This window comes from Ovis canadensis, chromosome 22 (assembly GCF_042477335.2).
Source record: "Ovis canadensis isolate MfBH-ARS-UI-01 breed Bighorn chromosome 22, ARS-UI_OviCan_v2, whole genome shotgun sequence".
Lineage (NCBI taxonomy): Eukaryota > Metazoa > Chordata > Mammalia > Artiodactyla > Bovidae > Ovis > Ovis canadensis.
Genome location: NC_091266.1, coordinates 52,281,728 through 52,423,645, shown reverse-complemented (window position 1 = coordinate 52,423,645; position 141,918 = coordinate 52,281,728). Strand labels below are relative to the sequence as shown.

General features: G+C 48.2%; 2 protein-coding genes across 8 annotated transcripts; both read left to right on the top strand.

Moving 5' to 3' along the window:
- The first annotated feature begins 27,602 nt into the window (after positions 1-27,602).
- On the top strand, positions 27,603-105,467 carry HSPA12A (heat shock protein family A (Hsp70) member 12A). 4 transcript variants are annotated; one of them, XM_069567567.1, is made up of 12 exons: positions 27,603-27,821; positions 72,165-72,250; positions 73,701-73,828; positions 76,782-76,968; positions 79,077-79,181; positions 86,585-86,701; positions 94,558-94,729; positions 98,283-98,369; positions 98,948-99,052; positions 99,748-100,006; positions 100,688-100,791; positions 101,935-105,467. In XM_069567567.1, exons 1-12 carry the CDS (start codon positions 27,779-27,781, stop codon positions 102,570-102,572), a joined length of 2,031 nt encoding a protein of 676 aa, XP_069423668.1. In that variant the 5' UTR covers positions 27,603-27,778; the 3' UTR covers positions 102,573-105,467. The 4 variants fall into 4 exon arrangements, with proteins under 4 accessions (XP_069423668.1, XP_069423671.1, XP_069423669.1 ...); XM_069567570.1 differs by lacking the exon at positions 27,603-27,821 and adding an exon at positions 53,634-53,696; XM_069567568.1 differs by lacking the exon at positions 27,603-27,821 and adding an exon at positions 53,692-53,730.
- Positions 105,468-108,377: 2,910 nt separating this feature from the next.
- On the top strand, positions 108,378-136,682 carry SPMIP5 (sperm microtubule inner protein 5). 4 transcript variants are annotated; one of them, XR_011252146.1, is made up of 10 exons: positions 108,378-110,236; positions 110,336-110,401; positions 114,159-114,377; positions 116,025-116,211; positions 116,724-116,824; positions 116,944-117,274; positions 133,550-133,725; positions 134,954-135,009; positions 135,142-135,253; positions 135,667-136,682. XR_011252146.1 is itself a non-coding variant. In XM_069567566.1 (6 exons), exons 2-6 carry the CDS (start codon positions 110,347-110,349, stop codon positions 117,087-117,089), a joined length of 708 nt encoding a protein of 235 aa, XP_069423667.1. In that variant the 5' UTR covers positions 108,378-110,236; positions 110,336-110,346; the 3' UTR covers positions 117,090-117,307. The 4 variants fall into 4 exon arrangements, 2 of the variants coding, with proteins under 2 accessions (XP_069423667.1, XP_069423666.1); XR_011252147.1 differs by lacking the exons at positions 116,944-117,274; positions 133,550-133,725; positions 134,954-135,009; positions 135,142-135,253; positions 135,667-136,682 and adding exons at positions 117,333-117,378; positions 117,874-118,178; positions 118,291-118,723 and having other exon boundaries at positions 108,380-109,943; XM_069567566.1 differs by lacking the exons at positions 133,550-133,725; positions 134,954-135,009; positions 135,142-135,253; positions 135,667-136,682 and having other exon boundaries at positions 116,944-117,307.
- The last annotated feature ends 5,236 nt before the right edge of the window (positions 136,683-141,918 follow it).

Sequence of the window (141,918 nt, the reverse complement as noted above, 5' to 3'; positions counted from 1 at the left end):
GGGAGTGAAGGCGAGGTTTAAAGGTGACAGAGAGAGGTGTCCCAGCTCCCTTCCTAGGAACCCACTGGGAGCAGAGAAAGCAATTCTCACTCACCAGGCTGGCTCTGAGGGGCTTCAGTGGTAAAGAATCTGACTGCCAGCGCAGGAGATGCAGGTTCTATCCCTGGGTCAGAAGATCCGCTGGAGGACAACTTGACAACCCACTCCAGTATTCTTGCCTGGGAAATCCCATGGACAGAGGAGCCTGGTGAGCTCTGAGGGTCCATGGGGTTGCAATGAGTCCATGGGCTCACAAAGAATCAGACACGACTGAGCTCAGAATGCAGGCATGCAGGCTGACTCTGAACAAGGCTCAGTGTCCAGGCCTCCTACCCTTCACAGGCCTGCTGGGCTAATTTTGCCTGGGGTGGGCGGGGAGTGTCTTGGCCAGAGCTGAGGGTTTGAGAAATAACACGCTGTTTGTGTGTGAGGCCTTCTTCCGTACCACTGCAGCTGCTCAGCTAAACGAACCTCCGTGCCTCAGCAGGGCCTCACATAGAGCCCAGGAGTCTGTCCTGGCCTTGAGGGGAGGTGGGGCAAATATCCTGGGCCTGGGTGGGTCTGCTGTTGGCTTGCTGAAAGTTGGCTCTGCAGAGGAATAGGAGAGAAGGACGGAGGGCCCACGGGGGCGGGTTCACAGCTCACGGAGTCAGCAGAAGCAGCTGGAGCTGCAGGACACACATGGCCGGGGGTGGGGCTGCAGCCTCTGGAACAGCCGCCTGGACTAGTGCTGCCATCAGTGTGGACGTGAAGGGACCACCCCGCTCCCACAGGCCTCTCAGCTGTTTCTGGCCCCCAGGCTCCTGGGGACAGTCTCCCTTCACTCTCATCACCCTCCAACCTGGGGGCCCAGACCCTGTGACAAGCTCCCTTGACTGGGAGGGGCCCACCGTCCACTGCAGGGGAACACTGCCTGTCTCCTCTCCTCCCTTCCCCAGAGGCCCCGTCGAACACACTGGGCGGGCTGGGATTCCCCGTGATTGGATTCCTCCCCCAGAACCCCCATCAAACACGCTGGGTGGGCTGGGATTCCCCGTGCCCGGATTTCAAAACTGCAGCCCCACCTCTGTGGATTCCCTCCTTCTGGAAATACCCTTGGTGGCCCCTCTGTCCAGGCCCTGGAAATGATTCAGACTACACTTTATGCCAGGTACCCATGCAGCTTAAAATCCTTTTTCTTCCATCAGTTCCCATTTCAGCTTCTAGAAGATGCTGGCCCCGCCAGGCCTGACACTGACCTCATGGCAGGGCTCATCCCTAGCTTTCCGGTCTGGGCCTCTGTCCCAAATGGCCATCAGGGCTTCCATCCACCCTGCCCTCCTGCTTGGATGAGCAGGCCTTCCGAGTGAGCGTCTAGTTTTATTTTCTCTGTGAATGTGCCTCGGCTGAGACTACGTCAGTGGGGCAGCCCAGCCAGGTCCCCTGGGCGGGGACAAATATCAGTGGCCTTTGACCTGTAGGAAAGGGGTTGTCCCGAGCCTGTACCACCTCTCTGCGTCCACCCACCACTCTCCCTTGCACCCCCCGCTCTCCAGGAGCCCTGGATTGCTTTACAAGCCCCTTGACCACACTTGAGAAGGCCCCAGTCTGCTCTCAGCTGCCCCCTCTCCCAGTATACACAGAGCCCATGCAGAGAGGGAGAGTTCTTCCCTTTAAAAATGCAAATCTCACCCAGAGAGATTCCTGAGTGTCCTTAGAAAAGGCTTTCAGGCTGCTGGGGTGTTTATGTTTGAAGAAGATTCAGAGAAGCGCTCCTTGTTCTGAAAAACAGGGCTGGTGGGGATTGGGCACACAGAGGGATGGGGAGGGGGAGAAACCTGGCGACACCCAGGCTGGCCAGGTGGGCCTTTAGGAAAATGGGACCCTCCAACATGCCAGCTGTGGCTCTGAGTCGGCCCCATGGGGTCTCAACCTCTCTCTCCGCCACCTGCTCCTCCCACCTGGCCCCAGTCACCTGTTCCACCCTCCCCCTTGCCTGGTGCTGCCCCACCCCACCCCCAGCCACAGGCCTCGTGGCTTTGAGCTGTTCTGCCTCCTTCATGAATTCACAAACCCAAAGAGGACCTGTGACTGGTCCAGCCAGGGCTGTCCATAGGGAGCTGGCTCTCATGGGCGCGCAGGGTGGTCTCTACGGGACTTAACGCCCCCACTCCAGCCCTGTCTGTTCCTGCCGCCTGTGTTGACAGCGCAGGCAGCTTTTCATCCTAGGATGTACTTTGAGCTTCCCCAGGAGGGCTCGCTAGGGCCCATGTAAGCCAAACTCTTAATAAGCACATGAGAGCCGGGGGTCCTTGCTCAGTTTTTGGCAGCTGTGTGACCGTGGACTAGTCACTGACCTCTCTGAGCCTCCGTTTTCTCCTTCCCAAAGGGGATAACCGCACACCTTGCTCACCAGCCTCTTCTGAGGACTGACGGGGACACAGCATGTTGAGCACCTGCACGAGACCACACAATAAAAGCCGCGGCGCCTCCCTGCTTGTTCTCCTCTTTCTGAATGAGGTGGGGTAGAGGTCTGAGTTCAGCATCTCTCTGAGGCAGGGAAATGGCTTGAATGACCTCAGGACTCTGCGGCCACTGTCTCCCTGAGCTTTCTCCCAGCGAGCTGGCACTGTCAGGACTGTACTTGAGATGGAAGGAGTTTTAAATCAAGGAGCTGAGGCCTGCGTTTGTTGTCTTCCCCTAGAGGGCGTTTTCTTTAAACAGTTTGCTATGAAACCAAGCCTTTGCGGAGTCAATGGGCTTCTTGGGTGATTTCTTTGTTTCTCCTCCTGTTGTCTTTGGAGCCCTGCTTTGTGCATCTCTGGCAGAGCTGATAACTGTTGATAAATCAATAGCTGTTTTACTCTAATTTATCGAGCTCTATTGCCTAAACCTAATTAGCATGTTTCAGCGCCACGAATTGCTTCCGAGTCCTGGGCTTAGATGGGAGGATTGATTGCGAAGCTGGCCCGAGCCAGGCAAATCAGGGAAGAAGGGAGGAAGGTGGACAGATCTTACCCAGAGAATCATTCCAAGTATAAGTAACAGCCAGACTGGAGACATGGCTCCTGAGGGCAAATTCCTGGTGCTTTTGGCCCCCTTAAGCCCCAGCCCCCGCCATGGCAGGCCCCAAGTATCTATGTTGGAGACTCACACCCACTCTTGGTAGCTGGGTGACTTGACTTTCTCAAAGTCTCCGTTTCCTGGGCTGGAGCAAAGGACCGATGACGATGTCATAGCAGGGAAGGAAGAAAAGATATTTTAAAAGAAGTGAGGCTGAAGTAAGTCAGAAAGGAAAACACCAATACAGTGTATTAACACATACACATGGAATTTAGAAAGATGGAAACAATGACCCTATACGCGAGACAGCAAAAGAGACACAGATGTAAAGAACAGACTTTTGGACTCTGTGGGAGAAGGTGAGGGTGGGATGATTTGAGAGAATAGCATTGAAGCATGTATATTACCATATGTGAAATGTATCGCCAGTCTAGGTTCGATGCATGAGACAGGGTGCTCAGGGCTGGTGCACTGGGATGACCCAGAGGGATGGGATGGGGAGGGAGGTGGGAGTGGAGATCAGGATGGGGAACACATGTACACCCATGGCTGATTCACGTGAATGTATGGCAAAACGACTACAATATTGTAAAGTAATTAGCCTCCAATTAAAATAAATTAATTAATTAAAAAAAGAAGAAGTGAGGCCATACCTTGGACCTCACAGTCCCGCATGGAGGGCCTGCCCTTCAGGAAGGTTGGTGGCTGGAGAAAGGGGGGTGCTGGAGTGATGGCTAGTGAGAGGGGAGACCCTGCTGGAGGCTGGGCCAGGAGACTTCCAGGGATAGAGACGTGGTGTGGCCTGATTTGTCTCAGTACACTCTCTCAGTCTCTCCAAATCTGTCTGCTCCCCAGCAGCAGGGGTGTTTGGGGCAGGGAAGAACTAGGCAGCATCTGCAGGTTGGGCCAGTGCAGAGGAGAGCCTGAGCGTGGGAAGCAGAGGGAAGGGCAGGGACTTTCAAGACCATTTAGAGGAACAGGCTTGCCAAGAATATGGAGCAGTGCAGGGGTCAAAGTCAGGGTGACCCCACAGCACTGCTTTCTTTAAAAAAAAAATGAGGACTTCTGATGGTCCAGTGGTTCAGAATCTGCCTTGCCATGCAGGGGACTCCAGGTCAACCCCCTGGTCCAGGAAGATCCCTCGTGCCTGGGAGCAACTAAACTCATATGCCACAACTACTGAGCCTGTGCTCCAGAGCCTGTGATCCAACCCAAGAGAAGGCACCACGGTGAGAAGCCCATGTACTGTGCCTAGAGAGTAGCCCCCGCTTGTCACAACTAGAGAAAGGCCATGTGCAGCAGCAAAGACCTGCCACAGCCAAAAAAAAGAGAAAAGAAATACCAAATCTTAAAAAAAAATCAGGCATAATTCACAAAACATCAAGTTCATCAGTTTAAATTGATACAGTTCAGTGGGATTTCAGAATTTTCTGTGTGGTGCAGTTATCACCACTGTCTAATTCCAGAACATTTCTTTCCATCATCCCAAAGCGAAACCCCATATCTATTAGCAGCCATTCCTATGCCCCTCCCCCAGCTCCGGGCAGCCATTAATCTGCTTTCGCCCCTAAGGATTTGCCTACTCTGGGCATTTCACGTAAATGGAATCATGCAATATTTATCCTTTGGTGTCTGGCTTCTTTCACTTAGCATATATTTTCAAGCTACACGCTATAGCTCATGTCAGGCTTCATTCCTTTTTATTCCTGAATAACATTCCTCTGTACAGATAAACTACATCTTATTTATCCATTCATCAACTGATGGAATTTGGGTTGTTTCCACCTCTTGACTATTGTGAGTAGGGCTGGTATGAACATTCCTGTGCTACTCATTGTGTGAAAATGGGTTTTCAGTGTATATCTAGAAGCAGGCCTGCTGGGTCACTTGATAATTCTCGGCTTCACTTTTTAAGGAACTGCCAAACTGTCCAAGGACCGCTTTTGTAGCCCTACATGTCAGATACTGGGCTTACGAGAGTTTAGAAGAGGTAGTCACCCCCTACTGAAAGGGGGTAATTAAGGAAAATTTCAGATTGTGATGCTGGAGAAAACTCTTGAGAGCCCCTGGGATAGCAAAGAAATCAAACCAGTCAATCCTAAAGGAAATCAACCCTGAATATTCATTGGAAGGACTGATGCTGAAACTCCAACACTCTGGCCACCTGATGCGAAGAGCCAGCTCATTGGAAGAGACCCAGATGCTGGGAAACATTGAGGGCAAGAGGAGAAGAGGGCAGCAGAAGATGAGATGGTTGGATCATATCACTGACTCAATGGACATGAGTTTGAGCAAACCCTGGGAGATGGAGAAAGACAGGGAAGCCTGGCATGCTGCAGTTCTTGGGGTTGAAAAGAGTTGGACATGACTTAGTGACTGATGAACAACAAGTAAAACAGCCAAGAGAAGCTGTCTCAGGACAGGGGAGAAGGAGAAGGGAATAACCTTCAGCTGGCTGAGCACAACTTCCTTAACAGACTTGAGCCCAGACTGGCACAGAGCCCTAGGGGGTAAAGGTGACAGGAAGAGCAGTGCCCGTTGGGCCTCCCCCGTGGGCAGATTTCTGCCATCGCTGGTGGGGAAAGCATGCTGACACAGGACCTGGACCATGGGTGAGGGAGGAGTCAGAGCATCAGCCTCCTCCCCTGCAGCCCTCCAGCCCCTTCCAGCCTGTGAGGTCCACCTGGTCCCAGGCCCCTGTCCTCTGCTTGTCTCTGCAGCCTCCTTCCAAGGACCTGTGTCTCCTGGGCCAGTTTTCCCTCCAGGTCAATCAGGAGATAAGGAGATGCTCTGGAGCAGACACATTGGGACCTACTAGAACCAGGCAGGGCACCACCCCCAGCCCCAGAGGCTGGCAGCCCCCTGCTCCCCACTCTAGCCCATCTCAGGGTCACAGGTCTGGAGCAGATCTTGGCAGGTGTCCCCGGGGCCCCTGCTGCTCTTCACTCCCCGCCCAGGACGCTGTTGGCTGTCAGCCTGATGGATCTTTCTGGGGATGACTGATGGAGGCAAACCTAGCATTTCCGTGGGGACTCACATTTGCCAACATTCCCTTTTCCCTTTGAAGTCTCTGGCATATTATTTAAAGCGAGTCACACAATAAAATTACTAGCTTATTAAATTACGAGGAAAGACAAGGTGAGAGATGATTTGAACCAAAGATACGTGAATGGCGTCCCTTGCTCGTAGCAAGAATGATTTTGAAGAGAAACATGATTAAAACAAGGGGATTCCCCTGAGCCAGGCCAAGCTGATTGAATCTCGGGGAGGAAACGACAATCTGGGTTACTTTGTTATGCCGTTTCCAGGCATTCAAACCACTGGGGGAGCTTTGGACTTTTATGTGAACGCCTCTGAGAGGGGGTCGAGCAGTCGTGGTGAGGGGCTCAGGGATCGTACATTGGCAGACAGTGTTCCTTTCTGACGAACAGGTCTTTAGATGCTGAGGCCTCGACAGAGGTGTCTGGGGGAGCTTTATGGAGTGGGGTGAATTCTACCCGGGAGAACGGTTTGTCTTCTCCTGAGGCCAGCAGCCATTTTGCTCCCAGGTAGAGTGAACAAACCAGCTTGGTTTACCCAGGACAGGGGGAGTTCCTGGGATGCAAGATTTTGTTTTCAAACCAGGACAGTCCCAGGCAAACCAGGACAGGTTGGTCACCTTACACGTTCAGAGCGGACATTAGTGATCAAGCCCAACTTTGGGTGTGGCAAGGAGGTAAAGAGGTGAAGGATGGGAAAAGGAGAGAGATGGGCACAGCCAAAGCATGAGAGAGAGTGTGTGCCCTTCATACAGGACCTGGTTGCGTGAACTATGGTCTGTTCATGCAATGGAATGGCAAGCAGCTGCCGAAAGGAACACAGCAGTTCCACAGGCCATGGAACAACGTCCAAGTTCTGTGTTTCAGGAAGAAAAAAAACAAAGGTGCATAACAGAGTATAGTGTATTCCCACTGGGTAAGAAAATGGAGAAAATACATATGTATGTGCTTATCTGTCTGTCTCTGTAACAACCGTTAACACTGGAGAACACGAAGACTTTACATTGTAAGGCCCTCCTCTAGGGGGCGCTATCACCTTTTTGGGAACAACTGGCTACTGGGGATCTCCTGACCCATTTGCTAACATCTGGCTGACATGTCCTTCCCTTCACTCATGTTAATTTTCCCCTTTCAACTTTTATAAAATTTGAATATCCTTTCCCCCCCGCCCCAGTTTTATTGAGGTGTTTCCTGATCTGAGTCACGGCAGGAGCCGTACTGCTCATAAGCACCTCACTGTCTGGGGGTTTCCCTGGTAGTTCAGATGGTAAAAATTCTGCCTGCCGTGAAGAAGACCGAGATTTGATCCGTGGATCGGGAAGATCCTCTGGAGGAGGGCATGGCAACCCACTCCAGTATTCTTGCCTGGAGAATCCCATGGACAGAGGAGCCTGGCAGGCTACAATCTATGGGGTCGCATAGAGTCAGACACGACTGAGTGACTAACATACAGCTTTATTGAGGTATAATCAGCATATAACATTGTGTATGTGTAAGGTGTTCAACATAATTTAATGCTTTTACGTGAAGTAATTACTCTAATAAGCTTAGTTGGCACACCCCTTTTGCTTGTTTTACTTAATGCTACGTATGCTGGAAATTGTTCCATGTCAATTCAAAGGTATTTTCTTCATTCATTTTTATGGCTGCATAGGATTTCTTTCAATGGATTACCATAGTTTCTATTCAACTAATCTAGGAAGGTCATTTGTGTTGTTTCTAGTATTTTGCAATTGCAAATAATACCAATTGCAAATTTTATATCGTTGTTTCGTCTATGTAGGTAGATGTGCGATTACTGGATCAAGTTATAAATCCATATGTAGTTATGGCTTCCATAGGGTGGTGCCAACTGATGGATTTTCCCCAAAGTAGGTTATAAAGGAATTCATCATTTCGTTGACAGCCATAACCGAGGACCTCCAGCCATGGCATTGAGCAAATCCTAGCATTAACTCACACATATCCTCCAGTCGTGGATTTCCTTATATGAACACCCCACTGGAGGACACCAGGAAGTGAGAGGGACTCATTGCTGAGTCTCTCCCATAACTCAATGGTCCTTTCAGAGTCATTTCCATGGTCCCATCAGTGGGTAGATCTTATCCATACTCTTTTTTTTTTCTTCCACAAAAGCCAGCTGTTCCCCCAGCTTTCATAATTCATGATTATTTTGGACAAAAATAAAACTTCGGTCTGTGCGGTCTTTACATCTGACTTTCTTGGGAGACCTCAAATGATCTTTTCTAATTGAGTGAATCTCATAACCCAGAAAAGCTCTCAGTCTGGAGCACACTCTGTACACGAGGGAAAGAAAAATGCCCCCTTTGTGCTGGCCTGGAGGTGGCCCCAAGTTGGGACTGGGGCCAGCTATGCCTTTGCCCAGGGCCAAAGCCCCAGATGGAAGGTCTCTTGGCCCCACCCAACTGGAGGAAGTTCCACCGAGGTTCTGGGAAGCTGGGGTGCTTTGGGCAGGGAAAGACTGGATCATAAAACACTACACGGACATATATAACACACACATGGAAAGAGTTCTGAAGAGCCCATTGGAGGAATGTCAGTAGTGGCTACTTCTAGGTGGGGTGTTCCAGGAGATTTTTATTTTCTTCTTTATGGTGATTTTGTTTGAAAATGTTTCGTTGTGTCATTTGAGGACATTTCATTAGCTGAAAGTCATTGACTTTTCTTGGTCCACATATGCCATGAGATAGAAAGAAATATATCCATTCAAAACAGCAAGTTTCCACCATGCATAACTTCAAGTGGAATTACTAAGTTGGCAGTGCCAACCCCTCCTAACAGCAGGATGTGTCTTTCTGTCCCCTGTCATCTCTGTCACCATCAGCAACAAAGCTTCTTTATGCATCTGCCCCATGTCTAGAGCTATGCTAAAGGTGACCATGATACATTATTGTCCCCAAGTTGGTGGCAGTTGAGTATGAGGCGCAGATGTACACAAATCACTGAGTGTAAAGAGAGAAATGCCCTAGAAGGGGAAGGCTTCACTTTGTCTGAGGTGGGGGCAAGGTGAGCAATACCCAGGGAAGAGGGGTGAAGGCCAGCTGAGTTTAAAAGAGGACTCTGGTGGGTCTTTCAGACAGTGTGAACATTTGAGAATATGAGATGCAGAGGGTGTAGGGGAAGAGGGGCCAGATCCCGAGGGCCTTATGACTTCTGCTGGTAAGGGGTAAAGAGGAAGTCAAGATTGAAAGATTTAAAATAGAGGCAAGTCATGATCAGATTTGCATTTTGGCAGCAGCATAGAAAATAGATTTCGAGGGAGGGGTTGGGACCAGAGTCAGGAAGCCCATTGACAGAGTTTAATCCCTAGAGAGATGGCAAGGGCCTGACCTGAGGAGGTGCTGAAGGGGCAGAAGAGGAGTGAATGTGGGTGTCTGTGGGGGTCTGGTGACCCCAGCATGGAAAAGTGGGGTGCAGGAAGGGCCAGTTGCTTATACTGCATCACAAACTCGGAGAAGAACTGAGCTTGTGTGTTCAGAGCCCAGCGGCAGTGCCTGGCGTGTAGAGAAGCTCAGTTATATTTGCCTGCCTCTCCCCACTCTTATTTTCTCATATCCGTAGCAGTCACCTCCAACATCTCTCCTCCCTTTCCAGATCTGCAAACTTCCTTCTTAGTGTCCATTCTTTTTCTTTTTCCACCTTCACCTTTTAGATTATGGCTGTTTTTCTTCCTTTCCTTCTCTTAAAAAAATAATTCATTTATTCATTATTTGTTTAGTTTTGGCTGCGCTGGGTCTCCGCTACTGAGTGCAGGCTTTCTCTAGCTGCAGTGACCAGGGGCTACTGTGTGGGCTTCTCATTGCAGTGTCTTCTCCTGTTTCGGAGTATGGGCTCTAGAGTGTGGGCTCAGGAGTTGTGGTGCAGGCTTAGTTGCCCTGCGGCACGTGGGATCTTAGTCCCTGGACCAGGGATCGAACCTGTGTCCCCTGCATTGGCAGGTGGATTCTTAACCACAAGATCACCAGGGAAGTCCCTTCTTTTCCTTTTTAACTCCAGTGAGGTTTATAGTTTTCTTTCCCACGTGCATCAGCTTGTCTCTAGCTTCTCAAGTTTTCTTTGTATGTGTGTGTGTGTGTGTGATTTAGCCTTCATCCCATTAATATCGTAGAAAGTCAACACCAAGTACATACACAGAAGCATCCTTTTAGAAGCAAGGAGAGGGGAAGGCTATGCACACTTACAGTTTAATATCATTTTTCTAGTCATTTTGAGCCATGTTGAGCCATGTCAGGTACCCAGCATGAGCCATGCTTTTCCACCCATCCTGTCTCTTAGCCACCTATCCCACATCTACTGATTCAGTTTTAAAGAGTCATCAATTGATTTAATTCTGACTCTAAAAGAAAAAGATACTATCTGCTGAAAATGTGGGAGATGTATATGGAAAAAAAATCACTCATATCAGCGTGTAGAGATCACCACTAGTAATGTGTCTTTTCTTCCAGTGATTTCAATGCACATGTAGTTATTGTAGAGAGAGAAGTAAACCTATATTATTTATATTTATCTGGATATGTGGATATGCCAGATGATCCTTCAATCTGTAATCATTCAACTGAATAGATCATTCAATCTATTAATCGTTCAATAGAATCTGACATTTTTTGGTACTTACTGCATGCCAGTCACCTGTTCTATGCACGTATATTAACTCATTCAATCTTCATACCATTCCTATAAAGCAGATTACTCTCCCTGTTTTAGAGATGTAGAATCTGAGATGTCAAGAAATGCCAAAATCACACTGTAAGATATCCAACCCAGGCCTCTTTTTAAAAAAATTTCTGTTTCTTCTAAGTTTTTTCTTTGATGTGGAACATTTGTAAAGTCTCTGTTGAATTTGTTACAATACTGTTTTTGTTTTATATTTTGTTTTTTTGGCCAAGAGGTATGTGGGAATTTAGCTCCCTGACCAGAGGTTGAACCTGCATCCCCTGCACTAGAAGGCAAAGTCTTAATCACTGGATCACTAGGGAGGTCCCCAGGCCTCTGTTTTAACCTGTGACCTCCATTAGCTGCTATTCTTTCTTCCTAGTTTCAGCCTAAAAAACATTCTGTCTCTCAACGTGACTGTATTTGTACAGCTTCATCCAGCATGTGTGGACTTGCTGAGTCTCATTCTGGAGTCACCCTGTGCTGTGGAAGAGAAGGGGTGTTTGGAGGGAGGTCAAGTGACCCCAGGGAGAGGAGCCTGGCTGTCCATACACGTGCGCTTAGCATGGACCTAAGTGAGCAGTTTCCTGTCTGGGGCCTGGTCCTCTCCCCATTGCTCAGAACGCAGAAGGGTCAGCCCTCCTCCCGGGGGACTTCTTCTCCCAGGGAGGCTCCAGCTATTGATCCAGCTTAGGAACGAGGCGTAATCCAGGACACCAAGGCATCTGTTCACAGGGGGAGCCCAAGGAGTCCTGCGGACCTCCTTCCATTGGCTGATCAGCCCCTTCTGTGCCTGAGTGAATCAGAGAGTGACAGGGACTGCTTGGTTATCAGCCAGAGCACTGTTGAGGTCCCACGTCTTAAACTTAGCCTAGAACAAGTTATTGCATTTTTCTTGTGCCTCAGTGAACTCATTCGTAATAAGATAATATTGGTATCTTCCTCTGGGGTTGCTGGGAGAGTAAGTGAATTAAACATAACTCACAATAACCCGCATAATCCATATAGCCCACATATAATCCATATAATCCACATAACCCCCGATAATAATAATAATAATATAGAGAGTCTAGAACCAAGCCTGGAAGCTCATTCATAAGCACTCAGTAAATATTAGCTTTTGATATTAGCATAACTTTATACGCAGAATATCCCAACCTATGTTCATCGGAAATTGCATTTTCTTGTCTCTCTACTTGTAGACCCTGTGATTCCTCCAGGGCAGGGACCAGATTTTCCCACTGTTGTATGGATCCTCAAGGCCTGGGTACATACTAGGCCTTCAATATATGCTTGTTTTAGTGCACAAATGGGTGAATAAATGAGTGAATGAACTCCCAACAAATAAATCGATGAACATTTAAAAATGATTAGCAAAGTCTGAGCATTTAGCAGATTCTCAATGGGGCATGTGACTCAGAATGGGCTGAGAGGTGGCCACAAGCTTGGGCCGGGGAGAGTAACCCCCACCCTGCACGGCCCTTTCTTGGGGCCTCCAGCACCAAGGCCAGCGAGCTCGGGGAAGGGCAGCATTCTGAGCTCACTCCTGGGGCCTCAGAGGGCCTTTTGTGCGGACTGACATTTCGTGTCCAGATGTGAAATTCCTTGGCCCCAGCACAAGGTTGAATGTGTTGGCTCTAATGAAGTATTTGCTGGAGCTCTTTTGCTGTCTGAACTCACACACTCTCCGATCAGCTTGTTTTGAGAACTGCAGTTTCAAGAAACAGCAACACTATTTAGGAACCAAATCAAATGGGGAGGGTTGGAGCAGTGATGGAGGCAGGGTGTGGTTCCTCACCCCTTCCGGGAAGGAAGGGCTGTCTCAGGGCAGAATTTAGAGAAAAAGGGAGATAGAAAAGAAGGATAAAGCCATAAAGGAAATCTGAAAAGGACCAATGCCTCCCTCACTACCCATTCACGGAATACAATATTTGACTTTTCTGCATGCCAGGATCTGTCTGTTTTCAGGCATCATTTTAGTGGTTATGATCATTATGTATATATGCTTCTTCTGCTCTTTTTCACTTCATATTATATTGTGACATTGTCCCACATTGCTACACCTTAATATTTATATTTGTAATCTTATTCAATTGTATTCCTTGCATGAAAAATACATTCAATTGTACTCCTTTAATTTAAAAATACACAGATAAATATATGGGTTTTCCAGGTGGTTCAGTGATTAAGAATCCACCTGCCAATGCAGGAGCCACAGGAGATGCAGATTGGATCCCTAGGTTGGGAGGATCCCATGGAGGAGGAAATGGCAACCTGCTCCAGTATTCTTGCCTGGAAAATCCCACGAAACAGAGGAGCCTGGCAGGCTACAGTCCAAAGGGTTTCAAAGAGTCGGACATGACTGAGTGACTGAGCATGGATAAATGTAGTTATTTTCTTTTGATGTAGAATACATTTCCATGAATTTTAATTGATTGAAGTGTTTTTAAGGTAACCATAATAATTTTCTAAATTGTGAACCTACTAGGTGTATGATGGCACTATGTATGTATGTTTGTATGAAAGTATAGATTTTAACATAATCTCATAATTATCAGATATATATATTATTGATTCACAGTTTTATAATTTACACCATGTTTATTAAGTGTTTAATCACATACATGCATGCATGCTAAGTCGTCCAGTTGTGTCTGATTCTTTGTGACCCCTTGGACTGCAGCCTGCGAGGCTCTCTGTCCATGGGAGTTTCCAGGCAAGAATACTGGACTGGGTTGCCATGCCCTCCTGCAGGGGATCTTTCCTACCCAGGGATTGAACCGGCGTCTCTTATGTCTCCTACACTAGCCGTAGCGTTCTTTACCACTAGCACCACTTGGGAAGCCCTTAACCATATACATACATGTATAAATTACTGATGAGATTGATAACTTTTCATGTGTTTAGCTGTTTGCTTTCTCCTTGGGGATATTTCTTGGTGATCTTTGCATATTTAGTTCTCATACTTTAATAATCATACGCACTGACTCTCCTATTAGATCACATGTGATGCCAACTATTTCCTCATCTTTTTTCCTTCTAACCTCACTTTGTTTTGTTTCTGAAAAGCAGAAACAATTTTTGGGGTTCAATATTTTGTTGTTGTTGTTTTTTTTCTTTTTCTTTAACTTCTCTTGCTCTGAACATAGAAGCTTATCAGGACACAAGACAAAATGGAAAATGAAGAAAATGACAGACTTTTTAGAAGGTAAAATAGATAATGCCTTCTTACTTTTACTCAGACCTTAGCACTTTACATCCTCAGGGAGAGTTAGGGATTCAAGACAGTACATTTTCTCCTCACTTTATGGGTGAAGACTGTCCAGGGGCAGACTTGTTATGGGAGGACCCTACTTCCTTCTCTGCCTTCTACCTCCTGCCAGCTTGGGAGGGCCTTCGGTGGGATGGTTTTAAGCCCTGGCTCTGTAGCCAGTGGGGACTGAACGGCATGTAGCTGACCCATGTAGGGGTGTGGCAGGAAGAGGCTGACCTGTGGACTCACCATGTTGCCCAGGAAGGCTGTTCCAGTCCTGTGTATGAGGCCAGCTGTCTTGTGAAGGTGAAATGAAATACCGTAAGTCAAATGGTTGGCTTGGTGCCCAGCATAAAATAAGCAAACACAAAAAGGAACTGATGATGAAACTCAGTGTCACAGTCACTCTTTACCATGGAACATCCATTCTCCATCACTGAACATTTACTATGTGGCAGCCCCTGCAGGTGACACAGTGCTAAAGAATTCGCCTGCTGATGCAGGAGATACAGGAGTCCCAGGTTCGATCCCTGGGTCGGGAAGATCCCCTGGAGGAGGAAATGGCAATCCACTCCAGTACTCCTGCCTGGAAGATTCCATGGACATGGACATACCTTCTGCCATGGTAGGTGGGCTACAGTCCATGGGGTTGCAAAGAGTCAGACATGACTGAGCACACACACGCACACACAAACATACAGCCCCTGGGCCAAGCATTCTATACACATTGCCTCATTTAATCTCAGCAGCACTAGGCGCTGGATGCAGTCATTATTCCCATTTCACAGATGATGAAAGTAAGGCTTCAAAGCAACTGAGGTCACGAAAGTGGCAAAACTGGGATTCCACTCCAGGTCTGTGGCAGGCAGGATGAGATAGCAGTGATGATTTTTATGTGCTGCACAAATGGGGAGACTGGATACCAGAGAGCTTGGTGACCTGCCCGAAGCTGCACAGGAAATATGTGCAGCCCCTGGTTCTTGGAGCTGGGGGTCTGGAGACCAGGTCTGGTGCTGTCTCACTGCTAAAACTGTGATGACCTCTGCTGGCAAAGTGCATACAGTGTGTCTGGTGCTCTGGAGTCTTCTTGGTCCTTATCATCCTAGGAGGAGATCCTGGAGAGAAGCTGGATGGGACCCAGGATGGCCTGAGTCTGAGGTTTTGGCTCTGGACACTCAGGCCTGCTGGTCATAGGTTTGCTTCTGGATTCACAGACGTGGGCCAGCGCTGGGCTGGGAAACATCACGGCCTCCTTGTCCTGGCTCCACTGACCACCAGATTGTTCTTTTCACAAGTGGTTGACATCCTTGGCCAGCTGAGTAGGGAAGGCTGAGACTTCTTTTTTTTTTTTTTTTTAATTTTCCAAATCTGCAGACTTTCTGAGGAGAGGCTGATTTTAAAAAAATCCTACTGGGAACTGTGTATACTCTTTTAGAAAGATGCCTCATTCAGGCAAGGTGGGACTCATGACTGGGAACTGGTTGCAAGTAAAAGCCAATTGTAATGGCCAGCATTGATGGAAAGCTTCCTTTGTTGAAGGAACTGGGTTCAGTATTTTCAGTATTATCTAATGTATGCTCCAGTGCCTCAAAAGTATGTGGTTTTGTCAACGCTCCTTTACAAGTTGCTTAGAGAGGATAGGTGACTTACCCAAGGCCACACAGCTAGGAAAGGATGGAGCAGAATTAAACCAGTGCATGTGGGCGTGCTCAGTCATGTCTGACTCTTTGTGACCCTTTGGACTGTAGCCTGCCAGACTCCTCTGTCCAAGGAATTACTCCAGCTCCCAAATCCACACCCCTTAACCACTCTGCTCTCTGCCCACTGCCTTCCAGAGCCTTGCTCCCTGGTGGGAGAGGCAGAGGGTAGGTGAGGCCCAGAGCATATCCCTGATAAATTTTGCATGCTTGCATACCAGTCAAGGGCTGCTTAAATTTTGACTGTGTTTCTGTTTCTATCCTTTCCACTGATACTAGGAGCTCCTAGAGGGCTGAGTCCATGTCTGGCTGGACTTCGTGTCCTAGCACATGAGGGGTCTGCACGTGTCTGATGGAACTAGAGAAAGGATGGGAAAGAAGGCAGGAAAAGATAAATGGATAGCCAGGTGTCTTTGCTGATTGGCAGTGGATGTTTTCGGAAATGGTGAGATTTTAATGCAAACTTTAATAGAAAGAGGGGATGGACCCATTTCCTTGACTTGTTTTAGAGCATATACTTTACTGCCAAGCACTGCTAGTCAGTTCTGGGTGACTCCTGGCTCTGCCCCTTATAGCTCCAAGACTTTCGGCACGTGACTTGACTTTCCTCAATGTCCCCATCTGTAAATGGAGGCTGATATTAATTTATACTTCTTAGCGGGAGGGCTGAGAACATTAAATGAGCATGTTTATATAAAACTGTAAATGACAGCTACTGTGATTTCTTCCTAGGAGAGTCAATTTCACTCAAAGAGTTCGTTTTAGTAATTTGGGTGATAGGTACTTGGGGGTTCATTATAACAGTCTCTCTACTTGTGTTGATGCTTGAAATAAGACATTTTAAAAACAAGTAATAGAAATTTGAGATTTTGGTTTTGTTTAGAAAACAAACGCAGATGTATCATTGAATAGAATGCAAAGTATACATGCAGTTTTAAAGTAAAACACAAAAATAAAGGAATGGCTTAAAGCAGCCCCTTAGAATTACGATCTCAGTGAAGGCTACTCCTGATCTCACCAGGCCATCAATTTTTTCATCTTAAAAATGTTGAGACTAGTGATGCCTCCTTCCGAGTGCTTTATGATTCAAGCAAGATGTGAGTATGCTTTGTAAACTATAATTCTGCCTTCCACATTCGACAGTTTGTTCATTCATTCAGCATGGTTCTTGAGGCTCTGCTAGGTGCCAGGTGCCAGACAAGGTGTGGGAACACAGCTCTGCTCAACTTTCCTTGGGATTCAGGATAGACCCTGGCATTCTACTGAGCTCAGCCTGTTCAGGTACAAATTCTGACTGCTACTTATCCCTGGGTAACAGGGTGGGCTTCAGTTTCCTTGTCTATAAAATGGGGACAATCATAATACAGTTCCTTCTTCTGCATTACGGTGAAGTTTGAATGGGGCTATAGAAGTGCCTAGCAGGGTCTAGCACAGAGCAAGTGCTTAATAAAAATTTATTATTACTACAGCCCACAGTGAGATTATAGCCTAGTGGAGCAGGCTCATAATAAACAAATATAAATGGCTTTAAAGTATACATGTGCTGGGGAAAAATGGTGTGGAGTGATAAGACATGGAGCAACAGGTGAGGCCAGGGAGGGCCTCTCTAAGGAGCTGACCTTTAAGGCAAGTCATCGGATGATGTAAAACAGGGCAGAGAAGGGGGCAGAGGTGGGCAGAGAGGGGGGCAGAGGTAAGCAGAGGGTGAAGCAGGAAGATGGGTTTGCTGTAGGGTCACAGAAAGCTGGGCAGGTTGTGACCTGATCAAAAATCCCATGGACATCCTAGACGTTGTGGGTCTGCATTTTTTTTCCCCTCCATTTTTCAGCACCTGAAACGAGTGTGTTATTTTAACTAAGTCAGGACATTATACCGGTTTTCCAGCAGTTGGAAGTCAAGCGTCTTGAGAAAGAGGCTTCTAGTTCTAATTGTCACAAATGTGTCATCTGGGTTTAGAGGCTCAGGAACAGGAGAATGGGACCTGGGCTGTGACTAGGATGAGGCAGGCAGCGTAAGTGAGGCCATATAGACCTGGGAAACAGGTTTGGGTTTGACCCTAATTCCAATGGGAAGTCTTTTGATGGGGGGATATGGCCAGATGAGAAGTGGATCTCTACAAACTTCCCAGCCATCTGTCAGACGGCTTCAGGAAGGTGAACTGAAGGGAGCACATGAGTAGCGCTGGAGGGCTGGGGGACCAAAGCTGATGAGAGAGGAGAGGGGTGGTCTGTGCCAGTGTGCGGATGCTGGCCGTGCAGAGAAGTGACGCTCATCATTTACTTGTTAACCAGGAAAATGGCCAAGGGAAAGTAAAAACCAAAGGGAGATGTGGAGAAGAAGGCGGAGATTAGGACAGTTGATAGCCACAGGCTATTTCTTTGCGAGCCCCCAAAGTCCTCAAGTGGAGAAGGCAATGGCAACCCACTCCAGTACTCTTGCCTGGAAAATCCGATGGATGGAGGAGCCTGGTAGGCTGGAGTTCATGGGGTCACTGGGAGTCAGACACGACTGAGCGACTTCACTTTCACTTTTCATTTTCATGCGTTGGAGAAGGAAATGGCAACCCACTCCAGTGTTTTTGCCTGGAGAATCCCAGGGATGGGGGAGCCTGGTGGGCTGCCGTCTCTGGGGTTGCACAGAATCGGACACGACTGAAGCGACTTAGCAGCAGCAGCAGCAGCAGCAGCAGCAGCAGCAGCAGCAGCAGCAGCAGCGAAGTCCTCAAGCACCCCCAGTTCCCCATCTCCTCACTCAAAGTGCCTGTGCTTAGCTCCCACTTGGCCTGGAGCTTTGTCCAGACTGAAATTCCATCTGAAGCATATGCATCTGGAATTCTCCAATGAAAGGAGTGGGGATGAACAAATCTCAGAGGCTGGGACTAGAGGGAGGTGCAGGTGGAAGGGCCAGCGTTGGAGCAATGGCTTCACTTGGGTCGGCCCCAGCTGTTGCCTGGAGATGGTGGTGGTTGGGGGTGGCATGTTGGCTCTGAGCCAGGCACTGTTTGAGTCCCCAACAGCACTGTCTCCAACAATCTTCCTGCCATGTGAAGTGCCATCACTGTCTACATTTTACGGGAAGAGGTGGAGGCTTTGAGAAGGTCTGTAACTTTCCCAGGGTCACCCATGCTTGTCTGATGCCAGAGCCTCACCAGCCAGTGACATCACAAGCTGCTTCCTGGACAAGGCAGCCTCCTCCACACAGCCCACTTGTAGAAGAGCTGCCGTTTTGTTCCGTTGCTAAGCAGCAGAGGCTTTGGAGTTTGGCTATTACCCTGACATCTAAGGGACCTTGGCTGAGCTTCAAGGTGTTGAGACCCTGGAGCTGTATGAGGGTAGGGGTATGGGTGAATATTTGGGCATGGTTCTGGGGAGAAGAGCCACAACTCTCAGTTTCCCAAAAGGGTTTTGTGGCACCCTTTCATCCAAATAAAGATAAGAGACTTACTGGCCAAAAGTATACATTTTGGCTGTTGTGTTTCTTCCAGGCTTAGAACAGTGCCTGGTACATAGTAAAATCTCAGTCAATATCTATGAAACGAGTAACTGAAGGCCTATGGCTTTCAGAGGGCCTCCCTGGTGGCTTAAATGGTAAAGAATCCACCTGCAATGCAGGAGACCCCAGTTCGATCCCTGGGTTGGGAAGATCCCCTGGAGAAGGGGATGGCTACCCACTCCAGTATTCTTGCTTGGAGAATTCCATGGAGAGAGAAGGTTGGTGGGCTGCAGTCCATGGGGTCTCAAAGAGTTGGACGTGACTGAGTGACTTAACACTTTCACAGCTTTGAGAACTGAAGGATATCTTTTCATGGGTTATTGGGAAAGACTTAAAAGCCCCCTAATGTAACCTCCCTGCTTTACTAGTGAGAAGATCGAGGCTCAGAAATAAGATCCCACCAGGCCAAGCTCAGGGACTTGGTGACCCAAAGATGAATCTCCTTTCTTCTCAGCCCAGTGCTCCTTACGTCTCTTTTCCAGGCAAATACTGTGATGACAAGTCTGCCACCAGGAAGAAAATGCATGATTGTGCAGACCCAGAGGGCACACCAGCCTGCCTCTATCTAGTGCAAATGCTCCTGGGATGGAGTTGAACCATCTGGCTAGGCGGCTGCTGAATCATGGGTGACCAGGCAGCACCATGATTGGGGAGACTTGGTTATTCAAGGGCTCTTCCTGGCATTTGAGGCTGTAGGTGGCTGGATCTGCTCAGATTTATCTTTGCACTGTACGGAATGCTCTTCGCCCGTTACAGGATTCTAGAAAGTTAGAGAGGCAGGATCCTTGGGGTCAAGATGCCAAAGCATGGATATCATCATCTACACTGACAGACACTGTTAATCATTACTGAACTCCTTTGCACAGAGCTAGAAAGGGCCTCAGTTCCTGTACCACAGCTCCAGTCAGTCATGACCAATCAATCACAGAGGGAGCCGTCTCCTGCTGGGCCTTTATTTATTTATTTGGATGCACCGAGTCTTAGTTGGGGCATGCAGGATCTTTTATTTGCAGCATATAAATTCTTATTTGTGGCATGTGGGATCTAGTTCCCTTACCAGGGATCGAACCCAGGCCCCCTGCATTGGAAGTGCAGTGATTAGCCACTGGACTAACAGGGAAGTCCCTGGGCCCTTTGTAGAGCGGAACCTGGGGTGGGGTGGTGGGGTTGGGGGGCAACTGAGCTGAGCTTGGAGGCAGGGGGCTGGAGTCTGGCCCCAGATCTGTCTCTAATTGTGTGACTTTGAACCAGAGATTTAGTGTCTCAGAGCCCCAGTTTCCACTCCATTGTTGATTCATTTGACCATTTATTTATTTCTTCAACAAATATTTATTGTACACCTACTGTGAGCCAGAGAAGATGAAAGAAGTAGTTTTTCTCTGTAACAGGAAACCTTCTGGCCCTAATAGTCTATATTTCCTTGCAGCTCTCGCGAAAGCTCTCCTGGCCATGCCATCATTTCAGTTTTCCTTCCCTGAGCCTTGTTTCACTGTGCATTGTCCCCCTTGGGATGTGTTTTCCTGAATGCTCTATTTTATCATGAACCAGGAGCTTGCAGAACCAGGGTTTGAGCAGTTCTGAGAATGTTGCTGAGAGAGTAACCACAGACGTTCATTCTCCTGTTTAAAATACTTACCCAAAATATTTGGATAACCCTTCATTACCTAAGCTGGCATTTCTAAAGTTTACATTGCAGATTTGAGTGACTGTAATATCTTGAGAGATCATTTCCTCTAGCCCTTGAATTTCTTTCCTGCAAGAGTCATGCAGCAGTCCACGCTGTATACGTGAAGTGTGTTTTGGAATGTTAATGGAGGTACTGATTCACACCAGATGGGTTGGAAATCCAAGGGAAAAGGATGTATAAACGGTACATGGTGATTCGGCTATGAGGCTGGATTTTTAAAATGTACTAAAGGTCAGAGGTCAAGAACCTGACACATGTCCAGGCTTTCCCCATGGGTTTCTATGTTGCCTTAGCTCATCTGACTCTTGCTCTTGTTATAAAGAGTCATTTTTAGGATATTTAGCTTATAGACAAAATTCTGGTGGCATATCATAAAATCCAGAGCAGCTGTTTACTGGAAACTTCCCACATAAAAGCTCAGATTTGGATGAGTGTCAGTGTTTCTCAAACTTAAAAAAATTTTTTTTCGGATAAACATTAAAAAAAAAAAAAGCCGCTCACCCCCGAATCTTCTGTGTGTCTTTGCCAGCCAAGAAAAGTTTGCTTAGATCCATCCTATAATTTATGATACACAAAGAAGAGGCATTTTTGTGGTTCAGATTTGCAGGTTAAATAATAAGAATTCCTATTTACTGCAACAGATGTAGCCCAGCCCTATGCTGAGAGTTTTACATACATTATCTCCCATAATTATCCTACCGATGATTCTCAGCATTTTTACAGATGAAGAAACAGACTTAGGGAGGTGTGTCCCCAGGTCACCTGAAGTGGGCCGGGAGAGGCTCAGCCCAGATTTGGACCCTGGTCTGGCTGACGCCCATGAACCATGCTCTTCTCCACTCTGCTTCCTCCAGTTGTACGTCCTCTGTCCTGGGTCCCCATGAGCCCACAGGACCAGCACCCTCCGTGGTAGGGTCCATCAGCAAATGTTTTGCAGTCTTGTCTCAGTGGGTGGGCCCAGAGGACTCAGCCACCACCCTTTACCACCCACAGCACACCTGTCCACGTGTCAAGCCCTTTCACAGTGGGCCGTGGCTGCAGGAGACAGGCAGTGTATGCTGACTGCCCGGTGGAGTGGTTAGCTAGCTGGGCCACTGGGCTCCGGCTTCTACTTGCATGAATTAATATTAAAGGAGGGAGGGTATGTCTTTGTTTGGGTCAAAGAACAAAGAAGGAGGCTATGGGTGGGAGATGTCTGTGGGTTGGTGAGTGAAAAGGATCTTGGAGAGGATGAGAAAGGTGAGGGCCTGAAGTTGAGGAGGCTGTTTTTCTTCAAGATTCAACTGTCTTGAAGTGTCTGTTCCAGGCACTATGCCAGCATCTGGGGGATACAAAGCCTATCCCCAATGGTAGGCATGACCCACCTACCCTTGGGTTGCTCCAGCTGGAGGTGGAAATGGGCAGCCTGAAGTTGAAAAAACCTGAATTCTCCTCTCAGAGTTATAGTCTCAGCTCACGAACTTCTTGAGGTGGCCTTTCTGGGCCTCGGTTTTGTCATCTATACAATGGGTTAATAATACTGAACCCTGAGTTGTGTTAAGTGCTAGGATAGGAAGGCTTGGGGATTCAGGTGCAGAGTACAGGGGAGGGCCTTATGCTGTCTTGGAGGGCTTTTTGGAAGAAGTGATATCTAAGCTGAGACCTGGAGGAGAAGAGGGGCTTACTTAGCAAAATGAGTGGAGAATGCACTCCCAGTGGAGACATTGGCCTTTTGGAAACCTGAGGACAGATCCGTGTGGCTGGAGTGACCAGCATGAGGGTGCTGGAAGGCGGTGACTTAGCTCTGGCCAGGGTCTCTTTTTGGGACCTGAAATTGATATTGGTAGAAGGGGGGCATCATCACTGCCCCAGTGGCCCAGAGGGTATAGAATAAATCATATGGAGGCTGCTGTGGGAGGGGAGCTGGATGGGACTTGCTGCCAAGTTGTTGTTACTGTGTAGTCACTAAGTTGTGTCCGACTCATTGCAACCCCAAGAACTGCAGCACACCAGGCTTCCCTGCCCTTCACTGTCTCCCGGAATTTGCTCAAACTCATGTTCACTGAGTCACTGATGCCATCCTACCATCTCATCCTCTGTCCCCTCTTATCCTCCTGCCCTCAGTCTTTCCCAGCATCAGGGTCTTTTCCAATGAGTCAGCTCTTGGCATCAGGTGACCAGAGTATTGGAGCGTCAGCTTCAGCATCAGTTCTTCCTTTGAACATTCAGGGTTGATTTCCTTTAGGATGGACTGGTTTGATCTCCTTGCAGTCCAAGGAACTCCATGCAGCCAAGCAACCTCTCATAAATCTGACATTTTCTGAAATGTCTGGGAAAGCCCCCGGGAGTCAGTGTAACATCCCGAAGGTGGGCTTGGTCCTTCCAGCCAGGCAAAGCCTGGTGTGTTCTGATCTCACTGTGTCAGTTCATCTACCACCGAGCATTTGTTGAGTGCTCGCCGGGGTGTGTATTTTGGTTTGAAGGAGGGGAGAGCTGAAGGAGAGTCAAGAGGTGTTGGGAGGGCAGTTCCTGTTGGCTCTAGTGGCAACAGAAGGGCAATAGCTCTCGTTCTGGCAGCTGTTGGGGAAGAGACCATGGGCATCAAGGGAGGGCAGAGGAGACCTTCCTGATGTCCAGTGGCAAGAGATGGACCTGGTGGTCCAGTGGTTAAGACTTCACCTTCCAGTGCAGGGGGTGTGGGTTCCATCCCTGGCTGGGGAGAGAAGAGCCCACGTGCCTCACGGCCAAAGCAACCAAAACATAAGGCAGAAGCAGTGTTGTAACAAGTTCAATAAAGACTTTTAAAATGACTCACATAAAAAAAGAGAGAGAGAGCCGGACTTGGCCTTGAATACAGCTCTTCTGCTCACGGCCAGAGGAAGCCAAGCAGGTGCTTCAGCCTTTGTATGCTTCCATGTCCTGGAAAACGGCGAGGGCCACCTCCACGATTAGGTGAGACCAAGCCCAGCACCTGGCTTGCTTAGCGTGCTCACCAGGGCAATTCCTAATTACCGTGATGATTATTAAAGCCACGAGAGGGCAAGCCCAAGGCAGCGTGTGCCTTGCCTTTCACGCTCCCTGAAAATCAAAACAGTCCGCTCTCTGCCCACAGAGCGGGCCTGCATGTCATCGGCCATCTTCCTCACTCTCTCTGCTGTCACTGCAACTGGGAGTCAGCAGAGAGGGCAGATGATGCCCAAGGCCTTTCCACAGCAGGTGACAGGAGGCTCGGGGCTGGGGGCTGCCTGCTGCTTCTGACAGCTCGTTGTCTCAGCAAGCAAGCTGCTTTGATAAGGAGAGGGTGCTCTCTGGATTCAGACAGGCTGCTCATTGGGAAAGACCCTGATGCTGGGAAAGATTGAAGGCAGGAGGAGAAGGAGGATGAAGGAGGATTGAAGACAGAGGATGAGATGGTTGGATGGTATCACCGACTCAAAGGGCATGGGTTTGAGCAAACTCTAGGAGATAGTGAAGGACAGGGAAGCCTGGTGTGCTGCAGTTCCTGGGGTCACAAAGAGTCAGACATGACTTAGTGACTGAAAAACAACAAAATCCCAGCATAAGAGAGGCAGAGGTGAGTGGGAGAGATTGAAAGAGGTCACAGGAGAAAAATGGACCTGGAGAGGTGAGCAGGGCAAACCGGATTCCTAAAGAACGGACTGAGGGGGCAGGACAGGACCTAGGGGTCCGACCGGTGAGGGGGCCCTGCAGGCCCATAGACTGAGAAATGATGGGTCCTGGACTAGGAGGCAGCCTTGAGGACAAAAAGGAGATTTCCAAGGTCAACTAGGCAACACTTGACTTGGAGACTGAACAAACTTGGATGGATGCAGAGGGACCCATGAAAACTGATGCCCAGGTGTGTGGCTTGGCAACTGGTAGGTGGTGCTGCCTTTACTGAGCCCCAGCACCTGGGAGGGAGGGCAGCAGAGGATGAGTTGGGTTTTGGTTGAGTGGGAAGGGCCTGAAGGCACCCTGGGGAGACTCTCAAGAGGTCTGGAACCCTGGAGGAAGGTGCAGCCCTGGGTGTGAAGGTGAGAGTCTGGAGATAAACGGAGGAGCATCCTGAGTGCTGAACTGCGTGGGCAGCACAGTGTCGGACTCTTTGCAACCCCATGGACTGTAGCCTGCCAGGTTCCTCTGTCCGTGGGATTTCCCAGGCAAGAATACTGGAGTGGGTTGCCATTTCCTTCTCCAGGGGATCTTCTTGACTGAAGGATCAAATCCGAGTCTCCTGCATTGTAGGCGGAGCGACTGAGGAAGCCCAGCAGACAGTGTAGAGAGAGGAGAAAAAAGAGAGGTGTGTGTATGAAGAATACCATGGGAGCCTGGGGATGGGGGCAGTGTCCTAGCTTTCCTTGGACTGATGGCTTTGGACTGGGACCTTGAAGTATGTCTGGATATGTGCAGGTGGAGGAGGGAAGTGAATGGGGTGCCAGAGATGGCTATGGCCGAGGAAGGCTGGTGGAGGAGTCTTTTGGGAGAGATTACTGAACGGGAAGTTTGGGCTCCTTATGGTGAAAGGTGTTGAATGTCTCTCTCAAGAGTTAGGGTTTTTTCCCTATGGAAGAGGGGAGCCCAGCATGATTTTGAGCACAAGAGAGACTCAGTCAGAACCGTGTTTAACAGAAAGCTCTTTCTGGCATCACTGCCCAGGCAGGTGTCCATGTGACACTGATGCTCAGTGGAGAGAGGGCTGGGGGCTGCCCTTGCCCTCTCATGTTCTAACTTAAGGGGCCTCAGCCTGGCCATCTTTGCGAAATCAGGACATATGAGCAGAACAGGAAGGCAGCTGTAGGGCTGATGCAGGGCCAGTGGCAGCCCTTCCGCTCTTCGTCCTGAGCCTGGTTGTCCAGGCTGTCACCGTAACAGCTGCTTCAACCCTTCTTCTTACTCGCATTTGGGTGTTACATACTCCTGGCCTCCAGATCATCTCTTGGGTCTGCCCCTGAGCTGGTGGGGTGGTGTCTCCGCAAGCAAGCTGCCTTGGTAGGGAGAGGGTTCTCTGGGGGAAGACACTGTTCTCTACTCTGGGAGCCCCCTTCCGCATGCTCCTACTGCCCACTACCCTGCCCAACTGGCCTTTGTCCACTTTTTAAAAAGCTTCTGATTTAATAATATCTAATATTCATTGGACTGCTTATCATGCGCCAGACTCCAAGTGAAACATATTAAATCTAGTCCTCTTCAGTCTTAGGAAGTGGGTTCTCCTGTTGTACCCATTTCACAGATAAAAATACTGAGGCTCTGAGAGGTTAACTAACTTTCCTGTGGTTTCATACACAGCCAGAGACTATACATTTGGGTTTTTACAATTAATTATTTACTTATTTATTGGCTGCACTGGGTCTTCATTGTTGTGCAGTGCTCTAGCTTCTCATTGCTGTGGCTTCTCTTGTTGCAGAGCACAGGTTCTAGGGCTTGCTGGCTCCATAGTTGTGGCACACAGGCTAAGTTGCCTCCTGACACGGGGGATCTTCCTGGACCAGGGGTTGAACCTGTATCCCTTGCATTGGCAGGTGGATTCGCAACCACTGGACCACTAAGGAAGCCTGAGATTTTTAATGTACGCAGATAGATAACAAGTTCATCCTTTTAACTCATCACACTACCATTACTTTCTAAGCAGACCCTGGTCTCCAGGCTCTCCCTGTAGCCCTCTGCCTACCCCATCCTCCGTCAATCGAGTGCATGATGACTAAAGGCTAAGTGCCCTTTGGGAGCTGTGGCCCATCTCAGGGCGGAGAAGCTGGTGGTTTTGACCTGGGTGAGATTCCAGCCTGGGCAGTTACTTGCTATGTGTGTTCTTGGAATCATCACTTAACACCTTCAAATCTGTTTCCTTATCTGCAAAATGGGGATCTCTGGTCCAGAGAAAATGAGACAAGGCTCTTAAGGGCTTAGCATAGTGTCAGGCACTAGGGGAAGGATCCAGTAACTGTGATCGTTAAAATTTTATCATAGCCTCGTTGCCTCTTTGCATAGCGGACTCAAAAGCCACCTGGCCAGGATCAAACAGGTGCGGGTGGCGCGTGTGTGGAGCCAGAGGACAGGGAGAATGAATCACTGACTCGCAGTCCCTGAATTATTAATGTCGTTATTCTCAGATTGTAAGGAGGGCCCGGGCGGAGCCCATATATGGAAGATTCGGTTCAGCCTCTGCAGCAGGCGCCTCCCGCTTCCGAGTTGCCATGGAGTCCGGCAGGTGGCCTGGAGGCTGATGCCCGTGGCGATGCCCAGAGCACGGTCCGCGCACCGGTCCTCCGCCGGCGGCCTGAGCGCTGGTGGCGCCGGGTTCCTCCTTCACGCAGATCCTTGACTGTTCCTCTGGGACCCTGGGGGAGCGGGTGTCCTCTGGAGAGTGGGGTGCCTGTGCGGTGCTTGGTGCAGGACTTCACACCCTTCCGTTCCAAAGGCCGGACGCTCCGCGGGGCCAAAGGGACCTGACATCCAGTCCCTGCTGCTCGCCCATCAGAGCGCCCAGCGCGCGCCTGCATCCGGCCAGCTGGCAAGACACCGGGCCCGGGGCGCGCCCATCACCCCGGGCGCGGCCGCCTCAGGGGCGAGCCCCGGAAAGGAGGGGCCCGGCTAGGCGCGGCGGGTCCGGGCGGGAGGACCCCGGGCTCTCTGGCTGGGCCGGACGCCGCGCCTTCTTTCCCCAGCGGGCCGGCGGGGCGGGGCGGGGCGCTGGGCGCGGGGCGGGCCCGGGAGGAGCGCGGGGAGGAGCTCGAGCTGCGGCGGCGGCCTCGTCAGACCAGTGCTCCCGCTGCCCGGCTGTTCAGTCCCGGCCCGAGCGCCGCCGAGAACACGCACCGGGACCTGCACGGGCTCGGACGCCGCGCCGGGGGCTCCTCTCGCGGGCGGGGGCTGCGCGACCATGGCGGACAAGGAGGCCGGCGGCGGCGACCCGGGGTCCCGAGGTGAGCGCGCGGCGCGGGGTCCTGGGGTGCGGCGGGGCGGGCCGGGGAGGGAGGGGGCGCGCTCGGCCCGGCGCCCCGCAGCCCCATCGCGGGTCGCGGGAAAGCAGGCGGCCCCGTGCCCGCCTTCCCCAGCCCCCTTCCCTCTTAGGGTCAGGGGCAGCACCGCGGCGGGGCCGGGAGTCCGGCGGGGGCGGGGGGAGCTAGAAGGTGGCCCGCCGGTCACGTGCTCCGCTCCGCGCTGGGGTGCGGACACTGCGGCGAGGACCGCAGCCCCCTCCCGGACACCTCGCTGCCCCCGCTGCGGGATGTCGCTTCCTGCGGGGCCCAGTGCGAGTCTGGAAGAGCACCGTCTCCCCGGTCCATCCCCTGCATGCTCTGCGGGGGACGCCCGCGCTGGCCATTTAAACGGCCGGCCTCGGGTGATACGGTGTCCCCGGCCGCTCATTTTCGTGATTCAGCGAGGCGAGGGTGGGAACCAGCGGGAGTCAGAGATTTGGACCTGTTCTCTCACCCCGCCGAGGCCGGGAGCGGCGCGCTCCGAGTGCGGGCTGTAGTTCCGGGCCCTACTGCAGCCCATTCTCAACCGCCGCCCATCCCCCGGGGATTCTCAGGGCCGAGGAGGAGCGAAGCGGCCACCTCTCGCCCGGGATTGCGGCGAGGAGACTGCGCCCGGGGGAGAGGACAGACGCTCGCATTTCGCAAATGTGCCAGGGCTGCTTTCTTGGGGGAAGCGTGGCTCGGGCTCAGAAAGTGAGGGGAGGGAGGGCGGGTAAGGAGAGAGACGGGACCTGAAAGCAGGGGAAAGCAGAAGGGCACCTCTTGGAGGTGCCTCTTGGAGCCCAGAGCTATAAACCAGGGCTTCGCCAGTAGAGGAGACGGGCTGGCCAGGATTGCGGGTCCCAAGTGGGGAAAGTTGGGCGCAAGGAGGCTGCCGCGCGTCCCTGACCTGCAAAGCCTCAGCAGGAGCAGCTGCGGGATGGGGAGCGTAGCCCGGCGGCTGCTTCCGGAGCGACTAGGCAAGCCTCTTAGAGCGGATGAAATCGAAATGCCCGAGGCATAAGAGAAAATGCCTCCAGCGGAGGAGCGCCCGGCTCTGCGGGGACCCCAGTACAGCTGGGGAAACTGAGGCAGGGGTCAGCACAGCCGCCCGGAGAAGTGTCCTCCCGGCCTTGGGGGTCTGTGGCGGTGTCCCCCGCCCTCTGCTGCGCTCGGAGCCGCACCTGCCCCCTCCCCAGCCCATTGTTCCTGCGGATCTGGGAGGTGCCTCCGAACTCGGCACTGCAGTGGTGGGGGAGCGCTGGGGGGAGGGAGATCCTGACACCGCTCACTCCCGGGAGGGACGTGGAGAGTCCAGGCGGGGCCCAAACGCAGCATCCCGAATCTGCCCCCCTCCCCTCCTCTTCCTGGGGAGGAGGTGACAAACGCCCGCAGTGGGCTGGAGGATGTCTTTTGTCTGAACATCACTCAGCAACTGGTTTGATTTATCTTTTCCCCACCCCGTTTCCTTTAATTTGGAAAAAAATATATATAGGATGAAAGGGAGGGACATCAGAAAGGCTAAGGATTGCTAAAGCTTAAGTTAGGGAACCAGCTTCTTGCTTTTCCTGCTAGAAGAGTGAATGGCTGTACCCAATGCAAGGTGGGCCATAGGGCTTGTCAATCAGAGAGTGAGCATAAATGTGCACTAACCTCCCCACCCCCACTCTGTCTGGTAAAAATGGAATTTAGCACACTTACCCTGCGCATGGGCTTCCCAAGTGGTGGTAGAGGTAAAGAACCTACTTGCCAATGCAGAAGAAGTAAGAGACTCAGGGTTCAATCCCCGCATCACGAAGATCTGGAGGAGGGCATGGCCACCCACTCCAGTATTCTTGGCTGGAGAATTGTATGGACGGAGGAGCCTGGTGGGCTACAGTGCATGGGGTCACAGAGAGTCGGGACACAATTGAAGCGACTTAGCACACACCCTGCACGCACACACACACACATACACACACACACACAGAGGCACTGTGTAGTTGTCTCTCCTCGGGACACAATCGAAGCGACTTAGCACACACCCTGCACACACACACACAGAGACACACACACACACATGGGCACTGTGTAGTTGTCTTTGCTCCCCATCCAGTATGTGGATACATGCTGGGTGTGCTGGGCCACCTGCCACTGCTGCCTGCCCTTTCTAGAGTGTCTTCGCTTTCAGGGCCCTGTGGTTCAAAGTGCACGGTGACAATCCCAGGCACATGGACTTGGGATACAGAAAGAGTGTCCCTGGTAGCTCCCTGCTTCTCTCTGGCCTCTACCCCTTCATCTATAAAATGAGAGATATTAATAGTATCTCATAAGAGCAAGGTGGGCTGCCATCTATGGGGTCGCACAGAGTCGGACACGACTGAAGTGACTTAGCAGCAGCAGCAGCGTAAGAGCAAAGCCTGCTTAGCCACCACCTGACACACCTATTCCTAAGGCTTCCTCACTGCATATTCTGTGCTGGGCAATGAACATGTGTTATTTTAGTTTTTGAAGCTGCACCAGAAATCTGTGACCAGCATTGCCCTTTTACTGGGTAGGAAATAAAGCCTAGGTAGAATGACTTATTCAAGGTCACACATCTAATAAGTATTGATTTGGACCCAGGCTGTCTGATTCCAGGGCTCCAGCCCTTCACCACCATCCTGTGTAGCCCCTGTGGGCCAATGATTACCAGTCTGTTAGGGACATAAAGATGATTGTTCTTCAGGGGATTATTTCAAGATTTCTTTTGGTGCCAGAGGCATCAAAGTGGTTGGGACCTGTGAGCAGTGGGAGCCCTGGGTGGTGGGGTATGCTAGAAGGGCTGGCCATAAAGCTTTTACCAATAAATCAAGTGGGAATGGTGGTGGGGAGGTGCCTGTGAAACAAGTATGTCAGGTTGGTAGTAATTGAAGCTGGGTGGTGGGTACATGACCATTCATTACTATTCTGTTTGCTTTGCATGTGCTTGCAAATTTCCTTAATAGAACATTTAAATTAGTTAATTTATAAAATCAGAAGGGCCGCCCTTTAACCCCTGGAGCTTTGGACCGAAAAGGCTGAGATGACCTTCAGTCTTGCCCCCGCCAAGAGCTGAGCTGGTTGACACCCGGAGCCCTAGAAGGATGAGATGAGATGCAACAGGGCGGGGCTGACTGAGGCTGGACTAGCTCCTGTGGTGACTGAGTCAGGCCTAGATGTGGTCAGTGGAAACCAGGTAGTTGCTCCAGGCTCGGGGGAGGGTAAGAAAATGCACAGTCAGCAGGGGTTTTGCCAGGGTTGAGGGTAACTCTGGAGGTGGTGCTTTGGACTTTGGAGATGGGATTCTGACTCTTTGCAACCCCATGGACTTTAGCCTGCCAGATTCCTCTTGTCCACGGGATTTCCCAGGCAAGAACACTGGAGTGGTTACCATTCCCTTCTCCAGGGTATCTGCCTGAGCCAGGGATGGAATCTTGGTCTCCTGTATTGCAGGCAGATTCTTTACTGAGAATTCCCTGAGCCACCAGGGAATCCCACCATCCTGACAAGTAATCATAATAAAAGTAACCATTTAAAATAATGATGTTTACTGAGGACTTAGTTTATTCTAAAATCTAAGAGCATTGAATTATCTTATTTAGTCCTGATCACGTTTGTTATTGCTTCCCTGGTGGTGCAGTGGTAAAGAATCTGCCTGCCAGTGTAGGAGATGCAGGAGACTCAGGTTGGATCCCTGGGTTGGGAAGATCCCCTGGAGAAGGGAATGACTATCCATTCCAGTATTCTTGTCTGGGAAATTCCATGGATAGAGGAGCCAGGTGGGTTATAGTCCATGGGGTCGTAAAGAGTCGGGCACTGTATGGAGAGAGTAACATGGAAACTTACATTACCATATGTAAAATAGGTAGCCAATGGGAATTTGCTGTATGTTCAGGAAACTCAAACAGGGGCTCTGCATCAACCTAGAGGGGTAGGATGGGGAGGAAGATGGGAGGGAGGTTCAAAAGGGAGGGGATATATGTATACCTATCTGATTCATGTTGAGGTTTGACAGAAAACAACAAAATTCTGTAAAACAATTATCCTTCAATTAAAAAATAAACTAAAAAAAAAGTCCTAACACAACTGAGCGATTGCGGACGCACACACATTTGTTCCTGGATGAATGACTCTACGAGGGGGCCCTTTCCCCCCAAATTTGCTGAGGAGAAAGCTGCCAGGTTAGCGTGGCACAGCTGGAAATGGGCTGAGTGAGGGTTAGGAGGTGGTATCCCAGCACATGCGGGGCTCTCAGGGAATTGTGCTGAGTGTCTGGGTTAGTGAGTGTGACTAATAGAGCGTGACTAGTCGCTCCACTTTCCTGTGGCCACTAAACTACAGGTGGACGTAGAAGGTGCTGGCTGTGGCTCCCAGAGGAGCCGGGAAAAGGCTGAAGTGATGCTCTGGGTATCATTAGGTAGGGCTGTAGTCATGGGATTCACATCCATGTCCATACCTGCCTGGCAGCTCTGTCCCCTGTCACTGTGATGTACCCCTTGTGCGTGATTGCCAAACCGCCTCCTGCGTTTCCCAGAGCCCTGTCCCCTTCTTTGGCCCTCATGCAGTCCCCCCTGTCTGGAACATCCTCACTTTTCTCTAGCAAACTCCTGCTCATCCTTCAAAACTCAGTTCAGGTAGCACTTCTCAGGAAGCCCTCCTAGACTCCTCCTTCTGGATGAGATCCCACCCATGTGGTCCAGAGCCTTTGGTACTAACCCTTGGTGATCCCAACTCATGTTCAGTTTTACATGCGAATATTCCACTGACTTCCCCAACAGCCCTACGTGTGCGTGCTAAGTCACTTCAGTTGTGTCCTTTGCGACACTATGGACTGTGTCCTGCCAGACTCCTGTCCATGGAATTTTCCAGGCAAGAATACTGGAGTGGCAAGAATATCTTCCTCCAGGGGATCTTCCCGACCCAGGGAAGCCCAACAGCCTTATGAGGTTGGAGAGTGTTATTATTAACCCATTTTGTTGATGAGGCAGTTGAGGCCTTTGAGGAACTTGGTATCTTGAATGCTAGAGTTGGAGCCTAAACGCTTGTGCTCTTTCAGTCCCTTTTCTCTCAATGCGGGCAGGGACTATGCCTTTCATTTCCATACTCTTAGGAAGGGTTCCGGTCCCATCACTTCATGGCAAATAGATGGGGAAACAGTGGAAACAGTGGCTGACTTTATTTTGGGGGGCTCCAAAATCACTGCAGATGGTGACTGCAGCCATGAAATTAAAAGACGCTTACTCCTTGGAAGGAAACTTAGGACCAACCTAGACAGCATATTAAAAAGCAGAGACATTACTTTGCTAACAAAGGTCCCTCTAGTCAAGGCTATGGTTTTTCCAGTAGTCTTTATATGGATGTGAGAGTTGGACTATAAAGAAGCTGAGCCCTGAATAACTGATCCTTCTGAACTGTGGTGTTGGAGAAGACTCTTGAGAGTCCCTTGGACTGCAAGGAGATCCAACCAGTCCATCCTAAAGGAGATCAGTCCTGAGTGTTCATTGAAAGGACTGATGTTGAAGCTGAAACTCCAATACTTTGGCCACCTGATTCGAAGAACTGACTCATTTGAAAAGACCCTGATGCTGGGAAAGATTGAGGGCAGGAGGAGAAGGGAATGACAGAGGATGAGATGGTTGGATGGCATCACTGACTCAATGGACATGAGTTTGAGAAGACTCCGGGAGTTGGTGATGGACAGGGAGGCCTGGCGTGCTGCAGTCCATGGGGTCGCAAAGAGTCGGACACGACTGAGCTACTGAACTGAACTGAGGAAGGGCATACAGTAACAGTAGGCACTCAATAAATGTCCTACTGTGTGTCGAGTGCATCTCAGTCTGCAAGCTGTGAGGGAGCACCGCAGTAGGGAATGGCATCTACAGTCCTGCCCACTCGACAGGGAAGTGGGCGCTTCTAGAAACTCAGATGCTCAGCAGTGGGCGGAGGCTGGAGAGGGAGGCGGGTGGGGCTCTGTCAACCCTTGAAGAGATGCGACTTTGATTCCAACAAGGCTGTGAGTGACGACTCAATCTTGTGGGGGCGAAATGCTCTCCTCACACAAATAGGCCTCTTTGGTGAGGGAGAAAGCGTCTTTATTATCGCGGCGCATAATTAGGATGGCAGGGAGGAACCAGAGCTTTAATGAATGAGCAGCATGTGGCCGGGAGCGCTCGCCTCCCACCCGGGTCTGGGCCTCGCCAGGAGAGCAGGGTGGGCCAACAAGATGATCTGGAAGAGCAAGTCCTGCTCAGAAATGACCCTGACCGCACCGCAATGGACTGGACTCCGCAAATCCTCCCACATACCTTTTATTGCAAATAAGTCCCAGTCCCCGCTCTTGGTCAGATGTACCCTAGAGGTGCAGGGGGCTGGAGGAGCAAAGTGGCTTTGGAGCCCTAAGACTCTGGGTTGGTTCCACCTCAGCTTTCCTTGCCTGGTCAGTGAAAGGGGTGCATGATGCCTGCTGGCTCTGTTGTGGAAATAGTGAAGATCATGGGTGGGCAGAAGGCTCTTGAATGCCTTTCAATACCTTTCTCAACTCTGCAGATTCCATTGCTGGGGAGCAAGAATGGGGGCAGCTGTCATCCAGGGTTGGTCTGGAAGAGGTGGTGTCAGGAGCCACACTTTTCGGCCACTGGACACTCCCTGGTGTTAGTTACCACAGGTGGTTCTCTATCCAGGCTTCCTATTAGAAGTACTTGGAGAATGTTTTAAAATTCCTGGTGCCCTAGTCCTGATGCCCATCCCAGAAACTATTCTATCCAGACCTCTTTGGGGGAGCAGACAAGTTTGAGAATCAGTGAGTTTTCACATGTCTGCATTTCAGACTTGGGACTTCAGCATGTGGTGGGAGGAGAGCAGGGAGCAGCTGACACGGTCCACTCCCCAGTGCTGGACTGTCTGAGTCAGCAGGGAGTTTTTAGCACCAGCCTCGTGTTAAATACTTCACTTTTATCATCTCACTTAATCCTTATAAATTCTCCATTAAGTGGGTGGTTTTACACAAGGGGAAACTAAGGCTGAATCGAATTAAGTGTGTCCCCCTCTCTGTGACCTTCCTCTTGTGGGTGTTGCTAGAAGAGAACTCAGCCTCTCAGAAAAGCCTCCTCAGACACCTCCTATCCTCAGGGAACTGTTTCTCAGTCTTCAGTCACTTGTGCGTGTTGTTGTGAGTGTGGGCTCATTGGTGTCCAACTTTTTGCGACCCCATGGACTGTAGCCCGCCAGGCTCCTCTGTCCGTGGGATTTCCCAGGCAAGACTGGGAGTGGGTTGCCATTTTCTTCTCTGTCGGCCACTGTGTTCCTTGTTTGTGATTCCACCAGTGTACTGACTGCCCAAACTGTAATGTACTGTATGATTATTTAAAAAATTGACCTACTGTTTTTTTAATGCACTTATTATAAGAGTCTTATTTATATCACTTCCACAATAGAAAACTTGTATCACTTACCATAAACAGAAAGTAAAGGGAAAGTGAAAGTGGCTTAGTCGTGTCTGACTCTTTGTGACCCCATGGGCTATACAGTCCATGGAATTCTCCAGGCCAGAATACTGGAGTGGGTAGCTGTTCCCTTCTCCAGGACGTCTTCCCAACCCAGGGATTGAACCCAGATCTCCTGCATTACAGGCGGGTTCTTTACCAGCTGAGCACCAGTGAAGCCCAAGAATACTGGTGTGCGTAGCCTATCCCTTCTCCAGAAGATCTTCCCAACTCAGGAAATTGAACCGGGGTCTCCCTGCATTGCAGGAGGATTCTTTACCAACTGAGCTATCAAGGAAGCCCTAACCATAGCCCAAATGGTTAGGGCTATGGAACCTACACAGAGTTAATAAACTTTAGGCAGATGCTGCTGCCGGGAGAAGGTTTTGTACTAAGACTGTGCTCTGGGGGCAGATGGAGACTAGAGAGTTTTACAAGCAGTCAAGGACATGGGATCATTAGACTCTTTCATAGAATCAGACTCACGAGGAACTTGAACAGGATGAGAAGAGCTTTAGGAATCACCTGGGGCAGGGTCATTAGAATTCTCATTCCTGGACTTTCTGAAATTAGGCCCACCAGGGAAATGGGGCCTGGGGATATGTTTGCACAGCCCATCAGTGAGTCTTATAATTGGGTGAGAATTAGTGTGAAATGTGACTTCCTGGTCCCTGGCCACCAGGGGAATTGGGGCCCTCCCTTGGAGTTGGTGTGTATGTCGGGGGGGGGGGGGAAGGGGGTGGGGGGGGGTGAGGGTTGTCTCTGCACTGGAGTGTATGGCTCTGGGTTGGCCAGGTGGGAAAGAGAGAATGTTCCAGTGGGAATTTACAGGGGAAGTCACCTTGGATTCCAATCCTAGCTTCACTGTGTACCAGTAGTGGGATGCTGGGCAAGTTCCTTACTCCCCCTCCCACCTCAGTTTCCACATCTGTAAAATGGGAATAACCTTTGTGCCTACTCCAGAGTGGATTTTATTTACTCCTGTAACTCTTGCTAAGTGCTGAGTATACTTCCTGACTCACGGTGAGTGTTTGCTATTGTTCGCTATTATGAATCCTATGGATGGAGTCGGGCAGTTATCAGAGGCTGTTTCGCCCAGGAGGCTCAGAGGAAAAGGAGGGCTGAGAAGGGATACTGCTACGATCTCAGTGCTGGGAAGGAGCAGACCCAGCCTGAGCCCTAGGCAGTGTGGCTTCTTGTCCAGCAGGCCCACGACTTTGGAGGAGACTTTGGTGTTTCCACCACGACGTTGGTGTCTCAGGATGCTGGCTGTTTGGTTTCCACTTGGTCCTTTACCAGGGCTCTGAGCTCCACATGGGTTTCTGACTGGGTTACCAGTGAGGAATGAGGTCTCTTTGTATCCAGGACTCTATCCAGGGCTCCCCAGCCTCTGCCCTCAGATGGACTTCCAGACCACCATTGGACACCCTTGGCCCACTGTGCTGATGCCCCAAGTCTGGAGCTTTACACATTCTGCTCTGGGCTCTGCCAGGACCACGCTCTTCTTCCAGCCTTGACCTAGTCTTGGTAGCTGTGATGTCAGGAAGGGTTAATGGCTACTCCACAGCACCCCTTCTGGGGAACAGTGCTGGGGAACAGCAACTTATTTGCCTTGCTTTTAGTCTACTGATGCTTTCGATCTGTGGTGCTGGAGAAGACTCTTGAGAGTCCCCTGGACTACAAGGAGATCCAACCAGTCAATCTTAAAGGAAATCAACCCTGAATACTGTTTGGAAGGACTAATGCTGAAGCTGAAGCTCCAATACTTTGGCCACCTGATGTGGAGAACTGACTCCTTGAAAAAGACCCTGATGCTGGAAAAGACTGAAGGCAGGAGGAGAAGGGGACGACAGAGGATGAGATAGTTGGATGGATGGCATCACTGACTCGATGGACATGAGTTTGAGCAAGCTCCGGGAGTTGGTGATGAATAGGGAAGCCCGGAGTGCTGCAGTCCATGGGGTCGCGAAGGGTCAGACATGACTTGGCAACTGAAGCAACAATAACAACAACGTCTTTAGGGTCACTGTGTGTCCAGGTTTGCCGGGACAGTTCCTGTCTGTGCCTCTTGTCAGTGACAGTATTAGTAATGACTCCATCCACTTTCTGAGTATCTCAGTTTGGAAGATGAATTATGTGGTTGTGTCACTTATCCCCGTCCTTTTCTCAGCCACCTGGACCTCAAGTGGGACGAGGAAGGCAGGAGGATGTGTGGTTAAATCTGTGCTTTGGCCTCTGACACTCCTGGCTTCAGATGTGTTTAACATCTGGGTGTAACGTTGCTGGGCCTTAGTTTCTTCTGCTAAAAACAAGGATGATTAATAATTCTGCTCCATTGGGGTGCTGTAACAATTGGGGTGCTATGAGAGATGATATGTCCAGGGCTGGGCAGAAGCCTGGTGGGGGCTCAGGAAGTGGCTACAATTGGTTATTGTTATTGTTGGTTTGACTGGGGAGATGTAATGGCTGAACATGGGATCTGGAGCCTGACCGCCTGGTTTCATCTCTGGGCTGTGTCCTTTAACTCTCATGTGGCCCTAGCAAGTGGGGCTTCCCTGGTGGCTCAGATGGTAAAGAATCTGCCTTCAATGCAGGAGACTCGGGTTCAATCCCTGGGTCAGGAAGATCCCCTGTAGAAGGGAATGGATATCCACTCCAGTATTCTTGCCTGGAGAAGTCCATGCACAGAGGAGGCTGGCAGGTTACAGTCCATGGGGTGACAAAGAGTCAGACACAACTGAGGGACTAACACATACAGCAAGTTACATAACCTCTTACAGGCTCAATTTTCTCATCTGTGAAATATAGATTAACTTCATATGGGTTTTATAAGGATTAAATGAGTTTATATAAGAAAAGTACTTAAAGCTAACCACAAAGTAGACACTAAATTAATATTAGCTATTATTATTAGCTGTTATTGTCATTATGAATAATAGTTTCAAGTTACATTCCTGTAGCCCAGAAGAATTATCCAATGTATTCGTTTCCTGTTGCCATTGTAAAAATGATCACAAAGGCAGTGGCATAGAACAGCACAAATGTATTATCTTATAGTCTGGAGGTTGGAAGTCATTCCAAAGTGGGTCTCATTGGTCTAAAGTCAGGGTACTGTCAGAGCTGTGTTCTTGTGGAGGCTCTAGAGGAGAACATGCTTCCTTGAGTTTTTTAGCTCTAGAGGTCACCTGCATTCCTTGGCTTGTGGCCCCTTCTTCCATCTTCAAGTGCATCATCACTCCAGTCTGCTTCCCTTGTATGTCTTCTCCCCGACTTGGCTCCTCCTGTCTCCTTCCTCCCAGGACCCCTTGTAGAGGGATCTCTTATTTAGGCCCATCTGGACAATCCAGGGTACTCCCCCTCTTCCAAGATCCTGAATTTCATCATATCTACAAAAATCCTTTTTTCCTATATTCACAGACTCCAGGGATTAGAACATAAGCATATTTGGGGGACTGTCTACCACAGTCAGAAAGATTTAGGTGCATTAGTTAGACAGCCTTCAGTATCACCCAGGAGCAATGTGAATGTTGCCCTTTGGGTTGTATATCTGTCGGGTTCCTCCTGAACCTGCTGAATTGATGCCCTCCTGGAGTTTGGGTTGTTAGTCAGTCCTTGGCTTTTCTTTTAAAATTATTTTTGGCTGCCTTGGCTTTGTTGCTATGTGCAGGCTTTCCCTAGTTGCACAAGTGGAGGCTGCTCTTCAGTTCGGTGTGCAGGCTTCTCACTGCCGTGGCTTCTCTTGTTGCAGAGCATGGGCTGTAGGGTGCACAGGCTTAGTAGCTGTGGTACAGGGGCTTAGTTGTTCCACAGCATGTGTGATCTCTCTGAATAAGGGATCAAACCTGTGTCCCCTGCATTGGCAGGCAGATACTTAACCACTGGACCACCAGGGAAGTCAAGCCCTTGGCTTCTAACAAATCTTGGTAGGGTGTTTGGAGACAGTGCCATTCCGGGGGCTCAATTAGATCCTTCTCAGAAGCCTAAGGAATCACTGATATCTGAATCAAAGACTTATGCCCAAGTGGGGGAAACTATTAAATTAATAACGAATTAGTGAAATGTCTGCAAAATAAGTGGCTTCCTGAGGAGTCTTATAAAATCACTTCTCCTGCATCCTAGTGCTGAAAGCAAGTGACCAGGCCAGCCAGATGCAAGGAGTGGAGAAAGAGACTTCACCTCTTAATGGGAGGTGCTGTGAAAAATTTGTGGTTGTTTTTAATTTGACAGAGTCAGCTTGACTCAAATGTTAAAAGTACAAACCTTAAATCTTGTACATTTTCAAGCAACTTGTTGGTTAGATTTTCTCACTTTTTAAGATGTTCTGTGAGTCCATGCCAATTGTCCAGAAATCAGCCCTTTGTAAATCAGATGTTCAGTTCGGTTCATTTCAGTCGCTCACTTGTGTCCAATTCTTTGCAACCCCATGGACTGCAGCACACCAGGCTTCCCTGTCCATCACTACCTCCTGGAGCCTACTCAAACTCATGTCCATTGTGTCGGTGATGCCATCCACCCATCTCATCCTCTGTCATCCCCTTCTCCTGCCTTCAATCTTTCTTAGCATCAGGGTCTTTTCCAGTGAGTCAGTTCTTCGCATCATGTGGCCAAAGTATTAGAGTTTCAGCTTCAGCATCAGTCCTTGCAATAAATAGTTAGGCTTGATTTCCTTTAGGATAGACTGGTTGGATCTCCTTGCAGTCCAAGGGACTCTCAAGAGTCTTCTCCAACACCACAGTTCAAAAACATCAATTTTTCAGTGCTCAGCTTTCTTTATAGTCCAACTCTCACATCCATAAATCAGATGTTACTCACAGTCAAATGATCTTAAAAGCCACTTTCAATTATCTTACTCTGGAAATTGTTACAGCATGTATTTCTATGATTGACAAATGGGGAGATGATGTGGGTATAGATGCAAGTTGTGTTGGCTCATTGGCAATTTTTCCCAGTGTGTTTATATTTTGATAGATCAGGGTGGGCTTTCTCATAGTTAAATATCAATCAGAATTAAGAAAAAAAATGAAAATGTATAGAGGCACCTTCCTTTAGGGCAAGTCGTGGCCATTTTCATAGGTTTCCATCCCCTTAAGCTGTATGGGGAAGCTCAGAGAGCAGATGAAGGAGCTGGAAGACATTGTCCTTATAAGGAATCAGTGGTGCAGGTGACCTTCTGGATGGGGCTTTGCATTTTGATAAGATTCGTCTCTGTAAGAAGTGAGTGCCCCTGAGGTCCTCCATCTCAAAGGAGGAACAGGAGCCAACAACTTATTCACTGGGTGGTGTTGGGTTCAGGCCCAGTGGCTGCTGGACCAGAATGTCCCTAGAGCGCTTACTAGTCTTGGAGGGGCTCAGGTGCAAGGTTCTGTAGGTGTTAACTGGTATGCACCAACCCTGTTTTCCCCCTGCAGCCTGTTATTTTTAGTGTGCATTTTTGTCACATATGAAGATTTTCAAGAAAATACATGGCAGTGTAGCAGAAATGTCTGTGTTCATTTCTGCTGTGGGATGAGTATCGATTTAAAAATATTGGCCCTGTGGTGGAGAGGGGCTCAAAGGAGTCAGCTAACAGGGAGAGCCTCTGGGTACTGCTTTCATTTTCACCTCATTGCTGAGCATATTAGGTCTTCTCAGGTGGCTCAAGGGTGAGGAATCCACCTGCCAAGCAGGAAACATGGGTTCGATCCCTGGGCCGGGAAGATCCCCTAGAGAAGGAAATGGCAACCCACTCCAGTATACTTGCTTGGGAAAATTCCATGGACAGAGGAGCCTGGTGGGCTACAGTCCATGGGGTTAGAAAGAGTCAGACTTGCACATGCACGCAATGGAGACTGTTTTACTTCCTGAATGCTCTGCATACCTTTTGGGTAGTTTTGCCTGCTAAGTTCCAATATGACCATCAGGAAAACCAAGGCTCCAGGAAGGTAGTGAGTTCTGTAGGATGCAGCTCTTGTTCCTCCAGCCCACTTGCCCTCCTCCCCCCCACCCCCACCCCCCAAGACCTCCGAAGGCAGTGGGTTTTGCTGGTTCTTCTTTGATTGCTATAAACTGCCAGTAACGTGATTTCCCTTGTTGCCTTCTGCTTTTGGTAAACCAGACCCTGTGGTCTTGTTGGTTTCTCAGTGACTGGGAACAGATTTCTGAACCCAGATTCTTGGTCCCGTTTGGGATACAGAAGATGTGGGCGGCGGGCTGGAGCCTTCTGATGCGGAGGCCCCAGGCTGGCCTCTGTCTGTTTCTCCCCCAGGTTTCCGTGGGCTAAAGGCTGAATTCCTCTGGTCACTTCCTTCCCTTCTGTTCCTTTTCTCTTTGTCCTTGAGGAGCCATCTCTGCCAGTTGGAATAGGAAACTGTTTACAGCACAAACGTCAGGAGTCCTGTTCCCAAAGCAGAGATTAATGTTGTTGAGAAAACAGAGTTTTTAGGTGACTTCTGCAGCCTTTTGAGACCTGGGTTGTCAATGACTGGGTTGGGCCTACCCTGGGTTGGGCCTACCCTTTCATCTTACAGGTGGGCAAAGGTCAGGGAGGGCTAAAGAGACTGCCCCCAAACACTTGGCAAAGCCAGGCGAAGAATCCAGATCACTCCCTCCCTCTACACACGTCCCAGCTGAACCTAGAGGTCGCCTCATAACCCTCTTGTCGACTGAAGAATATACACATTCCTGGGCTTGAAGTCCTAAACATTTCGGCTGAATAAAACATGACTCTCTACTTTTAGGCTGCGTGTGTGTTTTTCAGTCAACATTCCTCAGCACAGCAGTCCAGCCAGCCTCTCTCCATCAGTCAGAGATGGCACGCCGATCTAAACCTCTTTGCCATTAATAAATTACGGACTTGTCGCCACCCCCACAGCCTTTTCTCTTCCACTTTCTTGCATATTTTCTCAATCGACATTGGTAGTTCCCCATCCTTTGTGCCCTGGTCCTTGGCAGAGTGTTTGCTTTAAAGGAGTGTGGAGGAGGGCTTTTGGTTGCAGGTAACCAAACCTTTTCTCCCTGGAGGAAGCTGAAAAGGACATTTTATAGAAAGGATGTTAGGATGGCTCCTGGACTGCCGCCAGGTGTAAGAGTGAGAGAGCTGGGAGCCTGGAATTCTCCCCACTTCTTCCCCCATTTCTTACTTCTGCTTTGCTCTGCATGGCTTTCCTCCCTGCAGGCCCACTTCTGCCCTCCCCAATCTGTCTTTCTCTCCCAAATCCAGGTTCCCAGAGGAGGTCCCTAGGTCTAGGCATGATTGCTTGTTACCCCTGACCAGGGGACAGAGCCTCCTTTCCTGTGGGGTGAGCCGGGGAACATATTCTATGGTCGGAGAATGACCCTCCTACAGGTAGTTATGGTGCTGGTAACCAAATACGTCATCTGCAGGAGATGGTTTCTAGGTAAGGGCTATACATCCATACAGGTGGAGAATAAATATACGCTCTACTGGGAATTTTACTCCTTTTTCTTTCATGGAGGAAATTGCGTTCTTCCATGTAAGTACTTCATAATGAGTGGAGTAGTTGACTTCTGGGCCTCTCCCATGAAATGAAGTGCAAACTCATGGGGTGTTCTCCTGGTGCACGCTGGGCCATGGTTCAGCCATGTGGTGCTGCCCACCTGGACCCCTCTGAAGGGGCCGTGGGCATCAGGTCAAGCTGTGGTTTCCTGAGTTAGAATGCAGCAAAAGGGACACATCATTTGTCCAATGATGCCAAATACATCAACCGACGCATTTGCTTCAGCATCTGTTCTGTCTTAAGTACAAGGAGTGATGTGAGGACCGTCCAGGGAGGCCTATTACTCAGCTGTGGAAAGGCCCATCAAGGATGTATCACTAAAAAAAATTAAAAATAAAAAGGATGTATCTGGCCAAATCCACAAAGGCCCACTCGGGGGACGCTGGGGCAGACTGATGGAACAAGGCTGGGGTGTGACCTTTCCTCTCTGCCTGGGGTTCTCCTGCAGAAAAAAATGGGGACCTGGGGGATGGCAGGGGTGTCTGTCCCTGCCTTGGGAACCCGGCTGGGCCTAGGCCCGTCAGAGCCAGATGTTTAGGGCTACACAGGTGCCCTTGAAAGGCCTCTCTTGGTTTCAGACCAGCCTTGGCAAGATGTCTAAAGATATTAGCAACAGGCCATCCCTTGGGGTGGGCCTCTGACGATCTTGGCCAGGACACCAGCTAGGACAGGTGCTAGGAGGATGGACGAAGGGAGGGGAGTCACCTGGAGCCAGATAGTCCCTGAAGGGAGGGCCTAGCAGGTGGAATGTGGTGTGAGGGACCCCAGATGTCCCCCATGGGCAGTAAGGCAGAGGGGCTTTGGAATTAACTTGTTTCAAAGCCTGATGTCACCTCTTGTTAGCAATATGATCTTTAGGCAAGTCATTTAGTTTCTTTTATGCATAAAAAACACCAAACATACCCTGCCTGGAGCTAGCGTGGGATGGGAAATTGGTGGAGTGAAACAGGCTTAGCTAAGTTAGGAGTTACTGATCTGAGTCCTGGTTCCACACCTTCTGGTTGTATGGCCTGGACCTGAACAGTTTATTCAGCCTCTCTGAGCTCCTGTGACCCTTTCTGTAAAGTGTGGGTAACAACCCCTTACAGGATGGTCTGGAGAATTAGATAAAAGTCAAGTACATGAAGGGTTTTCCCTGCACACAAAACATGCACATTCCGTGTGTGGCAACTTTACTATTTAAAGCACCCACCAGGTACATAGTAGGTGCTCACAAAGGTCATTTAAGGGAGTTGGCCTGACGAAGCAGGTGCAGCGTGGTTCCCTGCTAGGGAGATTTTTTTTTAAGTTGCACTTATTGAGGTGTCATTTACAAAAGGTAAAACTCACAGTTTTTCGGTATCAGTGTGATGAGTTTTGACTAGTGAGCACAGTCATGTAACCACAAGCAAATCAACATGTAGAGTATTTTCAAGTAGGGAAGATTTTGTCATCCAGAAATTGTCCACATAGGATCCTTCTGGTTTGGGATCACTTAGTTGGTGAGGACCCCAAGGCCTTGCCCATTAAGAAAGGGACCCCCCAAGGTCATCCCCCAAGACCCAAGCCTGTACCTTAGGGCTATCATCTTCTCAGGGCTGGGGTGGGGCTTCAGCAGTCCTTCCCTGCTGGTTCCTCATTGGTTTTGAGAAAGGAGGGGGGAACCTGCAGGGTACAGAGGTCGGGCCCGGGTCTAGGCAGTGCTGCCAGGCGGAGGCTGGCATGAACTGAGGCAAGGGCCACATCTGTGTGAAGTGCCACGGCTGATGTGGCTTGGCCCAAAGTGAAGGTCCCATGGTCTTGCTTGCCAGCGGCCATCTGTGCAGGGATGCGTTGGTCCTTGAGGCTCAGTGGCTGGCGCATAAGAACATTAAGATTGGTCCCAGTGGTTGTGGTTTGAGGATGGAGGGAGGTTCTACACCTGACCCTGGCCACAGTGCCTGGAGTTGCCGCCATCTTCCTTTGGGTTAAGCATTTCTTCTCCCATGTCGTCTTTCAAAAGATAACTTCTCTGAAGAGAAAACCCTTAGGTGAGCGATGGAAAGCAGACTTGAATTTTGTGTGCCCTCTCTGGTCAGTTGGGAGGAATCTGGAATGCTGTGTTGAGAGGCATTCTGAGGCCACCTCTGTCTAGTTGGAAAGAAGATGGTAACTGATAGATGCTGTGTTTTCCAAATACCAGCCTTTGGGCTGGAAATGGCTCTGATGCGTGAAGCCTGATGGGTCTGTGAGGAAGTTGCACAGATGACTGTGTTGTAGGTTTCCATGAGGCTAAATCTACTCCATCCAGAAAAGAGAATTTCTGATATGCCCTTATGATATTATAGATTGTTACATTAAAGGTAACCACATCGTTGCACAGTCTCCTCCTGCTTTGACCGGGGGCTTGGCCAAGTGACTTGTTTTGGCCAAACGGACGTCTGCAAACATGAAGCCAGAAGAGATTTGATGAGCATCTGTGCGTTGGGACTTGCCCGCCTGTTACATTGCTGTGTAGGACATCTGGGCTGTCCTGCTGGAGAGGCTACGTGGAGGTGAACTGAGCCTCCCCACCCAGCAGCCCAGGAGAACATCAGACACAGTGAGTGAGGCTGTCTTGGATCATTTAGCCCCAGTTAAGCCTTCAAACGACTTTCATGCATGAGTTGACCCCAGGTGGGAAAAGCCCAAATTGCAGAGTTCTGTACAAACAAGTGATTGTCATTTCGAGCCACTAAATTTTTGGAGTTAAAAAGGTTTTTTTCTTAATAGCAATAGATAACTAGTATAGTCCTATTTTCCTTTCTTTTATGGATTGAATGTAATAGCAGATAATAGATTTAATAAAAAGTTTTTATGTCTGTCTTTGGCAAAATAAAAACTTAACAATACTTTATTAGGCCCAAATAAGGGGATTTTATTGCTTGGTAAATTAAGCCGTCAGGGAACCAGAATTAGTGGAGATCTCGGGGAGGAGTTGCTGGGTCCTCAGGAGCCATTAGCACTTAGTTAGTGTGACTTTGATGATCAGAGTGAGAAATAGTTAAAGCTGGAGGGTATAATAGGGCTTTCAATATCTGTGAGCCAACCTCTTCAATTTTCCTGATAAAGAAACGGAATCCTGAAAGTGGCAGTCACATAAAGAGCAGACAGTGACCTAGTGGGAGAATGTCTCTCAAGGCAAGGCAAGACTGTGCTTGTCTGGGTTGAGATATGAGGACCGGGAGGCTGAGGGTACAGACAGTGTGCTGGCAGCACCCAGCTTGGGCCCTGGAGGGGACTTGGGGGGAAGGGATGGTCTAGTCCCAAGGGGAATGGTGAACAGTGGTGCCAAAGACCCAGCAAAGACCTGATGTGCTCTGCTGTGCTTAGTCGCTCAGTAGTGTTTCTGAGGACTTCCAGACCTATCTCAGGACAGGCTGCTGGGAGTGTGTGTGTGTGTATGTGTGCACACATAAGTATGTGTGTGCATGCAGGTATGGCAAGAGAGGAGGAGGGAACAACAGAGATGGAGGAGAGGGAAGGAGAGGGACAAAGACAGAGGGAAGGAGAGACTGTAGAAGCTTCTGGTAGATCTTCCCTTGGGTTTTGTATGGTTCGTTAAACATGAACCCACAAAGACTTGGCTAGCTGTGGACACTGATTTTGCCCCGCCACTGCACTCCTTGGGTCTTCCCTGAACATTCACCAGTGAGATCCCAAATTGCTACCTGCTGGGGTCAGAGCCTGAGGTTCTCAGGAAGGAAGATGAGCCCACAGGATGGGATGTATCAAGATGCAATAGGAAAGTCGGTTTCACTTTCTCCTACTTATTTTTTGATCTAAGCCTTGTGTGTTGAATGAATATTTATATGGAAAAAGCAGACTTCCTCACTGAATTATATATGTATATTACATATATATTTATCTATCTTATGAAATAGGCATGTATTCCTGTAGAGTAAGACCTTAAGATAGAATACAGCATGCTGAAGAATGCGGGGGCCTCATGCTAACATTGCCCCTCAAAAATCTTAGTGGATGGGGGTGGGAAGGGTGAGACCACTTTCTAGTAAAATACTAGCAATGAGGTTGCCGTAAGCAGCAAAACATAAACACAAGCCAAAAGTATAATGATCGTGGTGGAGGGGTGGCCCGGCTCATCCTATGACTCATGAGGGAGTGGTCAGGGGTTTCATGTCCCAAGATAGCAGCACCCCGCCCCCCACCTCCTTCTTCCAGCAAAGCGTCTCCCTCTCCATACCGCTGCCCATGCTCACAGCTCGTTTTGCCGTTCACCCTCAGAAGAATTTGTGGATTGGTTTCCACCTGTGAATATGCTTACCACTCAAGGCGACCCTCTCCTGCTTCCCCCAACCCCTAGATGAACCCTCAGGGCCCGGAGCCCACGGGCAGCTGTATGGTCATCCCACGTACACTGCCAGCTCCAGGCGTGTCCCCAGATGTGACAGCCGAACAGCAGGATCCTGACCAGGATGTGACTGATTAAAGCCGAGGGCAGTGCTGGGGGGAAAGTTGGAGCCCAGAGGCCCTAGGAGCCCAGGATGGTGCCTGGGACCCAAGCAGGATGCCTGCCCCTTCATAGAGTGGCAAGATATCTGTCTCAGCACTGAGGATGGCCCACTTCAGGCAGGGGACATTTATTTGGGGACATGCTGGGGGTTACCTGGGCTTCCCCTGTGGCTCAGCGGTAAAGAATCTGCCTGCCGTGCAGGAACCACCAGAGACTCGGGTTCCATCCCTGGGTGGGGAAGATCCCCTGGAGGAGGGCATGGCAACCCGCTCCAGTATTCTTGCCTGGAGAGTCCCGTGGACAGAGGAGCCTAGTGGGCTTCAGTCCATGGGATTGCAAAGAGTCGGACACAACTGAAGCGGCTTAGTACACACCCACGCACAGGGGGTTGACTGTTAGAGCCAGAGCAATAACCTGTTGAAGTCCTGGGCCTGGAGGAGGCTGAAGTCAAGGCAGTTCAAGAGCTCCTTCTAGGCAGGTCCCTGAGCTGAGCCCTCAGCTGTGAGAGGAGGCAGTGCGGAATCGTGGGACCAGCTCAAGTCCTGGGCTAGCTCTGTGGCAGACTCGTTGTGAGCCTTGGGCAGGCCTAGAAACCTTCTTGAGCTTCTGTCTCCTCATCTCTAGGGTGGAGCTGGGAGATAAAGCTTACCCCATGCGGTCAATGGGGAGATTCGCCAGACAGAAAGTGGCCCCCAGAGTGTGGGAACCGGGTGATCACTGTGAGCTGATGGAGGCTGGGGTCCTGTTGTGGGAAACAGGAGTAGGTGAGAATTTGTGCAGGAGTACTGAGTACCTAGGCTGAGCAGCAGGGCCCCCAGGGAGGCGGAAGCCAGCCTCGCACCCTGCTTACTGCCCCCCCAACCCCACCCCCAACATCTCTGTCCTCATGATATCTTGCGGAGAAGACAATGGCAACCTACTCCAGTACTCTTGCCTGGAAAATCCCATGGATGGAGGAGCCTGGTAGGCTGCAGTCCATGGGGTCGCTACTAGTCAGACACGACGGAGTGACTTCACTTTCACTTTCATGCATTGGAGAAGGAAATGGCAACCCACTCCAGTGTTCTTGCCTGGAGAATCCCAGGGACAGGGGGGCCTGGTGGGCTGCCATCTATGGGGTCGCACAGAATCGGACACGACTGAAGCGACTTAGCAGCAGCAGCAGCATGATGTCTTGGACAGAGACTGGGAAAAAACTAAGATAAGTTTGGTTCTCCTAACAAAAGCATTACACGTTCATCATGGAAAATCGAATCCAAAGGATGAAAGGCGGAAACAGCCAGGACCATACGCCCACAGGCAGCCCCGGTTAACCCCTTGGTGCTCAGAGCTGCCAGTTCACGCGAGACAGAGCCAATAGACGAGCTTTCACAAAACCCAGCTCCGTGGGGAAGGGGGTGTTATCCTTCTTTTATAGATGAGGACACAGAGGCTTGAAAGGATATGTTTCTTGGTTAAGACTCCATGGGGAGAGAGCGGGTGGTGGACCTGATGGTTTCTGAACTTGGATTTTTGTATTCTTCAAAAATCCTTGTCCTGGATAATTTCTCTAACACTCCCTCACGTGCTTTGCCTCCAGCCACCAGAAAACCGCTCCACAAGACCCTTGGGGTCCCTTTCACCAATCATCCAGGGAGCAAGAGGGGCTGGGCACTGCCCCAGTGCAGGCTCTGCATGGGCACGAGGGGCAAGGGTTCTGGAAAAGTGACCGAGCTCTCTGTTCTTAGAGCTCAGGGGCTGTGCTGCCTGAAGGGCTTGGGCTGTGGGTGGCTCAGCAGAGCTGTCTGAACCTGGACACAGGTGACCCGGAGCCCAGATAGCAAGGTGCTGTCAGGTGGGCGTCTGGCAAAAAGGCAGACACACCTGAGAGTCTTTCTTTCTGGGGGTGCCTTAGTGGCAGGAGCAGCAGGGACCTCGGGAGTGGGGCCCCTTGTCGCGTCTGGAGTGTGTGTCCTGCACGGGCAGGAGGCCTCATTGCAGCAGCCTGGTGGGCCCCCTTAGGAGCAGTCAGGCCCCGTCTCATAGAAGCAGCTTTGTGTCCGTCTGGCAGTTTCCCCGCAGGTGCCCACGCCCTGTAGAGAGTTCTAGGGGATGAGGCTGCTGCTTGCTGGTGAGCCTTGAGGAGCAGGTAGGAAGGGCACAATGGCGTGTGCCACCTGTGGACAAAAGTTTGCTCATTCATTTGAATTCATCGCCTATAATTAAAATGAAGGAGAGGGACTTCCCTGGTGGTCCAGTGGTTAAGAATCCACCTGCCAATGCCGGGGACACGGGTTTGAGCCCTGGTCTGGGAAGATCCCACATGCCACGGGGCAACTAATCCTCTGTGCTACAACTATTGAGCCCGTGGAGCTCATGAGCCGCAACTGCTGATCCTGAAGCCCCCCAGGCCCTGGAACCCATGCTCCTCAACAAGGAAGCCACCACAGTGAGAAGCCAGCACACTGCAACTTGAGAGTCGGCCCCACTCGCTGCAACTAGAGAAAGCCCACATGCAGCAGCAAAGACCCAGCGCAAACAAAAGTAAAAAAATAAATAAAATGTTGTAGAATGCATGAGAGATTTCACCTAGCCACCTGGATTTCTGATTCTTCCGTTGGGTAGAGTTAAAGCACGGCTGACCCTCTGGACCACGCTTGGGGTCCCCAGTGTGGGCCTCCCATCACCTCTACAGTCCCTATCTTGAGTTTTCTTTTCTCACCCCACTCACATGGTTTTCCTTAGGGTGGAGTTGGGGGAATGTTCTTGTACCCACATGTAAGTAAGAGGGGGTCATCAAAGGACAACCGCTCCCCTTAGTTCCACCCTCTGGATCCCTGGGTGTCTTCGGTGATCTTGGGGGGCACACAGAGCTTGCATTCAAGTTGCCTTTGCCTTCTTCCAGCTGCAAGCAAAGTTTTCTATCTCCTCATGCCTTGGTTTCTGGAAAGCAGTTGATAATGCAGGGCAGGTGTGAAGATTAAGTGAGATGGTGCCGGCAATGCCATGCCCAGATGTAACCCCCACAGCCCAGGTTACAGGTGTCCTTCTTGTATGCTGTTTATTTTCATTATTGGTATAATTTACATACAGTAACCCTACACATGTTAAGTGTGCAGTTCATGGGTTTTTATCCACACACACACACATATATATTTATATACATACACACACACATATATATACACACACCATATACTTGTGTGGTATACACAAGTAGTAGCCATGCATGGATGTGAGAGGTGGACTGTAAAGAAAGCTGAGCACCGAAGAATTGACGCTTTTGAACTGTGGTGTTGGAGAAGACTCTTGAGAGTCCCTTGGACTGCAAGAAGATCAAAGCAGTCAATCCTAAAGGAAATCAGTCCTGAAAATTCCTTGGAAGGACTGATGCTGAAGCTCCAATACTTTGGCCACCTGTTGCCAAGAACCGACTCACTGGAAAAGACCCTGATGCTGGGCAAGACTGAATGCAAGAGGAGAAGGGGACGACAACAGAGGATGAGATGGTTGGATGGCATCACCGACTCAGTGGACATGAGTTTGAGCAAGCTCTGGGAGTTGGTGATGGACAGGGAGGCCTGGCACGCTGCAGTCCTTGGGGTCACAAAGAGTCGGACACGACTGAGTGACTGAACTGAACTGGTACTCGCGTGATGAGCCCAGTGATGGCCCTTCAGGATGTCCATGTCCTACTCCCCGGGACATTCACATGTGGTACCTTGCACGGCCAAAGGGACTTTGCAGGTGTGATTCCATTAAGGGGTTTGAGAAGGAGAGATTGTCCTGGATTATCAGGGTGGGCTCAGTGTAACCCCAAGGGTCCTTATACATAAAAGAGGAGGCAGGAGGGTCAGAGTCAGAGATTAGGAGGTGCTATGCTGCTGGCTTTTAAGAAGGAGCCAGGGGACACAATCCAAGGAACGCAGGTGTCCTCTAGAAGCTGGGAAAGGCAATAGAATGGATTTTCCCCTGGAACCTTCAGAAGGAGAAATGTAGTCCTATTTGATTTTGGCCTGGTGAGACCTGTGTCAGACTTCTTACCTCCAGCACTGTCTGGTTTGAAGTCACTGAGTTTGTGATAATTTTTGAAAGCAGCAATAGGAGGCAGATACACTGCATAACTGGCATGCTAGGCAAGACAGAGGACATCTTCATCATTCTAGAAAGTTCTCTTATGCCCCATTCCAGTCTCTGTCTATCTCTGCTGTGAGTTAACCATTGTTCTAATGATGACACCTTTCACCTTACATGTGCCTGAACTTCATATGATTAGAAGCTTAGAGCCTCTGTTCTTTCATGTTCAAGGTCTTCCATTCAACACAGTGCTTCTGAGGTTTGTTCGTGTTGCTGGGTGTATTGGATTGTGCTCTCTTTTCATTGCTAAGTAGTATTTCAGTGTACAGCCACACCATACTTGGTTCATCTGTTCTGTGAACGGATGTTTGGATTGTTTCCGGGTTTTGGTAATGATGAAAAGCCTGCTGTGAACCTTCTGGAACAGATCCTTTGGTGGATGTGTACACAGACTCATTTCTCTTGGGTAGAGTCCTGGTGATGGAGTTGCTGGCTCATAGGGTGGGGATGGTCAGCTCAAGCAGAAATGCTGGGGCTGTGAAGCACAAGCGTGGCTCAGCCCGGCTGGCCACCTCGCTTGCCTGCAGTGGTTTCTGGGGTGCACACGTGGTGGGGGAGGGCCTCCTCTGGTCCAGGGCAGGCGGCTTAGTGGCTCTCAGGCGGAGAACCTCAGCCAGCAGGTGTGTGCCCTGGCCCCAGGGATGATGGGTGTGCCTGTGCTTCTGGGGGCTTCCCAGGTGGCATTGGTGGTAAGGAACCTGTCTGCCAGTGCAGGAGACATAAGAGACATGGGTCCATCCCTGGGTTGGGAATGATCCCCTGGAGGAGGGCATGGCAACCCCCTCCAGTGTTCTTGCCTGGAGAATCCCATGGACAGAGGAGCCTGGCGGGCTACAATCCATGGGGTCGCAAAGAGTCAAATAGGACTAAAGTGACTTAGCACACACACACTCCTGATCCGCACCCAGCTTGGGGCTGGCATTTTCTCACAGGCCTTCCCTAGTGGTCTCCACATAGCCCTGTGATGGGGAGTGGTCATTAGCCCAGCTTGCAGCTGTGGAAACTGAGCCCAGGGCAGAGTCCTGTCTGTGGCAGAGCTGGTGAGGGTGGAACCAGGTGTTCTTTCTCAGCCCAGCTAACTCTGTGACCTTGATCCCATTTCCCACCCCTGGAAGAGTAGCTCAAAGCTGTGCCTGGTTGGAGGGCAGCCACGAGGGTCAGCTACTCCTATGGGAAGGTTAGTGGGGGTCTTTTCTCCCTGCACACGGGTGCACAAGAGGGCCGGGGGGATGGCAGATGGCTTCCCAGATGGCAGAGAACACAGCCCAGCTGGTGCAGGGGTTGTCTGGGGGCTGTCATGATGGGGGAGGCAGTGATGAGGGGCTAATGGAGCTGTCTGATTGGTTAAAGAGTTAGGTCTGATACGAAGGGCAGAGGAAAGCCAGGGCAGGTGCCTGAGGCTGGGAGTAACCTGATGAGATTGGTGGTTGTGATGCAGTCGGGGGGGCAGCCTGGAGGCAGGGTGCAAGGCCTCTGGGAAGCTCTCCACCGCTGTGTCATTGCTTGTGCTCTTCCTTCTGCCTAGAGCTCCCTCCCACTCAGCAAATTTGCCCCTCAAGAGGCCAGTTGAACCTCACCGTACTGGGCCTGCCCCTTCTGACCTCAGTCCCCCATGGCACTCACCATAGTGTCTAATAAAGAGTTCATGAGCAAGATAGAAGTTTCCAGTGCTCTTAATTATAACATTTAAATAGAAATCACTTGCTCTGTAGTGGCCTGAAAACTCAAAGTCAGATCCTAACACATTAAATACTCCTGTGATGTGTAACCGCTGGACCAGACGAATGGCAGCCCAGTGGGCGGGGGAGGGGAGGGTGTGGGCAGGCACACAGGGGCTGCGGCCCTTGTCTGCTCTGCTGATGGACTTGCTGGGATGCTGAAGTGATGCCCTGTGGCCCCTGCCAGCTTCCCTACTGCACGGTTAATTTCTGGAAGTCTTCTCGTTCACTAGCTCAGACTGTCCCCAGGCTTGTGGCCACACCTTGGGGATCTTCCTGGATTAGGTCTGTGGAGAGAGAGGGGCAGGGAGACAAGGCGGGGGCGGGGGTGGGGAACGGGCTGTGTGGATGTCCCTGTGACCAGCTGCCACTTTCCCAGCCCCAGGCATTCCTGTGGGCCCCTCCCGGAGGTCACTGCCCTGTGCTCAGACATTCCAGCTCAGTGGGCGGGGATGTGCGGGGAGTGGGAGGCACGCTGGTCACTCTGCATCTGGACCATTCTGCTCTGAAGAGAAGGTGGCCGCTGATTAACTGAGTTCCAGACAGAGCTGTTAAAGGTAACGATGAAGTCTGAAGCTGTCACGGCGTACGGTTAGACTTAATGCAGTGAGCAGATCTGGGTGCCGGGAGGGACAGAGCCTTGGTGCAGAAGCAATGGAAAGCCAAGAAACACCTCTCTGGGCTTGTGGAGGGTGGGATGGCTTCTTAAGCCTGAGGTTGGGCAGCTGGCCAGCCATAGGTAGCAGCCAGGGTGCAAAGTCCCATTCCTTAGCCCTCGGTTCTTGCCTGTCCAGGCGCTAGAGAGTAGAACAAGGGATCCTGGGAAGCCACGTGGCCTGAATACCAGGCGTGCACTAGGGTGTGGGCACCCAAGTTGGAGCTGAGTGTTTTGGCATCTGAGGCCCTCTGTGTGGCCTCCTCATGGCCCCTAAACATAATATGTGTATTATTTCCTGAGATTCACATGGTTTTGATGCTTGCTGTCCCCTCCTCAGCTTAGGAGAGGGTTTGGAAGGACTCACGTTTGCATTGCAGCATGGTGGGGGTGGGCGGGGGGCAGTACGGGGATTAGCAGGGGTTTGTGGTATGCTTCCTCCTACCCTGCTGTAGCGATTCATACCAGGAGTTTTGTTGTTTTGTTTTCATTATAATTTGACTTGCTTTAAGTTCATACAAGAAAATGGATCAAAGTTCCGTGGTCAGAACCTGCTCGGTCTGGGACAGGAGCTGGCTCTGGTGTCTCGGTGGGGAGGCTCTGCCAGGTCATCATAGCTGTTCGGCCTTACGTGGGTCTTGGGGTGCTCTGGGGGACCCTCTGGGTCCTGGGGCTTAGGGTTTCCTGCTGCTCTGTGGAGTAGCCTGAGGAAGTAAGTAAGCCTCATTCTTGGGAAAAGTACCTAAGATGGTCTTTATGTTCTTTGGGAGAAGAATATTTATACTCTTTGGTGTTTATATTCTTCGGGGCTTCCCTGGTGACTCAGATGGTAAAGAATCCGCCTGCACTGCAGGAGACCTGGGTTCAATCCCTGGGTTGGGAAGATCCCCTGGAGAAGGGAACGGCTACCCACCCCAGTATTCTTGCCTGGAGAATCCCACGGACAGAGGAGCCTGGTGGGCGACAGTTCATGCCGTACAAAGAGTCAGACACGACTGAGCGACTAACACAAACTTCTGAGCAAATTCTGTCCTAGGGGAATTGTCCACTAGTTTTTCTTTCTTCTTCTTCTCTTTTTAAATCTCCCGTGACTGCTGTGGAAGTTAGATCTATTTTAACTCTTTTCAAGCATAGTTACTCTTGAAATTGTGCCATGTAAACTTAATTTAGCAAAGTCTAAGTTCCGGTTTACTGATTCCATCTTTGTGAGAATGTCAGTGCATGTGAAGGTTTTGTATAAAATAAGAATTAGGGAGTTCACACTTAGTCTTAAAAGGTCTCTGGTAGGACTTTCTCTCCCTCCAGCTGACATGAAGTCTTCACCCAGCATATGTGAGGAGTGGTCTGTGATGGGTGGGTGCCAGGCTGCCTGTGCTGAGGGCATTTGGTTGCCTCCTTGAAAGCCCTGCTTCAGGCTGCAGTGGAGGGGCCATACTGGACCTCCCCAGGGGCTCTTTTGAGCCCTTTTGTGGTCTTTCTCTTCTCTTTTCCTTTATATTTTGGAAGCAGGAATTTCTCAGACAGATTCCTGAGTACTGCTCAGCCCAGGACCCAGGCCCAGTCCACAGGCACTTGGGAATAATTAACAGAAGACTGTTTTCACTCCGCTGCACTTGGCCCTCTTGCTAAGATGAGGCTGTGACTCCTGTCAAGGGTTAGTGTGGCTGCAGGATATTGGGCACTTATCCTGCTGTTTATTCTAGAATCCCTTGAAACTGCTTATCTGAGGGGAAGCATCGGCAAGCCCTCTGTCCGCAGTTCTCTGTCGGAATGCCTGGCCCTTGGGAGTCTAGCCAGCCGGCTTCAGAGCATCTAGGGGAAAAGTGAAGACACAGCCGGTGACATGGGGCACTGACCCCGCTCTGTGCCCACATTCTTATGTTGCTAAAGAGTGGGGTGTCTGGGGACAGACCAGTGCCAGCTGTTGCCCCCGGCCTGGCTGTAGTCAGCAGGCATCCCGGGAGAATTGCTGAACCCTGCCTTGTCAGAAAGGTTGGCCTCTGTCCAGGGAGGGAGTGGCAGTCAGGGTAGCTGAAGCAGCTGATGCCACCCCAGGAAGGAGCGCTGTGCTCCTGAGGGCAGGCTAATTAGGGGACAGTTGTCCTTACAAGGTGGTTTCCTGCAGGTCTCTGATTCTTTTTTAATTGGGATATAATTCACATATTATAAAATTCACCTTTAAAACAATTTAGTGGTTTTAGTATATTCACAAGGTTGTGCAACCATCCCCACTATCAAATTCCAATTTCTTTACCCCTCAAAGAAACTCATGTGTGCATGCTCAGTTATTTCAGTCGTGTGTGCCAAGCTCCTCTGTCCATGGGATTCTCCAGGCAAGAATAGTGGAGCGGGTTGCCATTTCCATCTCCAAGGGATCCTCCTGAACCAGGAATCGAACCCTTGTCTCTTAGGTCCCCTGCATTGGCACACAGGTTCTTTACCACTAGCACCACCTGGGAAGCCCAAAAGAAACTCATATCCATTAGCAATCCCTCCAAATTCCCATTCCACACAGAGCTCTGAGTTTTCACTGCTCTTTGCTGCAAGTTACCAATGGTACAGGTTTGGGCCAGTCCTAGGGTCATGGAACCTCAGGACTGGAAGGTGGTGGAGAGAAGGAGCTTGGGCACTGGAGACAGGTACCTACTAGCTGTGAGGTTTGGGGGATATGCTTACCCTCTCTCTGCCTTGGTTTCCTCTGCTGTTAAATGGGACTAATAACTACCTATTTTTTACCTCACTGGGTTGTTTGTAAAGATAAAATGAGACACCATAAGGAATAATAGTTACCCTTGTTAAGACCTTGACCTGCATTATTCTTATTGAATTCTTATTAATTCCAGGAAGTGAAAGTTATTATCTCTGTTTAATATGGAAGGAAAACTGAGCCACAGAGAAGTTTAGTTATTTGTTCAAGCTTGCATACTATGAATCGGTTTTTAGCTGCAAAGCATGGAAAACCTGACTTTATCTTGTTTCTAGAGGAGGAAATCAGTTATCACAATGAATGGGAAATTCAGAGATCTAGTGGACTCCAAAGCAGGTATTCAGCAGCTCTTAGACCCCTGCCCCCCCACATGAAGGATAAATGGAGGTCCTTTCTATGCTGGCTGCATCTTGGGCTGGTGGCAAGATGGCGGCCACAGGTACTGGCCTCTTGGGCTCACTTGAGGGTCAGGGCATTTCTTTCCCCGGAGCCTCCTTCATGCTCCAAGCTTCATGCTTCAAGACTTCCCTTCATGCTCCATCAGCCAGAATGGTGGGTCACAAACCCATTCCCACATCCATCATTGGAAGGGGATAGGGGTTCCCATGGTTGGTTCAGACTACTCAGGATCTACCCTGGATCTTGGGAAGAGTCACACCCCCCCCCCAATCATATAAAATTGGTGTTTAGTTAAAAAGGGAGAGGCTTCTCTGGTGGTTCAGTGGTAAAGAATCTGCCTGCAGTGCAGGAGCCACAGGAGACATGGGTTCTATCCTTGGATAGGGAAGATCCCCTGGCAACCCACTCCAGTATTCTTGCCTGGAGAATCCCATGGACAGAAGAGCCTGATGGGCTATAGTCCTAGGGTCACAAAGAGTCAGACACAACTGAATCGACTTAGTGGATGCGGCTGTACACACAGATCAGTAAGTAACTGAGCTGAGATTTGAACCAGTCCCAACAGGTCCAACACTCCTGAGCTTCACAGCAGTGCCACAGAGCTTCTGCAGCTCCCAGCGGGCAGTGAGGCCTGTGTGCAGTGAATCTTGGTTGAATGCCTTAATCCATACAGCCTGGTATCTGCTCCTCCCCAGTCCCAATTCCTTTTTTTCTGACCCTCTGTTGATCTTCTATGGAGAAATGGTTGCCTGGCTTCCACTTAAACTCCTCTAGGGATGTGGAATTCAGTACCTTTTCAGGCATTTCCTTCCCTTTTTTGAGAATAAAGTGCCATGGTTGCCTTTCATGGTGCTTTTAGATGAATTAGAAATAGATCTGCTCTGGGTGCAAAAATTAGAATAAGGTGTTCATTCTGGGCAACACAGCTCTTCAGTGCATGGCTTTGGAGGGCCCCTTTGTGGTAAGAAAATGGCACCCCTGCCCAGGGGTGGATGTAGTCCTGCTTGAGAGATTTCCCCCAAGGTGGGTGCCTTTGTGCAGGGCACAAACTGCGCTGCTGTTTGGGGACATTTCTTCTATCAATGCACTCCTTAGAGGGGTGTGTAAGGTGCATAAATCTCAGCTCTCAGACCCTGGCAGAGTGCAGCAGGTTAGTGCTTGGATTCTGGTTTGGGGAGCAAGTGGGCTAAGGGCAGTCCTCCCTGCCTGGAGGTGGCACGGTTCTCTGTATCAGAGGGTTCAGCTAAGGGGAGTGAACCAGCTGTCTGTCTCATCAACCCTTACCCCCCATTCTGCTTCTCCCTCGTCTCCCTTCCCCAGGGACAGACGGTGAGCGTCTGGGAGGTGAATGATGCCTGTCCAGGGGAGACCAACAAGCTGAAGTGCCGTTGCCCCTGGCTTTAGTCTCAGTAGAGTCAGTGCCAGCTGTGTCGCGGCCTCTGTGGGTTGAGCTGTCCCAAGGCTGTTTACAATAGAAACTGGGGAAGTCTAAACCCTGGCCTTCCAGGTGCCCAGGCAAATGCAATCTTTTCCTTGGTGGGAGAGTGATTCTTTTTTTAACCTGGTCAGTTCAAAAATGTGCTTCGTTGTATTAAGTTGCTTAAAAAGTTTGTTTGGGTTTCTCCATGAGATGTCACAAAAAGTCCTAATGAAGTTTGTGGCCAACTCAACAGAGGCCGAGAAGGCCTGAGTTTAATTGCCCAGTGAAAAGGACCACGTAGCTTCCCAAGTTCTCCTTGGTTATTCTGAAAGTGCCCCTGAGATGAGCAGATGGCCTGAGCGGGAAGTCAGGGCCAGACAGTCTCCCTTACCCATGGCAGCAAAGCCCTCAGGTTTCCCATCATTAAGAGCTTTCCTGAAGGTTCTGTTTGCCAAGTTTCTGTCTGGTGAGACATTTTATCCTTGATTAACAAGCCCAGAGAAGCCTGATGTAAAGGAAATGCATTTGCTGCCCTTGTGCATAAGTGAGGGCTCTGCCTGTCCCCTGGTATAAGCACATGGCTGTTTTTTCTTAACAGCTGTTAGACCTATTTGATGATGATGGTGGAAAGGATAATAAATACCATCTAGGTAGAGCTTCCCTGATAGCTCAGTTGGTAAAGAATCCACTTGCAATGCAGGGCACCCCGGTTCGATTCCTGAGTCTGCTGGAGAAGGAATAGGCTATCCACTCCAGTATTCTTGGGCTTCTCTGGTGGGTCAGCTGGTAAAGAATCCACCTGCAATGTGGGAGACCTGAGTTTAATCCCTGGGTTGGGAAGATCCCCTGGAGAAGGGAAAGGCTACCCACTCCAGTATTCTGACCTGGAGAATTTCATGGACTGTATAGTCCATTGGGTCGCGAAGAGTCAGACACGACTGAGCGACTTTCACTTTTATAACTTAGGCACATGCCATGCGCCAGGTCTTATAGACGTTATTTCATTTATTCATGTGTTATTTGGCAGTGATCCTCACAATGTATCACCATCATCATGATCCCTCCCCTCTCCATTTTCCAGGTGAGAAAACTGAGGTTTGAAGAGGCTCACTAGCTCATTTCAGGGCATGTCTCTGGGAAGCAGCCGTACTAGGACTTGAGGCTGGACTTTCCTGACTCTGAACCTCTGGGTTATCATAGTTCCTCCCACCCTGGTATTTGCATTTGAAGAATTATTATTTTTGAAGTGGAGAGCCCCATGAGGCTATGGAGCCCAAGGAGGGACAAACCACGTAGTCTTCTGAGCCTGGAGGCAGAGACAGCTGCTGGGGCTTGGAGATGCCCTGTGATTGTGACCCCCTGACTTCCCCTGCTTCCGAAATTGGAATTTACGGTTACACCTCTCTCGTAGTTTCAGCTTTCAAGAGAAACAGTACCTGTGTGGGCCCTGGTACTGGGTGCAGGGGTACAGGCTCGGAAGTGGTGAGCTCTGAATTCATTTGAGCCTCATCCAAACAGTGCAGGCTTCTTTCTTAACCTTTTAGACCATACTTAGTCTCTCAGCCATTGAGTGGGAATGATGACAGTATCTCCAGCCCCCTAAACAGCAAGCTTCCTCCATGCGTGTGTGCTAAGTTGCTTCAGTCTTGTCCAATTCTTTGTGGACCCCACTGACTAGCTAACCAGGCTCCTCTGTCCATGGGATTCTCCAGGCAGGAATACTAGAGTGGGTTGCCATGAACCCTCCAGGGGATCTGCCCCACCCAGAGATTGAACCCACATTTTTTATGTCTCCTGCATTGGCAGGAAGGGTTTTTTTTTTTTTTTTTACACCACTTGGGAAGCCCAGGCTTCCTCCAGCCACACTTGTAAAACTCTTAAGTGAAAGTCACTCAGTCGTGTCCAACTCTTTACAACCCCATGGACTATATAGCCCATGGAATTCTCCAGGCCAGAATACTGGAGTGGGTAGCCTATCCCTTCTCCAGTGGATCTTCCCAACCCAGGGATTGAAGCCAGGTCTCCTGCATTTCAGGCAGATTCTATACCAGCTGAGCCACCAGGGAAGCCTAAGAATACTGGAGTAGGTAGCCTATCCCTTCTCCAGTGGATCTTCCCTACCCAGGAATCGAACCAGGGTCTCCTGCATTGCAGGCGGATTCTTTACCAGCTGAGCTACAGAGAAGCCCATAGTGAAAGTGTTAGTCACTCAGTCGTGTCTGGCTCTTTGCAACCCCACGGACTGTAGCTCTCAAGGCTGTCTGTCCATGCAGTTCTCCAGGCAAGAATACTGGAGTGGGTAGCCATTCCCTTCTCCAGGGAATCTTCCTGACCCAAGGATCAAACCCGGGGTCTCCTGCATTGCAGGCAGGTTCTTTACCATCTGAGCCACCTTTAAAAGCTGCTCTTAGCATGGCATGAAGCTCACATTCAGTGAGCACCAACCATGACAGCTTTCCTAATAGATTTCTGAGTTTGTGTTCTAATAATTTCAAATTAATAACTTGAGTTTAATAAACTTGCAAAATAGCCTAAATTAAAACAAACAAACAAACAAACAAACCAGACGTAAATATCTGACTCCGTGAAGGAGTTCAGCTCATGGTGAGTGACGGTTGTTATCTATTTCCAAGGGTTTACCTCGTTTGTTCATTGAGATAGTAGTGACAGGGGCCCTGAGAACCTGAATTCCCACTTCTCGGAGAGAAGATGTGCCTGCGAGGCGAGGTCGTTTCTCCAGGCTCACAAGTCGGCGTCCAGGCTCTCCACCTGCTGCGCCGTGTTCTGCATCCTCACCGGGAGCCATTTTGCTTCCTTACTTTCATCTGAGAACGGCGGCCAAGGAGCCAACTTCAGTGTCGCTCCTGTTCTCAAGCCGCCCTGATTCTGGGGAGACACGGCCCTCGAGCCTGTGGCCCAGGCTGACTGCTCTGCCTGAACGTGGAGGACACGCTGCCTGCAGCCCCTCCCCGCGGGACACCCCCTCCCTTTCTGTCGTTTGTTCTTTTAGCACAAAGGGTCACAGGGTGACATCGGCATTGGCATCGCTGCTGGCCGTTCCTCAGGTGGAGGGAGGAGACGCCAAGGCCTTCACGGAGGCTTGGGAGCCCAGCGAGTCTGAACACAGCTCAGAGGGTGTGTCCTGGGCTTGGAGAAACCCTGCCTATCTACAGGGGCGGCTCTTGATTTCTCAGAGCGTGGAGGGACCCAGAAGTGTGAGGGGGCAGCCCCTGCCTCCTCTGAGACCCTGAGCTTGCAGAACTTGTTTCAGTCTAAGAGGCCCTTGTATCTGAAGCTGGGCAGGAGCCCACCTCAGGGTGGCAGCCGCTCAGCTGGTGGCCGGATGTCTGCTTTGCTGCCTGCAAGGGGATCTGGTGGCACCTGCTGAAATTCAGACTCCTTCAAAGGCTGTCCCCACAGCCCCAGCTCCTGAGAAACCACCTGGACCTGTACCCTTCACCCACTGGTGACCTGGGTCTGAAACATTCCTAGGCCTTTAAAGTCCACATACTAGGTTTAAGTGAACATATATTCTTACTCCCTTGCTCATTCACTTGACAAATGTCTGGAGCACCTACCGTATATGGGCCAGGTGCTTTCACTGATAACACAGCATAAGAAAAACATCAGTTACACCCTCTCAGCAGGAGGGAGATGGACATGAAACTGGTATATGAAAACACCTACTCTTTTATCAAAGTTTAAAGCATACAGAAGGAGGGCAAATAAGGTATTCAGTCCCCCATGAATCTGTCACCAGGTTCCATCACTATCAGTTTGTGGCCAATATCGTTTAATCTCTGTCCCTCTCCTCCAGTATTATTTTGATGAGCATCCCAGATATCGTGTTGTTTCATCTGTAAATATTTCAGAATGGTTCGCTAGTGGATAACTACTCTTAAAAATTACATAATTCCACCATTAGCAGTAATTTCTTCATGTTATCAGTGTCTGGTCAGTCTTTACATTTCCAGTTGTCTTTTAAATTTTGTTGTTCATCTGAATCATGGTCCATTAAAGCCCCAAGCATTTCAGTGACTGGAGTTGCTTTGTCTTTCTTTTAAGCTATGGCAGTCTATTTCTGGGGCTGATCCAGATGGCCTGCTGACTCATTAGAAATGCCTTTACTCATCATCTCCAGACCCACCAGAGTAGAAACTTTGAGGGGAGGGAGGTCTGCACATATGTTTTAATAAGTGCACCAGTTGATTCTGATGCACTTCAGAGTTTGAGACCCTTTGATCTATAGTTTCCCCTCCTCCTTGTAACTTATTTCCTGATGAAAACTGGCTGTTGCCCTTAGTGTGTCCACAAGTCTGGGTTTAGCCGGTCAGTCCCCAGGTGCTGATGAGCAAGCTCCTCTCTCCTCTGTTTGGAGAGAACAGAGAAATCTCCTCTCCCACAAACAGAGGGGACTGTTTCAGAGGGGGAGTTCCCAGGAGGATGAGGTGGAAGTGGGGTGCACTCCAGGCAGGGGAATGGTATGTGCAAAGGTCAGGAGGCTGGATAGAGCACACGTGTTTCAGAGTCTTTAAAGTCCACACAAAAGTGAAAGGACTAGATGGGGTCAGGGCTGAGGGCAATGGAGGGAGATGAGGCTGCAGAGGGTGGTGGAGTGGACTTTTAAAGGTCCGGGTGCGAGCTGTATGCTAGATTTATCCTGTGGGGGATGGGAACAGAAGGCCCTAGCCTGGTCAAGTAATGTGAGCAGACCTCAGCTCTGACCAGCTGCCTCTGACTGCAGACAATCCTGACTTGGATGGAGAGACTCAGAGTGGGGAGACAGAGAGAGGTGGTGCGGGAACCCTGATATGGGGCCAGCAGGGTCTGGACCAACATTGTGATGGTGAGGTTGCAGAGGAAGGATGACGGTGAGAGATGCTAAGAAGTAGGAATGACAGAGCTTGGGAGTGCGGTGAGAAGGGAAGGAGTAATCTAGGAGATCCCCCTTCTGGGAGCTATGGTGGTTGCATTGACCAAAGGGGACATCTGAGGAGAGATGGATTTCGTCACACACGCACACATGTATGCCTACATTGTCGGGGGTAACTCAGCATGTGAATTACTAATATATCCTGACCCAGGGGAGGGGATGTTTGATGCCTCAATTGGAAAGACCTCAGTGGCCCTCTAAGTCTATAGATTGTCACTGAGTCCACTTTTGGGCACACATAGAAATATCCACCCACCCCTCTGTCTACCCACTCAAACACCCATCTATCCACCCATCCATCCATCCATCCATCTACCCACACAACTACCCATCTATCCATCCACCCACTCAGCCATCTACTAACCCACCCACCCACCCACCTAACCACTCATATACCCCTAACCACCTACCCATCCATCCATCCATCCATCCATCCATTCTTCCATATGTCCATCTATCAAACCATTTATCCATCCAACATATACTGAGTGCCTGTAACAAGTCATGAGCTGAGGAATCAGAGATAAAGAAGGCATGGCTTTGCCCAGATGAGCCCAGAGTCTGTGAAAGAGAAGCCAAGTGGACAGAAGTATCTTAATACTGTGTATGGGGTGATCTGGTGGAGCCTCTCCAAATGCTGGGTCCTAGTGGGCAGGGGCTGTGAGGTTGCCGAATATAATTCGTGAAAATTAATAGGAAAGCTTGTTGGTTTATAAGGCATTTCCTCAGCTCCACATGTGCCTGTGAACTTGTGGTTAAGAGAGAAATTATGAACTGTGCCCCACTCATGGTCTGAGGTTGCAGGAACTTGGGGATCTCACTGCCTCTGGGGAAACCTCACTGCTCAGGTCTCTCTCACTGGGGCATCTCATCTCCTCAACCATTTAGTGACGGGGAGGGTTACTGGAAAATGCTGCTCAGTGTCAGGATGGGTTGATGCAGGCCCGCACTGCCTGATGCTGTTTTTTCTGCCACTGTAAATGCTTATTTCTGTAATTATTATTCAGCATTTAGAGAGAAGCTATTTTACACTCAGTGTTCTTTGAAGCTTGGAGGGTCTCCTGGTTCACACCAATAAAATTTCCATTTACTCTGAACATCAACCATGGTGATTAAAAAAAAAAACCCCATAAATTATTTACTGAAATGGAAGTTGAGTTTACGGTAATAATGCATTAGTTCAGCTAGCCATGCAGTCTGTTACAGGGTAATAAAAAATTTTTATTTTCCTTCTTAAAAGGTATTTGCCAGTAACCTACACATGACCTTGGACTGATCAATTTTCAAAGATGATACTAAAAGGAGGGGATATAAGGAGAAAGAAAGGGAGAGCTTTTTTTTCAAAGAGCCTGATTTTAGGCAATTGTCAGCAAATACCTGTTGTTTCACTATTACAGGGGAAAAGAAATGAGCATATATATCACAGTTTTAGAAATCGTAAGGACTAGATCTTAAAAACCCTTTGGAAGTTCAGCATTTGTGTGATAGAACATAAATCTGAAAGCTAGCAAGGAGGCCTGTTTGAAAAATCTGGGGAGTCACCATTGTTTGAGACCACCTGTCATTTTGTATGAGCCTGGAGCCTTGTAAAATAACGTCAGCCCAACGGTTCTGTCTTCATCTTTTAAAATGTATTTATGGAGCAGGATCGATTTAATGTATCTCAGAAAGTCCACGATTCTGCTCACAGCCGTTTGCTGACTAATGTCTCCAGCAGAGAACAACAAGCACATTCATGAATTATGGCTGTCCCTGAGGTTTTTTGTCGACTATTTTTTATTTTAGGAGCGTCTGCTTTGATTAAAGCCATTAGAGCCAGGAGCAAATAAAAAGGTGTCTGGCTTTTACAGTCTCGCATTTTATAGCAGGAACTCTGATGAAGCCTGTATTTTAATTATTACACCGTTAAGGCAAGTGATGAGTATTAACCTCAGAAGTTCAACTAGTTCCTCCTCTGTCACCTGCTTTGGGGTCTAAAAAATCCTGTGGCAGGAGACTTGTTGGTTGAGTCCAATTTTTACTTACTGATATCCTCTACTTGGCTGCATAAATATTTTCATTTATTTATATATTCCTCTTTGCTGCAAAAATTATTTTTTAAGTGACTTGGTTGAAGAATGTTTTGGGGGCTGAGTCACAACTGAAGAGTGAACTTAGGAACATGTGTGTTTATTTATTTAAAATGTTACAGATACTCTTTCATTATTTTTCTTTTTAAAAAAATTATTTTAAATTGGAGGATAATTGTTTTACAATATTGTGTTGGTTTCTGGGATACATCAACATAAATCAGCCATAGGTATGCATATGTCCCCTCCTTCTTGAACCTCCTTCCCACCCCATTCACGCCCTCCAGATTGTCACAGAGCACTGGGTTGAGCTCCCCGTGTTATATGCAACTTCCCATTCAGGTCAGTTCAGTTCAGTTCAGTCGCTCAGTCGTGTCCAACTCTTTGTGACCCCATGAATCGCAGCACACCAGGCCTCCCTGTCCATCACCAACTCTCGGAGTTCACTCAAACTCACGTCCATCGAGGCGGTGATGCCATCCAGCCATCTCATCCTCTGTCGTCCCCTTGAAGAATTTTCCACAGTTTATTGTGATCCATACAGTCAAAGGCTTTGGCATAGTCAATAAAGCAGTTCAGTTCAGTCACTCAGTCGTATCTGACTCTTTGCGACCTCATGAATCGCAGCATGCCAAGCCTCCCTGTCCATCACCAACTCCCAGAGTTCACTCAGACTCGTGTTCATCGAGTCAGTGATGCCATCCAGCCATCTCATCCTCAGTCGTCCCCTTCTTCTCCTGCCCCCAATCTTTCCCAGCATCAGAGTCTTTTCCAGTGAGTCAACTCTTCGCATGAGGTGGCCAAAGTACTGGAGTTTCAGCTTTAGCATCATTCCTTCCAAAGAAATCCCAGGGCTGATCTCCTTCAGAATGGACTGGTTGGATCTCCTTGCAGTCCAAGGGATTCTCAAGACTCTTCTCCAACACCACAGTTCAAAAGCATCAATTCTTCGGCACTCAGCCTTCTTCACAGTCCAACTCTCACATCCATACATGACTACTGGAAAAACCATAGCCTTGACTAGATGGACCTTAGTCGGCAAAGTAATGTCTCTGTTTTTGAATATGCTGTCTAGGTTGGTCATAACTTTTCTTCCGAGGAGTAAGCGCCTTTTAATTTCATGGCTGCAGTCACCATCTGTAGTGATTTTGGAGTCCCCCAAAGTAAAGTCTGACACTGTTTCCACTGTTTCCCCATCTATTTCCCATGAAGTGATGGGACCAGATGCCATGATCTTCGTTTTCTGAATGTTGAGCTTTAAGCCAATTTTTCACTCTCCACTTTTACTTTCATCAAGAGGCTTTTTAGTTCCTCTTCACTTTCTGCCATAAGGGTGGTGTCATCTGCATATCTGAGGTTATTGGTATTTCTCCCAGCAATCTTGGTTCCAGCTTGTGTTTCTTCCAGCCCAGCCTTTTTCATGATGTACCCTGCATAGAAGTTAAATAAGCAGGGTGACAATATACAGCCTTGACATACTCCTTTTCCTATTTGGAACCAGTCTGTTGTTCCATGTCCAGTTCTAACTGTTGCTTCCTGGCCTGCATACAGATTTCTCAAGAGGCAGATTAGGTGGTCTGGTATTCCCATCTCTTTCAGAATTTTCCACAGTTTCTTGTGATCCACACAGTCAAAGGCTTTGGCATAGTCAATAAAGCAGAAATAGATGTTTTTCTGGAACTCTCTTGCTTTTTCCATGATCCAGCGGATGTTGACAATTTGATATCTGGTTCCTCTGCCTTTTCTAAAACCAGTTTGAACATCTGGAAGTTCACGGTTCATGTATTGCTGAAGCCTGGCTTAGAGAATTTTGAGCATGACTTTACTAGCATGTGAAATGAGTGCAATTGTGCGGTGGTTTGAGCATTCTTTGACATTGCTTTTCTTTGGGATTGGAATGAAAACTGACCTTTTCTAGTCCTGTGGCAAACTTCCCATTAGCTACCTATTTTATATATGGTAATGTATATATCAGTATTTCAATGTTACTCTCTCAGTTCGTCCCGCCCTGTCCTACCCCTGCTCTGTCCACGAGTCCATTGTTTATGTCTGAGCCCCTATTCCTGCCCTGCAAATAGGGTTATCAGTACCATCTGTCTAGATTCCATATATACGCATTAATACATGACACTTGTTTTTCTCTTTCTGACTTGCTTCACTCTGCATAACGAGCTCTAGAGGAAAACTGAGATTTATTTTTATATTCACTAAACTAAAAAAGATGCAGAGTAGGTAAATGACCTAAGGAATGGTAAATCATCTATGACTAATGTCAAAAAGACCTGAGGATTATTTTCTGGTGGTAGAAAGCTTCCGGTCTCTTCCTCCTCCGCTTAATTCTATGGCTGGTACTTCGCATTCTTGAAATAGTCTGTGTTTTTCTGATTCCATGATTTGAAATCATCAAATCCCTCTATGTTACTGCATTTCAGGGTACTTAGTGCTTGAAATGGAAGATGTTTTGAGGATCTGTTTAATCTAGTTGAAACAGCAGAGTAGGTATTTCTTAGAACTCCCAGATGCCTCGGCTCTGCCCTGGACCACACTTCTGGTAAAGCATTTTTTCTTTAATCTGTTTTACCAGCACCTATCCCTACCTCTGCAGATGGGCATCAGTTTTATTTTCATCCGTTTCCTTTCTCTCTTCCAAACCTGCGCTCTAAAATTCTCTATTCTTGTCAGACTTTTAGCATTGCCTTTCTCCTCTGCTCCTGAAATGCCCAAGTCACTCCGTGTGTACTGAACTGGAATATCGTGTAGGTGGGAGGCATCTCAGGGCAGATGTTATTATATAGGCTTTACAGAGAAGCATAAACAGGGTCACAATTAATGACAGTTGGTGTTTCTTACTGTAGATAATGGCCCAGGTTTAACTGGTAGCCAGAATACACAGGACGTACCTTGTGTGCTAGACATTCCATGTTATCAACTCTCTCTTGCTGCTGCTGCTGCTAAGGCCCTTCAGTCGTGTCTGACTCTGCAACCCCATAGACGGCAGCCCACCAGGCTCCCCCGTCCCTGGGATTCTCCAGGCAAGAACTGGAGTGGGTTGCCATTTCCTTCTCCAATGCATGAAAGTGAAAAGTGAAAGTGAAAGTGAAGTCGTGTCTGACTCTTAGTGACCCCATGGACTGCAGCCTACCAGGCTCCTCCATCCATGGGATTCTCCAGGCAAGAGTACTAGAGTGGGTACTATTAGCTTAGATCTGCCAATTCTCCACAGAACAACAGATAATATTCCACTGACCCTGTTGTGTTTCTTTTTAATCACCTATTAAGTGAAAGCTCTCAAGATTGGTTGGCATTGAAGCATAGGTAGCCAGTGGAAATGTGCTGTGTGCCACAGGGAGCTGAAACCCAGTGCTCTGTGACAACCTAAAGAGGTGGGATGCGGTGGGAGGTGGGAGGGAGGTTCAAGAGGGAGGAGACATACCTGTGGCTGATTCATGTTGATATATGGCAGAAATCCACATAACATTGTAAAGCAATTATCCTCAAATTAAAAAGAAATACGTTAAAAAAAAAAAGATTGGTTGGAATTATTAGCACATCAGAAAACAACACATCCCTCAGGGGCTAAAGTAGTCATTTCCATATTCTTTTCCCTAAGAATCTTTGAGCACCTTTGACATCTTAAATAGTTAAAAGAAATATTAGCTTGAGAACAAAGTCGTCACTGCAGACTCTGTATATTCCTGTGGTGGATCGATGCACATATCGTTGATTTGGGATCTATAGAGCTACAGATATGGGCGTGCTTCATATGCAAATGTCTATAAAGATCTTACTCCTCCATACTCTCCATGCAAATCAGTTTTAAATCATCACACAATGTAGCTGCATTTTAATTTCTAATGGAGAACAGCCGTGAAGTTCAATTGCCTCTAGGCCTGGCTGAGCGATCATGTCAAATGATTTATTTCCACTGAACCAGAGGCAGCAGGGTGGGAGGGAGATAGAAGGAGGTACTGGGAGAACCAAAAAAAAATCTTTGATTCTTGTCCTCACATATCCCGGAGTCCTCCTGGGGCCCAAGGCATGTGTTCTGGGTGTGGCCCAACACATGTTCTTTTACAAGCCAGTGGGCCATGCTCTGAGAAGGGCTGAGTGATGGGATAATTAGAACCAAGCAGTCAGCGGGGTGGATAGTTTGTCTGCTGATAATAGCTTGTTTGCTAATTGCCAACACCAGATTTTCTGGGCAATTAGACATTTGGTTTCCTCCAAGACCTTCTGTGCAAATATGGACACATGGCCCCAGGCCTTCCAGGTAGCAGGTGGAGAGAGGGTGGCTCCCGGTACAGGATGGCATCTCTCTAATGCCACCTGCCCCAGGGGTGGTGGGGGCAGGGCAGACTTCTCAGTAGTAGAGATGCTGAACTTCCCCTGCTTTTATGGAAGGGGGTACCCTGTACTGGGTGATGAGCAAAGAAGCCGAAGTTTGTGGGCTGGTCCAGGAGCCAGGCTTATGTCTCCATTTTCTTTTCAAGAGCATTGAGCCAGGATGCTAGCAGAACCTGAAACTGCTTCCTCTCTCAGATGAGCAAGTTGATTTTTTTTAAATAATTTTTTTATTGTGGTAAAGCATATATAACATAAAATTTTCCATTTTAACCATTTGAAGGTGTGCAAATCAGTGGCATCAATACATTCACAATGTTGTGTAACCATTACTGCTCTTTCTAAAACTTTTGCATCATCCAAAATGGAAATTTTGTATTCCCCATCCGTCTTTGCTCCCTCAGCTCCTGACTACCTCTAATCTACTGTCTGTCTCTATGAATTTGCCTATTCTGTTTTCGTATTGGCTATCTACATTTCATTTGCCTGTTCTCAGTATGAGATGATGTTTGTCCCTTTTGTGTCCAGCTTATTTCACTTAGCATAACTTTTTCTGGTTCATCCACAGTGTATCATCTATAAGAATTTCATTCCTTTTTACAGCCAAATAATAATCCATTGAATGGATGTACCGTATTTTTGTTATCCATTTATCTGCTGATGTTTACTTGGGTGGTTTTCACTTTTTGGTTTTTGTAAATAATGCTGCAGTGAACATGCACATACAAGCATCCTTGTTTTCAATTCTTTTGGGTAGGTACTCAGGAGTGGAATTCCTAGGAAAGGATTGGGTCTATGGTAAGACTATATCTCACATTTTAAGAAACTACCAAACTGTTTATCACAGCAGCTGTACCATTTTGCATTCCCACAAGATATATACGGGGGTTTCAATATTTCCACATCCTTGCCAGCATTTGCTATTTACTTAAAAATATATATATATTGTAGCCATCCTAGTGAGTGTGAAGCAGAATCTCATTGTGGTTTTGATTTCCCTGTTGACTAATGAGGTAAGCCTCTTTCACGTGCTTATCAACCATTAGCATATCTTCTCTGGAGAAATGTCTGTTTAAGTCCTTTCCCCCACAGTTTGATTTTTGGTCTCTGTACTTAACTTGCTTCTGCGCCTTTCTCCCAAAGGTTGGAACTGAGCCTCATCGGGAGGAGAGGGAACAGATGCCTGCAGAGTGGGGAGGTGGCTGTGCAGATTCGAGGCTTTGCATTCCCTCGTTCATGATTCCTTTTATTCCCTCAACTCGTTTGGCACCCACTGTAATGATGCTGTTTGAGTTCTCACCAAGCAGGAAAAGAGATCAGTAAGCGCGTGGGATTAACCAAAGTGATTTGGCAGCAGAAGCAGATGGAGCCACTCCTGGTGCCTTCCCAGAAGCAGACGAGTCTTTCTCAGATACCTCATAGACTCTGGGTTTCCTTGACCACATATTGTTGTGGCAAATTACTCATTTTTTTCCCAGCAAGTAATTAGTCTATATACTGAATGGAGCAGTATTTGCAGAACTCCTTGGATGGTACCTGGGACTTGTCGATGCCAACAGCCTGGCCATCACCTCTCCAGGGGAAGCCCACCATCCTTGATCTGCTGCCCTGAAGGATCCCAGTCCCGGGCAGTGGGCAGGGAGAGGGGATGGAGCTTCCAGCACTGACTAGGGCCGGGGACAACTCCCCCGTGGGAACTCATCCCCGGGGGAGAGCCATGGGGCTCTGGCAGGGTTTCAGAAGTTGTCTGAATAATTGGAAGAGCAGCAGGGGAATCGACCAAATGATGTTCAGGCTGCCTCACTCCTGGCTCTTTTCTCTCTTGACCTCTGTCTGTTGTGGGACCCTGACTGTGGGCCCAGGAACGCTAATCTATCTGTGGTTTTTCTTACTGAATGTCCAAACCCTTCAGCATTGCTGAAGCAAGCGAGTTCCCTGTGTTCTGGCAGGGCCTCATGCAGAAAGGAGGGAGGAGGTGATGCCTCTACTAAGCAAAGAAGTTTTGGAAGTCGAACCCCTGTCCTCTGTTCTGGTGATTAGGGTTGTTAATCTTGGATGGGGTCCCATAACCCTTTGGAAACCTGAAGGCTGTGGATGACCTTCCAAGAAAATGAACGCAAAATTTGCATGTCATCTCAGGGGGGCTACAGTCTTCTCTGGTCCATACAGTGGTGCCTGGGTTAAGAAAGGGCTCTACAGAAGGTAGGTTTAGGGACTGGGCAGCCTCTGTGCTAAGTGCTGAGAGATTGACTGCACTTAGTGAGAGGCTTGGTGGTCACTGGGAGAAGAGGAGCATCTCATTTGTTCAAGTTTTAAATACCAAATATGGGGCAACCAGATCAGATACCCTACTGTTCTGGGCGGAGTTCAGCCTGGCCCCACATAAGCTGGCTTTCTAAGGATGAGAACACTCCCTGCAGGAGCAAAGCCACGCAGTCCTCATTTCAGCTCTCCAGCTCAGCCTGCATCATCTCTAAGGATGCACTTGTCTTTCCTTTCAGAAACGGCCCCCACGTCTGCATATTCATCTCCAGCCCGGAGCCTGGGGGACACAGGAATAACACCTCTGTCCCCTTCCCACATTGTGGTAAGAAGCATGTATGTGTGGGGGGGGGGTAGGGAGGGGGGAATGTATGTGCTGATCACCTTTGCTTTCTGAGTCGGCTTTCCCTACTCTGGGTCAGAAAAGGCTTTCCGTGGTGTGACTGGTGCTTCTGCAGCCATTGGCCTGGGTGTGGATAACATGAGCAGGCAGGGGGGAGCATCTCTTTAAAGATTCAGGGTTCAGAGACTGCAGGGCACCCTCTTGGGAGGATGCAGCCACATCTGGCCGGTGGGTGAATCAGTGAAAAGCAGTGGTTTTTCCAGTGCAGTTAAGTGCTGTGACCAAAAGCTGTGGCTGTAGCTGCTTCTGTACCAGCTTGCCTGGGCGGTGTGGGGGTGGCTGGAGGGGGTGTTGGCAGGGGGGCGCTGGAGACTGGGCATTGGTTCCCACGTTGCCCCAGATGGATATTGTGGGGCAGCTGTTCAAGGTGCTCACATGTAGCCAACCAGAGAGAAGTACGTGGAGGGAAGGGCGGTTTTATACGAGCTGCTCAGACCTGCAAAGAAGACACTGCTGAGAACTTCAGAGCCATCACTGAGGAGGGACGCCAGCTTGTCCTGGTTTTCCCGGCATTGTCCTGGCTTCCATGGAAAGGCCTGCATTCTGGAACTCCCTCTGGCTTGGGAAAACTGAGACGCTTGGGCACTGAAGAGCCGGGTCCTCTGGTTTTCAAACTCTGTACCCCAAGGGTTCCCTGGAAAAGCTTCAGGGTCACCTAAGGGGATGGGGCGCAGTGTGACGAAAGGCCAGGTAGGTGGGGCTGGCACCCCCTGCTCTAACCAATCAATACTCTTCAGATCCCAAGTTGATTGGTATAATTTGAAGTTCTGTGGGTGTTGATAAGGAAGTCTAAATCTGGAATGACTTGACCTGCTCACTTGACAGATGAGGCTCTGGGCCCCAAGGGTCACATGGCTGACTGTGGCAGGACTGGGCAGGGTTCCTGGTATGCTGAGCCCTACACCCCTGCCCCACACACCCAGGCAGATGGAGGGGTCATCTGGCAGGTACACAGGGCACAGCTGAGCAGGGTCTGGAGGTCTGTGTAGGGCCTGGGGGAGGCCAGTAGGGGGAAGGGGAACCACTGGCTTCCGGTTCAAACGGAAGCGTTTCTGTAGTTTGCCACGTTCACGCATGGTTGATAAAGGATGTGGTGCACATGTGCAGGCAGGTGACCTCCCCAGTGACCTGGCCTGGCCCTCCACTCAGGAGGACTCTCCATTTCTCCCTGAGTTGGTCGAGGGTGGGGGTGCGGCGTGGACAGGAGGCAGGCCTGTCCTCTCCCCAGGGGTCACCACGTGGCAGACTTGAACCAAACGTGGAATGTCCTTCTGTCTGCAGTGGGTGCACAGTGGGGCAGGGTGGAACCTTCCAGAAAGCTGGGCTTGACTGCCCCCACCCACACCCTGTACCCCACCTGGTGTATCTGTAGAATGATGCTGACCAGAACGTCTCTGAGCAGCAGACATTTCTCGTGGTGGTGGCCATTGACTTTGGGACCACGTCCAGCGGCTATGCCTACAGCTTCACCAAGGAGCCAGAATGCATCCACGTGATGAGGTGAGCATCAGAGAGGCAGGGGCTAGCGCCAGTCACTTGTCATTATGGAGACTTGGGGGAGGGCTCTGGGGGAGGGGAGAGGGAATAATCCAATGAGCAGATGAATGGTACTTAGTAGGCAGGTCTTTTCCTGGATTCTGGCCCTGCTTGGCCTAATCTCACCATGCCACTTTGGGCAAGCCACTTCTGATCTCGGGGCTCCAGGTTCCTGGTCTGTAAAGTCATTGGTTTAATTCTGACTTAGTTGGTTTGGGAAAGGGCCTAGAGAGTATGTTGGAAACTTCCAGCATGCCACCTTGGCAAGAGGCACTGACTTACAGGATGTTTGTGATGGAGGAGATCCAGGTCTCTCTCTGTGTGACCTCAGGCAAAGGACTTCCCTGGTGGCTCAGACAGTAAAGTGTCTGCCTACAAGGTGGGAGACCAGGGTTCCATCCCTGGGTTGGGAAGATCCTCTGGAAAAGGAAATGGCAACCCACTCCAGTAGTCTTGCCTGGGAAATCCCATGGACAGAGGAGACTGATAGGCTATAGTCCATCGGGTCGCAAAAGGTGGGACACGACTGAGCAACTACACTTCACTTCACTTTCAGGCAATTGATGAACCTTCTAAAGCTCAGTTTCCTCATCTGTGAAATGGGGATAATGCAGTACCTGCTTCTCAGAGTATGTGTGCAAATGTGGTGAGATTTCCTATCAAGTGCTTTCTTATTGTTTAGTCACTAAGTCGTGTCCAACTCTTTGTGACCCCATGGACCATAGGCTCCTCTGTCCATGGGATTTTCCAGGCAAGAATACTGGAGTGGGTTACCATTCCCTTCTCTAGAGGCTCTTCCCAACCCAGGGATCAAACCTGCACTTCAGGCAGATTCTTTACCATTTGAGCCAGCAGGAAAGCCCCCATAAACTAGAATCAACATTTATCGGCTTCTGTATTGTTGTTTTAAGAAATTTATCTCTAAAGGGAGAGTCATACAGTGAAAATTGACAAAAGAGAAAGGAGCAGAAATAACTTTGAACTTGCTGGGGAGGAATTCTTACAAAGCCTTCACAGAGTTCAGGGTCTCTAGGGATGTTATCTTAGTAATTGTAGAGATTTTGGAGGAAGGTTCTACCTGAATTTTATTTCAGTCAGAACATATTAATATCACTTTGATCCAGACTGACAGAATTATGAATGGGAAAGTTTAATTTTTTATATTTAAATAGGAATGGAGAATTGAACATTTGAAGGGCAAAAACTCTGGAATTCCATTACCTACTGGAAATGTCAGCGTTCATAGTCCTGGAAAACCTATTTCTGAAAGGTTGTGTGTGGAACGCATCCCTGGTCCAGGCACCAGTGTCAGCCTGGGACAGTGATCATCTCTGCATCTCAGCAGGGTCACCATGGGGACTTGGCTCCCTGGGCGGATGGGGCTTGACTGGGAAACTGGCCAGGGATGACTCCGGCCCCATCTGCGTGGCAGGTCTAGGTGAAGGTTGGCTCTCCATCCGGACTGTGATGGTGGCGGCAGGTGTGAGCCCAGCCAGGAGAGCCGCCACCTCCCCCAGAGGGCAGGCTGGGGAGAAAGATGCTCTTCCCCTAGTGCACTGTGTCTCCCCCAGAGGCTGCTTGTAGGGGTCACGTGGCAGGACTGGAGCCACCTGCTGAGCCAGGACCTGGTAGAGGAGACAGCGTCCTGTCCCCTGGCAGCCAGGGCTTCGCTGCTGTGGCCCCAAAGAAGGGAGAAGCATCCAGTCACTTGTCTTCTCCACTCTCTTTACTTTTCTCCTTCTTTCTGTCTGTGAGGAGGATGGAAGCTTTTCTGGGGCTCAACCTACCCGCTGCTTGCTCCATCACACTTCTCATCAGTTCCAGGATCTAACCCCTTCGCATCTTCCAGTCTGTATTCACCCCTCCTGGCTTCTGGCTCCTCTTCAGCACACAGACATGCAGGATATGGTCCCTTCCCTCCATCAGAGCCATTCTGATGAGAGCCGTTCCGATCAGCGCTCTCATCCACCTGCCACTGTGACTGTCATCCAGGATGGGGGCGCCCGGGTCTGTTTCTTGCCTGAATCTCTTCCTGGCTTGCACCTTCAAGCCCATCCTGGGAGTTCAATGCCGGCACTGTCAAATAAAGCTCTCCATGTTTCCTCCTGCCTACTTCTTGGCCGGGACTGCTGGCATCTGTGAGGGGCACTCTCTCCTCCAGACTCCCCAGCTTGAAACCTGTGGGGTGCCCTGGCGCCTACTCACCAGTGAGGCCATTTGGCTTGGTTCTCCTTCTGGATGGTTCCTCCCAATCATCCCCTCTCTATCTTCCCAGGACTCTCTATCCTTGTATGAGCTCCCTCACCTTGAGACCTGAGCTCTGTTCTCAGCCTCCTGGCTTCCAGTCCCCCTCCCTTTAGTCCAGTTTGCTTTGGGTCAACAACAGCTCTGATTCTGTCCTGCCCCTGCTCTAAAATCTTTAGTGGCTCCTTATTACTCACTGATTAAATCTCTCACTCTTCAGGGTCCTCACCACCTTTCCAGTCTCGTTTTCCCCACCCGAGCATAATCACTCTCCTCATTTACACGCTTTCTCCAATCCACACAGTCACCTGGCATTCCCCATACATGCCCTGTGCTTGCCCCTCTCTGAACAGCCTGCAGTCCGTCCCTCTTTCAACATCCGGCTGTCTGTCCATCCTTCAAGTCTCTCCTGAAACCTGCATTCTTTCCAAGGCCCCCATCTCTCTGCCTCCTTTGACCTCTCTGGGCTATCTCCCTGAACCCTTCATCTCCATCTGATGAGGCAGGTATTTATGTGTGTGTTTCTCCCCTGCCTGTTTCAAAGAGAATCCATCTGCTATGAGGGCACCTGTAGCAGCCACTGTGAGCACCCACATCTGTACCAGCCTTGCACACAGTAGGTGCTCACATCCATGCAAGAAGGCCCATAACCTCTGCCTTTCCTTCGCGGCAGGCGATGGGAGGGAGGCGACCCTGGGGTGTCCAACCAGAAGACTCCGACCACCATCCTGTTGACTCCAGAGAGGAAGTTCCACAGTTTCGGGTATGCCGCCAGGGACTTTTACCACGACCTGGACCCCAACGAGGCCAAGCAGTGGCTGTACCTGGAGAAGTTCAAGATGAAGCTGCACACGACTGGGGTGAGCCAGCCTCTCCCAGGCCCCAAGTGCCCGAGAGCTGAGGTTCCTCCAGCCCTCCCGACCCTTGGGGGCCCTCAGGTTTCTCCCGAGCAGAAACGAACATCCACTCACCTGATTTTAGAAACAGCCTGAGGCACACCACGCTTTGGACCACACGGTACATTTTCAGATGCACACACGGACAGGGAGATATTCAGAATATTTAGCAACTTGTTTGCTTTGGAAATCGACCCGTCAGAGAGACACTGGCTGGATGGAGCACAGGCATAGGGGGCTGGGGGCGCCCTGCTGTTCTGGGAGATCCCCCTTCAGTTGCTGGATTATGGGAAATCAAGGGGTCCTGAAGGAAGGACTCAGGGGCTGGGAGGCCTTTTAGGGGCTTAGGGTAGTGGCTATTAATGAACCAGTTTGGAAGTAACAAAACAGCTAGCTCATTTAACCCTCTGTGTGGGGAAGGAGGTGGCTCAGGAAATCAAGCCTCCCCCCAATAATTGGAGGTTCAGTGCCTGAAGCAGTTTTGCTCCCTACTTTCCAGGGTTCAGTAAGATGGCCAAGTCGATTAGGACCCTCCCCTGAGCTTCATCAAAATGTTGGTCCATAGGATACAATTTTTCAGTTTAAGCATCTTATCCCTTAAATTTTCCTTAACATGCACAGTTAGAGATGCAGGATGCTGATAGCGTTTAGGACCACAGACCCTGAAGCCAGATGGTCTGGGTTTAGATCCCACCTCTGCCACCTTTGCGATACTTAATCCAAGTCACTGAGCCTCTCCTGCCTTGCTTTACCTTATCTGTGAAATGGAGGCACTACTTGTGCTTTTCTTATGGGGATGTAAGGATTAAAGGAATCAAAATACACAAAGCCCTTAGAACCAGGCCAGTCCTTAGCAAGTTAAAGTCAATTGCTACCTTCTATTAGTATCACTTTTATCTGTCTACTGTTAAGGGTTTGCAGATGACAAAACAGATGTGGCTGGGGAGGTCCTGCAGCCAGCACTCAGCCTTCCGGGGCTCTGTGCTCATCCACGTGGTGGTCTCTCTCTCAAGCAGACCAACATCTGCTTGAAAAGCATCCTTCCTGTTTCACCTGATGGGATTCGGTGGCTTATAGCAGTCTCCTGCAAGTGGAAGCCCAGAATTTCTTCAGTTTGAATTTTTCAATTCCAAGCCCATGTCTCCCTGGTGGCTGGAAGCGGCCTGGGAGACACCATCCCAAAGCTGGGGTGTCTTTGCTTAACCCCAGGTGTTGGAGTAGTGAGCTTGTGCAGATGGGTTGCGATGATGGGCAGGTCCCACAAGGCCAGTTTAGCACTTGATATTCCTTTATGCTCCAAAGGCAAAGGCTAATTACCCAACCTGGATCAATCCAGAGGCCACACTGATTTTTTTCCCCCAGTGGTGATAAGTCTGCTGGTTCCAGGAGACTTAAGGGCTTCCTCCTGGTGTTTGCTCTGCCCATTCCCACTCCCTGGGGACTATTTTCATCATTTTTTTAATGACCTCAGTCCATCTGGCATCTCACGGAGCATCTTCCACCCGAGGACCACACGCAGCAGCTGCTGTGGCTTCTGGCAGGGGAAGAAGGCAGCGATGCTGGGCTCCCAGTGGATTAGACAGCACAAGCCTTAAAATAGAAGCCCTTCTATTTTTGTGACTTGGTTGGCAGCTCATCGGGTAGTGAAAGCTTCATGCCTGTTTAGTGTCATGCACATCAGCGAGTTGGCTTGATTATCTAGGCCTCGATTAGGAGGGTTCCCAAGGGTGACCATGTGTGTCCACGTGTGGAAATAGTATGTGAATTGCATCGGGAGTGGCGGCTGCTGCCTTTTCTTTCTTCCCCAGCTCTGTTGCTGCCCCAAGACCTGTGCTCCCAGAGGGTCGAAAAGAGGGAGGGAGGGAAGCAGTGGAAATGGGATTTGAAGGGGCAGCCAGGGCCTCCTACACAGTAAAGGGGCGATGCTGCCAGCCCTGTCCTGGGGGCATGCCATCCTAGTCTGTGGGAAATACAAACATGGTTCACTGGGATTCCTGGGCCTCCGAGTGGCAGTGCCTAAAGCCAGAAGGGGAGGCTTTCGTCTTCCTGTCTCACTTCGTTCTCCCTTCCAGGACCTCACCATGGATACAGAGCTGACAGCAGCTAACGGCAAGAAAGTCAAAGCCCTTGAAATCTTTGCTTATGCCCTGCAGTACTTTAAGGAACAAGCACTGAAGGTAGGCACATACCAGAGCCTATACTGGGAAGGGGCAACTTCTGCTAGACAGTTTCTGGGGAGAGAATGTGGGCTTCGTATTCAGAAACCAGGATGCCCCCATGTGCGCTGCTGGTGGGGAGGGAACATGGGGCAACTGCTGTGGAGAACAGCCTGGCAGTTCCTCAAAAGGTTAAACACAGGGCCTTCCCTAGTGGCTCAGTGGTAAAGAATCTGCCTGCCAGTGCAGGAGACGGGGGTTTGATTCCTGGTCCGGGAAGATCCCACATGCCGCAGAGCAACTAAAATCCGTGTGTCACAGCCTGTGCGCTAGAGCCTGAGAGCTGAAACTGCTGAAGCCCGCACATCCCAGAGCTCATGATCCACAGCAGGAGAGGCCGCCGCAGTGAGAAGCCCCACACCGCAAGAGAGTAGCCCCTGCTCCCCGCAAGGAGCAAGAGAACCATGCAGCAAGGAAGACCCAGCACAGCTGAAAACTAACTAACTAAGGAAAAAAGATTAAACACAGTGTGAGCTGGAGGCTCCAACCCTAGGTGTGTTCCAAGAGAAAAGAAAACATGTATTCACATAAAAACCTGTGCATGAATGTTCACAGAAGCACTGTTCATAATAACCAAAAAGGCAGAAACAACCGACATGTCCATCCGTGGATGAATGGGTAACTAAATGGGATCCACCCGTACACTGGAATATTATTCAGCCTTAAAAAGGAATGAAGTACTGATATATGCTGTGACGCAGATTAACCTTGACAACATGATGCTAAGGGAAAGAAGCCAGATACAAAAGGCCACTTAGTGTAGTATTCCATTTGTAGGAAATGTCCAAAAGGGGCAAATCCATGGAGACAGAAAGTACATGAGTGATTGCCAGAGGTGGGGGTTGTGGGAGTGAGGAGTGATGCCAGGGGTATGGGTTTCTTTGAGGGGATGATGAAGTTAGACAGTGGGAATATCACACCACCATGTGAATATACTAACACCCACTGAACTGTACACTTTAAAGGTGAGTTTAATGGCATGTGAATTATATCTCAGTAAAAAAAACGAAAGAAAGAAAGATAGGAGACCCACGTCGCAACTGTGTGATCCTGGGCAAGGTGATCAACCTCTCTGATACCCATGTACTTAATGTGAAGAGGGAGCCAGGCAACTTCCTTGGGGGTCGTTTGATAATAAGTGAAAGATTGAATGTCGAATGCCTCCCCTGGGGCTCAGGAAGGAGTAAACACTTGGCAAAAAGTTGCTGCTGTTTCTCTCCATGGCTCGCACCCCAGACCCCATGGAAGAAGCTGACCCGGTGAATAAGCCCCCCTTGTTTGGCACTTCGCAAAGGTTTGTTCAATGATGGCCCAGAATGAAGAAAACGGCTAGTGTCCCAGTGGAATATAGCGGTCTGCTCAGAGTCCCCTCCCATGGGCATGGTGACGAGTGGGTGTAAATCAGGGGATTAAAAAGCCTTGTACTGAGCTCTGTCTCAAAAGAACTGGGAGCCTCAGAAGCATTTGGTATTTTGGGATCACTAGAAGAAATTTGGGGCTTCTTGGGTGGCTCAGTGGTAAAGAATCCACCTGCTAAAGTAGGAGACGTGAGTTCGATCCCTTAGTCGGGAAGACCCCCTGGAGAAGGAAATGGCAACCCACTCCAGTATTCTTTCATGAAGAATCCCGTGGACAGAAGAGCTACAGTCCACGGGGTGGCAAGAGAGTCAGACATGACCTAGTGACTAAAATAACAAAACAAACAGAAGAAATTTAGTGAATTCTTGAAATAGAATAGAATTCTAGAAATAGGACTGCGTACGTGCGTGCTAAGTCGCTTCAGTTGTGTCCCCAACCTTATGGACCGTAGCCAGCCAGGCTCCTCTGTCCATGGGATTCTTCAGGCAAAAATGCTGGAGTGGATTTCCATGCCCTTCTCCAGGGGATCTTCCAGACCCAGGGATCAAACCTGCGTCTCTTAAGTGTCCTGCATTGGCAGGTTATTTACCACAAGCGCCACTTGGGAAGTCAGAAATAGGGCTGCTGCTGCTGCTGCTGCTGCTGCTGCTGCTGCTGCTGCTGCTGCTGCTGCTGCTGCTGCTGCTGCTTGCTGCTGCTGCGTCGCTTCAGGAGCCAAAGCAATGAAAATGTGACACTGCTTTCATCCATTCAAGTGCCTTTTGTTTTGAGTAGTTCCTGTGGGCCAGGTCCTATGTGAGTTCTGGTTGTGTGGAAACAAACCGCAGTGGAATATGCAGTTGATTGGTGGGTGTTGGGGATTCAGTGAAGGCAGAGATTCTACCCAATGGCAGCAGCAGGGAATCCCCCTGGCGGAGAGGGGTTGGGGGCTTCTGCCACACAGCAGCTGGCAGGGCAGGTGTTTCACCTGGTAGAACAGCCCAGGAATAGCTCAGGGGAAAGAAAGCATAGCCAATCGCTGGGGGAGCAGGCGGTTTGGAGCAGGCGAAGGGCAAGGCTGCAGAGAGAGCGGGAACAGTGAGCAGGGGACGAGATTGTGCAGAGTCTCGAATGCCAGCAGAAGGAATCCTTCCTGGGTCGTGGGAGCCCTCATGGGACTTCTCTCAGGGCAGTGAGTGGCCTCAAGGCAGTGTTAGAGGAGGGGAGACTGCTGTGGTCCTCAGGGCCCGCAGTGGGAGAGGAGTGACCTGTTGGCAGGTCTCTCAGATGCTGGCGCAGGCCCTAGAGCTGAGGGCGAGGCTGACACGCCACCTGCGGGCTCATCTGAGGATCGTGAAAACCAAGGAGATAAACCAATGTGATGGAGGGAGGGAGTGGTTCATTCTATGAAAGGGGGTGGGGAGAGGACTCTAGGGAAGGGTGTGGGAAGGAGACAGAGGTGGGTTCACTTCAGGAAGCAGGTAGCGACCAGTCAAAAGACAGAAGCAGGGAGGCCAGTGGGGACCCATGGAAAGGGAGCTGCCCTGGGTCCAGTTCAGTTCAGTCGCTCAGTCGTGTGCAACTCTTTGCGACCCTATGGACTGCAGCACGCCAGGCCTCCCTGTCCACCTCCAACTCCCAGAGTTTACTCAAACTCATGTCCATTGAGTCGGGGATGCCATCCAACCATTTTATCCTCTGTCGTCCCCTTTTCCTCCTGCCTTCAATCTTTCCCAGCATCAGGGTCTTTTCCAATGAGTCAGCTCTTTGCATCAGGTGGCCAAAGTATTGGAGTTTCAGCTTCCGCATCAGTCCTTCCAATGAATATTCAGGACTGATTTCCTTTAGAATGCACTGTTTGGATCTCCTTGCAGTCCAAGGGACTCTCAGAGTCTTCTCCAACACCACATTTCAAAAGCAACAATTCTTCGGCGCTCAGCTTTCTTTATAGTCCAACTCTCACATCCATACATGACCACTGGAAAAACTATAGCTTTGACTAGACGGACCTTTGTTGGCAAAGTAATGTCTCTGCTTTTTAATATGCTGTCTAGGTTGGTCATAGCTTCTCTTCCAAGGAGCCAGCATCTTTTAATTTCATGGCTGCAGTGGAAGGGAGCCGCCGTGGGTCCAAGAAGGCCTCAGAGCAGGGGAGGAGGTGGCCCTCTGGGTGCCTGAAGAGAGGGATTCCAGAGGGACTGACTGAGTGCCCAGAGGAAGATGCAGGCATGAAAGGAGGCCGGTGGGGGCAGGGTGTCTTCAGATTAAGACAAGGAGGCACGGGAACTCAGGGAAAATGTAGGACTTGAGAAAGTCTGTGACTCTGGAGTGTATTTCAGGTTGGCCATGACGTGAGGACAGGCCTGAGCAGCCCATCTTTCAGGGGAGGGAGGGATGGGAGGGGGCAGAGGTCATCAGACACAATATGTGTGAACGAGGGGTGGTTGTGTACCTGTCGGCTCAGCCAGAGCCTTCAGGAACTTTCTCCCAGGAGGGAACACGTTGTGAAGAAAAGTCTGGGGAAATGTATAGGAACTGGGTCCTTCCAAGAGGCTGGCTGGTGTTCAAAGGGCAGGAGGATTCAGAGCAGTAGATTACTGCATATTGGACCTGAATAAGCTCGAGTAGATGTTCTCAGAAATCGCATCCCTGGAGCGGTCTTGTTGTTCATGAGGGACAGTCGGTGAAAGTATCATGACAGGAAATGTTCAGTCAATGCCAGCTTCCTTCCCTTCCAAGCTGGTCTCCACCCTCTGGTGAACAAACAGCCCAACCAGACAACTTTCCATATGGCTAGGAAAGCCCATCGTTCATCTTTGAGCCTTTTCCTGTTTAAAGAGTTTAAAATAGGCTGGATGGTTAATATAGGTGGCACCCTAAGCATCCCTCTCAACCCATTACAGTCTCACCTACTTTTACAGCCCAATGCAGACCTACAGAGAAATCAGTTCAGTTCAATTCAGTTGCTCAGTCACGTCCGACTCTTTGCAACCCCAAAGAGTCTGGACTGCAGCAAGCCAGGCTTCCCTGTCCATCACCAACTCCTGGAGCTTGCTCAAACTCATGTCCATCGAGTTGGTGATGCCATCCAACTGTCTCATCCTCTGTCACCCCCTTCTCCTACCTTCAATCTTTCCCAGCATCAGGGTCTTTTCCAAGGAGTCAGTTCTTCACATCAGGTGGCCAAAGTATTAGAGCTTCAGCGTCAGTCCTTCCAATGAATATTCAGGACCGATTTCCTTTAGGATTGACTGGTTTGATCTCCTTGCAGTCCAAGACTGTCACCTTGACCTCCTGTTAGAAAGTAAAAGTCACTGTCGTGTCTGACTCTTTGCGACCCCATGGACTATACACTCCATGGAATTCTCCAGGCCAGAATACTGGAGTGGGCAGCCATTCCCTTCTCTAGGGGATTTTCCCAACCCAAAGATCAAACCCAGGTCTCCCACACTGCAGGTGGATTCTTTACCAGCTGAGCCACCAGGGAAGCCCTCAAGGAAATAAAACATGATCAAAAAAATAAACACAAAAATAGACACACACAGAAAATGACTGTTTTACTAGCAATCCTACTCGTGGATGTATATCCAGAAAAGATGAAAATATACATGCAAATTTAAAAAGATACATGCACCCCAAGGTTCATAGGAGCATTATTTATTATACAATAACAAGGACATGGAAGTAACCTAAATGTCCATTGACTAGATGAATAGGTAGAGAAGACATGGTACAAATATACAATGGAATATTACTCAGTCATGAAAAAGAATGAAATAATGTCATTTGCAGCAATGTGGATGGACCTAGAGATTGTTGTATTAGTGAAGTAAGTCAAAGACAAATATCATATATCACGTACGTGTAGAATCTAAAAAATGATACAAATGAACTTCTGTATAAAACAGAAGCAGATCCATAGACATAGAAAACATACTTATGGTTACCAAAGGGGAGAGGGGTGGGGAGGGATGAATTAGGAGTTTGGGATTAATAGACACTGTGCTGTGCTATGCTTAATCGCTCAGTCATGTCTGACTCTTTGCAACCCTGTGGACTGTAGCCCACCAGGCCCCTCTGTCCATGGGGCTTCTCCAGGCAAGAATACCAGAGTGGGTTGCCATGCCCTCCTCCACGGGATCTTCCCAATCCAGGGATCAAACTCAAGTCTCCCATATTGCAGGGGGATTCTTTACAATCTGAGCCACCAGGGACGCCCAAGAATACTGGAGTGGGTAGCCTAACCCTTTTCCAGGGGATCTTCCTGTCCCAGGAATCAAACTGGGGTCTCCTGCATTGCAGGCGGATTCTTTACCAGCTGAGCCACCAGGGAAGCCCTTAACAGACACTACTATGTATCAAATGGAAAAAAACAGGACCTTTGTATAGCACAGGGAATTGTATTCAGCATCTTATAATAACCTATAATGGAAAAGAATTTGAAGAAGTATATATATATCTATATACATATGTATATAGATATCTTTATACATATGTGTGTGTGTATATATATATATATATATATACACACACATATATATGTATGTATATGTTTCTGAGGTAGCTCAGTGGTGAAGAATCTGCCAGCCAAGCTGGAGACATGGGTTCAATCCCTGGGTCAGGAAGATCCCCTGGAGAAGGAAATGGCAACCCACTCCAGTATTCTTGCTTGAGAAATCCCATGGACAGAGGAGCCTGGAGGGCTACAGTCCTTGAGGTTGCAAGAGTCGGACATGACTTAGTGACTAAAACAGCAGCACTGGGTTTGATTTCAGATTTGTCTGGGGAATGTGGCCGCGGGAGGGGAGGGGCAGGTGGCATCAGCACTGATCAGAGGTCTTCTTTTGCCTTCTTGGGCCTGGTTGAGACCTCTGATGCTTCTACCCATCCTGTTTATCCAGGTGGGTCTCACTGATTTTTTTTTTAAGTATAGTTGATTTGCAATGTTATACCAGTCTCTGCTGTACAGCAAAGTTATACACATATATACATTAGAAAATATATATTCTTTTCCATTATGGTTTATCCCAGGAGACTGGATATAGTTCCATGTGCTGTGTAGCAGGACCTTATCATTTATCCATTCTAAATGTAATAGTTTGCACCTACCAACCTTAAACTCCCAGTCCATCCCTCATCCTCTCCCTCTTCCCCTTGTTAACCATGAGTCTGATCTCTGTGTCTGTGAGCCTGTCTCTGTGTGTAGATAGGTTTTACGTTAACTGAAAGTCAAGGGCAGCACCATTCTTGCTGGGTCATGTTGCTCATACCCTTCCCAGCCTGCCAGGAAAACCCCCCCTGATGTGCTGGGCTTGCAGTAAGGTGAGTGAGTGACAACTCTGATTACAAATGCCACCAGCTGCTAAACATTCCTGTAGGCCAGGCACTGTTCAGATCCAAGACCAAAAGTAACAATTTGTTAAGACCTTTCTTGGCCTTTAGCATCAAGATAGACCCGGGTCTGGGTGCAGAGTTTGGCTCTGCACCTCTCTAGCTGGTCAGTCATCACAGAGATACTGAACATGTCTAGGCCTTAGTTTGCCATCTGTAGAAAAGGGGCCGTGCCTGCCTCTTCCAGACAGGATTCTCAAATGGGTTCATGGAGATGGGGTAAGGAAAGAGCTTAACAAGATTGACATGGCAGAGGAAGCTGTCAGGAAGTGGAACTCTGAGAAAACGATCAATCCTCCCAACAATGATATGAGCTTATTATTATCCCCATTGTGCAGATAAGGAAGCTGAGGCCTGAGAGGTGGTCACTTGCCCTAAGTCACAGGACTAGGAAGTGACCAAAGGCCTCAGATCTGCCCGCCTCCACCTGCGGCCACATCCAGTGAATGAAGGAGCCAGTTAGCTCCGTTTGCTGAAAATTCAGACAACAGATTCTTGTTCCTAATGCTGGTTAGGTTCAAGGGGCTGCAGAATAGACGACCCAAAAGTTTGTGGCCAAGAAACCTGGATTTTCGGCGAAGCTGCGGGAGGACCAGTTCTGCCCACTTGACCTGCTGCATTTTCTCTGGCTTCAGGAGCTGAGCGACCAGGCGGGTTCGGAGTTCGAGAACTCTGATGTCAGATGGGTCATCACAGTGCCCGCCATCTGGAAGCAGCCAGCCAAGCAGTTCATGAGACAAGCTGCCTACCAGGTGAGTGCGGGGCTGGGGGCAGGCAGGGGGCCCAAGATGCACACGGTGGTGGCTGTCACCCCACTCAGCTGTCCCCCAGCATTCACAGGCCTCCTCAGGAGGTCACCCACAGCCAGGAGGTCAGGAGCCTTCTCATTCCTCAGCTTCCTCCCTGGTGAGGATAAGGGGTCTGATGGAAAAGGGGAGGGGCTGGCCTCGGTTTTCTTTCTGGCTTCATTCATTTCCAGGTCTTGTTGTCAAGGCCTGTCTCTCTGAGGTCAAGGGCTGCCTCTCTGAGTGGGTAGCGGGGGAGTGTAGGGAGAAGCCCCTTACACTGAGGAGGTCAAGGGGGATGCCAGGCTATGGGGCAGGAGGGGTGGTGTCCTTTGGGCTTTGGCACCTTGGGCAGTAGGAACACCAGCAGCGCCAATGGCAAGCCCATCCTTCATGGGTGCTGGAGGGCATCACTGGGCCACAAACCCTCATGGCCTCCACCCCTCACACTTGCAGACAACTTGTGCCGTGGAGGGGCTTCTATGAGCGGCTGACTTCATGGCAGGAGTGGCCGGCCATACTGACCTGCTATTATGATCCCAGGACAGAGTGGGATCCTTTGTGCTTAGTCTCCTGGGTTAATAAATGAGTGCTCACCCTGGGAGTCAGCTTCCAGAACCTTCCACCTGAGCAGGCTGGGGAACATCACCCATGTCTTCTGCCATGCCTCCTGGAGTGAGCTGCCCTTCCCAGGAGACACACCTCTAATGCTGAGTGTGTGGCCACAGACTCAAAGGACCTTTTCTTTCAAAAACCTCAACTGAATCCACCCTGAGCACTAACCCTGGAAAAGGAAATGGCAACCCACTCCAGTATTCTTGCCTGGAAAATCACGTGGACTTCCCTGATGACTCAGACAGTAAAGTGTCTGCCTATAATGTGGGAGACCTGGGTTCGATTCCTGGGTCAGGAAGGTCTCCTGGAAAAGGAAATGGCAACTCACTCTAGTGTTCTTGCCTGGAAAATCCCATGGACAGAGGAGCCTGGTAGGCTGCAGTCCATGGGGTTTGAAAGAGTTGGACACGACTGAGCAACTAACACACACACGTACTGAGCTCCAGTCAGATGGCCCTGGGCACCTTAAACTGTCCTCCATGCCTGGGGCTTTACTCCAGGTGGCTTTACTGCAGTTCAGGGAAGGACAGTGTCCCCTCCTCACCCCACCCCTGTTCCCCTCCTTCCCGCCACTGCCCTAGCCTGTCTCCTCTGCTCTCCCCTTCCTCTGTTCAGCGTGAGAATCTGGTTCAGTCTATGCATCTGCCAAAAATAGATTTGTTTTTATAGGGATGAGGAAAGCGGGTAGAAGTTCCAGAAACAGACAACTTCTTTAAATAGGAAGAGATTCAAGTGCAGTTTCACTGCCCATGGGAGCCCTGGGCATCAGGGAGCTCTTCCTAGGTGTCAGCCCTCAGGCAGAGTCCAAGGATCCAGAGACGGGACCCAGGGACCCGGGTGTCTGCTGAGACGCTGTCCAGGGGCCTGAGTTTTCCCAGGAAGGATCCTCAAGATTCATCATTTGGACTTTTTTCATTTTCCAGCCCTCAGGAAGACTTCAGCAACAAACATGTGACCTGGAAACGGGACAGTTCGTATTTTTAGCCTGAAAAAGTAAGAGGTGCAGAGACTGGTAGATTCATCAGGGCTGTGGAGTCCTGGGCCGGCTCTTTAAGGGCTGCCTGTCTGGGTGGGTAGCAGGGGAGTGTAGGGAAAGACCCGTTACACTGAGGAGGCCAAGGAGGGGAGCCAGGCTGGGGTGGATGGGGTGTCCTCTGGGCTTTGGCACCTCAGGCAGTGGGAGGGCCCGCAGTTCCTGGGCAGGGCCCAGGTGACAAGCATGGATGAAGGGGTGGGAGGATTTGCTTCCTGAGGCCAGGAGATGCCCTGCCAATGGATCTGTCCTCTCCTTACCGGGTGACGTTTGTCCAGGGCACTGTTTGTGCAGCTTAATTTGGGGCTCTTTTTGATACTTGTGTTCAGTTTACAGTCACTGGATGGATTTGAAGATGGCAGAAACCATTTGTTCATTCTTTGTTCACTGTTTCATTTATTCATTAAACAAGCCTGTGTTAGCAGCCTTCTTTTCCAGGATGCATTAGGTGCTCAGGTCATGGGACAGGGGCCCTGCTCTCAAATTGCTCACGTCCAAGTGGCTCATTGAAGCCATTTGTACTTCCAGGAAGGGGTCTGTAGCATGTTGGGGCACCCTCTTTAGCCTGTCTTCTGGAAGAGTCTTCAGGACAAAGTGAACAGAGTTTGCTACTCTTCCAAGTTAGCATTTCTCCAACTCTTCCTTCCTCACCTCCCGTTTATTATACAGAGTGAGAATGGTGGCTGTTAATTTTCTTATGTGTCAGCTTGACTGGGCTTAGGGGTATCCAGATATTTGGTCAAATATCATTCCAAGTATTGCCATGAGGTTGTTTCTGGATGAGATTAACATTTACATTGATTGACTAAATAGAGCAGATTGCCCTCTCTAAGGTGGGTGGGTCTCATCCAATCAGTTGAAGGCCTGATTTAGAACAAAAGGCTGAACCTTCCTAGACAGAGTAAGAGGGAATTCCTCCTGCCTGCCTGCCTTCACTTTCATGCACTGAAGAAGGAAATGGCAACCCACTCCAGTATTCTTGCCTGGAGAATCCCAGGGACGGAGAGGAGCCTGGTGGGGTGCCATCTATGGGGGGTCGCACAGAGTTGGACATGACTGAAGTGACTTAGCAGCAGCCTCCCTTCAAACTGGAACATTGTTTCCCCTGCTTTTGGCCTCTAACTGGACTCTTGCTTGGTCTTGAGCCTGCTGGCAAGGGAATTATACCGTCTGCCCTCCAGGGCTTCCAGCTTGACTGAAGTCTTAGGATTTGTCAGTCTCCACAATCATGTGAGCCAACTCCTTAAAATAAACCCCTTTCTACATATACAAACATTCTACTGGTTCTGTTTCTCTGAAGAAATCTGACAAATACAGAACCTGAGCAAAAAGGACAGTTCCTGGCCCACCCAGCTTCTGAGACCTGAGCCTTCTCAGCAGCCCTTCCACCAGAAGCGTGGCCCATCGGCCTGGCTTCATGCAGATGAGCAGGCAGGGTGAGCAGGATAGTTTTCCATCAGGGCAGCTGGGAAACTGGTCAGCCCACCCTGCTTACATGTGGCAAATGGAGCCCCTCCTTCCAGGCTCCTGGGTCCAAGTTCATGGCACTGTCACATGGCTGAACATCAACTTCCCATCAGCCTAGTAGAGGAGGAGCAGGCCTGGATGAAGAGAGACAGAAGCAATCCCTGGGAGAAGCAGGCCTGCAAGGGGTGGGCCTGGGACCTGAACTTGACGTTCTGTGACTCACGGCCCGTGAGGGCTGCCCAGCACTTGACATGGGAGCAGCTTCATCTGTGAAACCCCCCAAACCCCTCTTGCGTCAAGTGATTGCTGAAGAAGTGGGTTAAGCTCCATCTTTTGTGATCCACCTTCTTGGGGCAGCTTTAGACTCTTTAAGAGCATTCACTGGAAAGATGGCAGCAGAAAGAACAGCTGATGCCTCTTCTGAGGCCCTCAGAAAAGAGCTAGAATAAGAGTTAGTTCCACTCTGTCCTGCGTGAATCATGGATAGGAAGTAGTCTAGTGTATTTCTAGATGAATTTTGCTTAAAATGTGACTCTCATAGGTTCCAGAAACCTGTTAACTAAATTATATTGCCATACCCATGATGATCTCATCTCACAGAGCTTGCATTTGCCTCCCTTTCTGAACAAGCCGCAGTGAAAGATAATCACATCAAGAAAGAAACCCAACCCCTAGACACTCAGAAGCCCTGCAGCTGTAGCTCTTTGCAGCTCGATGCCAGGCCAGCACAACTAGTCTGGCCCTTTTACGCAGCTGTGGACACAGCCCCTTGGCAGATTTTCCTGGCTGACTGTAGGGCCGAGGAGCAGAGAAGTTGGGGTGGTAACCACCCTTGTCCTTGGCCTCCCTGGAGTGTGGTTTTCTCACCCTGCCACCCCTCCCAGTGGAGCTTGTGACCAGGAAGCCGAGCTCTAAAAACTAATACTACGACGGAGCTGTTGCTGGCCCAGATGTGGAGAGTCAGATGGAGTAGCCTGCTCTTGATTCAGAGGCTTTCTGATTGTAAAATCCTCAGGTCATGCCTGCAAAGCTCTCTTGAGAGGGGCCAGAGGATCGCAGAAAGCCTAGCTGGAGGGATGGGCGATTGTTTCATCCAGCAGCTGCCCTCTCAGCACCTACTGTGTGCTTTAGGCCTAGAAGACCTGACAGCTGCCCTTAGAAAACACCCCTCCTTACAGGACAGGTTAGACAGGCCTGCACGGATCGACGGTGGGAAGCAGAACATGCCACGTGCTGGGCCGGGGGCTGAGCAGAGGGAGAGCTCACATCGAACAGAACCGTGGCCTTGGGATACCAGCTCCAGGGATAGAGTTACCGGGAGCGGAGAGCAAGCTCTTCCATCCTGGTTGACCCCGAACAGATCCCAGGCAAAGACCCGTGGGGTCTCTTGTAGCCCCTAGGCCAGGGGGCTTCTGCTGAGGACAGGGAGTGGTTTTATAGACAAACTAAGCTTGCGTTTCAGCGTGAGGCTTCCTTCTGCTCAGAGAGAAAGACATCTGGGTTTGTAAGAGGCTGGCAGAGATAATCTGCATTTCCTCCTTTACTCAGAGTCTCCCGGCAGCTCCAAGAAGCCTCCTGGGGAGACAGAATCTGTGTGGAGACAGCTGTCTTCTCTGGCCTCTCTCTCCGCTCTGCCTGTGGCCTCCCTGAGCGTTGGCTGGTGGGGACATGGCGCCTCGGTCTCGCCGGGGAGCGGGGACGGGGGCTGGTTCAAGCGGAGGAGTGTGGTTACTTGGTCCTGGGCCTCCCAGGCACTGCCGGACCACCCCCCTCTCCCCCCAGCCACTGACCTTGCCTTTCCCTCCCCTCTGGTTTGGGGTCCTCTTCACTTCCACTTCCATCTGCATCCTCACCCAGGTACTGTGGGGAACTCCTCACGGAAATGGGTCAAAACTTTTGCTGTGGAGCTGAGCCAGTCCAGCTGGGGAGGGACAGGTGGATGGTCCCCTGAGGGGTGCAGCCCCAGCTCTTTGGGGGCAGATTCAGATCAGTCTGCTTGTCTTTCACATCTTCAGGATGTGGGAGCATCCCGGTGGGAGGTGTTCTCAGTCAAACACCGGGGACCCTCGGACGCCCTTGAATTGTATCATTTTACTCAAGAGCCCTTACTCCTCTGGACTTGATGTGACTTTCCATGGGCATTTCACATGTAGGTTAGCCTGTTCAGAATTTCCGGGAAGGCTTGGAGAGGAATGAAGGTGTCTGTCTTCTCTGCTCCTTTGTCCCCTGCAGTCCCCATTGCCCCAGACAGGCCCTGGACCCAGCTATTCTCACCAGCCACGTGGGCACCGCCTGGCTGGCTGACGGGACCCGGAGACAGGAATGTGCCTTTCCTCCTTCACACCGAGTCCCGGGCGCGCTCAGCTCTGCCCTCCCCAGCCTCCTCCCATCCCGAGCTTTGCAGGAGAGGCTTGTGTCTCCCAGGCCCACCGTTGCTTTGCTGTTCACCTGTCCGTTTTCCTCAGTCCACGTGGTGCGAGCCAGGCCTGTGAGCTCCTGCTCTAGAAGGGTCTCGGCTTTATGAGGACGGAAGAGCCAGTCCACGAGCACTGCGCTGCAGACAGGGCTCCTCTTACTGTCACTCTGGAGTTTTCCTTCTGGGATCCTGGGGAGAAAGGTTCAGAGGTTTCCCTGTTCCTGGTGGCACTTGCCGTGGGTAGCCCGTGGCGTCTTTCATCAGGCACTTTAACCCTTGGCTGCCTTTTTACTGAGGCTGTCTGATGAGATCCTGTGAGAAAGTGAGGCTGGGGGAGGGGGCACTTTAATCCCTGGGACCGGAATCTTGGCACACACCTGCGCCAGTCACCCACTGACCTGGGTAAGCTCAGGGCAGACCTGGCCTCTTCAACCTGGGGGCCAGGCCGATGGGCAACAGATCCTGCTTGTGTGGTTGGGCTCAGCTGAGGCAGGAAGGAGGCGGGTTCCTGGTGGAGAGTGAAGGCATGTATGGTTCCATCTGGTTTTGTAAAGGACAGTCTTCCAGAAGGGTTCTGCCCTTGGCAGACATTTAGTTTTGGCGAAGTAGAGACTTTGTCACCTGCCGGCTGATGGTATCTGAGACCTAGTTGATTGGTTCATTTGGGATAATACGGTTATTTGGGAGAACAGATGGCGGCAGGTATAAGGCAGTCCTGGCCCAGACTAAATGAGTGGAGATCGCACCTTCAAACCAGTTCAGGAGGGGAGTGTTAGGGGCACCCAGGAGTTCTGTCAAAGCATGGAGGACTGGGCCCCACTTCAGTAACTGGAGTTACTAAGAGCAGAAGAGCTCAGAACCAGTTCAAGAGCTAGTCTGTGGGGCCTGGGCTGGCTCTCACTTCTGTTGGCTACCCTGGAGCCTAAGACTGTCCCAGTTTGGGCACCGAGAGATCAGTGTCCCAGGAAACCCAGGACAGTTGGTCACCCTACCTCTCTAAGCCTTAGTTTCTTTCTGCATAAAGTGAAGGAATTGGACAAAAGGTGTCTGCAGTTTCTAACCTCAACTCCCCTCCCTTCCTTGCCCAATAATTGACCCTCCAAAGCCCCTTCTGCTCATGACCCTAGGCTGGCTTTTCCCCGTGGGCATTTACAAGTGTGATGTTAGGCAGACCTTTGTCCCTGGCTGACAAGATGAGCCTGGGGAGGCCCCTGGCTGCCTTCTCCTGGGGCCTGGGGAGAACTGGGGGCCTTCTCCAAAGTGGATGTTGCACCCGGGGAGCATCCCGGGTTCCCTCGGAAATGGCAGCAAAGACAATAAACACAGCGGCACCAGAACGAGCTAGTTTTACTTTCTCGTTGTGTTGGCAACCAAGGACATCCATGCCCATGGGCAGCTTCAACAAGCAAGCCACACCTCATGCTCCAGGTCAAGGCCAAGCCAGTCTGTGTCTCTGCGCACCCTCAGAGGGGTGTTCCCGAAGCCCCCTGGCTGCCCTTCGAGAGGCCTGAAGGGGTTGTGGCTGGAGCAAGCCAGGCGTCACAGGGCAGACGCACGTCTGCTGTGAACAGGAGAGGGGCTTTGCACAGGATAACTGCCAGTGGGCTTTCCCCTGCATCTAGGACCTGGGGACTCTGTGGATTCCAGGGCGGGGGTGAGGGGCTTTCTCCTGGAGCCCCCTCGGTGTTCTGGAGATAACAGATCAGATGCCCACATAGCAGATTCAGATTCTTGCACAGCTGAGGCCTGACAATGGCCTTTCTGTTTCCTAGGCCACCGACCATTAGAGTTTGCTAGGCCTCAGTCCTACCATTTGGTTCTGGAACCAAAAACAGACCATCATTGGCCTTCCATCCTGGGTTGGTTTTCTAAGTTTTGGGTCCTTTGCCCCTTTGGGCTTCTCAGCTGTGGGCCAAGTGGGCCAAACATGCAGGCAGCCTTGAGGCTCACAGAGCCTGGCACTCACCAAGAATACTTGTATATTGGCACCCCACTCCAGTACTCTTGCCTGGAAAATCCCATGGACAGGGGAGCCTGGCAGGCTGCAGTCCATGGGGTCGCAAAGAGTTGGACACGACTGAGCGACTTCACTTTCACTTTCTTTCTCTCCTTTGCCCACCCTGTGATGTTTGGGTACCTGGCTTAGGGCTCAGCACCCAGTCACCCCCGATTTTAGGCTCTGCAGGGGCCTGTGGAGGGAATTTCCCCAACAAGCACCCCTTCCTTGGGGGTGCTCACTCCCAGGATGGGGGTGTCCTCGGAGGGGTCCCAGCCTTGCCTTCTGTCTTCCAGGCAGGCCTGGCCTCCCCGGAGAACTCGGAGCAGCTCATCATTGCCCTGGAGCCCGAGGCAGCCTCCATCTACTGCCGGAAGCTGCGGCTGCACCAGATGACTGATCTGAGCAGCAAGGCCGCGGTCAACGGGTACAGCTCCAGTGACACAGTAGGAGCTGGGTTTGCACAGGGTACCTGCTCTCTCTCTCCCCTCCCCGCCACCCGCCCCTCCGCCCTACTCTGGCCCCCTGCATGTGTCTCTGCCTCGGAGTTTGCGAAGGCACTCAGTGTGGTCTGGAGACCTCAAGATGCTTCTGGAGGAGGCTGGAGTTAAGTACCTCTGTGCTCAGTTCCCCCCCTCCCCCAACCTGGCCCCTCCAAGGACACTGTAAACTCATCAGTGGTTACCCTCGTTCATCACCCACCCTAGTGCCTAAGGGGAGGACCCTTCTCTCCCAAGCACGTGAAGCAGTCCAAGAGTGGCTCTTGGCCATGCATTTTACTCCGCTTTTAAGTCTTTCCTGTCTATTAACTGATTCTTAATCTAATTCCACTGGCCTGTTATTAATGCCTCCATTAAGACTGTTGGTTTATCGCTGACTCATTCATTGGGGCTGCTTTGTACGTGATGCGCTCATTGTGAATCTTAACTATAAACCTGGTGAGAGTTGAGGCTAGAGGTGAAAAGGGCAGACTTTCCCTGAGGGGTTGACGCTCATTTAACTGTGGGAAGGAACACTGCCCAGGGAAACCCAGGTTGGGCATTTTAAGGGCCTTTTTTCTCCAATATTGGATTGGCCAAAAATTCTGTGACAGTTTATGGAAAAACCTGATATTGACCTATATGCAAGTTGCTCACAAGCTTGCTCCTCAGAACTGTTTTCCCTGGAATGTAGGGCTCTTTAGATCTGTCCAGAGCCATGGAGTCTGAAGATACCCTGGGTCAGTCAGAGCCACGCGGGTGAACACGGATGCTAAGGAGCTGTGGGGGGTGGCACTGTGCACCCCAGCTCTGAGCTCTCTGCCTAAGTGAGGACTTCAAGGGCACCCCCCCCCCCCATCACTCCAGCCCACCTCCATCCTGCCCTGGAAGGCCCAGGTCCTGGAGGAGGAGAGGGATGATGTGAGTGGGACTGTCACCAGTTGGTCTGGAGCTTTCCTTGTTCCTCAGCTTGAAGGCTGTTTCTGCACTGCCTGGGGGACTGGGCCCCAGGCTCACCCTTGGAGGGCACACATTCCCGTCCAGACAGAGCTCTCTTCCTCTTTGCAAGGTGACTCTGCCCCAGCGGCCACTGCTCTGCATTTTTAACCTAGGATGGAGGAGTCTGTGAACCTGAGCCACGAGACAGTGGCAAGAAGTGCACTTGTCACCAGGCTGCTGCCCCCTCAGCCTGCCAGGACCATGTGTTCGCCACCTGGATCTGATTCACCCAGAGCAAACGGAAACAGGCTTCCCTCCAGGTCTCAGGGCTCGATTTGCCTTTTTCTCACAAGGCGAGCTAGAGTTCACGTTTTACATATTCAGGATCGTTGTTTTAATTGGAAGAAAGAGGAATGTCTGCCTGGGCTCTCTATTTCATATACTGATCTTTACTCATTGTTCATAGATAGCCGCTCATGCCAGAATTAGCTGATTGAGCACAGCTCTCCTTGACACTTCTTAAGCACAACATTCACATAGAAGGGAACTGTTAGAATGCCTGCCCTTCCCAAGAGCTCAAGAGGTTTTGTTTTTCTTTCCTTTAATGTATCCTGTCATGCCCACACTGCTCCATGTCTGTGTCCTGTGCCTTGTGGGATTTGCTGTTTTCTGTGCTCAGAGGGGTGTCTTTGGTTTTTGAAATCCTCATGTTGTTGGCCACCATCCCTCAGAGGGTCAGTGAGGCAGGGGTTCCATCTTAACCTTGCTTTTTGGTGAGAACCTCCCTCCCAGAAGGACAGAGTGCTGTGTGGGAAGGCCTGGCAGAGTGCTTAATCAGGGGGTACCCAGGATGGCATCAGTAGCCTGAGTCCCCCATCCTGGGCCATTCTCTGCGTTCTGATGCCACTCCCAGATGGACGTCCAGTGGCCACCACTGAGGAGACCAGAGCTGGCACTCTGTCCCCAGTGCTGCAGGGGCCACTGTTGGCATTATTTGACTCCAAAAAGATTTAACGACATTAGTAAAGGCTACATTTTTCACAATCTTTGGCATATTTGCCTGCAAAACAGGATTTTCTGAGCGCTCAGAACATGTTTTATTAGCTTCACTTGGCTGTTTTTTACACATGCCATTTTCTTGGCCACCTAGACTGTTTTGGAAAGTCAGTCCCCACGGCAAAGTGTTCAGTGTAAGTTCATCTGGAGCTGGGCATAGGAGAGAAGCCCTGAGTCCAGGGACCCCACAGGCCTGCCGGAGCTCTTTAATCAGGGGTGGCCTGAGGAGCTTAAGGCTGGCCCAATGTTGATGTTTGCCATTCTAATCCCCAGAGGAGATGCTGCTTTGTGAACACTGTGCTCCTTGCTGAAGGAAGCTGGGGGGTCAAGGGTCCTTTATTGGATAACAAGCAGCAGATGTAGGGCTGAGAGACTAAAGATTTGGTGGGGGGCAGAGCAGTGGATTAGAGCCTTTGTCTGTAAAACCAGGATTGCTCTAAACTGTTCAAGGTAGGGGTCATTTGTTGGGTTCACTGTCTCATACTTGGTGCTTTGCCTTCCTCATCACCTACTGTGTGCTTGGTGTCACAGTGGGTGCTGACAACAAATCAGAGGGCCAGTCCCTGCTCAGCCTGCGTGGACCTTGGGCCAAGTAGTATCATCCCATTTTATGGATGAGGAAACAAGCTGAGAGAGGTTAAGTGATTTGCCCCAATCCCCATCGTGCGTATGCTCTGGTGCTTCCCAGGCTCCCTCTCACAGCATCTTTCCCTCCTCTTAACATTCCTATTCAGCGTTTTCAGACTTCATTCTAAATTGTTAAGTCTCAAAGGCAGGGGGTCTGCCCTCTGAGGGTTCATTTCAGGCTGCAAGACAGAGTCCTGGGAACGGCAAGTCCCTTGACCTCCCTGACATGGTTTCCTCGTCTGAACACAGGACCATGATCTGGGCCCTGTCCGTCTCACGGGGCTGTCGGGAGCCAGCGGGAGATGAAATACCTATGCATGGCATCACAGCCACTGAGTACCCCAGCCACCCCTAGGTTGTCCCGCATTGTGCAGGAAAAAGGCGGCGTCGGCTTTGCTAGGTTCAGCCGCGCCACCTTGTGGCGGAAGAGCATATCGACTTCAACGGAGTCTGGAAAGGGTTCCTGGCCGGTTTATGCCAGATCCAGTTAGGAAAACATACCCCGCATTCCATGTATCAGACCAAGTTCCTTGATGTGAAATTATTTAACCAAGCGCACTGCAGGCCATTTGGCAGACAGCTTCCTCCCTAGGGCAGCAGAGCCAGGAAACTGACCTATTTTATTTCCATTCCCCTGAAACTGTTCCTGGAGGAAGGGAATCTCACCACGGTGAGCTTTTCAGCAGGGCAGTGGCTAGCTCCAGGCAGATGAATAGATGGAGGCTGGTGGAAATAAGCTCCATGCTGTGGAAGAGCTGGCTTTGTCATTCCCCCTGTTGTACTTATGTAATCATTCCGATCGAGATCACCGAATGTTCTGTTCCCAAACCTCCCATGCTCTTTCACCTCCACTGACTTCAGGGACTGCGGCTCTTTCATGCTTTCTCACCCGTTGTTATTTTCTTTGTGTTGGCCACTAGCTAAGGAACACATACGACGTAATCGGCAGAGTCGGACCTTTCTGGTGGAGAATGTCATAGGAGAAATCTGGTCCGAGCTGGAGGAAGGTAGTGACCTTGAATGTCCTTTGCCCCTGCTGGATTGTGTGTGTGCGTGTGTGTGTGTGTGTGTGTGTGTGTGTGTGTTGGCAAAAATGCATTCCTATTTGTTCCTTTTACACTTTTGGGAAATGTTCCAAATCAGTTGGTTTCACAGACCTGCTTGCTCAGGGAGAGCTCTTTTTGGAGCTGTAATTTTGCATGTTCTAAAACCATATAGGCTCTTCAGAAGAAAAGTAGGAGCTGGAACTCACCAGTTCCAGGATAAGCCTTGTGTTATAAACAGCAGGTCATTCGATGGTGCTGTTACTTTGTCGGCTTGTATGTGCCAGGTATGCAGTGTCGTGTGACATGAATGCTTTAAAGATTCGTTCATCTGTGTTCACAGTCCATGCTAACCAGCACTTCTGGGCAGACGTTATCTCATTCTCTTTGGTCATGAATAACTCACTGTGCTCCTGATTAGCAAATCCATTGTACTACTGGGTGTTGATGGAGCTTAGCTAGGTACACCGTCATCACCTGCCAGATTGTTCCAGGACACAGTAGACAAGTGGTCTGTATAAAGGATGGCTGTTTTATACCAGGTGACAAGTATGTGGTGGTGGACAGTGGCGGTGGCACCGTTGACCTGACAGTCCATCAGATACGGTTACCAGAGGGGCATCTCAAAGAACTGTACAAAGCAACAGGTAAGCCTGAGAAAATGAGGGAAGTGGCTAATGTTCTCATACCTGAGCTGTTTTACTCATTTCTGATTTCTCTCAGCATCTCATTCTTTCAATGCCATCAGCACGTGGGATTATGAGCAATATGGATGTGTGAGACCAGAAAGCAAAATGCCATTAAATGGCCTTTAAACACAAACCGCCATAACTTGGGTCTGGGCCTAAAGAGAGCCTGTTTCAGATCCTGGCCATGATCATCACCTGTGATTTGGTGCTGTGGCTAAGCTTTCCTGGGAGGTCCCAGGATGAGACCACCAAACCAGAGAACGTCTTGTCCTCTTAGGATGGAAGGGATGAGTAATTAGTAGGTCACAGGGACTCGGTGAGGTCTGCTGGCTTCACTGACTCTGTCCTTAGATTTCTTGGGCAGGAATACCACGATGCTCCCAATTAGCTAAATGCATTGGTTTTATTTAACATGTAAATAATTTTAAACCGATTTTTGATGAGTGATTTTTATAGGAAAGTTTTCCCATGTGGAATAAGAAGAACATAAGGGTTTTAAAGAGTAAGTAAAAACACACAGCCATGGTCTGCTGGCTAAGTGGGCCCACGTTTGGGCTACTGTCTTTGGCAGAACCCAGGGTAGGCTGCTACTCAGACTTCGGATTCTGTTTCTGTTTTTGACAGAATGGTCTCCCATTTTGTTCTTGACCCAGGTGGACCCTATGGATCTTTAGGAGTAGACTACGAATTCGAAAAGCTTCTGTGTAAAATATTCGGAGAGGATTTTATTGAGCAATTTAAAATCAAGCGTCCTGCGGCCTGGGTTGACTTAATGATTGCATTTGAGTCTCGAAAAAGAGCAGCTGCCCCAGACCGAACTAACCCACTGAACATCACCCTGCCCTTCTCCTTCATTGACTACTACAAGAAGTTCCGGGGACACAGCGTAGAGCACGCCTTGAGGAAGAGCAAGTGAGTCGGCTCACATTTGGCTCAGGACAGTCCAGACGGTAGAACATGTTGATGGGAGGGAGGAAGGGGGTGTGGACTCTGAGTTCCAATCTTACACGCTTGCTGTGTGACCTTGGGCAAGTGACTCAACTTTTCTGGTCCTTAGTTTTTTCATCTGGAACATGGGCATGATAATTCCACTTACCTCAAAGGGTTGCTGTGAGGATGAAATGAATTCATATATGCTTAGCACAATGCCTGGGACCTAGAAGGTGCTATTTATGTGTTAGCTATGATTATGCACTAAAAAGATAAGCTTTACGAAAGCAGGGAAGTTTGGCTCCTGCTTTGTCCCCAGAGTCCACAACAGAACCTGTTGTGGGTTCTGTTGTGGGTTACTGAGCACTGAGTAGGTGCTCAGTAAATATTTGTTGAATGAATTATCACCCTGTCTTTTGCATTAGACTGGCTTTCACTGTATCAGGAGAGGGTTGGCCAGAGCCCAAAGTAAAGAGAAATGGAAGAGGTTGTGCCTTAGCTTTTAAGCTCCTAAGGGTCTAGATCCTGGTGGTTTAGGGTATTACTAAGGGATCTTTGGACTTTCAGACCCCCTTGCCCACTCAGACGTGACAGCTGTTCTGCCAGGGCCCGTGACTTGGGTATCCTTTCTACACCCTCACTCTCTCTCTGCTCGCCCCACAGTGTGGATTTTGTCAAGTGGTCCTCGCAGGGGATGCTGAGGATGAGCCCAGACGCCATGAATGCCCTTTTTAAGCCGACTATCGACAGCATCATTGAGCATCTCCGTAAGTGATCAGCCAGGGCTTGGCCACTTGGTGGGGCAGAGCCAAGAATGGGGACTGGCATTTCCAGCATCACCCACCAGTATATGTGAAATCGGGATGGCAGGGGGTCCAGGGTTTGGCGCCACGGGTCAGCGCTCCGGCAGGAGTGGGCAGGGCCTGGGCATGTACAAGGGTGGCTGAAAGCCCCTACTTATCTGGGCTTTCTGTCTGGCTTCAAAAGTCAGAGAGCTGGGACATCTAAAGCAATATTATCATCGAGTGACTGGCCTTAGTGAAGGAATGGTCCTTGCTTTATCAGAATAAATTGGAAACCATAACCTCTGCTGGGATGGAGGAACGGTTATATAAACCAAAGGTCTATCCCCACCTCTCCCACCAAACACACACCAGGGCCCTCACCTGGTGACACAGTAGACTCACCAAGGCCTCTTCCAGTATCCAGGGCCTCCGCTTCCCACTCCGTACCTAGCCAATCAGAACCCCAGGGATGGGATGGGAATTTGATGAAAACCAAAGAATAATATTTCTAACAGCCTGCCTTGACTCATTTAAGAGAACTACAGGTTTGGAGAGGGCGAGGGGTATTCATTTACACCTAACAAAGAACTACTTAAACTGATCACCATCTAGCTGTGAAAATGGGTTTCTACTTAGCAGGAGCTTGAGTTTTCATTCCTGAGCATACTGATGTACAGACCTCCTTTCTTTAAAAATAATCTATACATACATTTACTTTTGGCTGTGCTGGGTCTTGTTGCTGCCTGAGGCCCTTCTCTGGTCGCAGCGAGTTGGGGCTGCTCTCCAGCTGCGGTGCGCCTGTGGGCTTCTCCTGTTGCCAAGCACAAGCTCCACAGTGTGCTTACTAGTTGTGACACACGGGCTTAGTTGCCCTGCGGCAGCTGGAATCTTCCTGGACCAGGGATCGAACTGGTGTCTGCTGCATTGTGAGGTGGATTTTTAACCACTGGACCACCAGGGGGCCCATCAAACTGCCTTTCCTTAAAGGACTAGCTCTACAAAAGTAATCTGTTCGAGTTCAGACCAAGAGTGTCCTCCAGTTGTTCCATTCCCCACCTCCTCAGGCCACCCAGTCCCCCGTGGCTTCTGGTGACAGGTCGCTTGTCCCCTCCTCTTCCCTTTCAGGGGACCTGTTTCAGAAGCCGGAGGTGTCCACGGTCAAGTTCCTCTTCCTGGTGGGCGGCTTCGCCGAGGCGCCCCTCCTGCAGCAGGCGGTACAGGCTGCCTTTGGCGACAAGTGCCGCGTCATCATCCCCCAGGACGTGGGCCTCACCATCCTCAAGGGCGCCGTCCTCTTCGGCCTGGACCCCGCGGTCATCAAGGTGCGCCGGTCCCCACTCACCTACGGGGTGGGCGTGCTGAACCGCTACGTGGAGGGTAAGCACCCGCCCGAGAAGCTGCTGGTGAAGGATGGCACCCGCTGGTGCACCGACGTCTTCGACAAGTTCATCTCCGCCGACCAGTCCGTGGCCCTGGGCGAGCTGGTCAAGCGCAGCTACACCCCAGCCAAGCCCTCCCAGCTGGTCATCGTCATCAACATCTACAGCTCCGAGCTGGACGACGTGAGCTTCATCACCGACCCCGGGGTTAAGAAGTGCGGCACACTGCGCCTGGATCTCACCGGGGCCAGCAGTACCAATGTGCCCGCCCGCAGGGAGATCCAGACCCTCATGCAGTTCGGGGACACCGAGATCAAGGCCACAGCCATTGATATAGCCACTTCCAAGAGTGTCAAGGTTGGGATCGACTTCTTAAATTACTAACTGGCCCTCCCCACCGCCGGTCCCCGCCCTGGACTGGGCTCACCCGCGTCTGCTGACCTCAACCCTGACTGTTCTTTCCCTGCCCTTGACCCTTGCCATTACCCATCTGAATTCCAGCGGGGAAGATGAGAACAGCCAGGGCTAGACATAATTAGGGGATGTTTCTGAGGGCACACTGGAGTTAGAAAAGCTGTTGGCAGTGAAGATGGAGGTTGGGGAATAGGAAATTTGAGCATCCTAGAAGAGCAGCTAGTGTTCACAGGTAAAAAGTGATGAAAGCCCACCTGACAAGGGAATCAGTACATTTCTGCAGCAGTGATTGGGCTGGGATTGAAGAGATCTCCCTTCCGCAGAACTTAGGATGCCCTATCACAACCTTTCCAGATTTGAAATAAGATCTTTGAGCCAAGAGGAGACTCTTCATCTCTCTGAGACTTTTCTTTTCACGTATTTTGGATGGCAGTCCATATAAAATACCATCCATCTGCAGTTAATTCCTTTTCATCATCATGTGATTGAAAGCGGTGACTCGGTGTGAGCTTGGAGGGTGTTTTAAGCCGGTGGGAGAAGCCTGCCTACACTGGGCACTATTTTAGGTTCTCATAATTTAACTTCCAAATAGGCTCAGTGAAGAATAACTGCAGCTTCAGCTAATCCGCTAGGATTTGTGAGTGGGAGCGCTGACACCTCAGCTTTTCAGCAGGTGAAAATTTGTTTCGAGGGAAATGGATATCGAGCTACTGACATATCCCGGGTTATTTATATGCTGGGAAAGAACTCCCCAAAGCCCAGATCCTGATTTCTGAATTCATAAGTAATTCGAGTTAACCTCAGTAGGATTCTGTGTGAGAAAATGAAGTCGCAAGTTGCCTGTTCACATCACCAAGCCTGGGTGTGAACATGGGAACAGGCTTTGAAACAGCCCCTTTCCTCAAAGAGCACACATATTTTCAACTAACTCCCTCCTCCTGGCTCGCCCTCATCTCCCTAAGAGTTTTTGGCCATTTAATTCCACATTTTGGGAAGACTACATTAGTGATACACAGGCAGAGAATCTGTTCTACGAAATGTTTCGTTAAAATCTTCCGTTTCTAAACTTAAACTGAAGATTCTACCTACAGGCATTCAGAGATCGATACTGAACGATTGAAGCTGGTTTTTGTTTTTGTTCAAAGCAGATCTGTGGATCTCCCATGCAGGAACTGCCTGGGGGCTTCTTAAAAACAGGTTCCTGGATCCTCTCCCTTTTATGAACTTGAGTCTTGGAGAGGGAACCTGAATCTGCGATGTTTAGTAAATGCCGAAGGGGACTGTGGCTGAATTGGAATCTGGAAGCTCCCAACTTCAGGTTTTTCGAAAGCTGGGGCACAGACTGCAGCCTCTGGTTAGGTTCCTTGAGGGAGAGGATCTACAAGTGAAGGGCCAGGAGCCCACCCCTTGCCCTCTGGGGAGTGGGGCTGGAGCTCCACCTGGCTTGGGGATGGCAGGACCTGGGAGGAAAGAGATTGGAAGAAAAGCAGCCGGAGAATGGGGCAGATGAACCAACTGGTGTGTGTGCCTGCTCCCCATCCTTCCCCACTTGCAAAGCCAGTCTTCCACTTTCAGGAGCCAACTGCAGGAAAAGAATCCAGAACCTGACTCACAACCCATCTGATCTGTTCAAAGTTGTCTTTTCCACCTGCTGGAGTTCAGTCAGTTTTAAATCACCGGAGGCATGCATAATAAAAGAGGGGAAGATGGCTGAGCCACTAACTTTGAATGCGAGTTGGATTCACAAACCCATTATCACAGCCTGTTATCATATGCAGATTTTAAACAGCATTTCCATTTCATTTCAACGTGTCTCCTTTTTCACATCGCTTGCTGCAGAATTCCCTACTAGACTGTGAAACATGAACACACCAGAGAACTGGAGAATGCTAGACACATCCTTAGGAGCCGGGTTTTGCATCCAGGCTCAAAGGTGTGTGCATCTGGGTCCTCTTGCTGCCTGCTCTGCTTCAAAAGCTTAATGTTAGGGGACATTCTTTGGTGTTGCCAGCCATACTCTACAAACAAGACTTTTCAATTGAGTTATAATATAATTTTATGTACATATAATATTAGAAAATTGTACAGAATCTTGATTTCTACAATGTGCTTTTCTTGTTAAAAAAGAAAAAAGGGAAAATGCTCATTGAATTTAGTTGATGACATTGCTGCCTTTAATTTTCCATGGCTTCATTTCTTGACCATGCTTAATTTATGCTGATGCTAAGCTATGGACTGTGTGTGTAGACTCAACAATAGACAGAGGTGCCTAGGGTCAGAGTACTCTAAGAAATAGACCAGATGGGTTGACAGCTTCATCAGAGCTTTCTACACATGCACATCCTTCCCAAAGGTTCACAGTTTATATTTAAAGAAGCATAATAATGTTTTGATTCTCCTGTCCAGTCTTTGAGAGCTGAACCGTCTGGCTCTGTAAGCCACATGACTGTTTAGAGAAACCTCCAAAAAATGTGTCCTGCAGGGTTGTCAACCTCTCCTTTCGGGGCAACACAGTCACTCTGAGGGCAAAATGGTGATGTTTTCAGGACACCAGAATCAAAGGAAGGAATTGGGTAGCACACAAATTCAGCCTTCCTACTGGATTAAGTGTGAGTAATAGAGTCAAGTCCTTTTTGTGGCTAAGGTAAGGCCTTTCCCACCTTGCGTGTTAAGGATGTCTCCTTTTCCACTATTTCTCTTCAAGGAAATGGTTGAAATTTGCAATGTTGGCAAAAAGATAATGGAGAGGGGGTGATGATTTTACTGGATTTTCTTCTGGCCCCAGAGATGCAGTCCTAATAATCACACTTAGAATCCTCAAATCCATCTCTCCCCTCTCCACGCCACCCCCGCCCCCTGCAAATATTCCAGAGTAAGAGCACCGGATAGGTACACTTGGGCACGTTTTCTAATCTTAGAAAGTTTCTAAAAGGCCTGTTGTCTAGACCCATTATTCATTTGTCTCTGGCCTATTATCTGAGGTTCAAGTTTCTTAGAAGAAGATCTGTCAAAGGATTTCCTTTGTACACATCAGGCATTAATAAATGTTGAATGACATACAAGTTACAGACAGACACGATAGGAAAAAGGAGACATACAAGTGCTTTTGCAGACTGATGGCTAAGATGAGTCCAGATTACAGAGCCTGCCCTACCCCTAGAATGTTATTTAGATCAAGTTTAGCTTTTAGAGTCCAGGTCTGGTTAATTGCCAGGGTGGCAAAGAATCGCATGCACCAATATAAACAGGAGTCAAAATGCATTATTAGTTGAAGATCGAATCACACATTGTAGAGATGAAATAGCTGTGATTAAACTGCATATTTATGCTGGGAAACGGCTTAAGTGGATGACTAGTATAAAAGTTGTTGGCCATAACATCACATCTCTCATCTGCTTGGAATATGGAACTATATTCTAAAATATCAGCCATTGGGGTCTGTTCACTAAAGGATAAATTAAAACTTCAGAGAACTTTGCAGCAGTTCACAATTTGATTGTACCTGCAAACTCTTCTTCACAGATGTCTAATAAAGCAAAACTCTGGATCTCATGTGGCCTGGACCTTTTTTTTTCATTAAATTTGTAAATGGAATTATAGATACATTACTGACCTTCCCCTGTACCCCATCTCCAGTGGAAATTGTTTTTCACGTCCTTTCTTAGGTGTTACAAGCTTTATTAACTTTCAGTCCAATAAGACAGGCTTTCCCTGATGGCTCAGTAGGTCGAGAATCTGCCTGCAAAGCAGGAGACACAGGAGACATGGATTGGATCCCTGGGTCGGGAAGATCCCCTAGAGGAGGAAATGGCAACCCACTCCAGTATTCTTGCCTGGAAAATTCCATGGGCAGAAGTCTGTTGTCTTGACAGTTGCTTCTGGAATATTATCTGAGGTTCACGTTTCTTAGAACTGTCAAAGGATTTCCTTTGTACACAGCAGGCATTAATAAGTGTTGAATGGCAGACAAGTTAGGGATCCCGTAGATGGTGGGCTACAGCCCATGGGGTCGCTCAGAGTTGGATACAACTGAGTGACTAAGCTCACACACCAGTAAGACTGGCTCCTCTGTTTACTAGGAACCAAACCTTCATCAACATCCATTAGCCCCCCCTTTATCCTGAAGCCAAAGAAAGCAGCCCCACCAGAAAGAAGGCAGAAAAGCCATAGTGACCACTGACAACCCCACTGAACCTAAATGAAAGTCATGTAAAAAGAAAAGCAAAAGGCCAAGGGTGGATGACTTGGCCTGTCCTCTAGTGTCCCAGCAGGCACACCTAGCTGGCTGCTGAATCTAGGGTTTTGTGCTTATTACAAACTCTAAGTCTGGGTCAACCTCCATCCAGAGATGGCTCTAAAACTTCTGGATAGCCAAAGGTGAGCCCTAGGACCCTGTTGTTGTTTAGTCACTAAGTCGTGTCCAACTCTTTGCGACCCCATGGACTGCAGCACGCCAGGCTTCCCTGTCCTTCACCATCTCCCGGAGCTTACTCAAATTCACGTCCATTGAGTCAGTGATTCCATCCAACCGTCTCATCCTCTGTCATCCCCTTCTCCTGCCTTCAATCTTCCCCAGCATCACAGTATGGGTTCTTCCTAAGCGGGTAGCTCCACTGAAGTTTCATCTGAACTTCAATGGCCCTGAGGAGAGGTGGGGAAGTCTGGGAGGCGGAGTGAAACATGTATCGTGAACGTAGGGCCATCAGGCCGTCTGGATGCAGTTTCCTCATCTGTAGAGGGAACAGCTGGAACAGGCAGTCTGTTCAGGCCATGTGATCCCTGGTCTGGGTCACACAGTGGGCATCTTGGTTTCAGTCCAATGTGAAAGTTCAGCTCCCATAAAATAAGGCTGGTCAGAAGGAGTGTGATCCTGCCTGCCCAGCATCCTTCATTGGGTGCTTGGTCCCCTTCTCACGCTCACCTGTCCTGGTCCACCTGCAGATTCTCCTAGTAAGGGACACCAGGCTGCGGATGCAGGGGGCTTCCCAAGGGAAGCCGCCTGGACAGAGCCTCCGCTTCCCTCCCAGGCTGCTCCCTGCAACCCTGCCAAGGCCTGTTCCCACCAGTCCTCTCCCCCAAGCCCAGGCTCCCCAGTGTCCACATAAGAAAAGCTGCCTTTGAGACGGATTCCTTACTGCACTCCCCGGCCCAATTTCCACACCCAGAGCAGCCTCACCGGCGGGAGACCATATACCCCAACAGAGAACAGCTTCCGAGGCAAAATCCTTGCTGGGAAAATCCCTGGATTTTACCCCAAGAGCAGGCGCTGAGCAAGTCTCCTTTGACTCCTGAGGGGGGCTTCCAGTCGAGAGGCAGAAAGCTGAGGAAGGGGGAGGGGCAGGCTGGGGGTGCGACTCCGCCCCCTTTCTCCTCCCTTAGTCCCGCGGTTGGGGTGAGCGCACAAAGGCCGGGAGGCCGGGTGGTCCAGTGGAGGCCAGGCTTGGGCAGGAGGCCCCGTGGGGCCGTGATCCAGGCCGGCCTAGGTGAGGACCCTGGAGTGGGGCAAGGGTGGGGAGGCGGGGTGTCCACGCTTTCTGATTGGTTTTCCGGCCCCACCCCCAGCATAGATCCTCCCCAGCCTCTTCCCTTCTGCCTCCTCCAGGCAGGCCTCCAGGCGTGGTGAGCAGCCCACCACCCACCCGCGCAGATCGCCGCCTTATCCCCAACCACGCGCACGCACTCCTGTCCCCACCATGCTTCTCAGGTGGCTCAGCAGTGACGAATCTGCCTACCACGCTGGAAACGTGGGTTGGATCCCTGGGTTGGGAAGATCCCCTGGAGAAGGAAATGGCAACCCACTCCAGTATTCTTGCCTAGGAAATCCCATGGATAGAGGAGCCTGGCAGGCTATAGTCCATAAGCAACTAAACCACCACCACCAACAACAATCCTGCGCCCAGAGTTTAGACTGTCTGACCTCCTTGGCCATTGACTGTGTAGATCACAATAAACTGGAATATTCTGAAAGAGATGGGAATACCAGACCACCTCACCTGCCTCTTGAGAAACCTACATACAGGTCAGGAAGCAACAGTTAGAACTGGACATGGAACAACAGACTGGTTCCAAATAGGAAAAGGAGTATGTCAAGGCTGTATATTGTCACCCTGCTTATTTAACTTATATGCAGAGTACATCATGAGAAACGCTGGGCTGGATGAAGCACAAGCTGGAATCAAGATTGCCAGGAGAAATATCAATAACCTCAGATATGCAGATGACACCACCCTTATGGCAGAAAGTGAAGAGGAACTAAAAAGCCTTTGATGAAAGTGAAAGAGGAGAGTGAAAAAGTTGGCTTAAAGCTCAACATTCAGAAAACTAAGATCATGGCATCTGGTCCCATCATCTCATGGCAGATAGATGGGGAAACAGTGGAAACAGTGTCAGACTTTATTTTTGGGGGCTCCGAAATCACTGCAGATGGTGACTGCAGCCATGAAATTAAAAGACGCTTACTCCTTGGAAGGAAAGTTATGACCAACCTAGATAGCATATTCAAAAGCAGAGACATTACTTTGCCGACTAAGGTCCGTCTAGTCAAGGCTATGGTTTTTCCAGTGGTCATGTATGGATGTGAGAGTTGGACTGTGAAGAAAGCTGAGCCCCGAAGAATTGATGCTTTAGAACTGTGGTGTTGGAGAAGACTGCTGAGAGTCCCTTGGACTGCAAGGAGATCCAACCAGTCCATTCTAAAGATCAGTCCTGGGTGTTCTTTGGAAGGAATGATGCTAAAGTTGAAACTCCATTACTTTGGCTACCTCATGCGAAGAGCTGACTCATTGGAAAAGACTCTGATGCTGGGAGGGATTGGGGGCAGGAGGAGAAGGGGACTACATAGGGTGAGATGGCTGGATGGCATCATTGACCCGATGGACGTGAGTCTGAGTGAACTCCGGGAGATGGTGATGAACAGGGAGGCCTGGCATGCTGCGATTCATGGGGTTCCAAAGAGTTGGACACGACTGAGCATCTGAACTGAACTGACCTACTTGGATGCAGAAATCTTCAAACAAGTTTCTTAACCTCTTTGTGTCTTATTTTACCACCTGTAAAATGGGGGCTGAAATAGAAATTAACCCTGAGGGTGGCGGTGAGGATTTAACAAGGCTTCCCTTAGTGGCTCAGATGGTAAAGAATCTCCCTGCAGTGCTGGAGACCAGGGTTCGATCCTTGGGTGGGGAAGAACCCCTGGAGAAGGAAATGGCAGGAATGCAGTCCTGCCTTCAGCTGTGTAGTGGCAAGTGAATGTCTGAACTGTTAAAATTCCCATCACTGCTGAATATACCATGATGGAGACCCTCTCCTCTACCCCTGAGGCCATTTGTCCTGGCCACGAAGGTATCACTTTTGAGATTAAGTGTACTAAGATTTGTACTAAGGCAAGCACAGGCCATCCCAGAAGGAGGAAGGGGTCTGGATCCAGAGATAGCATCCACGTAAACTGATGCTGTGTGGTACCCAACCCCGCTGACCCCTGCAACCGCAGCATGGACTCCATTTCAACTTTAGAGACTTCTGATCCTTTCCAGCCACAGCTTACTCTAATTCTTCATTATGTCCTGCACATTGAATGTTTAGTGGCATCCTTGGCTAATGCCGCAGCTTTCTCTCTGTCCCAATTCCCTGGCAAGGTTAGTCTTACTCCCAAGGGCTCTGGCACATGTGTAGTGAGTTCTCTAGGAAGGGACTTCTGATGAGATGATTTCTTTCCCTCTTCCCTTCATTAACAGAGAGCAAAATCATGGAGTCTTCCAAGACCTTCATGAGACAGATGCCGATCACACCAGGCTACAGTGGTAAGTGGTGACGGGCCTGGCAGGGGGACCATTTCTGTCTCTTCCTTGCCCCATTGTCCATGTCTGACCGGTTTAATGGACCAGTACAGGCACTTCAGCATTTAAGAGACTTGTTGAAAGTGCTCCATTGTTGAAGATGGCAGATCACTGGGTTCTGATAAGTGGAGAAATATAATCTAGGGAGAATTCCATGGACTGTTCCATGGGGTCTCAAGGAGTCAGACATGACTGAGCAACTTTCACTTTCAAATCTCCCAGGAGATGGTCTGGTATCCAGGAAGAACTTATCTCATGCATTTGGACCTGGGGAGACACAGATGAGTAAACTGAGGCTCTGTTCCTCTCTCTAGGTTGTGCTATTCTCAAACACTAGGGCTGTCCTTACGGTCCCATTTCTTCCTGTGTCCCCTAGAGGGAGGCTGGCCAATTACTCTGGTTTGTTGGGAATGATCACAGTTTTAGCACTGAATGTCCTGCATCCCAGGAAACCCGTCAGCCCTTGGCAAGTCAGGAGAAATAGTCGCTCTATCCTGAGGCTTCTCCTTCTCAGCCTTCTCGGCTACTGAGAATTTACTAAATCACATCACGGTGGGTGATGAACCTAGTGCTCCCCAGAAGCCCTCTGCTCTCATATACAGGTATTCTCAGGAGGGGAGATTCATGGAGATTATTCCAAGGTTGCCCATCCTTGGTCCTACTGGTTGGTTAAGAGAATAAGCTTTGAGTTTTAATAAACTGGGATTCCAATCTCTTCCTGGCCATTATCTATGTGATTGTAAGTAGGTTACATACCTCTGTATGGTAAAAAGAAATTTCTATAAAATGGTTGTATTAGTTTCCTAGGGCTGTTGTGTAAAGCAGCAGATATTTATTCTTTCACAGTTCTGGAGGCCAGGAGTCTCCTGAAATGAGGTATGGGCAGGACCACACTCTTTGACGGGCCCTGGTGTTCCTTGCCTTGTGGCAGCATCACTCCAGTCTCTGCCCCCATCTTCTCGTGACACTTCTTGTGGCCATCTGCTCAGTGTCTCTGTGTCTTTGTTTCTCAGACCTCCCTCTCCTTTCTTTTAGAAGGAAGCTAGCCGTTGGATGTGGGAGTCCATCCTAAATCTAAGATGATCTCATTGCCGAATCCGTAATTACACCTGCAAAGACTCTATTTCCTGATAGGTTCACCTTCACAAGTTGCAGGGGTTAGGACTTGGGTAGATCTATCGATTCAACCCACTATATGGAGTAGGGATATAAGATTCTCATAAGATTATAGAAGATATAATCTTCTCATAAGATTATTGTGAAGATTAAAGGAGCTTTGTTGCTGTTCAGTTGGTAAGTGATGTCTGACTCTTTGTGACCCCATGGACTGCAGCACACTAGGCTTCCTTGTCCTTCACTATCTCCTGGAGTTGGCTCAAATTCATGTCCATTGAGTGGGAGATGCTGTCCAACTATCTCATCCTCTGTTTTCCCCCTTCTCCTTTTGCCTTCATTTTTTCCCAGCATCAAGATCTTTTCTAATGAGTTGGCTATTTGAATCAGGTGGTCAAAGTATTGGAGTTTCAGCATCAATCCTTCAAAATTCAGGGTTGATTTCTCTTAAGACTGACTAGTTTGATCTCCTTGCAGTCCAAGGGACTCTCAGTAATTTTCTCCAGCACCCTAGCTCAAAAGCATCAGTTCTTTGGCACTCAGTCTTCTTTACGGACCAGCTCTCACATCCATACGTGACTACTGGGAAAACCGTAGCTTTGACCATACGGACCTTTGTTGGCAAAGGACCATACGGTCCTTTGATGTCTCTGCTTTTTAATATGCTGTCTAGGTTTGTCATAGCTTTCCTTATAAAAAGTTCAGTTCAGTTCAGTCACTCAGTTGTGTCCAATTCTTTGAGACCCCATGAACCACAGCACGCCAAGCCTCCCTTTCCATCACCAACTCCCGGAGTCTACCCAAACTCATGTCCTTTGAGTCAGTGATGCCATCTAACCATCTCATCCTTTGTCATCCCCTTCTCCTGCCCTCAGTCTTTCTCTACATCAGGGTCTTTTCAAATGAGTCAGCTCCTCGCATCAGGTGGCCAAAATATTGGAGTTTCAGCTTCAACATCAGTCCTTCCAATGAACACCCAGGACTGATCTCCTTTAGGATGGACTGGCTAGATCTCCTTGCAGTCCAAGAGACTCTTAAGAGTCTTCTCCAACACCACAGTTCTAAAGCATTAATTCTTCTGTGCTCAGCTTTCTTTATAGTCCAACTCTCACATCCATACATGACCACTGGAAAAACCATAGCCTTGACTAGATGGACCTTTGCTGACAAAGTAATGTCTCTGCTTTTTAATATGCTGTCAAGGTTGGTCATAACTTTTCTTCCAAGGAGTAAGCATCTTTTAATTTCATGGCTGCAGTCACCATCTGCAGTGATTTCGGAGCCGCAAAAAATAAAGTCAGCCACTGTTTCCACTGTTTCCCCATCTATTTGCCATGAAGTGATGGAACCGAATGCCATGATCTTAGTTTTCTGAATGTTGAGCTTTAAGCCAACTTTTCACTCTCCTCTTTCACAAAGCAAGTGTCAATTTGATGGTGCAGTCACCATCCACAGTGATTTTAAAGCCCAAGAAAAGGAGCTGGGATACATTTGAAATATCTTGGCCTTTAGCAAGACTCAGTAAAAGTTGTTTGTATTTCTGTGTGTGTGTGTGTGTGCGTGCGTGCATATATATACACAATCAGGTAAAATCTATGCAGATTAAAGTAGACCCTGATGAAGAAGAACCATTATGATGAGGTCCCTGGGTGTCTAGGGTCTCCTCCATGTTGTTAGTATATCTTTTAATTGTCTTTTAATTGTCTAAAGTGTCTTTTAATCTCCCAAGTCCAACTGGGAGCCTGGCTAGTGGATGGAAGGCTTCCAGCACTGTCAAGAACAGCCTAATAATTCGAGTCCTCCAGAGGAGACTTCTTGCCGGTGCAGAGGGTGAGGGTTACTGCCTTCAACTCTGAAGCCAGCTTTTCTTACCTGGGGATAAGAGCAAAAATGTTGAGTTTCAATAATGAGACTTATATATTTATTTATTTATTTGCAATTTTAAGCTAAGCCTTAACCAATTTTTTTCCCATTCTTTGTTCTTTTTAAAAATGGCCTTATTATGACAACATTATAGTACTTAGGATTCAGCATCCCGTTTAAATAAATAGTTGTGTTTTACCCATACTAATTGTAATAATTATATGTTATTTTGTGGGAAATGCTGAAAAATTGTGCTCAGGGTGGGTCTCACAGATAATGAATTTACCTTTTTGTGTAATAGGTCTCAGCTTTTAATAAGCCCGCAATTTTCTGATGGTCCGACAAGAAAGATCCCAAATTGCATTTGGAAAGTGTCAAGGAAAATAAGCTTTCTCTTTAAAAAGATGAATAATTTCAATTACTCCTCAGACTATCATTTTGGCCCATTAAATGCTTTCCCCATTTGCCATACGGGCTGACATCGGGGGCTTTGCTATCAAAGAACATTACTGTCATCGCCTTTGTGGAAACAGGCCTTCCCTCCCCACTCCAAGGTCATTTTTTGTGGCCTTGGGAGGACCCAGCCGCAGTGGAAACAATAGCACAGCTTGTATTCATGGCCTTTGGGAAAATGCAGCGTTGTCGGCCAAGGAAGAAATGGCCAGGGCTGGGCGGAGATTCTGGGGGTTTGGGCAGAATCTGAATCTCTTGCTACAGATTATGATTCCCTCCTCGACTCTTGCAGGCTTCGTGCCCTACCTGAGCTGCCAGGGCACCTCCAGCGAGGACAACATGGCCCACTGTCTGAAAATCTTCCAGGAGAACACACAGCGGTATAAAGACCAGCTGGAGGAATTCCACTGCTCTGTGGCCACTGCTCCCAAGCTGAAACCTGTCCGCTCGGAAGGGACGGTCCTGCGGACACTGCACCAGTATTACCGGCAGTACCATCCCTTGAGTCTGGGTACTGGCCCCCCCCTTCACGCTGGGCCCCATTGCAGGGCCTGGCTGGCTCACTGAGTGGCCACCAAGAGTACCGTTCCAGATCCCCAGGCGTCTATGCAAAGTGGAGAGGCTCAGTTGCTTAAAAGGATAAAGAAACATATCCAGGGGGAGGGGGAGACAGCTAGGGGAGAGGGTTCTGGTACTCACCTCCCTGGGTGGTCATCACAGAGGTCCAGAGAGCAGCTGTGGTCTCAGTGTGCATGTGTGCTAAGCCACTTCAGTTGTGTCCGACTCTGACCCTAGGGACTGTAGCCCACCAGGTTCCTCCGTCCATGGGATTCTCCAGGCAAAATATACTGCAGTGCGTCACCACACCCTCCTCCAGGGGATCTTCCTGACCCAGGGATTGAATCCATATCTCTTATGTCTCCTGTACTGGGCGGGTTCTCTACCACTAGCGCCACCTGGGAAGCCCCTGTGGTCCCAGTAGTTACGGCTTCTTAGTTGCTTTCTCTGTGCCCAGCATCGTTATTTCATTAGCCACCCATGACAGCCGTATGAAGTCGATACTATTATTCCCACTTGAGCACAGTGTCCCTTGTCTGAGGTCAGACCTGGGGTTTGAATCCAGCTCCTCCAGGTGCTAGCTGGGTAGGAAGGGGTTTTGCACTGAATAACAACCATAATAACAGTGAAAAAACCAACTGATGATATGACTGTATAATGTTAATCATCAAAACAGTGATTTATCCCAGCTGGTTTTTAAGGTCTAACATCCAACAGGAAAAGTAATGGACTGATTGCCTTTAATATTATTGCTGTAATGGGGGACTTTTCAGCACATTCTAACACATGTTTGTCATGCTTTAGAAATTTCCCAGCCATTATAAGAAGCACCAGCCTAAGTGTTTGGGCTTTAGCCCAGCTCTGTGACTCTTTGCTGTGTGACCTAGGGCAGGTGACTTCCCCTCTCTGGGCTACAGTTCCTTCATCTAAGGCAGGGAAGGATGGACTAGACACTCCCTAGGGTGCCTTCCAACTTTGAGGTTCTGAGACTCTTGGGTCTAATTCAATTCTTACAGCAACTGGAGGAGACAGAGGCAGGCAGTTATCTTTCATCTCACAAATGTGAAATTGCTGAAGGTCAGCCCACCAGGCGGCCAGAGCCAGGTGTGATGTGCCTTTTCCTGACATACATGCTTCTCTTGATTCCCTTAGTTAAATCATCAAGGAGCATCAAATACCTGAAGCTTCTGTGTTGTTGTTGTTAGTCTGAGAAAAGAGTGGGATCCATTTAAGAGCAATAACTTGGGAATCAGAGAAACGCAGGTCTAAATCCTGGCTCTGTCACTTCCTTGCTATGTGACCTCGGCCAAGATTCCATTCACCTCTCTGAGGTGTCAATGTCCTGCTCCACGAAAGTGTTGGTGATAATAGCACCGACTTCTTAGAGTTTGTAAGACAATGAGATGAGAGAGAGAGCCTATGTAAATCCCCACCAAATGCAGACACACAGAATAAACCAACCAGTGGTAGTTGTCCTCATCACGTCTCAGGGCCTAGGGCTCTCTCCAGGGCTGATTGCTGGGATGCTGGTTGGCTTGGGAGTGCCGCCCACTGGATGGCTTCTCAAAGCCCTCAAGGAAGCATGGCATCTTTTTCACAGAATGCAAGAACATAAAGAAACCTCTCCACGAGCCCCCCATCCCTGGCTGGGCAGGCTACCTGCCGAGAGCCAGGGTCACTGAATTAGGCTGCTCCACGCGGTACACCGTCATGGCCAGAAACTGCTACAGGGACTTCCTGGACCTCGTGGAGCGGGCCAAACAAGCACACCTGAAACCATATGAGGAGTAAGTCTGGCCTGGGTGGCAACTGCAGAGAGCAAGAACCAGGGGGAGAGCCGATCAGGGTTTCCAGATGCCCCCAGCCCAAAGCTAGGACTGATTTTGTTGTGTGTCTGATTTGTTTTTGCAAGGCAGCCATGTTTGTAATTGCAGGGTCTTCCAAGTCGGCCCCCATGTCCTGCCTCCCCAGCTCCCCACTTGCGCCCAACAAGCTCCAGGAGCCCTGCTTCTGGTCTTTGCTGGTTTGCAGGGAGAGGCTGGGAGTAAAAACCAACAGGGCCTCCCCATCCTGGCAGCGACCTGAGGCTCAAGGTTGCTGAAGAAAGGACATGGTAGGACACTGCTGGGAGTGGGGCTCTTGTGGCCTCAGTTTTCTATTCTGTAAGATGGGGACGACGATCCTTGAGGGTAAATTGTCAGGATCAGAAATGAATATACCATGCTCCTATGGGACCTGCATAGATTTTACTTGTTTTTATCAGTAAAAGAAATAACTGTGACTTTTGTTCTTACTTTAGAATATATGGAGTTAAGTCCACACCACCTCCTCCTACTCCTCCTCCAAAAGTTTTGTTGCATGAAGGGCTGCTGCCAAAATATCCGGATTTCTCTGTTCCAGGTAAAGAGGGACTTTCTTTCCTGGCCTGCTGTTTTTAAAGCAGGACAGGATGTTTGCAGTAGCCCCTCTGCTTTGCTGGACCACCTGCCTGCAATGCTTGGGGCTGGTTTCTTTCCCAGGTGTGAGGTGTCCTACCCTCAGCCGAGCCTTGATGGAGGACCCCAGACCCCAAATGATGTGTGGCTGTACTCAGAGGCCAAGTGTTTGGTGCAGCGGGAAGATTTACTTAGAGCCGCTGTCTGCAAGAAAGGACATGGAAGTGTAGGAGTGGGGAGCTCCCTAAGGAGAGGCGGTCGTTACCCAGGGATCAGAAGCTTCCCGTCCTCACACAAGAGTGCTTCACACACCTGACAGACATGGGAAATTTCCTAAGAATCCTTTTCACTGCCACCTGCATCCTGACCATTGAGCAATAACATGTCATTCTTGATAAAGGCCTTTTATTGTCGTGTGAGTATAAAGAGGAATACTGCTCAGCCTTCTGAAGCTTTCTGTGGATTTTCTGCAGGTTCCGTTGACCTTGATGGATGGGACTGTCTCTTCCTGACCCCAGGGTAACATGCTGCGCTTGGTAACATTGTGGCTGAAGCTCTAGCCCAGCCCTCTAATGAGTCAGTCCCCATCGGTCACCTTGGGTTGTGGTGTGGCAGTCCCCAACATGGGCACAGAGCCGTGCCCACCCCAACCCCAGTGTTTCAGAACCCCAGGCCAGGAAAGCCATTGTACTGGTTTCCTAAGGCTGCTGCACGGGTACCACACACCGGGTGCGATAAGACAGCAAAAATTTATTGTCTCATAGTTCTGGAAGCTAGAAGTCCACTTCCAAGGTGTTAGCAGGGTCAGGCACCCTCTGAAACCTTGGGAGAGAATCACTCCTTGCTCTTCCTCACCTCCTGGTATGTGTGTGCGCACGCACGCGCACATGCGCATGTGTGTGCTCAGTAGCATCCAACTCTTTGCAATCCTAAGGACTACAGCCCGCCAGGCTTCTCCATCCATGGGATTCGTCAGGCAAGAATACTAGAGTGGGTTGCCATTTCCTTCTCCAGGGGATCTTCCTGACCGAGGGATCAAACCCGAGTGTCTTGCGTCTCCTGCATTGGTAGGCGGATTCTTTACCTCTGAGCTGCCTGGGGAGCTCCTGAGGTTTGCTGTTAATCCTTGGTGATATTTGGTGCGTAATTCCAGTCTCTGTCATCGTGTGGCTTCCCTGTGAACCTGTATCTTCACATGGCTGTGTTCTGGTGAAGACACCAGTCATACTGCCTGAGGGCTCACCCTTCTCCAGTATGCCCTCTTCTTATTTACAGTTACACCTGCAACCATCGTGTTTCCAAACAAGTCACATTCTGAGGTACTGCGATTAGGGCCTCAATATATCCTTTTGGGGGAGGGTGGGAACTGGGGGTCAGGGGGAGACACAGTTCAACCCTTAACACTGGCTGAATTTTTTTTATCACTGACAGGCCCTCTCACTGACTTTACTCTGAAGCCGTTGGCACAAAGAAGAAATCAAAAGCAGTTCCTGGGGTCATGAGGCCATTGTTATTAATATCAAAATTTCAAAACTGCCTGCCAGGCCACGAACTTCCCCAGTTAAGACTTTGCCTTCCAGTGCAGGGAGTGTGGGTTCAGTCCCTGCCTGGGGAGCTAAGATCCTGTATGCCTCATGGCCAGAAAACCAAAACATAAAAACATAGGAACAATATTGCAACAAATTCAATAAAGACTTTTTAAAAAAACTGCTGGGGCAAAAGATGAACTGAGCCACTCTTGGGAGTTTTCCCCCAAGGTGGGAATTTTCACCTGGGCTCTCTGGATCCCCAAGTTTCCATGGGTAGAAATCAGTAGTCATGTCTTTGATTCTGATGGGAAATAAAGAACTGGGATGAGAAAAAAGTTACACCTTTGTTTTCTCTAACCTCCAAGTGAAATATAATATTTCCTTTGTTGATGAATGTAGGCAAGAAACCACAGCTGTACCTGTCACCTTGGCCCAATATAAATCCCAGATCTTTTCATATCATATGACATTTGTTGCAAACAGCTTGAAATAATGTTGATCAGTACTTGTAATTATAGTTGTTATTGAAGATATTGTATCTACTCTCTAACATTGTTCTTCAGTGTATGTATAAGCAAACACATCACAAATTTTTTCTTTTTAGTTTCTTGATAGTATTTCAATATAATTAGTTTGCTAATTATATTTTTCATGTATTATACTTTACACATTAAAAAACATTGTTATGAGAAGAGGTCCAAGTTTCACCAGACAACCAGAGGGTCCAGGGCACAGAAATGGAAAGGAACCCTACCTGGGGAACCACTGAAGACGTATGTAAAAGATGAGCGTCATACAAAACAACACCCCAAACCCAATGGGACGTGACATTACAATGCATCCTGTTATGAAAAGATAATGTAGGACTTTCCTGGTAGTACGATAGATAAGACTCCACCTGCCAATGCAGGAAACACAGGTTCAGTCCCTGGTCCAGGAAGATCCTACATGCCGTGGGGCAGCTAAGCCCATGCACCGCAACTACCGAGCCTGCATGCTGCAAATACTGAAGCCTGCATGCCCCAGAGCCTGTGCTCCATAACACGAGAAGCCACTGTAATGAGAAGGCTGTGCCTCCCAATGAAGAGAAGCAGCTGTTTGTCAAAACTAGAGAAAGCCACAAAGATCTATAGCATAGCCAACAATAAATCATTAATTTAAAAAGATAACGTGATAGAAGAATGCTAGTGTGAAAAAATATTTATGGTAACAGTACATGAAAAAAACAGCAAACAACAAAACCATGAGTACACACACACACGCACACACGCAAACACACACAAAATAATTCTGTTTTTCTGTTTAAAAATAAGGTCAGAGGGGTAAAGGGAGCTAACCCATAATACTTGTCAGGAGCCGCATTAGGCATTACTGACAAAATGGAGGCACGGCCCCAGACCCCTCTCCTCATTCTGCAGGCACGGTCCCGGGGTGAAGGAGTTAGGCCTTGTAATTCTGACTTGTCTTTTCCTCTCCTTGGCTGAGTTGACTGAAAAGGAATATTAAGGTGCTTAGTGTTCTTGAGAGGAACATGAGAAGGCACAAAGCCTTTTGCAGCTGTGCTCAGAGAATAATTCATAAAGTTAATCATTGACATTTGTTTAAGGATTTTTACAAAAGAGTGTTCCAGGATAAGCACATAGGCCGCAGCTTGAGGCCATGGGAGGAATTGCTATCTGAAGCTTATTTGTGAGGAAAATGTTTATGTCAAAGGAGTTTACTGAATTTAGGGCTTAGAAATAATTAAAATAGTTAGAAGTTAAAGATTTAAGGAATGTTGTAAAGTTAGCATATTTTGCTATAGCTTATAGAAGTTAGGATGTCTGGCTCTAGATGAGTGATCACACCATCGTGATTATCTGGGTCGTGAAGATCTTTTTTGTACAGTTCTTCTGTGTATTCTTGCCACCTCTTCTTAATATCTTCTGCTTCTGTTAGGTCCATACCATTTCTGTCCTTTATCGAGCCCATCTTTGCATGAAATGTTCCCTTGGTATCTCTAATTTTCTTGAAGAGATCTCTAGTCTTTCCCATTCTGTTGTTTTCCTCTATTTCTTTGCATTGATCGCTGAAGAAGGCTTTCTTATCTCTTCTTGCTATTCTTTGGAACTCTGCATTCAGATGCTTATATCTTTCCTTTTCTCCTTTGCTTTTCGCCTCTCTTCTTTTCACAGCTATTTGTAAGGCCTCCCCAGACAGCCATTTTGCTTTTTTGCATTTCTTTTCCATGAGGATGGTCTTGATCCCTGTCTCCTGTAGAATGTCACGAACCTCGTTCCATAGTTCATCAGGCACTCTATCAGATCTAGGCCCTTAAATCTATATTTCACTTCCACTGTATAATCATAAGGGATTTGATTTAGGTCATACCTGAATGGTCTAGCGGTTTTCCCTACTTTCTTCAATTTGGGTCTGAATTTGATAATAAGGAGTTCATGATCTGAGCCACAGTCAGCTCATGGTCTTGTTTTTGTTGACTGTCTAGAGCTTCTCCATCTTTGGCTGCAAAGAATATAATCAATCTGATTTCGGTGTTGACCATCTGGTGATGTCCATGTATAGAGTCTTCTCTTGTGTTGGAAGAGGGTGTTTGCTATGACCAGTGCATTTTCTTGGCAAAACTCTATTAGTCTTTGCCCTGCTTCATTCCACATTCCAAGGCCAAATTTGCCTGTTACTCCAGGTGTTTCTTGACTTCCTACTTTTGCATTCCAGTCCCCTATAATGAAAAGGACATCTTTTGGGGATATTAGTTCTAAAAGGCCTTGTAGGTCTCCATAGAACTGTTCAACTTCGGCTTCTTCAGCATTACTGGTTGGGGCATAGACTTGGATTACCATGATATTGAATGGTTTGCCTTGGAAACGAACAGAGATCATTCTGTCATTTTTGAGATTGCATCCAAGTACTGCATTTTGGACTCTTTTGTTGACCATGATGACTACTCCATTTCTTCTGAGGGATTCCTGCCCGTAGTAGTAGATATAATGGTCATCTGAGTTAAATTCACCCATTCCAGTCCATTTTAGTTCACTGATTCCTAGAATGTCAATGTTCACTCTTGCCATCTCTTGTTTGACCACTTCCAATTTGCCTTGATTCATGGACCTGACATTCCAGGTTCCTATGCAATATTGCTCTTTACAGCATTGGACCTTGCTTCTATCACCAGTCACATCCACAGCTAGGTATTGTTTTTGCTTTGGCTCTATCCCTTCATTCTTTCTGGAGTTATTTCTCCAGTGATCTCCAGTAGCATATAGGGCACCTAATGACCTGGGGAGTTCCTCTTTTGGTATCCTATCATTTTGCCTTTTCATACTGTTCATGGGGTTCTCAAGGCAAGAATACTGAAGTGGTTTGCCATTCCCTTCTCCAGTAGACCACATTCTGTCAGACCTCTCCACCATGACCTGCCTGTCTTGGGTTGCCCCGCGGGCATGGCTTCCTGAAATGTGAAGTCAAGTGGGCCTTAGAAAGCATCACTATGAACAAAGCTAGTGGAGGTGATGGAATTCCAGTTGAGCTATTTCAAATCCTGAAAGATGATGCTGTAAAAGTGCTGCACTCAATATGCCAGCGAATTTGGAAAACTCAGAAATTGCCACAGGACTGGAAAAGGTCAGTTTTCATTCCAATCCCAAAGAAAGGCAATGCCAAAGAATGCTCAAACTACCACACAATTGCACTCATCTCACATGCTAGTAAAGTAATGCTCAGAATTCTCCAAGCCAGGCTTCAGCAATACATGAACCGTGAACTTCCTGATGTTCAAGCTGGCTTTAGAAAAGGCAGAGGAACCAGAGATCAAATTGCCAACATCCGCTGGATCATGGAAAAAGCAAGAGAGTTCCAGAAAAACATTGATTTCTGCTTTATTGACTATGCCAAAGCCTTTGACTGTGTGGATCAGACTAAACTCTGGAAAATTCTGAAAGAGATGGGAATACCAGACCACCTGATCTGCCTCTTGAGAAATCTGTATGCAGATCAGGAAGCAACAGTTAGAACTGGTCATGGAACAACAGACTGGTTCCAAATAGGAAAAGGAGTACGTCAAGGCTGTATATTGTCACCCTGCTTATTAACTTCTATGCAGAGTACATCATGAGAAACGCTGGACTAGAAGAAACACAAGCTGGAATCAAGATTGCTGGGAGAAATACCAATAACCTCAGATATGCAGATGACACCACTCTATGGCAGCAAGTGAAGAGGAACTAAAAAGCCTCTTGATGAAAGTGAAAGTAGAGAGTGAAAAAGTTGGCTTAAAGCTCAACATTCAGAAAACTAAGATCATGGCATCTGGTCCCATCACTTCATAGGAAACAGATGGGGAAACAGTGGAAACAGTGTCAGACTTTATTTTGGGGGGCTCCGAAATCACTGCAGATGGTGACTGCAGCCATGAAATTAAAAGACGCTTACTCCTTGGAAGGAAAGTTATGACTAACCTAGATAGCATATTCAAAAGCAGAGACATTACTTTGCCAACAAAGGTCCATCTAGTCAAGGCTATGGTTTTTCCAGTAGTCATGTACGGATGTGAGAGTTGGACTGTGAAGAAGGCTGAGCACCGAAGAATTGATGCTTTTGAAGTGTGGTGTTGGAGAAGACTCTTGCGAGTCCCTTGGACTGCAAGGAGATCCAACCAGTCCATTCTGAAGGAGATCAGCCCTGGGATTTCTTTGGAAGGAATGACGCTAAAGCTGGAACTCTAGTACTTTGGCCACCTCATGCGAAGAGTTGACTCATTGGAAAAGACTCTGATGCTGGGAGGGATTGGGGGCAGGAGGAGAAGGGGACGACAGAGGATGAGATGGCTGGATGGCATCACGGACTCGATGGACGTGAGTTTGAGTGAACTCTGGGAGTTGGTGATGGACTGGGAGGCCTGATGTGCTGCGATTCATGGGGTTGCAAAGAGTCGGACACGACTGAGTGCCTGAACTGAACTGAACTGAACTGAACTGAACTATAGAAGTTAGGAATTTTTAGAGACACTATAGCTAGAAGCCTTTTTAAGAGACAGTGAGCTCAGGATTTTAGGGGCAAACAGGATTTAGGAAGATAAGTAGTAAACTGAGGAATGTAGCATGAGTTACAGTGTTACAAGTTAACTATAGGACACATTAGAGGAGGTAGATAATCATGATAAGGCTAATTCCCAGAGAATCATTGAAGCAGGAACTCTGAAGAGCCACAATGATTTATGGAGATAATAAATCTGGGAGAGGGGGAACTGAAAATGTCAAACCTCTGACCTAATGTTTCTGTAAAAGTATAAAAGAGAATCTTAAACTTGAAATAAATAGGCAGTCCAAAAGAAAAATGAGACGCTGTCTCATTCGCTGACACTGTTCACCTCTTCAGGTTGAATCCCTGGCTGCTGGAGCTGGACTCCGGCAAATACTAACAATGATTATTTGGCTGATGGTATTACTGTTGTTTTTTACCTTGTATTTTTCCCAATTTTCTACAGCCAACAGGTATTGTTTTCACATTCAAAAAATATTGTTTTCCTTACTTGAATTGATAAAATCCTCTTTTGAAGCGATTAATAAATAATCTTTTAGAGATTCCATGTTTAAAGGAAAAAGCTACTCAATAGAAAGTAGCTGCATGATCCTTCAAAGGCTAGGACCAAGTTAAGTGAATACCTGGGAGTTTTTCCAGCTTATATATATATATTTTTAATACCCTGGGAGAATGATCCCACAGTCCTGGGAAGGAGATCGATCCTTCATCTGCTGCAGGCTGCTGCATACGTACTGGCCCCTCAGAAATGAAGAACACAGAAGGCAATTATGCCTGTTCCACTCTCCCTAATGTACAGAGTTTGCAGATGTCTGTTCTGGACCTAAAGTTTTGAAATCTCTGCCCATGAAATTAGGGGATCAGTTCAGTTCAGTCACTCAGTCGTGGCCCATTTTTGTGACCCCATGGACTGCAGCAAGCCAGGCTTTCCTGTCCATCACCAACTCCTAGAGCTGGCTCGAACTCATGTCCATTGAGTCAGTGATGCGGTCCAACTACCTCATCCTCTGCCATCCCCTTCTCCTCCTGCCCTCAATCTTTCCCAGCATCAGAGTCTTTTCCGATGAGTCAGTTCTTTACATCAGGTGGCCAAAGTATTGGAGTTTCAGCTTCAGCTTCCAATGAATATTCAGCACTGATTTCCTTGAGGATTGACTGGTTTGATCTCCTTGCAGTCCAAGGGACTCTCAAGACTCTTCTCCAACACTATAGTTCAAAAACACCATTTCTTCAGTGCTCAGCTTTCTTCATAGTCCAACTCTCACATCTGTATCTGACTACTGGAAAAACCATAGCTTTGACTAGATGGACCTTTGTTGGCAAAGTAATGTCTCTGCTTTTTAATATGCTGTCTAGGTTGATCATGGCTTTTCTTACAAGGAGCAAGTGTTTTTTAATTTCATGGCTGTAGTCACCATCTGTACCATCTGGAGCCCCAAAAAATAAAGTCTCTCACTATCTCCATTGTTTCCCCATCTATTTGCCATGAAGTGATGGGATCAGATGCCGTGATCTTAGTTTTTTGAGTGTTGAGGTTTTTTAAAATTAATTAATTAATTTTAATTGGAGGCTAATTACTTTACAATATTGTAGTATTTTTTTGCCATACACTGACATGAATCAGCCATGGGTGTACATGTGTCCCCCATCCTGAATCCCCTCCCACCTGCTTCCCCATCCCATCCCTCAGGTTCATCCCAGTGCACCCATCCTGAGCGCCCTGTCTCATGTATCGAACCTGGACTGGTGATCTATTTCGCATATGGTAATATACATGTTTTAAATATACATGTCTATTCTCTCAAATCATCTCACCCTCGCATTCTCCCATAGAGTCCAAAAGTCTGTTCTTTACATCTATGTCTCTTTTGCTGTCTCGCACACAGGGTCATCATTATCATCTTTCTAAATTCCATATATATGCATTAATAGTCTGTATTGGTATTTTTCTTTCTGATTTACTTCACTCTGTATAATAGGCTCCAGTTTCATCCACCTCATTAGAACTGATTTAAATGCATTCTTTTTAATAGCTGAGTAATATTCCATTGTGTATATGTACCACAGCTTTCTTATCCATTCATCTGCCGATGGACATCTAGATTGCTTCAATGTCCTAGCTATTGTAAACAGTGCTGTGATGAACATCAGATGTACATGTGTCTCTTTCAATTCTGGTTTCCTCAGTGTGTCTGCCTAGCAGTGGGATTGCTGGGTTGTATGGGAGCTCTAGTTCCAGTTTTTTAAAGAATCTCCACACTGTTCTCCATCGTGGCTGTACTAGTTTCCATTCCCACCAACAGTGTAAGAGGGTTCCTTTTTCTCCACACCCTCTCCAGCATTTTTGTTTGTAGACTTTTTGATAGCAGCTATTCTGACTATCGTGAGATGGTACCTCCGTGTGATTTTAATTTGCATTTCTTTGATAATGAGTGATGTTGAGCATCTTTTCATGTGTTAGCCATCTGTATGTCTTCTTTGGAGAAATGTCTGTTTAGTTCTTTGGTCCATTTTTTGATTGGGTTGTTTGTTTTTCTGGAATTGAGCTGCATGAACTGCTTGTATATTTTTGAGATTAATTCTTTGTCAGTTGCTTCATTTGCTATTATTTTCTCCCATTCAGAAGGGTGTCTTTTCACCTTGCTTAGAGTTTCCTTCATTGTGCAAAAGCTTTTAAGTTTAATTAGGTCCCATTTGTTTACTTTTTCTTTTATTTCCATTACTCTGGGAGGTGGGTCATAGAGGAACCTGGTATGATTTATGTCAGAAAGTGTTTTGCCTATGTTTTCCTCTAGGAGTTTTATAGTTTCTGGTATTATTTAGATCTTTAATCCATTTTGAGTTTATTTTTGTGTATGATGTTAGAAAGTGTTCTAGTTTCATTCTTTTACAAGTGGTTAACCAATTTTCCCAGCCCCACTTGTTAAAGAGATTGTCTTTTCTCCATTGTATATTCTTGCCTCCTTTGTCAAAGATAAGGGGTCCATAGATGCATGGATTTATCTCTTGGCTTTATATTTGGTTCCTTTGATCTATATTTTTGTCTTTGTGCCAGTACCATACTGTCTAAATGACTGTAGCTTTGTAGTATTGTCTGAAGTCAGGTAGGTTGATTCCTCCAGTTCCATTCTTCTTTCTCAAGATTGCTTTGGCTATTTGAGGCTTTTTGTATTTCCATACAAATTGTGAAATTATTTGTTCTTGTTCTCTGAAAAATACTGTTGGTAGCTTGATAGGGATTGCATTGAATCTATAGATTGCTTTGGGTAGTATACTTATTTTCACTATATTGATTCTTCCGATCCATGAACATGGTATATTCTTCCATCTATTTGTGTCATCTTTGATTTCTTTCATCAGTGTTTTATAGTTTTCTATATATAGGTCTTTTGTTTCTTTAGGCAGATTTATTCTTAAGTATTTTATTCTTTTCATTGCAATGGTGAATGGAATTGTTTCCTTAATTTCTCTTTCTTTTTTCTCATTGTTAGTGTATAGGAATGCAAGGGATTTCTGTGTGTTAATTTTATATCCTGCAACTTTACTATGTTCATTGATTAGCTCTAGTAATTTTCTGGTGGAGTCTTTAGGGTTTTCTGTGTAGAGGATCATGTCATCTGCAAACAGTGAGAGTTTAACTTCTTTTTTTCCAGTCTGGATTCCTTTTATTTCTTTTTCTGCTCTGATTGCTGTGGCTAAAACTTCCAAAACTATGTTGAACAATAATGGTGAGAGTGGGCACCCTTGTCTTGTTCCTGACTTTAGGGGAAACACTTTCAATTTTTCACCATTGAAGATAATGTTTGCTGGGGGTTTATCATATATGGCTTTTAGTATGTTGAGGTATGTTCCTTCTAGTCCTGCTTTCTGGAGGGTGGTTTTTTTTTTTTAATCATAAATAGATGTTGAATTTTGTCAAAGGCTTTCTTTGAATCTATTGAGATAATCATATGGTTTTATCTTTCAATTTGTTAATCTGGTGTATCACATTGATTGATTTGTGAATATTGAAGAATCCTTGCATCCCTGGGATAAAGCCCACTTGGTCATGACGTATGATCTTTTTAATATGTTGTTGGATTCTGTTTGCTAGAAGTTTGTTAAGGACTTTTTCATCTATGTTCATCAGTGATATTGGCCTGTAGTTTTCTTATTTTGCAGCATCTTTGGTTTTGGTATTAGGGTGATGGTGGCCTCATAGAATGAGTTTGGCAGTTTACCTTCCTCTGAAATTTTCTGGAAGAGTTTGAGTAGGATAGGTGTTAGCTATTCTCTGAATTTTTGGTAGAATTCACCGGTGAAGCCATCTGGTCCTGGGCTTTTGTTTGTTGGAAAATTTTTTATTACAGTTTTGATTTCCATGCTTGTGATGGGTCTGTTAAGATTTTCTATTTCTTTCTGGTTCGATTTTGGAAGGTTATACTTTTCTAAAAATTCATCCATTTCTTCCACGTTGTCCATTTTATTGGCATACAACTGCTGATAGTAGTCTCTTATGATCCTTTGTATTTCTGTGTCATCTGTTGTGATTTCTCCATTTTCATTTCTAGTTTTGTTGATTTGCTTCTTCTCCCTTTTTTTCTTGATTAGTCTGGCTAATGGTTTGCCTATTTTATTTATCTTCTCAAAGAACCAGCTTTTGGCTTTGTTGATTTTTGCTATGGTCTCCTTTGTTTCTTTTTCATTTATTTATGCCCTAATTTTTATGATTTCTTTCCTTTTACTAACCCTGGAGTTCTTCATTTCTTCTTTTTCTAGTTGCTTTAGGTATAAAGTTAGGTTATTTATTTTATTTTTCTCTTGTTTCTTGAGGTAAGCTTATATTGCTATGAACCTTCCTCTTAGCACTGCTTTTACTGAATCCCATAGGTTTCGGGTTGTTGTGTTTTCATTTTCATTCATTTCTATGCATATTTTGATTTCTTTTTTTAATTTCTTCTATGATTTGTTGGTTATCCAGAAGCATGTTGTTTAGCCTCCATATGTTTATATTTTTAATAGTTTTTGTTTTCTGTATTGACATCTAATCTTATTGCATTGTGATCAGAAAAGATGCTTGAAATGATTTCAATTTTTTTGAATTTACCAAGGCTAGATTAATGGTCCAGGATGTGATCTATCCTGGAGAAGGTTCCATATGCACTTGAGAAAAAGGTGAAATTCATTGTTTTGGGGTGAAATGTCCTATAGATATCAGTTAGGTCTAACTGGTCCATTGTATCATTAAAGTTTGTGTTTCCTTGCTAATTTTCTGTTTAGTTATCTATCCATAGTTGCGAGTGGGATATTAAATACTATTATTTTGTTACTGTTAATTTCCTCTTTCATACTTGTTAGCATTTGCCTTACATATTGTAGTGCTCCTATGTTGGATGCATATATATTTATGATTGTTATATCTTCTTCTTGGATTGATCCTTTGATCGTTCTGTAGTGTCCTTCTTTGTCTCTCTTCACAGCCTTTATTTCAAAGTCTATTTTATCTGATATGAGTTTTGCTACTCCTGCTTTCTTTTTGTCTCCATTTGCATGAAATATCTTTTTCCAGCCCTTCACTTTTAGTCTGTATGTGTCCCTTGTTTTGAGATAGGTCTCTTGTAGACAGCATATAAAGGGGTCTTTTTTTTGTATCTGTTCAACCAATCTTTGTCTTTTGGTTGGGGCATTCAACCCATTTGCATTTAGGGTAATTATCGATAAGTATGATCCCATTGCCATTTACTTTGTTGTTTTGGGTTCGAGTTTATACACCTTTTCTGTGTTTCCTGTCTAGAGAAAATCCTTTAGCATTTATTGAAGAGCTGGTTTGGTGATGCTGAATTCTCTCAGCTTTTGCTTGTCTGTAAAGCTTTTGATTTCTCCTTCATATTTGAATGAGATCCTTGCTGGGTACAGTAAACTGGGTTGCAGGTTTTTCTCTTTCATTACTTTAATTATGTCCTGCCATTCCCTCCTGGCCTGAAGAGTTTCTATTGAAAGATCAGCTGTTATCCTTATGGGAATCCCCTTGTGTGTTATTTGTTGCTTTTCCTTGCTGCTTTTAGTATTTGCTCTTGGTGTTTGATCTTCATTAATTTGATTAATATGTGTCTTGGGGTGTTTCGCCTGGGGGTTTATCCTCTTTTAGACCCTCTGGGTTTCTTGGACTTGGGTGGCTATTTCCTTCCCCATTTTAGGGAAGTTTTCAACTATTATCTCTTCAAGTATTTTCTCATTGCTTTCTTTTTGTCTTCTTCTTCTGGCATGCCTAAGATTTGAATATTGGGGGGTTTAACATGTCCCAGAGGTCTCTGAGGTTGTCTTCATTTCTTTTAATTCTTTTTTCTTTTTTTTGTCTCTGCTTCTTCTGCCTCAGCTATTCTACTGTTGGTTCCCAGAATGCTTTTGATCTCAGTTATTGCATTATTCATTATTGATTGACTTTTTAAAAATTTATTCTAGGTTCTTGTTAAACACTTTTGCATCTTCTCAGTCCTTGTCTCTAGTCTGTTTATCTGTAACTCCATTTTGTTTTAAAGATTTTGGATCATCTTTACTATCATTATTCTGAATTCTTTTTCAGATAGACTCCCTATCTCAGTTGGGCCTACGTTTTGTGCCCCCCGCCCCCCTCCCCAGGTCCAAGGAGCTCAGGCAACCAGTGTGCTTGGTGAGCACACTCTCCCAGGTGTGCAGTGTGTCTTATCACCTCCCTGCTCCCAGCTGCTCAGTTTCCTGGGTGCACCGCAAGAGCACCATCTCAGGTGTGCCATGTGTCTCCTCTGGGGGCCTCATCTCAGGCTGCAACCCTCCTGGCAGATGTCAACCATCCAGGATCCCAGGAAGACTTGGTTAGCAACTGGGAGCCTGCTCACAGTTTGGTAGAGGATGCCATCTCTGGGGCCGAGATTGCCTCCTGCCTTCCGACTCTGGCTGTTGCCCGCCTGCCTCTCTGCCTCCAGCGGGGTGATGGGCGTGTCTGCAGCCAGCTAGCTCTCCTTTGGTATTCACTCAATCCTTTGTTCTGTGAGCCAGGCAGGCTTGTGCCTTAGGTGAGAGCTTTTTGCAGGAAAGTTCTCTCTCTCTCTCTCTTTTTTTTTCTCTCTCTCTCTGGCTGTCCCACAGTTTGGGTTGCTATCTCAAGTTAGCTCCTTCAGATTGTCCTCAGGGCATTCAGGCCCAATCCTTACCCTAAGCATGCAACCCGCACCTCCCCCACTTGCTGGTGGCAGACATGAGCGTCTGGGCTATTTCTCTACTGGGAGTTATGGTTAAGGCATGTATTCTGTGGGTTTTGTTTTGTTTTCCTTCCTGGTTATATTGCCCTCTGAGATTCCAAAACTCCCCACAGACCCGCAGGTGAGAGGATTTCCTGTGTTTGGAAACGTCTCCTCCTTTGTGACTCCCTCCCTGGAATGGGTCTCTGTCCCCAACTCTTTTGTCTCTCTTTTTGTCTTTTATATTTTGTCCTATCTCCTTTCAAAGAGAATGGGCTGTCTTTCTGGGTGCCTGGTGTCCTCCACCAGCATTCAGAATCTGTTTTGTGGAACTTGCTCAGCATTCAAATGATCTTTTGATGAATTTGTGGAGGGAGAAAGTGGTCTCCCCGTCCTATTCCTCCACCATCTTAGGGCTGCTGTCAAGTGTTGAGTTTTAAGCCAGCTTTTTCACTCTCCTCTTTCACTTTCATGAAGAGGCACTTTAGTTCTTCTCTTTCTGCCATAAGGGTGGTGTCATCTGTGTATCTGTGGTTATTGATATTTCTCCAAGCAATCTTGATTCCAGCTTGTGCTTCTTCCAACCCAGAGTTTCTCATGATGTACCCTGCTGTTGCTGCTGCTAAGTTGCTTCAGTCGTTTCTGACTCTGTGCGACCCCATAGACAGCAGCCCACCAGGCTCCCCCGTCCCTGGGATTCTCCAGGCAAGAACACTGGAGTGGGTTGCCATTTCCTTCTCCAATACATGAAAGTGAAAAGTGAAAGTGAAGTCGCTCAATCGTGTCTGACTCTTAGCGACCCCATGGACTGCAGCCTACTAGGCTCCTCCGTCCATGGGATTTTCCAGGCAAGAGTACTGGAGTGGGGTGCCATTGCCTTCTCCCTCTGCATATAAGTTAAATAAGCAGGGTGACAATATGGAGCCTTGACATACTCCCTTCCTGATTTGGAACCAGTCTGTTGTTCCATGTCCAGTTCTAATTGTTGCTTCTTGATCTGCATACAGATTTCTCAGGAGGCAGGTCAGGTGGTCTCGTATTCCCATCTCTTGGAGAATTTTCTACAGTTTGTTGTGATCCACACAGTCAAAGGCTTTGGTATAGTCAATAAAGCAGAAGTAGATGTTTTTCTGAAACTCTCTTGCTTTTTCCATGATTCAGCAGATGTCGGCAATTTGATGTCAGGTTCCTCTGCCTTTTCTACATCCAGCTTGAACATCTGCAAGTTCATGGTTCATGTACTGTTGGCACCTGGCTTGGAGAATTTTTAACATTACTTTGCTGGCATGTGAGATGAGTGCAACTGTGCAGTAGTTTGAACATTCTATGGCATTGCCTTTCTTTGGGGATGGAATGAAAACTGACTTTTTCCAGTCCTGTGGCCAGTGCTGAGTTTTCCAAATTTTTTGGCATATTGAGTGCAGCACTTTTACAGCATCATCTTTTAGGATTTGAAATAGCTCAACTGGAATTCTATCACCTGCATTAGCTTTGTTCATAATGATGCTTTCTAAGGTCCACTTGACTTCACATTCCAGGATGTCTGGCTCTAGGTGAGTGATCACACCATCATGGTTACCTGGGTCATGAAGATCTTCTTTGTATAGTTCTGTGTTACTCCAGGTATCTCTTGACTTCCTACTTTTGCATTCCAGTCCCCTATGATGAAAAGGACACCTTTTTTGGGTATTAGTTCTAGAAGGTCTTGTAGGTCTTCAGGGAACCGTTCAACTTTAGCTTCTTTAGCATTACTGGTCGGGGCATAGACTTGGATTACTGTGATATTGAATGGTTTGCCTTGGAAATAAACAGAAATCATTCTGTTGTTTTTGAGATTGCACCCAAGAACTGCATTTCGTACTTTCTTGTTGACTATGATGGCTACTCCATTTCCTCTAAGGGATTCTTGCCCATGGTAGTAGATACAATGGTCATCTGAATTAAATTCACCCATTCCAATCCATTTTAGTTCACTGATTCCTAAAATGTCGATATTCACTCTTGCCATCTCCTGTTTGACTACTTCCAAATTACCTTGATTCATGGACCTAACATTCCAGGTTCCTATGCAATATTGTTCCTTAAAGCATCAGACTTTACTTCCATCACCAGTCACATCCACAACTGGGTGTTTTTTTTTTTTTTGCTCTGGCTCCTTCTCTTCATTCTTTCTGGAATTATGGCTCCACTCTTCTCCAGTAGCACATTGGGCCCCTACTGACCTGGGGAGTTCATTTCAGTGTCATATCTTTTTGCCTTTTATGCAGTTGACAGGGTTCTCAAGGCAAGAATACTGAAGTGGTTTGCCATTCCCTTCTCTGGCAGACTATGATTTTTTAAAAATTAAGGAATACCAGGACCGAAATCTGGGGCATACCTGGTGGCTGGGGCTTTCCTGGTGGCTCAGATGATAAGTAATTTGCCTGCAGTGCAAGAGACCTGCTTTTAATCCCTGGGTTACAAAGATCCCCTGAAGAAGGGCATGGCAACCCACTCCAGTATTCTCGCCTGAAGAATCCCATGGACAGAGGAGCCTGGTGGGCTACAGTCCATGGGGTCACAAGGAGTCAGACACGACTGAGTAACTAACACTTTAGGACCAAAACCACTTTGTGCAACAGCCCTCATCTTAATTTCACTCACGGAACCAATTCGTGTCAATATTGAAGTCAGTAGCTAATTCATTTGGCACTGACCTTTAAAAATGACTTGAGCAATAAAACAAAATCAAAAACCAACAACCCAATGGCAGAAATAACAAAATTGAACAAAGGCAATTAAAAGATTGTCTAATAGTATGTATCTAATTCTTCTACAACTTCATGATTAAGATCATCAAGTTCAATATGCAAATCAAACTCCTTTTGTTAAAACAGTTCCGCATTGCAATTCTTTCCCTTAATCTTTATCCTTTCTGTTTCTCCCTAGCCTATAATTTCTGGAGCGTCATCTGTCAGGGGAGCGAGAGGTGATTTTACTGCATAGCAAATTATCATTATTAGCACAAGCTGCATCCGTAATGAGCTCACTCTTGCTGCTAAAAACAATTCTATTACCTGATGAGACAAAATCCTTTGGATCTGGAAATGCTGAAGAAACGGAGGGTATGGGTTCGTATGTTTTCTTATGACAACGGGACCTTTGGTGGGGACCGTTTGAATTCTGTGGCAGTTAAAGTGCTCCTTTGGGGTCCCTTCTCTCTCTTTCTGTGGGAGAATTGACAGTTTCTCTGTAGTCTGGGTGTTGGGAGGGGATGCCTGGGTTTCTTGTCCCCATCCCATGACTGGTGGCTCTAAACAGGATCTCAGCTATGGGTTTAACCTTGTACCAGCATGGCTGCAAAGCATGTGGCCAGGAGTCAGAGGTTCCTTGAGTTCAGATCTCAACTCTGTTTTTTTTTTCCCCCTGGCTATGTAACTCTGGATATTTTCCTTAATCTCTGAGCTTTATATTTCTATCTAAAAAAACTAATGATTTTATTTATTTTTTGGCTGTACTGGGTCTTCATTGCTGTGTGGGATATTCTTTAGTTTCAGTGAGTGGGGGTTATTCTCTACTTGCAATGTGCTGGCTTCTCATTGTAGTGGCTTCTCTTGTTGCTGAGAACCTGGGCTTCAGTATTTGTGGCATGAGGGCTCAGTAGTTGCCAACCCTAGGCTCTAGAGCACAGGTTCAATACATGTGGCCCATGGGTTTAGTTGCCTTGTGGCATGTGAGATCTTCCCGGACCAGGGATCAAACCTGTGTCTCTTGCTTCATCTGGCAGATTCTCTACTGCTGAGCCACCGGGGAAGCCCAGATTTCTATTTTGATAGAAACAGAAGATAACAGAAGAGCCAACACAATTTCATGAATTTGAAGAGATTAGGTATATAAATCTGAGCCACCTATGCTCAGTAAATATTATCCCTTGCCTTTGGGGTGAAGGAACCTGGGGTACACTGCTAGAGCTGACATGGATTGAGGGTGGGCAAGTGATGAGTCCACATACCGGGTTCTCAATGGAAGAGGGTTCAGAACTTAGGGCTCCTGGCCCCTAGTGAAGTGCTCTTTTCACTGCTGTGCTTTTCTTCCAGGTATTCTAACCCTGCGAGGCAGGCAGAATAGATGTGATTGGCCAAAAATAAAACAGCAGCAACCACCCCATTAATATGCTTGCTCACGTCAGATTCTGGTCCTTTACCTGGAATAGTTTATTTAATTAGTATTGTTGTTGTTTAGTTGCTCAGTTGGACTCTTTGTTACCCCAGTGGACTGTAGCCTGCCAGGCTACCCTGTCCATGGGATTTCCCAGGCAAGAATACTTAAGTGGGTTGCCATTTCCTCCTCCAGGGGATCTTCCTGACCCAGGGATGGAACCCCATCTCCTGCATTGGCAGCACTGGCAGGTGGGTTCTTTACTATTGAGCCACCAGGGAAGCTCTTAATTAATACTACTTAGTATATATACTTTCATTTAACAGATGAGGAAACTGAGGCACACAGAGGTTAAACAATTCACTCAGGGCCATTTTTCCCAGGGAAAAATGCTGGTGGCTGTTCAAAGGCAGCTGATCCATCCCTGATAAAAGTCGCATGTCAGTATTTGGATTCAAACTGGGCTTGTCTGGATTCTCCAAAGACTGAGAAGAAGTATGTGCCTGTCCCCCCTTTCCTGACCAGCATAGGGAACCATCAAGAACAGGCACCAGGCACTCCATGACCTAGAGGAGCTGGCCACCCAGCCCCAAAGTCCTCAGACCTTGTTTCTCGTTTGTGTTCCCCTGAAGGTCACACCAAAGGCAGCTTTCCCCAGGTCTCTCTTGTCTGCCTTGGACACGCCCCACTGCCCTCCACACTCCCAGACTCCAGCTTCAGTTGACCTCAAATCATTCCTATTTGCTTAAGCTCAACCCAATTTTGGCAGGTGCTCTTAAATTAGTTTAAGAGCATTTCAGACTAATTTTATGATTTGTGTGCACATTTATCATATCTGCAACTTTGTAACATTTTATTTCCCTTGGTTGTCCTTTTTCTCCTTTTACCTACTTTTGAACATTTTGAAGACCAGTGTCTTAGAGAAGGAAACGGCAACCCACTCCAGTATTCTTGCCTGAAGAATCCCACAGACAGAGGACCCTGGTGTGCTATAGTCCATGAGGTCACGAAGAGTCAGACAGACTGAGCGACTAATACTACTGCTAACCAGTGTCTGAAAAACCTCTCTTGAGGTTTACGGCCATGAATGTAGTGTTTTGTCTGGTGCTACCTCAGCCTCCTGCTCTGAGGGTACTCATCCTTTCAATGAGCAAAAATCACTGCAGCCCTTCCTTCTAAACCTGGGGGCTGAATACTTTTTCTGTAAAGGGCCAGATAGTCAATATTTTAGGCCATATGTTCTCTATTGCAACTATTCAGTTCTGCTCTTTGCACAGGAAAGTCGAGATAGACAATATGTAAATGTATGTGTGGCTGTGTTCCAATAAAACTTTATTTATAGACACTGAAATGTTAATTCCATATCATTTTCATGTATCAGGAAAGATTACTCTTTTGAATTAAAAAATTTTTTAATGTGAAAACCATTCATAGCTAGTTGGCTGTACAAAACCAGGTGGCCCGTGGCCCCAAGTCACTGACCCCTGCTCTAAACCAGAACTTAACCCAAATGTTTGATGCTAGTCAGGATTAAGTTGTAAGTTCTTTCTTTAGTAAGCAGGATAGGTCAAGCAAGTGCCCTTCCGAGAGAGAGATCCCTCAGGAGGATCACAGATCGATCCCCTTGTGCCCCAGAAAACACAATGTAATTCAAACTCACTCCCAAGAGGGAGAGGACGGGAGTGATGTCAATCTCAGATTAGTCAGGAGAAGGCTTGTGGTTGCTTGAGAGAAAAGGTAGAAATAAAAACCTGTAGAGGTTTTTCATACCCTACATTAAAGTTAAAATCTAATTTAGATGAAAATGGATGCATAGAAATTAACCATGCATGCAAGGCTTTCGTCGTTAGACTGTGTACCCTGTAACGATAGCTTTACCAAATTTATTCCCTTGGCTTGAAAATAAAGATGCTTTTTGAAATTTGATTTTGTTGTTTTACAAATCATTTTAGCTTTGTGAATCGTGCAAACTCCATTTCTGATCTGCCTCAAACAAAAACAGAGCATTAAAGTGTTTAAGATTCAATCAAAGGCTCGCTGCAAGCGGCACAATATTAAAATAACAGAAAAATCAATTCAGTTTTTATTTGGAACATGATTTGTCACAAATAGCATTCTAATAGATAACACTGATTATATGGTAGCAAATGTAATTTATATATACCGAGGTCTGTGCCTTTGTCAGAGTCATCATTAAGGAATTTGACACGTATGCAGGAGAACAATAAATGTCAACTGAAATATATACCAGTTAGATATAAATGGGATGCTGAAATGAGTGATGCTGGCATATGCTATACTTACAAGTAATAATACACAGTCTAAAGTAGCTTGCGTTTTCAAACAAGAACTCTTTTTACGTTGTCATTTAAAATATCTCATATTCCTGAAGGTCAGGAACAAATGGCACTATTAGCATTAAAAGCTAGTCAAAGAAAAAGTAATTTGTTGTTCATTTAACATACCATTTTGCAAAAGAGCTTTGTAAAGTGTTCACATTTTTCCCCCTATGGAGGCTTAGAAGACAGGATGAAGATGCTGGTTCTTAGTGAAGGGCTTTGTGCTGCCTCTTTGTTGCTGTTAACATCCTGGCTCAGTGAGATCTTTGTAGAATTATGAGGTTTGTGCCTGTGGCGGTAAACGCTAAGAAATAGAGCTGTTACTTAAGCGTGGTCTTGGCTGGCTCCATCAGGGTGCTGCCTGGGTGCTGGATGTGGTCCTTATCAGTAGTGGCCACCAGCACAGGGCTGACAGCCAAACACTGAGGACAAGACTGTCCGGAGCTGATGATGGAGAGTTTTGGTGCAACAGACACAGGTCCCCAAGAGTAAGAGGAGGAAGGCTCTTGCTCTGTGTCTTGGGAACAGTAATAGATAAGTCAGGGTTCAAGTCCAAATGCAGACGGGGACCATCTTGGGGTCTTAGAAACGTTTCATCTGCGATGCCTCCTACCAGCCACAGATCCGGAACTCCAAATTATTGTAACTCCCCTCTCCTTTTTCCTCTTAAATTTGGATAAAAAGTGAAAACTACGAAAAAATAACGACAACACCATTGTAATTACCACCTGGAATTAGCCAAGATAAGCCTTTTGTCATAATGCTTCAAATCCCTTTGTTAATCAAAAATATGACACCACCAATAAAGAAGGATTTTAAATAGCCTTGTTTTGATATTTTGGACCACATCTGTGGCAGAGAATGAGATGGTTAGATAGCATCAGTGACTCAGTGGGTGTGAATTTGTGCAAACTCCAGGAGATAGTGGACAGAAAAGCCTGGAGTGTGTACTACAGTCTATGTGGTCACAAAGAGTCAGGCATGACTTAGCGACTAAACAACAATAACAACCACATCTGCAGTGAGTAGCTGTATTTTGTGAACAGAAATGTGTATAAATGGTAACTTCTGTGTCTAGATGCTATCTTCTTGATGCTTACTTTTCTCTTCAACAGAACATTTGGGAGATGTGCTCATGGTGATATATGTGGACCCCAGCTCCTTCTCTGTTGTTACTGAAGTTGTATTTTGGGTAATTGGATGGGTGCAAATTACTTCCCTGGTGGCTCAGATGGTAAAGCATCTGCCTACAATGCGGGAGACCTGGGTTCGATCCCTGGGTTGGGAAGATTCCCTAGAGAAGGAAATGGCAACCCGCTCCAGTACTCTTGCCTGGAAGATCCCATGGATGGAGGAGGCTGGTCGCAAAGAGTCAGACACAACTGAGCGACTTCGCTTAAATGTACTTAAAAAAAATTCATTTGCATTCCCTCAATGACTAGTGGAGATGAATCTCAAACATTTGTGATCCAGGTATCTCTTTATGTGTTTCCTGCTTATGTCATTTTGTCCACTTTTCTATGTGGCTGGTCTTTCCCTCTTGTATTCTGAATACTAATCCTTTGTTGAGTCCACTTCAAATACCTTCTCTGAGGCTATGCTTGTCTTCAGTCCTGATCTTTGGTGTCTGTCACTCTTACAGAAGAGCTCAGGGCTGCCTGCCCTTCCTGCTTCTTTTATTGATTGTTTATCATGTGCTGGGCACTGAACTATCTTATTTAATCATTGCAGCCACCCTGTGTGGGGGAGAGGGGATACTGTTATTCCCCGGTGCGCTGAGGCTGAGAAGGGAAGAAGCCAGCCCTGGTGATACAGGCAGAGAAAGAGCTGGGAACCCAAGGCCAACTCCCTCTTCCTTCAGAGCCAGGCATTTAAGCCCTGTATCACTTAAAAGAGGAAAGATGGGAAAGTGTCCTTACAAACTTTTAGAAGGAAACACATATGGCATTTCTCAGCCTTAGCTGTGCATCTCCCAGGAGTTTTACAAACTGCCGATGCTGGGCCTCAAATGGGTGTGGCTGCTGATGCTGGGTGTGGCCTGAACGTGAGTTTTTTGTTTTTTGTTTTTTTTTTAATCTCTCAGAGCGATGCTGCTACGTAGTCAAGGCTGAGAACCTTTGTTCTTTAATTTGTAGTTTATTGAGATTTAGGAAGTCTGGGAGGTATCAGACAAGGACCTATTTCACAGCATCAGGCTGAGAGCATACATGCTGTATAGGGCTTCAAGAAAAATCATTTTTGAAAATACAAAGAAAAAAGGAGAATGAAAGAAAACCCCCAAGGTACTGAACTCAGACCCTTTAGTTCTGCTGCAAATAAGAGGCTTTCTTATAAAGGGAGGGGCAGACTCCCTCTGGCCTCTTTCTTAGAATCTCAGGGGCTGAATCACCTGCCATTCTCTTCAATCCCAATCCCTGGGACCACGATGCCATTCACAAAATTCCTACAGGAGCCATTTCTGCATTCTCAGAACTGAGTGGTGGCTATACCCACTCTGCCCAATAAGTGTGCCCTCCTCTGCCATCCCCAGGCCCTGAAAATGCCTCCCTCTTCCTCCAACCAGCCTATTTAGTCACGGGGGCCCCAGGATTGACTGGGCAGTTCAGCTGGGGGCCGTTGGGAGGCCGAGCATGGGCAGGAGGCCAAGATGGAAGGGCCACACTCTGCTGCGATCCTGGTAGCTCTGCCCGTGGCAGCACTGAGCCCCCTAAATTCTGGGCGCAGACTCCCCATCCACTCATTGGCCTTGGATGAAGACCACAAAGGCCAAGGCCCTAGCTGGCTCAGGAAGGAAAGCTGAAACCTGACCCTGACCAGGTGTGAGGTCAGGGAGGTGAGTCCTCTGGGTAGTCCAGGGTTATAGCATCTGCAGAAACTTTGTAGGACCTGAGGCCAGGCTGCAGTTACAGGCCCTGTGAGTGACTGCTCTAGGCCTTCCCACTGACTTTCTGGTTTTCTCCCAGGGAGAGGGATAAGTTGGGTGAAGTATCTTCCTGCGACAGAACAATCCAATTTTCTTTTTTCTTCTGGCCCTGCCCCATGGCATCTGGGATCTTAGTTCCCCAACCAGGGGATTAATTCTCATCCCTGCATTGGAAGCGCAGTCCTAACACCGGATGGCCAGGGAAGTCCTCCAATTTCTTAGTATTATAGAATTCTTTAGAGTAAATATATTTTTAAAAATCTTAAAATCAACACACAATTTGGACAATTCACAGGAAAAGAAACACAGAAGGCCATTAAACACTGAAAAAATATTCACTTTTCATTTATCACAAAACAATCACAAATTGCAGCAAAAGGAAAAGCACATTCAGGTACCTAATAGACAAAAAGCTTGACAATTTACCAAGATGGTGAAGGTGCAAAACCCTCTCGTATTAGAACAAACCATGTGGAATTATCAATATTTGACTGTTTTGGCTCCCAAGAGCAACAATTTCATACAGTTTAGCCTATCGTGTTGTTGTCAGTGTGTAAATTGGAATGCAATTTGGCAACACTGATCAAAATAAACATCCTAAGCATTTCTTGGACAAATTTATATCATGTTAGAATAGCATAAAAGGATCATTGCATGAATATTCCTAATAGGAAAATTTTGTGTGTCCATCAGCAAAAACAACCACACCACATACATCCCTCGACGGACTCTGTGAAGCCACACAAAGAATGAAGATGCCCTTTCTGGACCATTAGAGAATAATATCCAAATTTACTGTTAGTGAGAAAAGCAAGGTGAGAACAGTGTGTATTGTATGTTTCCAATTGTTTGAAAAGAGAAGTGACTAAGAAAGCTAAAGTACAAAAACTACAGACTATTGTCCAGAATAAAAGCTATTTGGCTATAAGGCTAAAAGACCAAGATTTGAGAGATTCAAGGCAAGAAGCAGGCAAAACCTTCATTCAGAATTATTTCTATGATCCTGGAACCAACAGAACTACTGTAAACAAGTTCCTGTCTCTTGATAACTAGAGGTTAACAGTAAAAAAAAAAGGGGGGGCTGCAGCCCTGTTTTTGAGTAATGCTTGGGGATCCAAGAAAAAAAAATGCCAAGAGGTTTATAAAATGTTGGATGTCCAGAAAGATGAAAATGTCTAAGAAGTAAATCAAAATCAGAAGAACAAATACCTTGTATGTATAGGACTTATACTTACTCAGATAATTTAATTTTTCTGAGAAAATTAGTAGAACACTTGTTTTTCAGCTGCTCTGCCATGTCAGGCTCTTAGTGATCCCTTGAACTGCAGCATACTAGGCTTCCCTACCCTTCACCATCTCCCGGAGTTTACTCAAACTCCTGTCCATTGAATTGATGATGCCATCCAACCATCTCGTCCTCTGTTACCCCCTTTTCTCCTGCCCTCAATCTTTCCTAGCATCAGAGTCTTTTCCAATGAGTTGGCTTTTCACATCAGGTGGCTAAAGTATTGGAGATTCAGCTTCAGCATCAGTCCTTCTAATGAATATTCAGGACTGCTTTCCTTTAGGATTGACTGGTTTGATCTCTATGCTGTCCAAGGGACTCTCAAGAATCCTCTCCAGCACCACAATTCGAAAGCATCAGTTCTTCAGCACTCAGCCTTCTTTATGGTTCAACTCTCACATCCACACATGACTACTGGAAATACCATAGCTTTGACTAAGGGAATCTTTGTTGCTGTCTACATTTGTCATAGCTTATAAATTCTCTCTCTCTCTCTCTCTTTTTTTTTTTTTAAAGAGAGATATAGGGCTGGGATATGAGATAGGTGTGCAAATATTCTGTACAGAGACTATTTCAGGGAGAACTTGAGCTGTCTCTGGGAAGAGGAAGTGAG

Bases quoted from the DNA above. Each gene is read 5' to 3' on its own strand.
- HSPA12A (XM_069567567.1), top strand. From the start codon at position 27,779: ATGGCGGACAAGGAGGCCGGCGGCGGCGACCCGGGGTCCCGAG. The intron at 79,182-86,584 runs GTAGGCACATAC...CTCTGGCTTCAG, and splicing joins TTAAGGAACAAGCACTGAAG to GAGCTGAGCGACCAGGCGGG. The intron at 98,370-98,947 runs GTAGTGACCTTG...GTTTTATACCAG, and splicing joins CTGGTCCGAGCTGGAGGAAG to GTGACAAGTATGTGGTGGTG.
- SPMIP5 (XM_069567565.1), top strand. From the start codon at position 109,892: ATGATGGAGACCCTCTCCTCTACCCCTGAGGCCATTTGTCCTGGCCAC. The intron at 109,944-110,335 runs GTATCACTTTTG...CTTCATTAACAG, and splicing joins CATTTGTCCTGGCCACGAAG to AGAGCAAAATCATGGAGTCT. The intron at 116,212-116,723 runs GTAAGTCTGGCC...TTCTTACTTTAG, and splicing joins CACCTGAAACCATATGAGGA to AATATATGGAGTTAAGTCCA.